General features: G+C 47.7%; 1 protein-coding gene across 1 annotated transcript; it reads left to right on the top strand.

Annotated features, from left to right (window-relative positions):
* The first annotated feature begins 42,200 nt into the window (after positions 1–42,200).
* PPT2 (palmitoyl-protein thioesterase 2) lies at positions 42,201–128,647 on the top strand. The gene is made up of 9 exons (XM_086924591.1): positions 42,201–42,550; positions 46,897–47,089; positions 77,210–77,363; positions 101,609–101,704; positions 105,356–105,463; positions 106,260–106,343; positions 113,621–113,705; positions 120,009–120,063; positions 127,638–128,647. Exons 2-9 carry the CDS (start codon positions 46,919–46,921, stop codon positions 127,779–127,781), a joined length of 897 nt encoding a protein of 298 aa, XP_086780717.1. The 5' UTR covers positions 42,201–42,550; positions 46,897–46,918; the 3' UTR covers positions 127,782–128,647.
* Positions 128,648–144,179: the final 15,532 nt, after the last annotated feature.

Raw genomic sequence — 144,179 nt, 5'->3', positions numbered from 1 at the left:
CCTTGAGACCCTCTGGGTGAGTAGTGCGCTATATAAATGCTTTGATTGATTGATTGAATGAGTGAGGTTTATGGGGGGGTTTGTAGTCCACAGTCCTGTTCCTCTTCTCTGAGGCTTGCCTGTGTAGAACTAAAACCCCCAAAGGGACTCGTCTCCCAAAATAAACCACAAGACAAATTCCATGACAGTCAACACAGTCTCAGCTAGCAACGCAGAAGTCTTGCTTTGTTTTAATAGCGAGACCCTGGAAAGTAGGACGTTCTGTAGCATGCCCAAAACAACCATGTTCGAGTTCCGAAGGTGAATAAGCAAACAGAGGTCAAATGTCAGGCTGTTTCTGACAAATTGATGTTTATTCTTTGAACTTGCAGCTTGGAGTTTACTTTTCTTTGACTGATAAGCAAAAGGATTTTGAAAAGTAAAGCATTTGGCCACCTTCCTGGTTTAAAAGGAATGCTGTAGGATGTTATTTTTTCAAACACACAACAAAATGTAAAAAAATACCTAAAAATGAGTTGTACACAGGTATAAAATGTACTAGCAGTCACGAATGTAAAAAATAGTCTGTTTTTTCTATAATTCCAAGTGCGATGGAAACAATGATTTCAATAGGATCAGAAGAAATCAATCACTTGGTGATGTGCAAATGACAAATATTTGATAAAACCCAATTACACATATTTTAACACCTTTTTGTGCTCTATATAGTTTGATCAGTGAAATAGCTGTACGAATAAGTAGCCATTTTAACCCGTTGGCTGTTGCCGTCGGCCAACGGTCGTCGTGAGCACTACCTTGTAGTGCTGGGCACGTCTGTTAGCCGACGCTGCCCCACCTGTTTTTAGAATGTGCAGCACTGGAGCTGAACGTTCGAAGCAGCCAACGGGTTAATGAGTATGTGCTTTCTATAAATGACAGTGTGCTACCACACCATGCTTTAATATTAAAAGTGTGACCTTGCGATCCTAAACATGCCACCAGCTACAAACCAGACCCATACCACTCGCTAGCTGAATAGACATAGCTAATTTTCTACACTTAGGGGCATTTTACCAAGAACACGCGATAAATATCGCAAATCGCGCTTAGCGAGTATTTCATCATCGCCCTCTTATCACTGAATTTCATAGCTGTGTTAGTGGCGTATTAGCAACGCTTTGCTAACAGGCGATGTACAATCCAGTGATAGACTGCGATAATCATCATTAGCATGTGAAATTCAGCGATGATTTCACAGCTCTAATAAAAAGCATGTTAATAGGGGAGTGTGGAATTAACCAGACAATCCACCTCCATACAAAACATGCTTAAGTCAAGGTTTTACCAGGCGTAAGAATCCGGCGATAACCACGGTTAACACACCTTTTTTAATCGCTCCCTGGTTCCGGGGCCGCGTTGTAAATACTGCGATGTTGTGTTTGAAACTTTATTCATGTTGTTTTTCTTAGGAACGCCTATTTGCATCTCGTTAGCGATGTATATCGCTTGTGAGAGTTTGGCCTGATACGCAGTGCTCACTATTCTAGTGATCACTATGTATCAGTCCAAACAACCCTTATGGTGATTGGTTGTAAGTCAACCTTATAGACCAGCTATCCTAGTAGCGTGGATACGAGCGCTAGCGCTTGGCTGGGTTTAGTCTCCTGAGGCGAAAAGCCGGGAGCAGAAGCAAATTTTAAATTGTTTGTCTTTTTAAAACTTATTTGTACTTTGAAAACTTGCCTGCCATCTCTTAAGCACCTCGCACTTTCAGGGCACGGTAGAGCGGACCTAGCGCTCACGTGACCCCCTTGCACCGGCTGCCATCGCCGCTGGCCACGCCCACCCTGAGGCCACGCCCCCTTCCCGCCCTTGAGGCCTCCTATAACAATGTGCAACTTCAGACCGCGCAGCGGATGTGCACAGCGGGCGCGCCGTTTGCGGGCCGAAGGCGCGCCTAAGGTAAGCCAGTCTGCGCCCGTCCGCGGCCGGACGGGGCTAGGGGCACGACTCCATGCCAAATTTACATCATACTCCTCTGAGGAGCTTACCACCCTCCAAGGCCACTGGCCACTCTCAGAAACCGTCCGTAGGCACATCACCTCTTTAGGGCTTGATCCCCCTCCTACTCCAACATCGCCACCCTCCCGGTCGGCCTTCCCGCCACGTAGCTTTTCCCCGCTTGATCCCTCCCCCCCTACTCCGTCATTATCTGTTCTTTTACTCAACACCAGGTCAGCGGTCAAGCACCATCACGAGCTGTTCGTCTTACTTGATACTGAGAAGCCTGACTTACTGCTGTTGACCGAGACCTGGTTCTGTGATTCCTCCCTCCCCGTCCTCTTGGCTACCCTCCCCCCTTCCTACGTTGCCTTACGTGCCGATCGCCCGGCGGGCAGGGTTGGCGGTGGTGTGGCGTTAATTGCTCGGTCTGAACTGAACTTTCAAACCCTTCCCTCTCCCCCCATTCCCCCCACTGAGTTCCTTGTAGTCCGTTCCCTCTTTTTCTCTCCCCCTATTACTTGCCTTCTAATGTATCGCCCACCCCAGTCCTCGTCTTTGTTCTTACCGGCATTTCAAGACCTACTGGCCAACTTGGTGGTTAACTACGCTTCGGTCTTGGTGTTAGGGGATTTTAACTATTGGCCCTCGGACCCCTCTGAGTGCACTGCCTCAAAAGAGTTCACAGAATCCCTTCTTTCTCTGAACTTTGTCCCGCACATAACTGTCCCCACTCATTCTCACGGCCACATACTTGACCAGGTTTGGTCCCTCAACCTTCCAGTTTCTTCAGTGACTGTATCTCCTTGTCCCTGGTCCGACCATGCCCTCATCTCTTTCTCTATTTCTCTCAACCCTGTATCCAAAGCCCCACACGCCAAAAATACCTGGGCACGGAATTGGAACCGAGTTGACTTTCCCTCCTTGTCCTCCCTGCTTCGGAATTCCACTCCGACCCTCTCTGGTCTCTCATCCGACTCTCAAGCCAACGCTATTAATACCTGGCTGGCTGGAGGTTGTGACTCAGTGGCTCCCCTGCGTCGCATTTCCATCCGGCGACCCAAGGACTCCAACAGATGGTTCAACGACCACCTAAAAAAGCTAAAACTGACCGTCCGACAGGCTGAGAGGCAGTGGAGAAAAAATTACTGCCCCTCACTAAAAATCCTCTATCTTACATCACTTGCTGAATACAAAACTGCTATCCTCTCCGCCAAAACCACTTATTTTTCAACAAAAATCATGTCAGCCGAAAACAAACCCAGGGAAATCTTCGGTATAGTGAAGGACCTGGCCTATTCCGATAGAGCTTCACCCCAAATCCCTCCATCCCAGTCATTATGCGACCAACTTAACACCTACTTCCTGGATAAGATCGTTACCATCAAGGCCAACATCCCCCCCCCCTCGTCCGCCTTTGTTGACCCCTCCCCTCCCACTGTTCAAAGTCATCTCACTTCCATTCCCCCCCTCACTGAGGCAACATTCCTGGAGATACTCCCCAAGGTAAAGTCGGGTTCTCCGGCAGACATCTGTCCGGCGCGTATCCTGCAACAAATCTACTCTTCTTGCCCTGAACCCCCCATTACTTTCCTCAACAGCTCTCTTGCGCAGGGAGTAGTGACCCCTACGCTTAAATCAGCCACCATAGTGCCTATCTTAAAGAAGCCTGGCGCTGATCCATCCATCTCAGCCAATTACCGCCCCATTTCCCTGCTGCCCTACTTGGGCAAGGTGCTGGAACGCCATGTCACCGCGGTACTCAGCGCCCACGTAGAGGTTAATGGGGGACTGGCCTCTCGCCAGGCCGGCTTCCGCCCCAGGCACTCGACCGAATCAGTTGTGGTCTCGTTCTTGGATAACCTCAGGAAGGGTATGGATAACAACAAACACCAGGCGCTGGTACTCCTCGATCTCTCCGCCGCCTTTGACACGGTGGACCATACCATCTTACTGTCCCGTGTCAAGGCGGCTGGAATTGAGGGTTCAGCCCTGATTTGGCTTTCCTCCTTCCTGAGGGACCGCACCCAGGCGGTCCGGCTAGGAGACTTCACGACCATCCCACTCCCTGTCACCTGTGGTGTCCCCCAGGGTTCCTCTCTTTCCCCCTTACTATTCAATCTTTATATCTTTCCTCTTATTTTCGCTCTTCAGCAGTTGGAGGTCACCGAATACAATTATGCAGATGACCTCCAGCTCATCTTTGATCTATCCTCTTCTCCCCTCTCTGTCTCTAATTTTCAGTTCACCATGACATTCATCAGGGACTGGATGAACCACAACCATCTCAAATTGAACCCGGATAAAACTGAGTTGGTTCTCACCGGTGGTTCTTCCAGTCCCTGGAACTCTCTCTTCTGGCCCCCCACTCTTGGTCCCTCCCCCACTCCTTCTACCACGGTCAAAACACTAGGTGTTAAAATTAACAACCAGCTCACCCTCCATTCACAAATCAGCTCTGTAGTCTCCTCTTGCTTCCTCACCCTCCGAACCATCCGCACTGTCTCCCGTTTCTTTTCTCCCCAGGCACTTAAGTTGATCATGGCCGCACTGGTGATATCACGGCTGGACTATGCCAATGCCCTCTACAACGGCATCCCAGCATACAGCCTGCGGAGGCTTCAGATGGTCCAGAACCAGGCGGCCCGGTTGGTCTATGGTCTTCCACGTTATCATCACTCCACACCCCTTCTCAGGGAGCTTCATTGGCTTCCTGTTAAGGAACGTTCCCTGTTTAAGATCGGTTGCATGGTCTTCCAGGCTCGTCAAGGCACTGCCCCCGCCTTCATCTCCTCGCTAATAAAAGACTACGTCCCTACCAGAGAGCTTCGTTCTTCCTCCAAGTCTCTCCTCCAAATCCCACGCTTCAAACGTAAAAAGTGGGGTGGAACCACCTTCTCCACCTTAGCCCCCACCTTCTGGAATTCCCTCCCCGATCACCTTCGTTCTGCCACTCATTATCTTTCGTTCCGTAAAGACCTAAAAACGTTTCTTTTCAAACAGGCCTTCCCCGTGTAACTTGCCTTCTCCCCTTCGACAGGTTTTTATTTTTGACTCAGTTGCCTAACTCTCTACTAGCGCCAAGAAACCGTACGGTGCACGCTGCGCTTTATAAATGTTTTAAAATTGGAAAATTGGAAATTGGACGAGCAGTCTTCGGGCTAAACTCTAGAGGGCGTGTTAAGCCAGCTGTTATAGCATCACATATACCCCTTGAACACCAAGTGAAAGGACACCACACAAGTGTTATGAAAATAAACAGTGTATTTATTTAAGTCACAACAGCCCTGTACTCTTTATGAGGACAGGGTACTAAGCACACAACAAAACTCTTATGAAAATACTTCAAGTTGCACAATTTACACAAATGCCCGAGGGGCACGAAAAGCCATATACTCTAAAAGTGGAATGCGAAATTACTAGCAGGTAAGTACTGTACTAATAGGCTTTGGAATCGCTAGGACTACGTTACTGAACCTTCAGATTACTAGTAGGAGGCCTAGGGGACTCGGGTGCAGAGTGTGCACTCTCACGTGGGATGCGGGACAAAGTCTATGGGAGCTAGTAAAGACAAAGTTAGTGTTCTCGGGCGAACCCGATAAGGTAAGTCGAAATCGACAGTGACTCTGGACCCTTAGATAGTGAGGCTATGCTGGGGCACCGAAATGCCGAAGTTACCTAGCCCAGGGGCTGCGGCTGCATAGGTCTGTTTAGACGTCGGGAATTCTCGCTGACGAACCAGGAGCCTGAAGAAAGAAGTTGCTGGCAGGCGACCAGTGAAGATAGTTCGAAGTGATCCAAGCCTGGATCGAAGATGGATGACACCTGAAAGCAGAGGGGACCAAGTTCGTGACTACTAGCCAGTAGTCAGAGGGCACCAGGAGGGCACCGGATGGTAGTCACCTCGACTAGGTGAGTGGGCGACGCTGTGTTCTGCAGTCTCACAGACCAGGAGGCGTTGTCGGCGACCAGGATGGAGGTGCGAGCTGTCCCACGATGGATGATGCTGTCGACGTCGCAGGACCCAGGATTGGGCAACAAGTCTTGGCAAATTCAAGCCCACGCGGTGGACCTAAAATGGCGTCTGGAGTGGACCAGGAGGGTCCGGGGTGCTCCTCTTTTGGAAGGGAGCAAGGGCCAGTCTGGAGCAACCAGACCAGCAGCGGTGATGTCGTCGGGCGTCGTTAGGAAGGCCACAAGCCAGCGGGCTAGTAGCCAAACAACGCGGTGAGCAGCAAAAAGCAGAAGGGCCCCACGCAGATCTCGTGGATGCTGGGAGGCTGGACTTCGGTGCTGGAGCTGCTCAGGGTCGGGGCTTCTCGGACCCCAAAGCACTCACCAGAGGATCCCTCAGCGGTCGTGCTGGATAGAAGTCGTGCAGTTCTGATGATGGCCGGTCCCTCGAGGTCTCGTCGCACCTACGGTTCTCAGCTTAGCTGTAGAGGTAGGTAGAGATCAGAGGTGCCAGGGAAGCCGGGTCTCATCGTGCTGGTCGGTCGGATTCCTGAGGAAGGACGTGCAGCAAACCGCAGAGTTCTTAGATGGTGCCTGCGGATGCAGGGTGACTACTCCTTAGCCACAAGGGAGAAATCTTGAGAAGAAGGCGAGAGTTCCTTTCGTAGAAAGTAGTTTCTTGATTCAAAGATGATCTAATTTGGAAGGGTCCCCGCTCCTGCCTTTATCCTAAAGAAAGGGGTGGGTACGCGACTAGGTCCTGCCCTAGGGGTGGGACCAGGAAGGGGGGTGGTTACACCCCTCTCCCATGCCGGACTTTCCCCAGGCCAGGGGCTGGTATGCCCCTGGAACTGGTTCTAGCCGGCAGATGCGTAGTGAGCACCGGGGTGCCACTCTGCAGTCACCTTCCTGTAAAGCCCTGCCTACCCAGGATACACAAAACCCTGTCTGGGATGGTGCTAGCACCGCCCCTGACAGGAAACCCTTTGTCCAAGCTCTCCTCGCTGGAAGGACTCCCAGCAGCAGGAGGTCAGACTCTTGTCTGTGGTTCTGTGGTGGCAGCATCCATTTTGTGGAGCTGAGGCTTCAGTTAACTTTAACCAGGGTTCACAGTTACATACATGTTGTGTCCCTCTAGAAGGGTGGAATGCTAACCCCGTCGCCAGAATTGGCGAGGGGTTAGTATTCCAATTCGTATGACACCTTACTCGACATGTTTTGATAAAGCAATACCAGAGATAACATTTAACCGCGAGGATTATAATGCACTTAAGAGTATAAGGTATTATGGAACAGCTATTAGGACTTGGTTCCGCCAGCTGCAAATGGCTCAGCTCATGCCAGAGCACCATTTCACACGATTCCAAGCACTCTGCCTTCAGGATTGTCAAGGCCTGCCATAGGAGTGACTGATAGGAATCTGTGTGTCCATTTTTAGGGTTAGATATAGGTATACTATATCTAAAGCAAAGGGTGAGTACACCACCTTGCCCCAGCTGTCGTGCAGCCAGTTGTGTCAGATTTAGATGGCCATCCAGGGGTGGCATAATACATGCTTCAGCCCCTGGTAGGCCCTGGGTACACCCATGCCCTGAGTTACAGGGTCTGATAAGGTGGCCCAGTACCAATTGGAAATGTACCTAAGGTACATGGAATCCATTTTAGAGAGAGAGCAGTAGGCATGGGGTCCTGATTGGCAGGGCCCCAGGCCAACTAAGTCGGAAAACCAGCAAAACACCAGGCAAAAAAATTGGGGGCAACCATAGTCAGGTATCCACCTTCCTACATCGCTAACACGAGAAGCGTTACAAAAACGGCAGCTAACATGCGCTAATGCATGTTAGCAACGCCTTGATGATAGTGTGATAGGAAAAATCGCGGATTTTCTGACGATAAGTTAGTGGCGTAACAAAACTTGAAGGGGCCCCCCTACAAAACACATGGAAGGGGCCCCCTCCCCCGGTGGCCCGGCCCACCACCTACCACTTTGCCCGAGTTTGGATGGATGGACAGATGGGTTGGTGGACGGTGGTACGGATGAATAGATGGATGTGGATGGATGGATGTGTGGCTGGGGATAGATGGTTGGATGGATGGACAGATGGATGGATGAGCGGACGGAGGTACGGATGGATGGATGTAGATAGATAGGTGGAGGGATGGGTAGATAGGTGGATGGACTGATGGGTGTGTGGTGGCGGGGCGGACGTATAGATGGATGGATGAACAAATGTGTGTGTGGCTAGGGATGGGTATGTGGCTAGAGATGGATGGACGGGTGGACTGAGGTACGGATAGATGGCTGGATGAAAGGATGGGTGTGCGGCTGGGGATGGATGGATGGATGGATGGATTGAAGGATGTATGGATGAAAGGATAGGTGTGCGCTTGGGTATGGTTGCATTAGCAGACGGACGGATAGATGGGTGGATGGATGGATCGATGGATGGATGGGTGTGTGACTGGGGGGATGGGCGGACAGACAGATGGATAGATGGATGGATGAACGGATGTGTGTGTGGCTTGGGATGGACAGATGGATGTATCTGGCTGGGGATGGACGGATGGATGGATGGACAGAGGTACAGCTGGATGGATGAAAGGATGATTGTATGGCTGGGAATGGATGGCTGAATGGATGGACGGATGGATGCAGCAGCGGGTGATGCAGTTAAGCTCGGCGTGCGGGTGTTGTTGACTGATGTTGTAATAGGATTTATTTATTTATTTAATTTACTCTATTCTATGGTCTATAAACCCCCCCCCCCCATCCCCCCCTCCGGCGCTTAACTGTACCGGCCGCTGCTGTATGGATGGATTAATGGATAGTTGAATGGATGGACGGGTGCATGGAATGATGGGTGTGTGGCTGGGGATGGGTGGATGATTGGTTGGATGGATGGATATTTGGGTGAGTGGAATGGGTGGGCTGGATTTGAAGGTTAGAATGCACATGACGTAGTAGGCAGTGGGAGGCGATGGGACACTAGGGCCAGCTGGGGTCTGATTTCAGAAGTAGGCATGTGGCACTAGTGGCTGGGAGGCAAAGAGGCGCCAGTCACAGACCCTCCTCTCCCCAGGCCTGTAAGGGGTGCCACAGTAAGCAGACCCTTCCTTAAGCTTCTCTTGAGAGTCTCGACACCCCAAAGGGACCACGGGCCCTTGCCAGACTGTACCCGACTCATCAGTGAGTGGGGGCCCCATGCCACCCAGACTCGGCCTGTGATTCTCTGCCCCTAAAGGCCTCTCCACAGCCTCTCTCCAGCGCTCATGTATGTGCGTGCGTGTACATGTATGTGGATGCTTGTCTATGTATGTGCGCATATGTGCCCGCGTGTACATTTGCGCTTGCATACCTGCATGGGTGTGTCTGAATGTGCATATTTGTTTGGGTATGTCGAAGTGCTTGCATGTGTTTGTACTTGTAAACGTGCATGCGTTTGTGTGTGTGTGTATGTATTTCCCCTCGGTGATGCTGTATGGGTATGTGCGTGCTTATCTGCGTGCAAATCTATGTGAAAGTGTCTGTGTTTGTGTGTATCTCAGCATGCCTGCGTGCCTGTGCATGAGTATGTATATATAGTTTGTGTGTGTTTGCGGCTGCACGTGTCTGTGTTTGTAAATTTGTGCGTGCTTGCCTATGTCTCTGTGTGTGTCTGTGTGTGTGTGCTTCAGTGTTTGTGTGTGCGTGTTTATTCTGGTCTGTCTGTGTTTATTCTGAAGTTATTTTATAGCACATAGAAGGCCCGGGTGGTGAGAGTGCTTTATTGAGAACAATATATGTGACAATAAGTAATAACCATAGCACTCATGAAAGGTGCAGGAAACAACAACATTAGGAGCCTAGACGGACACAAGATGGGACAGTTACACACCTGTACTGTTGTGATGCACAGGTCAGTCAGTCAGTCAAAATACTTTATTGCGATAACTTAATATCATACAAAGACAACGGCAAATATATGTTACATTAATAACAATACAAGCAATACATAAATTTAAGAACAATTAAAAATAATTAGAATATAACAAGTTAAAAATCATCGTACATCATGTTACAATTTATATCAACAAGAGAAATATAAAGTGCAAAGTGCTAATATACAAAGTGCTAATGTGCAAAGAGACTTTAAAAAGACTTAAAACTACTAAGGAGGTCCCCAGCGAAATATTCATTACTAGCATCTGATGACCCTGTTACACTGCTTTCTATAATTACTGCACAGGTGTCCTGCTCTGTGTTGTGTGCTTTGGCTAGCGTGTATTTATTTGCTGTCTTCTTTGTGCGTGCTTCGAAGCTGATCTCATGGCATGTCAGCGCTATATACACTGGATATGCATATTCTAGTATGAATAACAAAATCATAGTCAATAAGCAAAACACTACACCAGCGCATTCTGTACAACATGGACATACACACAATGCAGCAAGAGTAACAGAGCTGATCCTAGTGACAGGGAAGGACTGAAAGAGGTTTGGAGAAAGAGACATTCAATCCTCAGACCACACAGAGCAGAAAAACCAAGGGCAGGACACCAGGTGTGTTTCTGTGCTCCTGTGGGCCTGTGTATCGGTGTGTGTGAGAGTGTGTACCATTCCGTGTGTCTGTGTGTTTCTGTTGCTTTTATCAATGTCTGTGTATAACTGAGTGTGTGTGTCTATCTGCACTTGTGAGTCTTTGTGAGTGTGCACATGAGAGTGGAGGGTGTATATATAAGTATATGTGTATCTTTGGTGAGTGCCCGGCTGAGTGTATCACAGTGAGGGTGAGTGCTTAGTTGTGCGTGTTTGTGTGTGTACGTGCGTGTGTGCCCCTATCTGCAGCGGTGGGTCCTTGTGCCTGTGCATATGAGAGTGGTCTGTGTACAGAACATATCTGCGCATCTGTGCTGAGTGCACAGCTGAGAGTATCGTAGTTCGTGTGTTTAGTTGTGTGTGATTGTTGGTGTGTTACTGGGAGTGTGAATGTGAGCCTTTGGTTGAGTGTATCCATCAGTATATCAGTGTGTGTATATCACGATGTTATATGTCTAAGTTGTGTGCATGAGAGTGGAAGTACACTGAAAGTGTGTTCGTGTGCATGAGTGTGACAGCACACTGAGTGTGTTGTGTGCATGAGTGTGACAGCACACTGTGAGTGTGTTCGTGTGCATGAGTGTGACTTGTGTTCGTGTGCATGAGTGTGACAGCACACTATGAGTGTGTTCCTGTGCGTGAGTGTGACAGCACACTGTGAGTGTGTTCCTGTGCATGAGTGTGACAGCACACTTTGAGTGTGTTCGTGTGCATGAGTGTGACGTGTGTTCGTGTGCATGAGTGTGACCGCACACTGTGAGTGTGTTCGTGTGCATGAGTGTGACAGCACACTGTGAGTGTGTTCGTGTGCATGAGTGTGATGTGTGTTCGTGTGCATGAGTGTGACAGCACACTGTGAGTGTGTTCGAGTGCATGAGTGTGACAGCACACTGTAAGTGTGTTCGTGTGCATGAGTGTGACTTGTGTTCGTGTGCATGAGTGTGACAGCACACTGTGAGTGTGTTCGTGTGCATGAGTGTGACGTGTGTTCGTGTGCACGAGTATGACTGCACACTGTGAGTGTGTTTGTGTGCATGAGTGTGACAGCACACATTTTGTGTGTTTTCTTGTGCACGAGTGTGACAGCACACTTTGAGTGTGTTCGTGTGTGAGGAGTCTGTGCTTGAGTGTGGTTTTATCATCGTGTGTATGCGACCGTGTGTACCTATGAGCCTGTATATTTGAGTGTATAACACTTTGTGCATATCACGTATTTGTGTATGTATGTGTTTGTGTTGTGGTGGTATCACTGTGGGTTTTTGTGTGTGACTTGTGCTTATGGGTTTATGTGCCTGTGAGAGTGTGTGTATATCTGTGTGTGTGCCTATGCTGTGTGCAATGTGCAGGCCTGTGTGTCCTCTGAGATGTTAATTCAGGCACTGGAGTGAGTTCACAAGAAGGGGAGCTTGAAGTGCCAAGTCTTTGAAAACATCCATCTCCGTGCTCTTCACTAGTGAATGTGCCTCTGTATTTGTCACTAGTGAGTGCGTGTGTGCCTGTCACCAGCCACTGTTATTAGCATGCTGCCGCCGCCAGGGTGCAGTAAAGAATGCTAAATACTTCTGTGACGTCATCGGGTTAAAGGACGTTGTATCACATCTGAAGAACTGATGCGGATTGTATTGCAGCTGTTCTATAGCGCTTACTACACCGACGTGGGGGATTGAAGCGCTTGTCTACTTGGGCAGTATCTACACTATGTCCACTGGCCAATTGACGTCACTTCCGGACATTGTGGTGTGTGGTGTGGCAGGTTACTGGGCCTGCCTGGTGGACTGGTTGCTTTTGCAGGGGTGGCAGCGCGCAGCGATAGCCAGTGAGTCACACACTTGGTACCAGTCGGAAGTGACGTGCCCGAGCGCACGCCTTCCAATTATTCAGCCCCGCAGGCCACGCCTGGCCTGCGGATGTAGAGATGCGTGCAACGTGCGTCCACTAGAGTGCTAACATCACAACATCTCTATCCAACTACATAAACTTTTGCAAAACGTCCAGACCATAAATGTTCATCACATTACAACAACTTTAATCAATTGCTCTGTACTTGCGTGTCCCTTGGATGACGACTTCAGGGTCTCAGCTGACAGGCATAGTCTTTTAGTCTCTGACTTGGGGGTGGATTGGGCCTTAGGTTGTACCGCGGGGTGTGATCCGGCCCTTGCTCTCGGCTGCGGGATGGATTCCTGATGGGTGTGGACATGGTTGAGAGTCCACCTTCAGACTCCGACACTGGCCCTCGGGTGTCAGCTGATAAGTTGCCTCCTTCCTCTTGTGTCGCGGCTCGGGGTGACTCATTGACTCCACCTGCATCTTCTATGTTCGCCCTCGCCCAGGGGGAACCACTTTGAACCACGATGTGTTCCTTGATACTTCCTCCCCCTCTCTTCTAGCGGTCACCATGGTCCCTTTCGTAGCAGTTACAGTCCACGGGCCTGGTTCATAGAACGTCTGGAACTTTCCTCCAGGGCGCCTGTTCCTGATGACTACCCGATCCCCTCGGCATAGTCGTCGGGGTGCTGCTCTACGTCGCTGGCTCGCCCACTGATTATTTTGGCGTCGACGTTCCTGAATCTCCCTCATGTTGTCCGTAAGCGGCGCCGGCTCCAGGGCTGTAGGAAGGAGGTCTCGGCCTCGGCCCTGGAACATGAGGGACCACGGGCTCTTCTGGGTGGTGCAGTGTGGAGTTCCTCGATATTCCCTTAGGAATTCATGTAGCCTTTGTTCAGGGTCGGCCTCTTCTACCACCGCGATCCTGAACATCTTGTTTAGGGTCCGCATAAAACTTTCTGCCTCCCCGTTGGCTTGCGGCCATTGGGGGGTGATGCGCCGGTGGATAATACTTCTGGCCTTCAAGAAGGTGGCAAACTCCGCTCCCTGGAACGGTGGGCCATTGTCGCTTTTTATCTCCTCAGGGTAACCAAACATGGAGAACAGTCTTTCTAGCGCCGGCCCCACGTGTGTGAATGCCGTGGATTGCACCCTCTCAACTAGGGGGTACTTGGAGTACGAGTCGATAGCTACCAATGTGTGACCCTCTCCCGGAAAGCTCCCGAAGTCCAAGCTGATCTTGGTCCAGGGGGTCGTGCAAGCTTCCTCAGTAATTATCAGGGCCGGCCTTTCGGGATCGCTCGTCAGTTGGCAAGACATGCAGTTTTTCACGTAGTCCTCCACCATCGTTTCCAATTCAGGGAACCACACCTTTTCACGCATGCGTGCCTTCATTTTCGTGGAGGCCTGGTGGCCGCCATGAGCAAGTTGGTTGGCTCGGTGCCTGAGGCGTTTTGGTATCACCAGGCGTGTCCCTCTCAACAGCACCCCCTCTTCCGTGGCGCTGAGTTCGTGGCGGACGTGCCAGAATTTCGTGAGGGCTTCCTTGTCCGATGCTGTCCAGGTGTCAGGAGGGTGTAGGTAGTTAGTCCAGGAACCTTCCTGTACGGCTTGTAACGACCTCATGTACGGGTTGTCATCCACTGTCGCCTCCTTGATCTCCTCGATGGTCATGCATTGAGGGCAGGACGTGAGTGCTACCCACTGGGCGTATTCCTCGCAGTCATCATCAACAGGCACTGGCTCTTGAGGTAGCGGGTGGCGCGACAAGTAGTCAGCCGGACTTTTGGCTCCCGGTCTGTACACCACTTCCATGCCGTACGTTTGAAGCTGAATCACCTACCTCTCAATGCGTGGTGGCGGATGGGGGGCGGTGCCCTTGAAGAGAGGCACTAGGGGCTGATGATCGGTTACCATCACAAATGAATGTCCTTGTAGGTAGAGGTGAAAATGACTGCAGGCCCACTTGATTGCCAGGGCCTCCCGCTCGATTTGAGCGTATCTGGTTTCGGTCGGGGTCAACGCCTTACTGGCAAAAGCCAAGGCCGTCCATTGTCCAGGCTCGTGTTCTTGGGTCAGAACTGCCCCTAGGCCCACCGGGAGTTGCATTTTCAAGGAGGGCATCCTTTATCCCCTGGAAGGCTTCATTTTCTTTCGTGCCCTATTGCCACTTGGCGTCCGTTTTCGTTAGTGCTCGGAGGGGTTCACTGCGGGTTGCCAGGCCTGGTATGAACCGACCACAGTACGTGGCCATCCCGAGGAAACTCCTCACCTCCGTTGGTGATTTCGGCGCTGGAGCATCCTTTATGGACTTGGATTTTCTTGGGTCAATTTGAACTCCTTCTTGGTTAAAAACGTAACCAAAGAGCTCAATTGAGGATTGAAAGAATTGACATTTGTCTCTGTGGAGTGTTGCTCCGTGTGTGCTCAGACTTTTCAAGACATCTCGCAGATGTTTGTAATCTTCGGACACGGTGGCAGAGTGGATTAGAATGTCGTCGCTGACATTAATTACCCCCTGCAAACCTGACAATAACTCCCTGATGGTATTCTGGAATACCTCCGCTGCCGATGATATTCCGAAGTTGAGGCGCTTATATCGCCGGAGGCCAAGGTGAGTACTGAATGTAGTGATGAAACGGCTTTCCTCTGCGAGGGGCAGTTGATGGTATCCTGCATTGAGATCAATTTTCGAGAACCATCTTGAGCCATTCACATCGGCCACTATGTCGTCCATAGTGGGCGTCAAGTGTCTTTCTCTTCTGATAGCGGTGTTTGGCAGCCGCATATCGATACATAGGCGGATCTCGCCTGGTTGCTTGGGCTTCTCAACTATGACCATGGGGGAAACCCATGGGGTGGGTCCTGTTACCTTTTCGATAACTCCCAGGTTCTCGAGTTTCTCAAGTTCTTTTTCTACTAACGGCCGAAGGTGGAATGGTATCCTCCTGTGGCGCAGGGCAGTGGGAGAGACGGACTTGTCGATATGGAGTTTGATGGGGTCGCACTTGATGCAGCCTAGTCCTTTGAACAGTTCAGGGAAGCGCTCCAGCAGCTCATCCACTTGATGGGCTCTGCTACGGTTAGCAAACGCGATCAGTTTTAGGTACTCAGCAGTGTGGCTGCTTAGCAAGGTGTCGGCTTCCCGGTCAATTATGTGTACCGTCGCTGTTACTTCTGCCTCATCTGCCTGTATGGGTATCACAATTTTCCCTTTTAGAGGTAGTGGGGTATCCGCTCCATAGGTGAAGATTCTTGTCTTTGAGTGTAGGACCTCAGGCCGGGGGCGTAGCTTGTTAAATTGTTGCAGCCCCATGACGTTGACAGTGGCGCCTGTGTCGATGATAGCTTTTACCTCATTCTCTCCCATGTGTACCACACATGTCGGTTGTGGCCGTCGCCTCTGCTTCAGTTCCCGGGCAAAAGAGATCACATATGCTTCCTCATCTTCCGAATCGTCGTAGATTGTAGGTAGGTGTTTTTCAGCCCTCTCCGTGGGTGGGTCTGTTAGCGATAGCTGGCGGACGGCTTTTGTGGGCGTCCATGGCTTCTTGGTACTCCTGGGTTGGTTCTTCCTGCGACAGACTGACGCAAAATGATTTGGGATTCCGTAATTCCCGCAGGTTTGTCCTTGAGCCGGGCAGTCCTTGGCGGCATGGGGTTCATGCCCACAGTATCCGCAGCGGGCTTGAGGCGGGTCCCTCCGGTATCCCTTTTGTGCCTGACCACGTGTCCACGGTCGTACCGCGTCGGCACGTTCTACTTTGATGGTCTCGGTTTTGGCAGGAGTTTTGTGTAGGGCCTGTTCCATGGCCGTCGCTCTGGCATCCGAGAGTTCGTGGGCTCTAGCTAGGGTGAGGATGTCTTCCAGGATGATCCCCGGTTTTCGCAGGATGTGGCCCCTTAGCGTTTTGTCTCGGCACCCCTGGATTAATTCACGTCGTATGGCCCTTGGCTGGTCCGCGTCAGCTCCCTCACTCGTGTGTGGAATTGGTCCATGGATTCCCCATCCCGCTGGCGGGCTTGCCCTAACTTGAAGACTTCAAAGTCTACGTTTAATTGGGGGTCGAAATGGTTGTTGAGGGCGGTGACTGCGGCAGCGTAGGTGGTCGCTGCACCCGGGTTAGGGAGGTGTTTGAAAAGTCTGAAAACCTCGTCTCCCGCGTAGTGGAGGAGTAGGGATCTTTTCACTGCGTCATCCGTTTCCCTCTTGACCACAAAGTAGTTCTCCAATCTTTCCAGCCAAATTTTCCATCGGGGCGAGGCCGTGGACGGGTCACTTGCCTCACTGAATGGTGGTGGCACCCTGAGGAAATAGAAATTTTACGTGTCCAGTGTGTCCCCTACATGCACCCTGTAAAATGTACATATACCCCATGTATGTCCATGTCACCATGCAATTCCCTTCTCATGCCTGTAATAATAATGCCTCCGCATTTCCCTCCAATGTTAGCATGTCAGCTACCAGGCCCTCCATGAAAGAAACGTTAATTCTGCACTGAGGCCTATGTTGCCAATGCATTTACATGGTGCACGTTTAAAAGTCGAGATGAACCCGTTTTGTGGCTCAGCTGAGCCAGGACCCGAATTCAGGCTCCATGCCTCCTGACACTCTGAAAGCTGCAGTTTAGCTATGTATCCCTGACCGCTCACATACTTCCTGCTCAGCCGAGAGGTGCCCAGCCCGGCCTGCCAAGACAGTATTTTGCTTACAGTTATCTGCTCTGCTCCACAGAAACACATTCCTGCTTAATGAATAAGGTAAACATAATCCGCCTGCAGTAGATAGGGCCTAGCCTTTCTGTCTCCATCCAAGTGATTTGCAGAACTCGCATCCATAGAAGGCCCATGGCCCCCACGCAATGCACGAAGAAATATATGCACACACTAGCATTTAGTGATGAGTAGCCTTTGCTCGAGCGACCTTTAATTCAGATAATACATCCTCCAAACTCAAGATATCAGATAATACCAGAAGTGCAGGTCGTCCTGACATCCAAGACTTCTCTACTAGCACGAAAGTCAGCTCCCCCCAGCTTCCCCCAGTTACACGTCAATTCCACGTCACGACCAAATTGCGCACACAAGTAGGGTAAAGGTTCCTGCTGACCATGCAGACCCCTCCATGTATCCACCCACCTATGACACGCCTATGACTCATCAAGTGAACACCCACGTATACGCCTTCTTACACGCCCTTTTTCACGCCCATGTGCTCTTATCTCTCTCCTTCGCTTGCTCCGCCTGGAGCGCTCCGCCTTCTCTATGCAAGTTAATGTATGTTTTAAGTATAAATAATGAACTCTGTGAATAAAGTTCAGATGACGATCCTTCCTGATCCCTAGTGGTGATGGAACCCGATTCTCCCTTAACTCGAGTTACTGAATTAAAGCCCTTTTGAATCGGACACCACAGACTCTGCCTCTCATTATATGCATGATCCTTGTTAATGTATAGAAATTCCGACAGGGTAATTATTTTATTTACCCTATAATCTGGCGCCCGAATAGGGACTAGTCCCCTTCCCCACGCGCCGGAGATGTAGGTCCAGCCCCCTGCCCCCTTCTACAGCCGTGACGGACTTCAAGTGTACACGACAGCGGGACTTCCTGCCTACTCCCTCAGGCCCACGGAGGAGACGGAGACTGCGACCAGGCATCCACACGAGGCGGTGAGGATTGCGGACCATCCCAACCAGAGCCCAAGCCGTGAGAAAGCAAGGTCCGAGGTATCCCGAGGCCCACCTGTTCCGAGGCGCATGCGCAGCAGTAGCAGCAGTAGTAGCAGTCACGCAGTATCGAGTTTCCGAGGCCTTCAAGTTCTGCTTCCCGGTGAGTACCGTTATTGGGAACGCATAGAGACGGATTCGTTTATTTGAGTCCGGTAAAGACGTGTCTGGGTACACAGGCACGGTAGAGACGTGTCCATTTCGGTGGACGCGGTAAAGATGTGTCTCTTTACGAGACCGGTATGGTTGTACTGTTTTGCAGTACATAAAGTTAACAGTTTTTTTCAGGTTCATGTTCTTTTCCTATGTACTAGTTAGGATGTATCTGTTTTTAATGTTTTAGTGTTGTAGTGCGAATGGTTGTTTTCAGTCTATTTTTGTGTATATTGTGTATTCGTTAAGTTAGTTCCAACATGCCACTGTTTTCGAAATTACGTCAGATAGGGACCAGGAAAGGGATACTTGAAGAGTCAGTTCCCGTCCCGCCTAGAGACACACCTGGTCATTTTATGTATCAGAAACATGGACTAGATGCCATACTGTTTTTAGACTAATGGGTAGATTACACGAAGGATCTAGAAGAGAAGTATAGATGGCCTGCCTCAGGAACATGGGATGCTGAATGCATTATGAAAGTAGAGGAAGCACTATGGAAAAAGAAAGTGAGACCGTCCCAGAAAGAGGCCATAAAGTTATGGCGTAAAGAAGCGCATAGGAGAGCAGAGAAAGAATTCCACAAAGCAGAGAGAAGTAAAGAGGCAGCAGAAAAAGCTAGAGAAAAAGAACTGCAAGAAGAGGGGGAACGGGGCAAGGCAGAACAAGCAGATAGAGAAAGAAATGCCCTCATTGCAGGTATCTATCCTGTCCTAACAGAAGGACTAGCTAAAGTGACACCCTCAGAAGTACCCAGTAAATTGCCACCACCACTAGTACCGATTAAAGTACGTAGACACAAGCAGACAGAAGCTGAGGCTTTTATTTCCTCCTATCTAGAAGAGCCCGCTCCGGATTATGTAAACGCAGAATTCCCTCCTCCTGTCAACAATTCTTCCTTCCCTCCGCCCCACCACAGGATCTGCTTACACAACTTCGGCTTCCGCAGGCGGCCGTGAAAGACGACATAGGACAAGGGGCAACGGGAGGGGGGCCACCAAACACGCCACGAACACCGCCAGCAACACGAGCACTGCTAGGGTCAGGACTACAACGAACGCCACAAATGACAGCATCACCCTATAAGCGTAATGTAACGATTTCTCATTGTATATACGATCCAGTACCAGGTGTGGGTGCCATGCTCGTGTTCTCACTAAGATTAAGACACGCTGTAGACTATTTGATCACATTACCAGGCATGAAGGAAAATTTAGATAAAATATACCATTTCGTTAGAACGGGGGAGGGACCCGAGAGTATAGAAGAGGCCATGGAACAAAGAAAGGTGGAGGTTCAACGCATGATTTTACGTTTTTTGATTAACTGTCTGATCAGGGAACAAGACCAACCAGACAAAGGAGTAAACAGAGGTCTGACTGATTGGAGTGACAACTTAGCTGCCGGTAAACATGATAAACAGGGACAGACAGAATGTATGTACAGGAAAATACGAAAAGAAATCTTAAACTTACACAGGAAAGAGTCTGACGAGAAAGATGAGTCGCCATCAGAAGATGCTGAGCACGAAACAGAGGAAATGGGTAAAATAAATTATGTAGGCAAAGCACGACAGTTTGACAGGCCCAAGTGCCTCGACTACCGCAAACAAGGACCTCCTATAAAAGAAAGATATTCCCTCGAAAATCTATTCCAAGCTACTGAGAACGCACTGAAAAGACGAGTAGAGTGCGATAGACCCCACACCCTACACAAACAGGAATTAGCCCGGTCAGCCGTTCAATGGGTGTCTAATTCTAACATATATAACAGTGACGTAGTGGCCCAGACCTTTTTGAGCCTTCCTCCGAACGAACAGCGTTTGGCTGGTATTTACATGGTTCAACATTTGATAACGTTGTACGAGAGTCAATATTCTGATTCCGGTCCCTTGTATAAATTACTGGACGATATACTACTAGATAGATGGATAGGCCTAGGTACCGAAATAATTAATGTCATTCTGGACCAACGACATAAGTACTTGACTTTTCTGACCACGTGCATGATTCCTGCCCCACACCACGACAGAAAGAGCTTACACATAGACAGACAGAACCCCCTACGAAAGGTACATCCCATTAAAAATGCAGCGGGTGAGCTTCAGCGAGTATACGTTTACACACCCTTGACGAAAATAGAAATACTGGAAATGAAAAAGATGCTGCCCTGCCATGATAAAGACCCGGGGGGGTTCCACCGTGAATTAAAAGACATTCTCCGCATGGGGATTACACGTACGCTGACATTATAAAATTATTGAAAGTACTGTTACCTGCTGGTATTTACGAAAAGCTTAAAGAGAAAGATTGGGAGGTGGGAGAGAAAAAGATAAGTTGGGCAGAATTGGAAGCCGAGGATAAAGGCCGACACCCTGGTGTTGGTCTTGGGGAAAAAGCTAAAGCACTACCCGAACTCCTGATACAGGTCCTGCCGAGATTATTGATTACTAAAAAGGAAGATTGGGATGCTATTTCAGCCTGTAAACAGAAACAAGACGAGGACACCAGTGATTTTTATTCTAGATTCGAGAAATGTTTTTCTATTAATAGTGGCCTTAAGCCAAGTAGTGAATCATATCTACATCTTTTTGTGAGCAAATTAGTAGAGAATTCCTTACCCCCGATCAAGAATAGAGTACTGAAGGTTGAGAGTACCCGGCAAGCAAATAGCCCTTCCCAAATGTTGCAAATGTTACAATATCACCAGAACAGGATTAGAGAAGAGCAGGAAAATGAAAAGAGACGCATGAAAGATACGAAAATGAAAGTGCTGGTTGCACAATCGGTACCAGCTAATGCGAATAAAAAGGGCACGACACCTGTTAAAGGGAACTGTAATTATTGCAAGCAACCAGGTCACTATGTAAATGAATGTGCCGTCCTGAAACACAATATAGCTACAGGCAAGACAAAAGAAAGTCCGCATCCTCCTAGACAGAATAGCACCCCGCAGAACACGCAACAGACAGTAGCGAATTTTCCACCCCCACCAGCAGCTGCCACACAACAAGCCACGCAACAAATGTACCAGTACACACAGTCAGACTATCCAGAATTCCAACAGTTCTCATGAAACAGCCTAGAGAGGGAGGTTGGCTTGCCCCTTATTGAGGTTCCTGTAGATCAAGAGGGTCCCTATGTACATAGTCGTGTATTGGGTAAAGACAGAAAATTTTTGATTGACACAGGGGTGAGCAGAACTACCATCAGTCATGACGAGGTTCCAGGGGCACCCCTCTCAGGCTCACAGAATGTTTCCCTGGGATTTTCAGGAAAGCCTATTGTTAACGAAGTGTCAAAGCCAGTTTCCCTAGGAGTCGGTCCATTGTCCCGTACCACAGACTTGTTACTTACTAAGTCATGTCCAGAAAATTTGCTTGGTATAAAGACATTGAAAGAACTAGGAGCAGTTATATGTTGTTCTCCGGAAGGAGTACGATTGTTTTTACGTGATTTTAAAGGACATTATGTGTTGAAAGATTTTGATCACAGACTCCAGAATGTACCACAGCATTTATGGGCACAAGGTCCGACTGACGTAGGTTACATGCACATTACGCCACACCGTGTCACTCTCAAACCGGGAGTAGTACTGCCACGAATCCGACAATACAAGTTACCACCTGATGCTGTAGTAGCCTTACTGAAGATTGTTGACGAACTCATTACACAAGGAGTGGTAGTAGAAACTGATTCGAATGTATGTAATTCACCTGTCATCCCTATTCTTAAACGAACAGACCCTAATGCACCACTAGTCTACAGACTAGTGATTGACCTTCGAGAACTGAACAAATGTATAATACCCCAATACCCAGTGGTCCCAGACATTTCTTCATTACTGACTGCAATTGATTCCGAGGCAACGTTCTTCACTGTAATTGACCTAAAGAACGCCTTCTTCAGTGTCCCAATACATCCAGAGAGCCAATACCTCTTCGGATTCTGTTCAAATGGACGCAGCTTTAAATTTACGAGAGCTCCTCAAGGATTCACAGAAAGTCCTAGTATTTACAGCCAAGCATTAAAAAGACAACTAGACAGTATTCACATGCCTGCCAACACCGCACTGCTCCAATATGTAGATGATATCCTGATCACAGCACGAACAGAACAAGACTGCGAACATGCATCACTGACAGTCTTATACTTTCTGGCAGACAAGGGGCACAAAGTGTCCCCTTCGAATTTGCAATTCTGTGCACAGCAAGTGGTGTACCTTGGACACTTGCTGTCCAAGAGGGGTAGACAGCTGACACAAGACCGCATTCAGTTAATTGCCAACCTTTCACAGCCCAAGACACAAAAGGAAGTACGGGCCTTCATTGGCATCACTTCTTACTGCAGACAATGGATTCCCCAGTATGCATATCTAGCCAAACCACTCATACAGCTAACAACACAGGAGGCAGCGTCTTCGACTGTCCTCCCCTGGACACAAGAACATACCCTTGCATTTGAAGAATTGAAAAAAGCCTTATGTCAAGCACCAGTTTTAGCGACTCCTTGTTACAGCAAGCCTTTTACGCTTTTTGTCACTGAACGAGATGGAACAGCATTATCTGTCCTTACACAAGATCAAGCAGTAAAACACAAGCCTTGTGCTTATTTTTCTAGTACGTTAGATCCAGTGGCCCAGGCTCTGCCTGCGTGCCTGAAATCAGTTGCAGCAACAGCCCTAGCTATAAGACAGAGTGATTCCATAGTGTTAGGACACCCCCTGACAGTACAGGTTCCACATTCAGTGGAAGTTCTCTTGAACAGGACACAGACACAACATCTGACTGTAGCGAGACTGACAGGATATGAACTGACATTATTTCAGCCACACATAGAGATCAGACGATGCAACATTCTGAACCCTGCTACACTCTTGCCCTCAAGCACAGTGGATAATGCACCACATGACTGTGTGGAAGTAATTAATACAGTGACGAAACCAAGACAAGACCTGACAGACATTGCATTGCCAGACCCTGACCTGACACTTTATGTGGATGGTTCATGCATGAGAACAAGCACAGGAGAGTTAGTGGCCGCATATGCCGTGACCACTGATACTGAAGTCATAGAGACACAAAGAATAGACACACTGTCAGCCCAAGCAGCAGAGCTCATCGCTCTGACACAAGCCTGCATACGAGCCAAGAACTTGAAAGTGAACATATATACAGATTCACAGTATGCTTTCGGGGTCGTTCATGACTTCGGAGTGTTATGGAAGGAGAGAGGTTTCCTGACCTCTCATGGGGCTAAAATTCAGCATGGTCCCCTTATTCAGGCTCTGTTAGAAGCAATACTCTTGCCTACAGCCATAGCCATCCTGAAATGCAAAGCACACACGACAGTTACAGACACCATTTCCCAGGGTAAGATCGAACAGCTAAACTTACAGCCCAGACTCCAACAGACACGACAAAGACAAAAGTACCATCACTGACAAACTGCATGACAGTCAGGGATCCTTCACAAGATGTACTCGACATACAGACACATGCCACTCCAGACGAAATAAAGAAATGGACAGAACAAGGAGGGGTCCAGACTGACCAGGGTTGGATGACAAAAGGCAAAGCTACATGGTTTCTCCCAGACTCTATGGTACAAGTCATCATAAACACAGCACATAGTCCAGCACACTTAGGAGAAAAGGCAATGCTAGACAGTTTACAGAATATTTGGTTCAACAAGCACCTGCGTGCAGCAGCAAAACAGAAAGTACGCACCTGTATGATCTGTTGCCAGTTCAATCCAGGCAAAGGCATTCCAGTGGAACAAGGTGGATTTCATCCTCCTGACCATCCTTTTGAAGTCCTCCAGATGGATTATATCCAGATGGACAGATGTAGAGGATACAAATATGTCCTAGTAGTTGTATGTGCACTATCTAGATGGACAGAAGCGTACCCAGTCCCAGATTATACTGCTGTGACCACTGCCAGGCAATTGGTACGAGAGTTCTTTCCACGGTACGGATTGCCCCGTGTCGTGTACTCAGATAACGGTCAGCCATTCTCCTCTGAATTAATGAAACAAGTATCTCTTCTGTTAGGTTACCAGTGGAAATTTCATTGTGTACGACACCCAGAGGCAGCCGGACTTGTTGAGCGTCATAACCAGATACTTAAGACAAAGTTAGCAAAAGTCTGTGCAGAAAAAGGCGCGGATTGGATGGTAGCCTTGCCGGTTGCCCTCTTTTACATGCATATGGTAGCTCATTCCAGAACTGGCCTGTCCCCTTACGAGGTGGTTTTTGGTAGACCACCGAATATGTGGGGTACGCCTATGCCAAAGAAAATTACTGATGTTGACAGTAATATGCTGAATGATTACCTGGCTTCCTTGATGTCTGCACTACTCTCTTGTCGTTCACAGGTTGCCGCCGCCTTCCCCGACAACACCCAAGTTAAAGAACATACCATCGTTCCGGGGGATGTAGTGTTGGTCCGGAATTTTGATCGTTCAAGCCCTCTCGAGCCCCGCTGGCGAATGCCGAAGTTAGTACTGCTTACCACGAGGACTGCCGTCAAGGTCGAGGGAAGAAAGGGCTGGATCCACGCCCAGCATATCAAAAAATTCCATGGAAATTCCGGAACTTTGATCGAAACTAAAGACTGCCCCGAAATAAATGACTCAAAGCCCCCTTTGCTAGAAAAGACTCCGCAACAAGAGTATAGGTCTAAATTACGGTCTAGTAAGTCAGACAGCGTTTAATTGTTTAAGTCCACCCTGTGGTGAATCGGTTAGACAGGTTCCTGACATTTATAAGATCGTAGACCAGAATAGCAGAAAGAGAGATAAGAAAGAAAAGTACTGCAAGACTTTACGCAGTAGATGTATAGTAACTCTGATTATTATGTTTCTTCTAAGTATATCGATTATATGTATCAGCTTGACACTACATGTTTTCTTTCCTCCTATTGCTTCACATATACGCTCTTCCTTTAATGACACTATAGAGCACACATTCAGTGAACTGCCACCCCATGAACTGTCATATCGACTAGCCCTGCGCAACAATACTTTTATTCGAATGTTGCACCATTCTCATCAGACCAGCAATGTAACGAATTGCTGGGTATGTGGCCGACTCCCACCTTATCAGAAAACGAAGGGAGTTCTGCCCCTTTTTCCTTTCCCGTTCTCGCACAATGGTTCGTGCGGAGCATGGTTTGCTTTAATGTCATCACAAGACAGAAAGTTCACAGATTCCCAGAGCGATTGGATCTGGGGAGATTTAAATACAGTAATGAATAAGGCATGTTTCCCTGACAAAGATGGTTTTCCCCAGAGAAAAGGGACCGATCTAGAAAATGAAGTGTACGAACAAGGAAATGCTTCCCTTAACTTTATGATTCTGAATGTCCAGTCCGAGAAAAATACAGGTCCACCGTTTATATCAGTCCTACCAGTAAAAGGTGAATTATGCGTTAGAAAGAAAGGGTCAGAGCATTTAGGTCACAGTGACTGTAATACTGTAGTCGAGTTCAATGATAAAGGAAAGTCTACTTTCAAAGCTTCCCGCCATTCCTATTTCATTTGCGGTCAGACAGCCTATGTACGTCTGCCCTTAGACTGGGGTGGGATGTGTTATATAGCGTTCCTGTTGCCACACGTTTTTCTAGCCCCATCCCATTATCATCGAGATTCACGACTAGTACATGTTAGACACAGGGGGGAGATCGATTCCCCAGTGGTTGATCAGACTGAGACAGCTTGGGAGCAATATACAGATTTCATTAAAGGATACTTCTGGTTCATAGGTCCTGTCCAAAACAGTAAACTCATACGCAGGTTAACAAGAACTTTAGAAGCAGTAGTGAATGAGACTACTTCTGCCCTGGCGAACTTGCCCGAGGAGCAGTCTGCCATGAGACTTGTTGTTCTTCAGAATCGCCTTGTTCTTGACGTCATCCTGGCAGATAGGGGCGGGGCTTATAGAGTGATCGGCTCCAGTTGTTGCGTGTTTATTCCTAATAACGCGCCTTCCGTATATGCAGCAATAACAAGACTCCACAAGATAGCTCATGAGATGCACCAAGACCCATGGACTTGGTCCGGTTGGCTCTGGAGTGTAATATCAGGATGGGGTTGGACAGTGTTGTCATTCCTAGGAATGATACTGTTTATTATATTCAGTTGCTGTTTCTGTCTGCAATGTGGCACGGCGATTTGCGGCCTGTGTGCCACTGCCTGTATTCCCCATCCACGTATACAAAAGAAAAAAGACGAACAAATGATGCTGTATGATCAGATATATGGTATCATGAATATAGATGTGTCCTGAAGGGCACAGTAGGGGACAAGGAGGGAATGAGGAAATAGAAATTTTACGTGGCCAGTGTGTCCCCTACATGCACCCTATGTATGTACATATACCCCATGTATGTCCATGTCACCAAGCAATTCCCTTCTCATGCCTGTAATAATAATGCCTCCGCAATTCCGTCCAATGTTAGCATGTCAGTTACCAGGCCCTCCATGAAAGAAACGTTAATTCTGCACTGAGGCCTATGTTGCCAATGCATTTACATGGTGCACGTTTAAAAGTCGAGATGAACCCGTTTTGTGGCTCAGCTGAGCCAGGACCCGAATTCAGGCTCCATGCCTCCTGACACTCTGAAAGCTGCAGTTTAGCTATGTATCCCTGACCTCTCACATACTTCCTGCTCAGCCGAGAGGTGCCCAGCCCGGCCTGCCAAGACAGTATTTTGCTTACAGTTATCTGCTCTGCTCCACAGAAACACATTCCTGCTTAATGAATAAGGTAAACATAATCCGCCTGCAGTAGATAGGGCCTAGCCTTTCTGTCTCCATCCAAGTGATTTGCAGAACTCGCATCCATAGAAGGCCCATGGCCCCCACGCAATGCACGAAGAAATATATGCACACACTAGCATTTAGTGATAAGTAGCCTTTGCTCGAGCGACCTTTAATTCAGATAATACATCCTCCAAACTCAAGAAACAGATAATAACAGAAGTGCAGGTCGTCCTGACATCCAAGACTTCTCTACTAGCACGAAAGTCAGCTCCCCCCAGCTTCCCCCAGTTACACGTCAATTCCACGTCACGACCAAATTGCGCACACAAGTAGGGTAAAGGTTCCTGCTGACCATGCAGACCCCCTCCTTGTATCCACCCACCTATGACACGCCTATGACTCATCAAGTGAACACCCACGTATACGCCTTCTTACACGCCCTTTTTCACGCCCATGTGCTCTTATCTCTCTCCTTCGCTTGCTCCGCCTGGAGCGCTCCGCCTTCTCTATGCAAGTTAATGTATGTTTTAAGTATAAATAATGAACTCTGTGAATAAAGTTCAGATGACGATCCTTCCTGATCCCTAGTGGTGATGGAACCCGATTCTCCCTTAACTCGAGTTACTGAATTAAAGCCCTTTTGAATCGGACACCACGGACTCTGCCTCTCATTATATGCATGATCCTTGTTAATGTATAGAAATTCCGACAGGGTAATTATTTTATTTACCACAACCCCAGCAGCAGCGTGCTGGAATGGAATGTTAATGACGGGTGCCACAGCATCACCATCCCCCATGGCGGCGACTCCCAAGAGCAGATAGGGTAGAAGTTCCTACGCGGGGCTGCGGCAGTGTGCGTACCTTTGTAGGCAGTCGCTCCGTCTGTCCTCCTGTCGCTGCGTTTGCCGCCAAAACTGCGTGCCTCGTGGCTGGCAGGTGAGGGTCCTTTTCCAGGCTGCCAGCGTCTGCTGTGTCCACTCCAGGTGTTACTAGGCCTCCACAGGCCTCAGCAGGCCAGAAATATGAAGTACACAGGGCAAGCAGGGTTGGCTTGGCGCTTGTTTTCCGCTTCTCACTCCAGAAGCGTGAGGAATAGCAGGGAGCGGTGGCCTCGCGTACCACGCGAGATGCGTGGTGAATGGCACATGGTCGCAGCGGGAATCTCGGCGATGCGGCGGTAGGCTGCGGCGGCATACGCCCTCACCACAGGGCAGCAGGGTGAAGGGCAAGCACTGTCCAGCAGGCGGGAGACTGACAAGGAGGAGCACGCCGGCTCCAGGGAGGCCGTCGGGATCGCCGGGTCACACGCGGTGTGCACCGCGGGAGCGAGCAGACCGCTCCGCTTGGGCAGAGGTGCACGGGCGAGGGTTGGGCCCCCTCCGCTCGTCGCCAATGTGGTGTGGCAGGTTACTGGGCCTGCCTGGTGGACTGGTTGCTTGCGCAGGGGTGGCAGCGCGCAGCGATAGCCAGTGAGTCACACACTTGGTACCAGTCGGAAGTGACGTGCCCGAGCGCACGCCTTCCATTTATTCAGCCCCGCAGGCCACGCCTGGCCTGCGGATGTAGGGATGCGTGCAACGTGCGTCCACTAGAGTGCTAACAGCACTACATGGTGTACACGATGGACGGTTCTCAGTGACACATTGACCAATCCGGGTGCAGCGCTGTGGTTCCAAACATACTGTGGTTCTGCCCACAGTGTTGCTTCCATCGGCGGCCTCTTTGTTAAGCACTCAACGTGTTCACTTTCTACCCAGAATCCTTCAGTCAGTCACACGGACGAAGCAGGCTAAAATTGAACACATTTCAGTGCCCCATCTGAGGACTGCGTCAGATCCGGTCCAGTACTCACTCTGAACCACTCCAATGATGGATTTGCTGTTCTGCGAAAGTAAATGCCTTCTACAAACTGGACTTCATTTGTTCTTCTGTGGCTGTGAAATAGTTTCCAAAGGGTGCCCTGTCTGTCTGTCTTTCTGTCTCTCGCTTCACTTTCATTGACTTGTAAAAGCAAAGCTGACAGTAGCTGGAGTGAAGGTAGCCCATTTGCCCTCTCTGGGGCCCCCACCCCCATCCTTGTCCCGGGCCTGCTCGTGGCTCTGACTGAAGTGCAGGCTGCTTTAGGGAGAGAGGGTCACAGCTCTCTACCCAGTTCTCTACAAGTGCTAAGGGGGCCTCCTTCACTTAATAAAGACTGGGGGGACCCCACCGCACCGCGTGGGCTGTGGGGGTGTTTGTTACGACCCTGCGATAAGTGCCGGAAATGTGGCGATACAACTGTTGATATTATACCCCTTAGTCTTTTAGTGACATTTGAATTTTTCACAATCTGCATGAGTTTAGTAATGTAACATTGATGGCAGCACTCCCACTATGAAAATTGTTCCAGCACCACTGTTTGAAAGAAGTTATATTTATCAGGAGTGCAAGCGAGGCCATAGATGCATGGAGGAGAGAGGTGAAAAGAAAGAGGATCAGACAACAGGAGGAGCGAAAGGGTGTAACTGGAAGAGCAAAGAGATTGAGATAAAAGGAGAAGGGAGTTATGGAAAGGGGGAGGGGAGATGAAAAGGAGGGGATTAGAGTAAGGGAGTGCTAGAAGAAGGGAGTGAAAAGGGAAAAGGTAGAAAATGGGAAAGGATACCCCTTTTAGGGAGAAACGGTCTGGCTCGCAGCCATTCTAGATGCAGGTCCATTTGGGGTGTATTTATTTTTTCTGGCTACTCAGGCGTTGCCCCTGTAGGTAAGAGCGGTGAGGCGGGAGTCGACAGACGACGATGAGGTAAACTCAAATTTTAAAAAACGAAAACCACTTACCTTGGAATTGCCGTATCGCCAAGTCTGCGATGGAGTGAGTGCAAGGTAAGTGGATTTCATTTTTTAAAATCTAAGTTTACCTTGTTGTCGACTGTCGACTCCCCCACCCCGCCGCCATTACCTGCACGGGCTGCCTCTGTGGCTACACCCCTGCCCCCATCAACCACCACAGCGGGAATTACTTGTTTTTACCAGTCAGTTAACATGACAACAGTAAATCAACATATTGAGCATCAAGCTACATATATCTACATTTGGGAGCAGTCTGCTCATCCGAAAAAAACAAAAAACAGAATTCTCTTACACCTCACCAAACAGTTACCACCTTGTATCCAAATCATTATTAATTGGTCCAACGTGGCCGCCTTCGCTACGTAAAGGCGTGGATTGCTAAAATTATGATAAACTGATGCAGAGAGCAAAGGCTAAAGGATGGACTCTAAAATTTGTTGAATAGACCAATATGTACAATTGCCTCAATCCCTTCTCCCTCGTAGAGCCACAAAGCTATTATGTTGTCTGCAGACAGGCTTTTTATATCGGGTATATTAAGAGTACTGCTTATATGCATGACTTCATACAATGAATGTACCTATCAACTACGCTAAGTACCTATGAAGGGCGTGGCTTAAAACAGTTTCACTAGAATCTGTGCTTAACACAGTGTGCTGCCGACTGGTATTTTACTGTTTCTGTCATTGCATCCAGATATACACTACAACAACTAACATTACACCTACAACATGCCAGGTCTATTGGCTTTGTCAATGGTTGTTAGTTTCATAAGATAAATAAGCAACACTGTAATCCAACTTCCCAGGGTGCCTCACATACCACTGACTCGACCTCAGTTCTACAGGCCTTTCAGATACCGTGGCGTGCCAGAAAGCATCCAGTCTTGCCTGTTGGCCAGCGGTCTGTGGCCACACAATAATGGGAGCAGGCGCCGTGAGTATAGGTTTGGGAGCTTCCTTTGGAAATAAGTAGGGCGACGCTGTTTTTTGGACTTCCCTACCTGCTGCTACCGTGTTAAACTTTGGGGCTTTGTCCATTTGCTTTTCCCCTTGCTGCTGACACTCCCGCTGGCCGTCTCCCTCCCGCCGCCGCATTTTACACCTCATTGCGGCCGCAGTGTGGAGGGGGTCATTGGATTACTCCTCCCAGCCTGCCTAGTGGCGGAAGAGGGCAATGTTACCATAGCGCCTGGAGGAGCATAAATTGAGCATAAATTGAGCACAGCCCCGAAAGAGCGGGCAACGCTGTTTTTTGGACTTCCCTACCTGCTGCCACAGTGTTAAACTTTGGGGCTTTGTCCATTTGCTTTTCCCCTTGCTGCTGACACTCCCGCTGGCCGTCTCCCTCCCGCCGCCACATTTTACACCTCATTGAGGCCGCAGTGTGGAGGGGGACATTGGACTACTCCTCCAGGCCTGCCTAGCGGCGGAAGAGGGCAACGTCACCATCGCGCCTGGAGGCGCATAAATTGAGCGCATCCCCCGCGTCCCGGGGCCGCGCGCGGGCTAAGCCCGGGCAAAGGACGGGCCGTCTGTGGCCGTCCGAGGCTGGCCAAGGCTGGGCTTGTGATACAAAAGGTACTCTATTACACTTCACTGTTTACTGTTGGTTGAATTATGGGGAAAAACACTCCTGTTCAAACAAGATCTAGCTCCAGACTCAAAAAGAGTGCTACAACCCCATTGCCTACTTTAACCGCGATAGATAGGATGCTACAGAGGACAATTGGGGTGGTTGTCACTGCCATTGAGAGCACGGAGAGACACCTTTCGCTCCCTCCAAACATGTGTTTGCAGCAATTACAAACTAATACTGCTCCGACACAGGCAAACAATTCAATTTCAATACTTGTGGACTCATACATAGATCTCCCTAGGACTGAAAAAAAAACCAACATCTTACCTACACAAAATACTTCTCTGGGGTTACACCATATTGATAGTAGCCTCTCGCAAACACCAAATCTGCGGTTTGAAGAACTAAATGCAGAGTCCTCCCTTCTATTAAACTCCTCTCCATCAGGGCTTGTACCCCAGGCTGATTTCCTAAATATACCGGTGGGACCAGCGGTGTCATTCATTAGCGAGGGCTCCCGCTGGTCGGGCACTGCTGAACAAATAAGGGTGCAGGAGACCCCTCTAAATAATGATACTGCTGTACCCAAACCGGTTAGTAGACAAGCTCAAAATCGAGCGATTATTGGGGATACCACAAAAAGGAAAAAGACTGAAAACACACAGAAAGGGAGACAACAAAAAGTATCGAAAATGGCGGATCCCGCCTCTCTCGAACCAGGTGTACAAGCAGATAGAGTGTTAGTAAGGTCTGATGTTACTCAAAGGGAACCCACTCAAAATGCCAGAGATAATTATGTAGGGAAGCCCTCTCCTGCTCCCATAGAGGAGGATGAAGTGTCAATGGCACAAATAAAAAAGGTTGTTAAATCATTGATCCTTCCTCTCCTTGAAAGGATAAAAATGGTAAATAACAAACTGGAGAAATTTGAACAGCTAACCCTAGATAATTTCACCTTGTTAAAAAATTTGGTAAAACTCGAAGTTAGAGGTCGAATGGAGAATATGGTGCCTCCCCCAAGGGAACCTGCTATAACCACTACAAGATCCATAGCAGGTCCAACTACTAATAAAACTACAGAGGTAGGAATCCCAAAGGGCCCTAGTACTAATAAACAGATGAACAAGCAGACTAAAAAGTCCTCTGAAAAGACTGCACAACACATCACACCCAGTATAGGTAACGATGCATCAAAAAATGTTGCGCGCCCAAAAGATATTGGAAATACTAAAGAAAACGATGATAGTAGTGTAAGAGCTCCCCTGGCCACGGTTGATCTGCCGCCCAAATCATTACCATATGTCATTGTACTTACGGGTGTCCCTGAATTAAAAAATGGGAAACCAGAATCTTATCAAGAATTAAAAAATAAGGTGACATTCTGGTTGAATAATAACAGGCCGATCCCTAGACATCTGAATGGTGAGGTACTGTTAGTGAGAAGAGCCAACTGGATAGGTAGAAGACCAAAAGACATTCAGGGAGATGTAATCCTTGTTAACTTTAGAGAGAGTAAAGTAGTGAGCATAATCCGCGAGGAATACCATTATATGGATAGGGGCCCAATTTGTACAAAAGACCTTACTTATTTCTACAGCCCAAGGGCAATGCGACAATATGGGAGCCAGCAAATCTCCACCCACAAAGAGATGTCAGATGGCTTTACTACCTATCCCTGGGTGGCCACAAATAACCGATTTGCACCACTTTATGGGTTAGAGGAAGTTTATTGACTGGGAGATATACACGAAACAGGGGAAAGTATAATAACAACAGATTATACCCATGTAAATAACTACAGGTGCAACCCAAGGGAAGCAGTTAATCAAGTTAAATATCCCGTTTCAATGAACAAGGGGGGAAATCCAAAATTGCCAACCCCAAAAACCAAAGAGAATATAAGCGTGGCTAACAAATTAACAGCTACATTCGCTAAGGATAAGGCCAAGGCGATAATAATTTCCTGGAACATTGCCGGCATAGGGAAAAATATGTCTGATCCTGCATGGCATGACTATATCAATAGGGGGGACTTTATTTTGTTTCAAGAAACATGGGGAATAGAAAATTATTTAAAGTAGGGCATAGATCATTCTTTATTACGGCTAGTAATCCGAATAAAGGTAGACCGTCTGGTGGCCTGATAATCTGGACGAGAATAACATTAGGCATTGATGTCAAACGGATAGACTTTAATAGCCCCGATATCTTGGCTATAAAATTCCGGGATGGAAAAGGACGGATGGTCTGTATTATTAATATCTACAAAAGACCCCAATCGGCGAGCAAAGAATCGGAAACAATAGTCCAGCTAGCCAATATTATTTCTAGCCTAGACCACAAAACCATGCTGATCATTGGAGGAGACTTCAATAGGAGGTTTGAGCCAGTTGTGGGGCTAGAAGATATTTACGGGGAGGAAGATAGCGCCAACAATTTTCCCGGCATTGATGCAAGTGATACTGTTGCTTGCTCTAAAGGGGCTCTGCAACTATTAAAATTAACAATGGAATATGGTTTGCGTGCCTGTAATGGGCGGTTTTTGTCAGATTGCCCATGTAACCCTACTTTTAAAAGAGGTCGTTGTGCCAGCCATTTAGACTATATATTGGTCTCTATGTGCTTACGGCCAATGCTTCTGGATTTGAAGGTGGATAATCGTATAGAAAAAGACCACCTCCCCTTAACTTTGACTATTTGTAGTACGTTATTTGCCCCCCTAACGGAGTTAAATCCCTGTGGAGACACTTGATCTGAGGACCCCCTAGAGTCCAATAACTGTAGGTCCTTAAAATGGCCTGCTGTTATGAGTAAAACGAGTATCATTAAGAAAATCTATGATTCCTACGTAACTTTAATGTCCCCATTAGTTGCTAACAATGGAGAGAGCATTTCCCTAGCACAGGTGCATGAGAATTTGATGCCACAGCTTACAGAGATCCTCTCAAAAGGGACCAAGCAAGCACAATCTGGCCAGAAAAAAATTTATTTGAAGGAAGGCCGCTGGTATAGCAAAGCCTGTCGTTATGCCAAATCCGATTTAATACATGCTGTAAAAGAGAATCAGATTAATATTATTAGAGATAAAAGGATGCAGTATAAAAATACACTTGACCTTGCAAAAAGGTAAGGGGATGGTAGAGTCTGGTCGGACTTGCTCTTAGCATGTAAATTGAAAAAACAATCTTCCTTCTGGAAGCTGATTGCGAGTGGTACTAAAGATGGATCCATCGAGGGACAGGTTCCTTGAAGAAAGTGTCTGGGTCTCGTGCGGGGGGGATGATGATGATGAGTGGACACAAGGGAATTCAGAACTAGACCCGTGTATCACTCCCTTAACATTTAGTTTGTCTGAAACTATACTAGCTATCAATGCAGTCAAACAGGGCAAAGCTCCAGGCCCATACAGAATACCTGGTGATCTCTGGAAACACGAAAATCTCCTGTGGGCTCCGTATATCAACTTACTTAGTAATGACATCTTAAGAGGGGCCCCTATCCCAGAGACATGGCGTTGTGCCGAAATCGTAACCATCTTTAAGAAGGGAGATAGACTCAACCCATCCCATTATAGACCAATCAGTCTGTTAGATGTACTTCAAAAGATTTTTGCACATCAACTTTTAAATAAGCTAAATATTTGGATCGAGTATAACCGTATTTTAAAAAAATATCAGGCAGGATTTAGAGTCAAAATTAGTACAGTGGATCAAGTTTTTAGATTTGTATGCTTAGTATGGAAATACATTAACATAAGGAACTCTCACCAATATGTAGTTTTTGTGGACCTCAGGGCTGCCTTTGATTTGGTCCCGAGAGGGAAATTATCGAAATCGCTAAGAGATATGGGAGTCCCCGGTGACATACTACAACAACTAGTCAGACTGCACAAGGGGAACTACGCAAGAGTGAGGTGGGGACCTAATGGGGAGCTGACGGGAAGAATTGACATAAAAAGAGGGGTAAGGCAAGGCTGCGTTATGGCGCCAACCCTCTTCTCTCTTTACGTTAATGACATCCCTGACACCCTCTTGGGCTGCGAGCATGACTCTCCCAAGCTGTGTGGTCAAGCCGTTCTGGCACTACTATTTGCGGATAACACGATTTTAATTTCACAGACGCCTAAAGGATTACAGAATTTGTTGAATAAATTTCATTCATACTGTTTGGACAAAAACCTTGAAATTAATTCCTCTAAAACTAAGATTATGTCCATCAGTCCACATAAGGGTTTTAAAAAAGTTTTTAGTGTAAATTATAAGAATATTGAACATGTCCAAAATCTTAAATATTTGGGATTAGCCTCGATTCTAAAATGAATTGGAAATCGCAAATAGAAAAGTCGAGGCTAATGTTAATACAAAACCAAGCCCCTATAATAAGGAAGCATAAAAATTGCTTCTTTAAGGCAGTATCACCAGCAATTGAGCTATTTAACTACAAAGCTCAATCAGCCACCTTGTATGGGGCAGAACTGTGGGGCCATGTAGTCAGAGACTCGTTTTCAGGGCAGGAAAACAGCTTTTTCAGGCAACTTTTAGCTGTGCCAGGTTGTACCCCTTTAATTCCTTTATTTTGGGACTTAAACATACGACGCTCTGACGCTCACGCTTCCCTACGCCCGCTGCTTTACTGGGTTCGTCTATAGTCCACTGACGAGCTAGTGGACTATAGAGCAGCACTAAAGGAAATCCTACAGATAAAGAACATTATTAGAGTTAGCTGGTTACTGCACATTGAAAATGGTTTTTAAAATTAGGCTTATATAGTTTCTGGACCAATCCAGATTCTCTTACTCGTCGCTCAAAAAAGCTATTGAAGGTACGGTACTGGGAATATATTCACAGCTACCCCCTTCAAAACTCAAAAATCGGGAAATTGACACTTACATTCTTTGATGTTAAAACCGAATGTAAATTTGAATGTTTCATTGATGAAATTCTACCTTCAATGGCAAAGTCACTGTATCTAAAGTACCGTTATGGCATTTAACAATTAAAAATTAGTACTTCAAAGTGGGTGTGTAAGATAGATCCTATGAGTAAATGTGATACTGATCCTTGTGAACTATGTGATATGGGCGTTAAGGAGGATGAGGCCCATGTCTTATTTATATGCCCTGTATATCTGCAAGCAAGGAGGAAGTGGATTAAGCCTATTTGCCTTCTTTTAGGTTTCCGGAAAATCAAAGAGGGGGAAAGAGTATTTAAAGAGGACACCTTACAGACCATAGTATTTAGTCTGAGTCGGTTCCTTCTCGCAGTAGCAATAGTTAGGAAGAAAATAGGTCTAAAAATGTAGCAGTACTCTTAGGATCTGTACCAACTCACAGTGTGCTAAATAAAATGTATTGGTACTGCAGTTACCCCCATATATTCAAGTCCCAATTGCCCCCTGTAAAATGGTTCCAGACCTTCTAGACTCAAACTTTTATTAACTGTACTTTTACAATGCTGTCTCTGGTATCTGCCAAACATTTTTATAAAAGAAAAATATTTATCGTATTAATCTATTTTTTAATTATCTATTACCTCGATTGATGGATTTATACTGTACTCCAAGAGTTTTAATCCTTTTATAAACCTGATCCCGTCATTAGCCAACTCTTTTATATATACAAATGCTTAAGTATATATGTATGTCCTAAACAGTTTTTCTTTGGAATACCAGTACATGATGTATATGATGATGTTTTTAATATTGTATTTTACTCTTTTATGGTTATTTAACTAAAATAAAGAATGAATGAATGAAGGAATAGGGCACCAACACCAAAAGCCTCCGCACACATACCACTGATATGTAGGCACGTGGGCTACTTTTCTATAGTGCTGCACAAGAGCAGAGTTTAATTTGTATTAAAAAAATGCAAGTGGCCAACATTTTTTATAGGAGGCACGCCGCCCAGTTCCACCACTGGCATGAGATAATAATTGATAGGTGCTGCCATATATTGAGACTAAAGTACTTTGATTATGAATATGATTGACTACAGGGCACTTAATACATTCAGCCACTTAAAAATATCAGCAGCCACGTTGCCATGCCTGTCAGAACATATGAAGTTTCCTTTGAATGGTGAATGTTTAGTGTCATGCAGCGCTTGCACCCTTTGGTGTTCAGCACATCAGCTTCTTCTGAATATTTGAGTCACATGTTGACATTAGTATTCAGACCCTGGTGGGACAGGGTCAGCCTGAGCCCATTCAACCCTAGGCCTCTCAGGAGGCGGGAACGAATTCGAAGCACATGTTAGAATCTCTTCCTGGACTATCTCGGGCAAGGGGGAAACATTCTGTTTGCATTCCAGGTAAATGGATGCATACCTCCCCCACCGCCACAGATGAGTCTGTGGGAGCAAAAGGGACATGGGGGGTGGGGGGTGTCAATTGTGAGTTGGCTCAGATCCCACTCTCTTGCTTCATCATCCCTCGGCCTCCTTATTTGGTTTTAATTCGGGAATTCGGCACATCACCTGTTTACATTGCAAAACAACAAGCAGGATGCCAGGTCCCAGAATATTCACTTGGACAGATTGGGGTTATCCGGAGAGCCACAAAGCACGGAACTGGGCAAATTGTTCACTCTGATGCAAAGTGCAAAAATGGAGAGTCCGATAGGGCGTCTCAGCACCTGCTTTTTAGGTCTCAGCCTGCGAAAGACTGCGCACATGCGCAGTCGAGCTGGCGAGATTTAATGAGGTAGAGAGAGTTTCACTAGCGAGGTTAAGCCCCGCCCCTCTTTTCCATTGGCTGGCATCACCGTTCATGCAAAACGGTGGCCAGCCATTGGAGAAGAGGTCCTAGTGACGTTCTTCTTTCTTTTTAAGCCCTGTCCTTTTCAGACTGGCTTACTTGACTTACTGCTGGCGTAGAAGGTTTCTTATCTTCTTTATGGGTCCAGATGGCCCCATAAAGAAGATAAGGAACCTTTTATGCCAGCAGGAAGTCAGGCGCTTGTTGGGCACTTTTTCTTTCCTTTTAGTACACTGGACGCCCCTGACGGGGTGCGTGCTACTTGCGGTCTGTAGGAGTGGTGTGCTAGTTTAAGCATCGAATGAATGAACAGTGCGAAGAAAGGGCACACAACTACCGAAGTCCCTTCTCTTTAACTGGGGCTGCGGAGCTTGTTAGGGGCTGTTCAGGTGCGAGGTCCCGCCAGAACCGTACCTCTCTGCATCCCTAGCGTGATGGCATGGTCCAGGTATGTGCTTCTGATCGCCCCATCTTTTTATCAGGTGCTGTTGGGGGTAGGGAGTGTTGTCCCTTTTGGTGCTTTTCCTCACAGCAGCATAACCCCACTGTGCATTGATAGATGGAAAAAGGGGGTGATGGGGCGGGCGATACAGATGTGCACTCTGGTAGGTCTGTAGCTGCGCTCCTGGCGGCCCATTCTTGCAGCAGCAGAGCTCGGCCGCAATGTGCAGCCTGCGGGCTCCTTAGCATGCAGTCTGAGCGCAGCCCCCACCCCCATGAGCGCTGAGCCGCCTGCTCTCCCTGGAGGACCGCCGCAGATTGTAAATCGCCTGAAATCCCTGGAGCCCGCCCCTCCCTGCAACTCGGAGACACCAATTATCCTGAATTACACGTGCACATCGGGCGGCTGCAGAGCCGTCCGGGAGCGGCAGACGGTGACACCTCGGGCCGAGGAGCGACTGACCCTGGAGCTCTGGCCGTGGAGGAGCCCGGCCCAGCGCGGACAGACGTAAGTGCGCCCGCAGCGAGCCCGTTGCGCTCTTCTAGTGTTAAACATGGATCAGTTACTTGCAGATCTGATGGTGCTGGACTCATTCATTTAGGCTCCGTTCGGCAGCGAGTTCAGTGGGGGCTCTGTTCATCCCAGGTGGTGAGCGGAGGCCGCTCTCGCTTGGAGTGGATGTGAACCCCTCACACAGTTCAAGATGAGGCCAGTGATTGGGGGTGGCCCCTCTTGTGGTTTTGCGGAGGTACTACTCCCCTCTGTGGTTTCATTGCGTGTTCGGGGTACCATTGCACCCCTCCTGTGGTTATGCTGAGACTTGGGCTCAGTCTTGCGGTGGCAGTGCGGTCCTCTGCCCGTTCTGGGATGCAGTGTGCCACTCCTGCGAGTCCATCTTGCAGATCCCTTCGGCTCGCGGTGGCAGCATTGACCCCATTTTGCAGTTTCTCTTGTGACTCGGTCTCTGCAGCCGGTGAGGGGGCACCTGAGAATCGCACTGCTCTCTGTGGATGCAGGGCATGCCATGCCCTTCTAATCTGGGCGCAGTACAGCCTTGTGCAGATTACTGGGGCCGGGAGGCCCCACACAGCCTGTTATCAGCAAACACACAGCGACCAGCCCGGAGCACACAGGGCAAACAGACGCCTCTGTGTGTTACTGTAACCCAGCCGCAAAGAGATGCGATGCTCACCCCAGCTGCAGGATGCCTCATGGCTGACGCGTTCGGCAGTCCCCAAGCTGGATGCCTGAGTACCAATATATGTGTTTAATTTTTCTACCAACATGCTTGACGGTAGGCCTCTTACGAAATCTGCTTATGCCTCAGAATCCTTATTTGAATACATTGAATTGGTGTTTGTAAACAACTGTTCGTTTAAATTCCTTCAAAACTGCCTTAGCAGTTCCATACATTACTACCCCCCACCCTGCCCCTCCCCCTTCCACGTCACCCCCCTGCAGGTACTCCCACTGCCGGCCGCGGCTGAGGTAGTGTACCCAAACACAGGGGAAGGAAGGATTGAAGAGCAGCGGATGGGGGTACGGCCCGGGTGGCGCCTGTGCTGCACCACGGAGCTGCACAGCGGCTGGGTCTAGCCGACTGAACCTGCTGTGTTAACCTATCTACTCACCATAAGCAGTGCTTTAAATGGGCTGGTACTCACCCGTACTGAGTACCGGCACTTCTCCTCTATCAAACAGAGTACCGGTACTCAGGGTTAGATTGAGGAGTTGGGCACTAGACTGGTGCATGCTCTTTTTTTTGGCAGCATGTTGGCTGTTTGCCGTCTCTCTATATTATTCAGCTGTGGCAAGCTGCCCGATGGGGTCTGAATGGCCTATTGGATGCCTGTCATAGGAGGAAGAGGGCCTCTGCTCCGTTTCTAACCAAATGGAAGCTCTTATTGTCCCCCTGTCAGGTGTCGATGCTGGGTCGTGTTGTTAATTGTGGGTCATTGGCAAGGGCCAGTGCCTGAATGTGGCCGTGAACTAGCCCAGGTAAAAAGAAGGGCCATTTTCACCTCTTCCCCCCCCCCCCACTGAGTGTAACTATCTTTCACCTGACTCACTTGACCCTTCAAATTCACCCCGCATGCCTGCTGGGACATTGAGTCCATGATGGGCGGGGATGAGGTGGTGAAGATAGCCTAAGCTGCCACCTTGGTGGCCAGATTAGGTGGGAGGAGGTCAACTGAACTTCCATCGGAGGCCAGTATTGTTGTTTACCTGCCCTCTACCCTGCTGGAATTTGCACGTGCTCAGGACCCAGCAGGGTTCACTCACTGTCTGCCAATGCAAGCTCTCCATGGCCCTGGGGCCTTCCGCCGAGGGGAGAGAAGGGAGAATGGGGGTGGGTGAGTGAAGGTAGAGAGTGAGGGGGAAGGAACGGAGAATTTAAAGTAGGAAAAGATAGAGAGGCAGAAAGGGTAAGCGCAGATAGAGATAGGGAAGAGATCCAGACGGCTATGGAAAGTAGAAGAGAGGTGCGGAGAGGGCAGATTAGAAATAGAAAGAGTGACAAGAGAGAGTGATAGGATACAATTGGGGTAACGAGAGTGGGACAGAATTAGCTACAAAGGGGAGAGCAGTGAGTGCGGGAGCGATCTTGTGCTTAGAGATGTGAAGACAGATAGAGTGTATGTTTGTCTGTGCGAGACCAACAAAACCAGATAGGAAGAGAATCAGCAGGTACTGGAAAAGAAATGTGTGGAATGCTTTTTTGTGTGTGTGCACTCCTGAATATATAAGGATTGCACCAAATGCAAGAAAGTAGGAAGATTACAATGATTATGATATGAAGAAGCTGCAAATATTACAAAACAAAGAAACATGAACATTTGTTGTTTGGCCTTCATTTTGTATAACAAGCATATTTTGTTTATACGGATACATTTCTCACATGTTTTGTTCTGCCCTGCAATCAGTGTAAGTGCCAGAGTCTCTCCAATCCTAGAAATCGATTATTAGCTTGAAAGTGCTAATAGTGGTGTCGATGGCTTGGCTCATTCAGGGTTTTAGCTGTTAATGTGGGCAAATGAAAAGTTTGAGACCACTAGCCAGGCCAACGCAAGGTCAAAATGGAAACTCAATAGAAGTGTTTGTGTCATCTTGTCTCACTCGACTCTAGCCCCGCCCCTAGCTGAATATAAGGAGTACCTGCACTTATTTTTTCCCATTTAAAGCGCTGCCAATAAGGATCCGCCATAAACACCCGAGAGTTTCCGCAGAGAACAAGGCAAACGTGTAATAATGATGATGGCTGGTCGGAAATCGAGTGCGAAGATTGATTGGGTGCTGCTAAATCTGATTTTCCGCAGGGCGCTATTTGAAGCTAAGGCCTGCCCCGGGTCCACTGGTACAGGTGGAGACCAGGCTTGCACGGTGCTCGGTGCACGTGGTTCTGCGCCCACAGTCTTCGCTGTCTGAAGGCCTGCGAAGAGCACTGTTGCTACAGACGCCTTTCCGGTTGCCAGGGCCTGACCGGACGTGACGTCGGGGGGCGGGCACCGTCTTGCAGGCAGCTGCTCGGTCGGGTTGGTTCTAATGGGAAGTAAACAAGGGGGAGGAGAGCTGACTACAATTGGGGAAGAGAGGGCAGCGGGAGCGCTATTATAAGCGAGAGGAGGGAGGAGAGAAGGGACACTGAGAGCTCGGGGCAGCGGTGCCAGCACGAGGGCTGCTGAGCACTCAGAGGGGGGCAGAAGGGCACGAACACAATAGCGCAGGAGTAGGCGAGAGCACAAGAGCGTAGAGGATAGCAGCGGGTGGAGGGGGGAAACCGGGGCAGGCGATGAGCGCAAGGGTAGGTAAAGTCTATGGGTAGGAGGGGGCAGAGTTTCCTCGGAGCCGGAGGGAGCGCAGAAGGCGAGCCGGAGGGAGCGCAGAAGGCGAGCCGGTGATCCACCACATCTCAGGGAGCACAGAGGGTGCACATCCAGGCGGAAAATTCACTCACTGTGGAGTAAGTGTTTCCATACAGAGCAGCTGATCTTGTCGGTGTGTGTTGTTGCAGGCCTCCTGCCCATCTTCCATATGATCTGTAGGACTGGCAGCCCCCACTGCCTGCTATGTGCTTTCCTGGCTCATTCCCCTGGCTTCCTGCACACAGCCGTGCTATTTCTGCAGCGGGCAGCATCTCTAACCTCGTTTAAGTTAATCCTTTCCCTTGGCCTTACACAATCATCTACTCTATACAGAGGGCAGACTCCACTGCCTGGGTCTGTACTAACCTCTTACGCAGAATGCCCTAAAGAGCTGACTCCACTGCCTGGGTCTGTACTAACCCCTTACGCAGAATGCCCTAAAGAGCTGACTCCACTGCCTGGGTCTGTACTAACCGGACTCCACTGCCTGGGTCTGTACTAACCTCTTCCGCAGAATGCCCTAAAGAGCTGACTCCACTGCCTGGGTCTGTACTAACCTCTTACGCAGAATGCCCTAAAGAGCTGGCTCCACTGCCTGGGTCTGTACTAACCTCTTACGCAGAATGCCATAAAGAGCTGACTCCACTGCCTGGGTCTGTACTAACCTCTTACGCAGAATGCCATAAAGAGCTGACTCCACTGCCTGGGTCTGTGGGTCCTTTCTCGTGGCCTCCTGTACCCAGGCCTATCGTCTCTAGAGAGGGCAGACTCCCCTGCCCGGGTCTGTACTAAACTCTTACGCAGAATGCCCTAAAGAGCTGACTCCACTGCCTGGGTCTGTACTAACCTCTTACGCAGAATGCCCTAAAGAGCTGACTCCACTGCCTGGGTCTGTACTAACCTCTTACGCAGAATGCCCTAAAGAGCTGACTCCACTGCCTGGGTCTTTACTAACCTCTTACGCAGAATGCCCTAAAGAGCTGGCTCCACTGCCTGGGTCTGTACTAACCTCTTACGCAGAATGCCCTAAAGAGCTGACTCCACTGCCTGGGTCTGTACTAACCTCTTACGCAGAATGCCCTAAAGAGCTGACTCCACTGCCTGTGTCTGTACTAACCTCTTACGCAGAATGCCCTAAAGAGCTGACTCCACTGCCTGGGTCTGTACTAACCTCTTACGCAGAATGCCCTAAAGAGCTGACTCCACTGCCTGGGTCTGTGGGTCCCTTCTCGTGGCCTCCTGTACCCAGGCCTATCGTCTCTAGAGAGGGCAGACTCCCCTGCCCGGGTCTGTACTAAACTCTTACGCAGAATGCCCTAAAGAGCTGACTCCACTGCCTGGGTCTGTACTAACCTCTTACGCAGAATGCCCTAAAGAGTTGACTCCACTGCCTGGGTCTGTACTAACCTCTTACGCAGAATGCCCTAAAGAGCTGGCTCCACTGCCTGGGTCTGTACTAACCTCTTACGCAGAATGCCCTAAAGAGCTGACTCCACTGCCTGGGTCTGTACTAACCTCTTACGCAGAATGCCCTAAAGAGCTGACTCCACTGCCTGGGTCTGTGGGTCTTTTCTCGTGGCCTCCTGTACCCAGGCCTACGTCTCTAGAGAGGGCAGACTCCCCTGCCCGGGTCTGTGTTTACCTCTTCTCGCGGCATCCATCACACAGACCTATCATCTCTAGAGAGGGCAGACTCCCCTGCCTGGGTCTGTGGGCTCCTACGCGTGGCCTCCTGTACACAGTCCTATTATCTCTACGCAGGGTAGACCCCACTGCCAGGGTCCCTTCTTGCGCCTCCTGTACACAGCTCTATGATCTGGACAAAGGGCAGTCTCCCTTTCCAGTTATGTGTCTCCTTTGGCAGTTGTGTGTGTGCTCACTCTTCCTGTACACAATCCATTTTTTCCACAGATAGTTTTGGTTGCTTGGTATATGTTTCCCCTGCAGTCCATTACCTGTTTTTGTTGACCCCCCCTGGTCTCTGCACATTGTATATTGCCTATGGGTCCCTCGCCTCACCCTTCCTGTCTGTACAAAGAGCAGTCTTCCCTTGCAGCTACCTGTCCTTTGCAGGTGTTTTATGGTGTCTGAGTATTGTAAACGCTTGTGTTTTTTGCCTGTCCCGTAAACCGTGCGTGCCTGTATCTTTCTGTATTAGTTGTTTCCTTGTCGTTGAGTTGTGGACTTTTGTTTGCCGGTTGTAGGTGCTCCATGAGTGAAAGGGAGTTATGATGTCAGATTCCCCGTATGCTGCAGAGTAATGTCTCTGCAGAGTCGGGTTGTCTGCCTTAGAAAAAGACTTGTTTGAAGAAGCCTCAAATCTCAAGCAAGTTGATTCAACTTCTGATTATGGTCAGGTGGTCTCTTTACATTGTTCTGCCTGGTCATGGCGTTTCACTACCTCCGGTCCAAACTAAATGTAAACGTCGCCGAAGGACCTTCTCTAAGCGCCAACATCACAAGTCAGTCTCAGCTGAACTTTGAGCCTCAGCAGATCGGTCATGACTTTGTAGTTTTTCAAGCTTTGGTTTGCCCCACTTTGATCATCTGTTGGGTCCAGCATGCCAACTTTCGAAGAAACCCAATGACCGGATGTAAAAGAAATCCAAAAGGTTGTAGAAAGGACCAGAACTTCTGAAAAAGCTGCTACATAAGTACATGGCCTGGTGGTTACGTTCAGACCTGATTTAGTGGTTAAGATGTACTTTAGTGAATAAGAATATTTGTACTGCAGTGTCGAACGTACAGGTTCACCCAGTGATAATGTCTCCAGGGCTTACGTTTAGACATCTCTAGTAATTAGGTTTTGATGATCTATGTAGTTTGGTGGGGTCGTTAAGAGGTGGGCCCAGTCCAAGATGAGGACATGCCCTCTATTCCAGGTCCCGGGTATTAATCCACACAGATTGCTGGAGTGCCCATATGTTCGATTCCTGTTGGTCCCAGAGGTGCCAGTGCTAAGTGCAGCGCCTAGAGAAGGTTGTCGTTTTCCATAGTAACTGCAGGAGGCAGGTGTGGCTACTTGGCAGGCCCTTTGATGCATAAATGTCAGGAGAATAAATGCCTGTGATCTTCCTGACAACGGATTTTTCTGGAAAAAATTCCGAAAAAGGTGGGCAGTTACTCACAGTGGGTGTGCTGGGTCAGTATTGTCCCATGTGCATATAGGAACACTATCTTGGTAAGATGCTTTTACCCCCTAGATCTCTAGAAGGGATTTGTTGTTTTGAGCAGCACCCTTCCCATTGAATGTTGAAAGTTTGGACCAGGGATCGCTAGCGAGACCCTCTGGTGACCCTCTTCCCCATAGAGAGAGCATCCACACTTTAAGGGCGAGTGGGCTAGTCCACGTGGAAACTGCACCCATGATGTTCTCAATTGCATAGAGACATAGCCCAACAAATGGCCGAGATGGACATGATGGTTTTGGGACCTAGCTGTAGGTGATATGTACTTAGAACTTGGTTACCTTCACGTTTGCATTTTAAGAGGCTCCTATTGTTATTCCAATTGGTCGATTATGGAACTCAGAGCCCCAGTACTACTCGCTACTCCTTGAATGACCAAATATCCCACATTGTGTCAAAACTGAGACTACTCACAAATGTTATGTTATGTAGATTTGTAGAGTGCACTTTTGCCTGTGACGTTATCCTGGTGCATAGCAGACGTCAGTCTAGGCACTTGTGGAACTACTCGAAAAGCCAGGTCTCTAGATCTTGCAGAATTCAAAAAGTGAGGAAGGGGCTCTTAAATGTAGGGCACGTTGTTCCACGATTTAGGATCAATGTAGGGGAATGCTTGACCGCAGGATCTGGTTTTCCGTATGCTGTCTGGAACAAAAAAAACCTTGACTTCTACACATTTTCTGTCAGGGTCTCTACTAGTGTTGAGAGAGTTAATACACTTAAATTGTGATCCACAAAGTGCCAACGCCCCATGTGTATGAGCAGGAACTATTAGCATGGCTTGGCGTCAGCAATATTTTATGAAGTGTTTACTTCCTCCGGGGTATTTTTCCTTGCGTGCTTCTCCATACCTTTCCTCTCTACACGTTTTATGATTTGCAATCGGTTCTAGGTTAAACATTAAGCTGTTGCTTGAAGTTTACAGGCTGGTCATTTTTGCATGGATGTTTGCTAGGCAAGGTTTTTAAATATTGCAACTGAAATCTTAACTCTTAGTGCTCCCAATTTAAATTGGGATCAGATAAAAGTAACTTCAAATATTTTGCTGAATAACTTTAGTTCTCCTACATGCTTTAGAAGAGGTGAGGTTTACTTGTTGGAGGCCCATTTCTCAACTTCTGCTGGGTCCCTCCCCCCACCTTGCCAGCAGCTCTTCTCTAGCGGTAGAAGCCTATGTTGCACATAGTACATACGTTTACCTGCTATCCTCTTTCCCTAGGCATGTCTAATAGTTGTTGTCTTCTTCCTACTCCCAGGTTGTCGGCTGCTGAGGGGAGGATGGGATGCCAGGTCTGCTCCATGCGCCCTTGCTGGGCTATCTCCTTGGTGCTGGTGCTGCTGTCTGCCCTGTCGAAGCTGCTAGTGTCTGGGTACAAGCCAGTCATCATCGTGCACGGACTGTTCGACAGTCCTGCTGAGTTTAAAACCATGCTGGACTTCATTAACCAGGTATGTCGCATCACTCTGGGTGGACTGACGTCTGGGTTGAGAATAGGTAGTACAAGCGGTACCATTTTTCTCAGGCTTTCCGTCAGGCCATGGTCATTGAAGTTGGATGGTGCTTTTTGCCTCATAGACAAAGGAGGCAGCAGTAAATGGCGAAGCAGTTTTTCACTGCATTCCTGGTTTGTTGTCCTCAACGTTGATTTTCTGTGGTATTTTAAGAAATGTGTATGTACTTAGCTGCCTTCTGAAAACTTCCACTGCTATTAATCATGGGCCTGTTGAGTGGGCAGTTAGAACACTACACTTTGTCGTAGCTGGTTAGTTGGCTCCGTCCGATGTTTTTACAAAACTCCGTTAAAAACGTAGCATCAGCTCGAGATTATCTCTTTTGTCCTAAAAACAAAGCAGTTTGCGTAAAAATATTTAATTATTTTTTTTTGATCAAATATATTTTTATTGAGTTCCACAAAGCAATGTCATACATACTATATATTTTAACCTTGTAATGACGTTTCTATAAGATTGTGTATAAAATGTAGCACCAACCCGAGATTATCAACTTTGAACAAAAAACGAAGCAGTGGGACTAAAACTTTTTAATTTCTCTTGCTTTTTTAGTACACTTTTCAAACGGGTGGTTATCCCCTTGGCCAGCCTTTTAGCTAGCTCTCCATCTGTAGTAGTCTTTAGTTTTATTAATTTGTATTTTGCACATTGATAGGCAGCTATTAACTACTACTTTCTCATAATTAGGGTTAGGTTGCTTTATGCTTCCCACTATGTTCTGTTGTTCATTCTAAAAATTTATATGCATTGGGATTCAGGAGGTTTTTCTCTTGTGAGCTGGTTGCTACTGAATTGCCTTTTGCACAGGTCTGATTATGCCCATGTTTTATTCTGTCTCTAATTTTAAATTGATTCTCTAGTTGAAATGGAACTTTTGGTTTTTATTAAATGAACTGTCCGCTTATATAATGTCCAATATATCATCCTCGGAGTTATAATGTGGAAAATCTCAAGCACTGTATGATCAGGTTTTTTGATAATATTGTTTGTTTCTTCTTATCGAAATTTAGCTAATCGAAGGCAGGCTCGTGATAAATTTTATGATGGTTTGTGATTATGCTTGTTATGTGTTTCTGTTTTATTTGTAATTCTACGAATGCATTTTATGTGGACCTCCTAGGAGTTCCAAATCTTTAATAAATATATTGAATTGGATTGGCTAGTTAGTTGAGGTACTAATGGCTGAAACAATTTTGGAGAGGTCTTTGTTCTTTACAGTCTAGAAATCCAGGGCCCTACTCATGCAAGGAGTAGAGTCACAAAATGAAGAGGATAATGATTGTGGAGAGCACCATGGCCTGGTTATTGGATTTCTAGCGATGTTTATGTAGTCAGTCAAAAACCCTCCTATAAATGATGGAAGCCCCTCGCCCACTCCTGGGTTGCACGTTTCACCATAGGGACCCTCCTTGCATTGCTCAAGAGTGTTAAACCAATGCAGTTTACAGCCTTTGTTGGGTCACTCTTTTGAACCTACTTTATTCGTCAGACCCCTTCCGAGAGCCACAGAGCAAGCAGGGGCAACTGTGCCTCAACAGTGGTGGTCAGGCCATTTTTCTCTGCAGTCCCGAGGTCTGTTCTACTATTGCTCTGCAAACTGGGCCAAGTACAATCCCTTCAGCACTTGACTGTCTGTGGTAATGATGACTAGCAGCCACAGGCCTCTCATGGAGGGAATGTGAGGGATGATCAAGTTCAGCACTCGACAAACCCTCTTCAGAATAAAAAATTGTTTAATCCAGTTTTTGACTTTCAAGAAGAAAAGTATTTCAATGTACACCTATACTAAGGGAAATGTACGCAATGCAGTTTAATATCCTAGCACGAAAGTAGGTCTGCACCTCTTCCCATTATTGACCCCGGTACCTCCTTATGGACCAGTTGGCTTCTTTCCCATGTCTGGTTCTAGGTGTACTCTTGTGTTAGCATACAGTCCTTTTAACACAGTTCACTGGTCCTCACTCAATGAGTCTTTCAATCCGTGAATGGACCTGTGCTTCTTGCACAGCCACCCAGCTCACCTGATTTGCTCGCTCACCCATTTCCAGTCTGAGCCTGAGTATGCAGTTCCTCTCATTCTCCTCAGCGGCCATGTCTGGGTAACGCAGTTGTGGACGGCTGCTCATGGGAGTGTTAGTTCTACTCTGGGCTAGTCTAGCTGCAGCTCGGAGCAACACCGCTCTGGCTATTCAATCCGGATCAGTACCCGGCTCAAGCAGGTTGTGATTGGATGGTAAACCACGGCTTCAGACATGCCGAGATCTCCGTTCGCACTGCAGCTCTGGGTCACATTCCATTTGGGTCCATGGACTCACCAACATAAAAGCATACATATCACGTTTGGGTCCAGGAGTAGCAGTCATGCCACTGTTCAGGCTCAGCAGTGCAGGTCATCCTACAACTTTACGAACCAAGCTCGCTGGCTCAGTTCATTGCTCATCTTCACACTCCCCTTCTGGAATTACACTGTAGAGCCTGGGACTCACCAACATCAAGGCACACAGATCACGTTCTCCAGTCCTCTGCTTCTACAGACACAGGGGTCGTACTGTGGCTCGCTCCTCCTAGAGGACCCTACTCCAACCACTGCTGTACGTTTTAGTTTGTGCTTCTCCAGACCAAACATTCTTAAAATATACTGCCTACTAGTATGGATGACAAGTGATCCTCCACCTTGTAATCCTCATTTTTGTTTCCTTTACAATGATTTGTGCGTGGATGATTGATAGTCTCTATATAATGTGTGTGTGTGTGAAGTCTGACCCTCCACACTGGTATGAGTAGCACTATAAAGCAAATTAAATGGATGTAAGAGAGGCGCCATGGAGAGATGAGGGGCTCTGTTGCAAGTGGGAGTGACGGAATCCACGGAGTAGGAGGTCGAGCAGGAGGTTGGGTTCCAAAAAAGATTGTTGCACCGAGTTCCACCAGCGCTACAGTCGGCCCTGTTCTCACTCCAGCCTAGAGCACCCACAAAGAGGTGTGAGCTTTCTGCAGTTGGAGGGAAAATCTATTAATAAAGTCAGACAAAACCATTTTCACACAATAATATGGTTTTAATCTGTCAATCAATCAATTGGGAAAATCAGCCAAGTCTGAAGTTCAAAGTTATGGATTACACACAGTAGTATATATACTGCAAAAGCCACAAAAACACAGGTTGTAAATTCCTCCATGACTTAAATAGTAAGCTGGGCAGATAATATACTGCCAAAACACGTACATATTTCCTAGAATTGTGTACGTGTTTGTTTAACAGAAGGCCCCTCTTGTGGGTTAGTTCTCAGAATAATGGTGAAATAATCAATAGAAACACATTTTTGTTTTTCTGCATGGCGAGTGCGTATCTCTTGTTTTAGGATGAGCTCAGCCTATCTGACTTTAACGTAGTCTCAACAGTCTTGCACTAAGGCAGAATTGACCCTTGTTTACACTCGGTGCTCAGTGACCATACAAAAAAAAATATTTGTACTGTTGGCCTCTCGTGTTTGGTTAACAGATAGAAATGTGGTGGCCTTTTCTGTGATGTCTGTACTAATTATTGATTTCCTGTCAAGTTTGAGTCTGCAAAGAAATATAATCTATTTATGTGTTTCAGTGCAGCTAAATTGACCATACAACAGTTTGTGTATTTCCAGAAACTAATGTGCACTGTGGCCTATGTATTTCTGCAGAACCCACAGTTATCCTTTTCAGCACAGTCGAGTTCACTACTTAAAAAGGTTTAAAACTATACCTCCCCTGAAATGCGTGCATTGGGGGTTTGGGATTTTATACGTGTGTGTGTGTGTATAAGATGTATTCCTATTCTTTCACCCTACATCACTGCGCCTGCTTGAATCAGTCACAGTGCTTGAATCAGTCAGGTGAAAGAAAAATATCAGAATAGATCCCACAAGCCTCTGTAACACTGGTTCAGTAAAACACACCATGCAAGTACCACATACACATAGATTCACAGTATACACCTGGGGTGATAATGTTAGGATCTGGGGTAGCATATATAATCAGCACTTTACGCTAGTGGGCCAGTAGGCCAAGCCCAGCAGTGGCACAGATGAAAAGGTCTGTTCGCAATTATAGATTTACAAACTCACTATGCTTCCACCAGCACTCCATGTGCTATCTCTCTATTTACTATACCCATGACAGGAACAGAAGTCCATTGCCTATACAATGATGGTACACTTGGGGTGCCCATATAGGTCATAGGACAGGTCAAGGACCTCATTCATTTCAAGAGACCGACCCAGGCCTCTGCACACACATTAAATTAGTGTGAGGCTAGGGCCAAAATCTAAACCAGGATACCAGATCCAACCATTTGGGCGGTAAAGCATGGAGAGCATGACAGTACACCATGTACAAAACATTCCCATCCACACGTGGTGTCTTAGATGGTAACAAAATGGGAACATATAAAGAGGAGAGTTCTCGCTATGTTTTATACTTGTATCTAGTAAGTATGGTTCAAAAGCACCAATGCCTTGCCAAAGGTCATGGGGCTTTCTTCAGGACCAAACCCCTTCTCTGTAAATCTCATTTGAATGAATGAATGAATGAATGAATGAATATAAACTTGGTATAGCGCATGGCTATTGTATAAACAAAGAGATTCCATCAAAGGTGAAAAAGTGATAATTTTTATGTTTAATTTTCTGAGTGATACTAGGCTCTCTCTTAGGTTTAGAAAGATGAGGGCACAATGTGCTTGTTAAAATACCCCTCACACACTAAAAAGTCCTTTAGTGTCATGCTTCATCATAGGGGACTTCCCGCCCCTATAACGGACGGGGCGTGCTACGACCAAACGAACTACGCGGGAGCACTTAAGTTGTGACAGAGGCTATGTGTGGGTGTAGGGGTGTCAGTGAAAGTGTAGGGACCTAACAAAGTGAGTGTGGAAAATTACAAAAAGGTTAAAAATTCCCTGGCTTAGTAGAAAAAATTATTTATTCACTTCTTTAGCTGGGAACATTAAGAAGGGGATTGTGAGGTAGAGCAATAGCTTGCTACCTAGTCGACATGTTTCGTAAGCAGTCCCCTACTGCTTACTCATCAGGACCGTATAGTGATCCCTACTACTAATAACTCAGTTCTACAGAAGTATGCCTACTGTCCTACAAACAATACAGCAAAAATAAGCTGACTTTCTGGGCATGAGCTGGCCCAAGTGAAGCAAGCTAAATGCAATGAGTACCAAAAATATTGACCAATTGCGGTCTCTGTAAAGGAAAGGAGAAAAAGAGAGAAACCAACATAAATGCGTGGTAAACACATGAATCTGACTTGACACAAAATATTCAAGTGGTCGTATAGCACAGTAGTGAGAGAGCGCCTTGTGAATCAAAGGCGGTTATTTTGCCTGTATGTGATAGGCAAAAACAGTGCTCCTCTTATAACTGGCTAACTACCGCCAGATTTGTATTGTGAGACCCTTGTTATATTGGGGTCCACTCAAGTCTCATCATACATACAAACAATCGCGGATCCGCACACTCAACATTGCATTAAGTCCCAGCCTAGCTCTACTGCACATACATTGCCTGAGTCTTACCATACCAAACATCCCTTTCCTAGGTCATAGAATCCATATCATGTGATCGCATCCCCACCAGCATAACTTCCCATTCGAGAGAGATTGGGGTTTTACGCAGGCCTCTGGTTTCTTCTCGGCGTAATGCGCACCTTCTGCGCTGCCCCAGTAAAATAATTCTGTGTGCCAGGCCCGCACTTCCGGGGATTTACAAGATTTCCACCTCATAGTTATATTTCTAATAGCCAATATAAAAGCAAGGTTTACAAATCGCTATTGCACTTTATGGGTAGTGGCAGGAGTATGGAGCCCCAAAATGCACTCCCCCAGTGTATCAGTAATGGCAAGCTGCGTAGCCGACTCTGTCATGTGTCTTACTGAATCCCAATATCTCTGTAGCTTTGGGCATTCCTATATCATGTGTATAAAGCCCGCTCCTTCTAAAAGACATCTCGGACATAAGTGCTGTGTTTGTGGAAACATCTTGTCTAGTCTGTTTGGGGTTAAATATGCTCGGTGTAGCACCATTGTTTGGATAAATTTGAATTTGGCATCGCGGGGGATCTTTCTGGGGTGTTCCAACGCTATCGACCATTCCCTCTCCAACAATTCTTTCCCCATATCCAATTCCCACAGGGTCTTCAACGTTTGCAGGGAAACCCTCGTGTGTGTACCGATACCAGCATATAGCCATTTAATCAGATGACGTCCACCACCCATGTAATATACCATCTGAACCAATTCGTTCTCGAACAGCTTTACAAGAAACTGGAATGCCCTTCACATGGGCACCTTCTAAAAATAATGGCAGCACAATTGCATCCCAACTTTATCCTATGGACTGGAAATATGGCATGGCCAAGAAACTAACACTTTAAACAAACTACAGATTAAAGTGTATAAAGCAGTCTTTAACCTCTTTAAAGGTTCATCTCCAGCACAGATACGCTTGGAATTTGGTCTCCAGAACCAAGAATATCAAAGGAAAGCAATTTTTGGAAAACTGTGCTGGAAATTTAGAGCTTCGAAATGGGAACGCTGAACAACTTATGCTGGACGGAAATAAAGACCCAATTTGATCAAAGAAACCCAAATACTTAGGGTGACTACCTGCGTATGGCCCTGGAGGCATTAGAGATCGAGATAGCTTGGAATAGCAACTTGGAAAGAACATAATTCAATAAAGTGTGTAACACCAGGGCTAAATCACTATCTTTCGTGGAAGATAAAATAAGATTGGCCAAACGCCGTCATGCATGGGTGGTAATAAATTCATATACAAGACCAAAACCACAACCCTACTTAGCAGCCCACTTCCGTCTATCACTAAAAAGGAGGTTCATGGCATACAGATTAGGTGATTACTGCTCGAAAGGCCTGGTCCCCATTTGGAAAAGTAAACAGCAAGCAAGGACATGCCGTCTATGTGGGTACCATATAGAAACTTTATGCCACCTAATGTGCGTCTGTGAGTCCGTAAAAGAAGAAAGAAGGAAGTTGTTGAAAACAGCCTTAAATGACTTAAATATTCGCACTTGCAGACATGCAGTAACAAGTTGGATGGGTGCCTCATCAAACATTTTAATATGCAGTGGGGTAAAATTTATGGCATTAGTAGATAACCTACTCGTAAAAGTGGAAAAAGATCAAATGCTTGGGGCTGGAAAGGGAATTTTATAGAAACTGTAAATATTTTAAAGTATGATTAAGAATATGTTTTACTTTTAACTCTGATCGTTACAAATTTCTTTTTATTGTGTACTTTATGGTTGTGATAAACCAAATAAAGTTATCTTTTGACTGACTGACAAATTCGTTCTCGGGGGGGGCTGTTCTCTGTGGAGCCCAATGCGTCTTAATAAATCTAATCAATGATGTATGCATTAAGTACAAATGTGCCGGGGCGCCAGTCTGATTTATAAACGTGTCATGGTCCATTAGTGTCTCGTCCCCAAACAAAGCTGCCACCGTACTTATACCCTCATCTAGCCAGGGCGTCAATTTGCGTTTCGTTAGCCTACCACTTGCTAGCGTAATTCCTAATATTGGTATATTCCCTGCATATCTTTGTGTCGTGTGTGTATATTGCAACGCCGCTCTCCAGCACCTTAGTGCCGTCTGCAGTAGTGGGGGTAGGTCTGGCGGGGTCCTGCTACCTGGCAGTAACAAAGCGTGTAATGACCCACTGTTCAAGTCTGCGTCGGTATAGTATATTTCCTGCAGGTTATGGCCCGCCATCCAATATGACAACCATTACAGCTGACAGGCATAATAATAAGCATGAAAATCTGGTACTCCTAGGCCACCCGTCCTGGTCCCGACTTGTAGTTTTTTTAGGCTAATACGTCGCCTACCCCTACCCCATATGAGATCTGTAACTAGAGTGTTGAGTAAACTAAAGGTACGCTGTGGGACGATCAATGGCAAATTTGTGAAATAATATCGCAATCGTGGCAACACAACAATTTTAGCAATAGCCGCCCTGCCCGTTATAGAGAGCGGCAACACACTACAGAAAGCGACGCTAGCCCTCAATGCTCTGACCGCTTTATTCAGATTGCCCTCCAACATATCCTCGTGTTTTCTATATATTTGTATGCCTAGATATTTAAACGTCGACTGTGTGACCTGAATACCAGTGCCTCCGATATCGATCTCTGCAATGCCATCCTGTTCCACAAATAAAAATGCATGTGTTTTTGTGATGTTCAGAGCCAGTCCCGATATACGTTCGAAACTGTGAAACGTCTCAAATAGCGTGACCAATGGTTTGTTGAGATCAGATATGTACATGAGGATATCATCGGCTTACGCCGAAAATAAATTAGTTGTGTTACCTAGTCGTATCCCCAATCTACAAAATCCTGTTGTAACTTTAGTGCCAACGGCTCTACTGCTAATATAACAAGCATTTACAATGCAATGGTCTCTGCATTATTAAAGGTAGAGCTATTGGCATTGCTCATGACATTTTTTTGTGTGTGTTTTTTTTTAAAATCATAAATAAATGGCATTGTCATTTACATTGCCAATAGCTTAATCGTTAAATAAATGGCATTGTCATTTACAATGCCAATAGCTTAATCGCTCACAAATGCATGACCTATTGCATTTACACCCACACAGAGCCACACACACAAAGCCACCCACACACATACAGAGCCACCCACACAGTCATTCACATAGAGCCACCTACACAGAGCCACCCTCACACAGAGCCACCCACACATAGAGCCACCTACAAAAAAGTTAGCCACACACACACACAGCCACACACACACACACACAGCCACATACACACATACACACACAGACAGCCACACAGCGAGAGCCACACACAGAGCCACACACACAGAGCCACGCACACACACACAGAGCCACGCACACACACAGACAGAGACACACAGACAGAGCCACACACACATACACACAGACAGAGCCACGCACACACACACACACAGCTACGCACGCACACACAGACAGAGCCACGCACACACACAGACAGAGCCACGCACACACACACACAGACAGAGCCACGCACACACACAGACAGAGCCACGCACACACACACACAGACAGAGCCACGCACACACACACACACACACAGACAGAGCCACGCAAACACACAAAGCCACGCACACACACACACACACACAGACGGAGCCACGCACCACACGCCGTTTCTCTGCCCATCACCACGCCCTCTTCAGGCGGAGTCCTCGACCTAAAAACCAAGGAGAGGGAAAAGGGGGAAAAGCAACACATTTTAATGTAATACAAACTATACTCAATAACTCATTAATGAAACAAGTTGTACTATAGGTAACCGTATACTGGATAATGCTTTAACATTTGTGGACCTAAGTTACAGATTCTAATTAAAATATTGGCAAAATTAAAGCGCTCCAATTTGGACACGAACAGTTTTATAATCGATACAAAAAAAATTATTAGACCAGTATTGAAATGAGATTACTGCCCACAATAAATGGTTTAGCTCGGGGACAGCAGGAAAGACCCATGTGACTTCATAAGATGTACATGTAAGAGCAAAACCCAACGACAACAATCGGTTTTATAACCTCGCATATGGACTGCGCATTGCCCCCGCTCCAACGGGATCTGCACGCATTAGATCACGCCCATTTAAGATTGGTTACAGGTTAAGGCAATGTGAGGTACAGTCGAGTACACAGACTTATTTATGGGAGTGCAGCGCACGACTGTTGGCAACAGAAAGGGCTAGGGCTAGTTGTAATGTTGGTAGTTTTCAGTAATGTTATGACAACTATCACCCTAAAATAATGTTTTACGTTACAAAAGCGTGTTCACGTGCGTTCCGAGTAACTTTAACGATAACGGATCTTTCTATGAGCGGTATTAATAAAAGATATTCTATCGGACTCGTATTCAAGGATATCTACTATGCTTGAGAAACTAGAATCATACAACTTGATGCTATGCTAGCCTGAAACGTTTCCAGTAGTTGATAAGCCCTAAACAACGTAATTAGTAAATATTCACATCTGTCCTCAGTGCTTTGATGTTTTTGCCACCTTTCCCAATTACTGCCCCGGCATTCTAAATTTAAATAAACAGTTCACGAGTAAATAAACAAAACTAGCAGAATAGGTTCAATAAAAGTACGATCAGCGGCCATTTCTATCGTTAATATACCTTGCTTTGGAGCAGAATGCGCAATTCTACCATCTCGTCTGTATTTCTGGATCTTTTGAAGGCCTGTCTTCCTCCATGTCCTCTGCTGGGCGCTTTCCTATATAATAGTGAATTTTTTTGTTAATGTCTGCTACTATTCTTTGGCGGCTTCTAAACCTTCCGGGTAAGAACAGTTGCTACAGATGCAATCCTTTTATTACACTGTAGCATAAATCACATTACCGTTGGTTTCTGTGTTGGAGAATTCAACTTCTTGTTCAGTCTCCATTTTCTTGAACACTTTCTGGATGTAAACGTCCGGTTTAGATATTACAAAACAGCTTAAAGGAATCGCGCATGCTCTACAAGCGAAGTACTGCACCTCCACATGTAGAAAGGCACTTTTAAAGCACCACATCGGAATACCCAAGCAGACATAAAATGCACCCATCAGACAGACCTCTTCATACAATGTCTTACGCCATTACATGGCGCCATTTTGTCTTCGTGCAGACGGCAATAATGGCAGCTTCAGTAACCGCGACAGTACGCTACAATGAGTGCTGCGTGCGAAATGCTACAACCCGTAGTATTTGCTGTATCCAGTACGGATATCTTCGCTAACACCAGTAGCGAGGTCCGGTTAATTACATGGGTGGTCTCAAGGCAAGGTTAGTAAAGGCTGAGGGCCGCCATTCCCGTGCTGCAGTTTACACACTAAAGTAACATGGCCTCTGACGCCATCTTGCGTTACACGCACTGCACCAGCACCTCACGCGATCTACCCGGCAACACAGGCCTCGAACCGTGCACAGAGATAACAAAAAATATGCTACCAAGGAAGCCAGAATTGTCGACTAGTGTACTTCCATACGCTCACCCACGTCTTGAGAACAAAAAATAGTAATAAGTTAAAAGCATTATATACACCCGCTGTATACCAGCGAAGCAATAGCCATCAAACAGAACAATTGCGGAGCCGAATCCTTTATAAGCCTGAAATGTACAAATAACACTGTATCGTCCACCAGCATATACGCCGACTACGGCTCACTGAAACACCAGTAATGAAAAAAAAAAAGCCTTCATGGACTTGCCAAAGTCTACTTAAAGCATTCGGAGTAAAATAATTTAAAGTACAGCTTCTTCCTCTTTCATAATAGCGCAGAAACATTACCAAAAAGACGGTAGCTCCCTCTTACCCCACGCACTCGCTTAGGCCCACAAGCTCTCAACACGGACTGAAGTACAGAGGAAATGCGACTCCCACTCAGGAGAGGTGCCTCCACATGTCTACGTTTCTCAGAGGCGAGGCAGAAATGCCTCGGAGAAAGCATAGTCTTTTTCAGATTCGGGGGCATGGTTTTTGTTCTCGCCTCTTCCCATTGGCTGGAAGGTAAAATTCCAGCTAATGGGAAGAGGAGAGAAAGAAAACAAGAAAGAAGCTTAAAAAAACGCCCCGAATCCGAAAACGACGGGGCTTGAACCGAGTGACGCCCCTCTCCTCCAATGGCTGGCCAGCATTTACTAGGCCAGCCAATGGAGAAGAGGGGCGGGTTCCAAGTCCCCTCTAAGAAACATTAAATCTTCGGGCTCCGCCCACACTGCTTACGCAGTGTGACGGAGTCCTCGACCTAAAAAGGAGAGACAGCGGACAGCCCTGTCTCATCCCTTTATGTATGGAAAATTCCTCTGATATATGTCCTCCCTTTCTAGTGCGTGCCGTGGGGGCGCTGTATAATGTTTGTATCCACGTTATGTATTCTATCGGAATTCCAAATTTTTGCAGTGCCTGGAACATATATTCCCAGTATATGGAGGCGAAAGCCTGTCTTAGGTCCAGCGAAAGACAGCCAGCATGTGGATAGCGCTTCGGGCCTCTGTTAGCAGATAATGTAATTTCCGTATGTTAAGGGAAGTGCTGCGAGCAGACAAAAAAACGGTTTCGTCTATGTGTATCAATTTTGACAGATGTGGTAGCAGTCTGTTTGCTAGTACTTTACTCAATATTTTGTATTCTGTGGACAACAACGACAATGACCCGTAGTTTGCCATATCTGTGTGTTCTCTGCCCGGCTTCGGCAGTGAAATGACCAGGGCTTGGGCCTTCGTAGTAGGCAGAGAGCCCTTTTCCCATACCTCCTTGTATAGGTCTACTAATTGGGGCACCAGAGCCTCTGCCTATGTGTCATAGAACTCAATGGGGAGCCCATCAAGGCCAGGTGTTTTGTTTCGTGGCATCCCCTTTATTGCTACCCTGATCTCCTGTGGTGTAATGTGTCCTAAAAGTCCCTTACACACCGGTTCTGGAATTGTCGGATAGGTTAGGGTGCTTTGCTATCCTGCTGGAACAGAGCAACCTATCTATTCTCGTGTTGAGGTCGTATAAAACAGAATAATATGAGTATTGAATATGCAGTGGATGTTGCATTCGTCCATCCTAGTGGTGCCTCGGCTTGCTTTTGTACATTAGTGCCCTGTAATGGCGGATGCGACTTATCCAATGATGCATCTAGCACGCCATTACAATCCCCTCCCAATAGCAATGGATATGCCTCCCAGCCCGCTAATGCCCCATTCAACGTATTCCAATATTGGTCTTGCTCGTAATTAGGGGCATAAAAATTTCCCAATATCACCAATTGGCCGTCCAGTGTCCCTTTAAGAAGCACATACCTACCCAATTTGTCAATTCTCTGCTCCTGCGCGACAAAAGGCACCCCATGTCTTATCCAAATTGTGGTACCCCTAGCAGAGTGGAGAATACTTGCCCCCTCCATTTCTTCCGGAATTTCGCGACCTTACTTTCTATTGTGTGTGTTTCTTGCAGGTAGACTATTTGCGCCTTGCGGCGTTGCAATTGGGCGTGTATCCTGTGCCGTTTATGTACTGTGCCCATACCTCCTACATTCCAAGTTATATTTTTGTATATACATCTGTACATTAAACATAGTCTCTTTATTAGTGGTTGATGATAATTATAATCTGATTATTGTACCTCAGTGATGCTGTACACCTGCAGATAATGCCTATAAGTTTCCTGTACCCGTTACTAAATAAATTCTTGAAAAAATACAACGACTTCGCATCATTACACCTCCTTCCTAAATTCCACGCGATGGTGCGTGTTTCTCGTTTTGGCGGGTAAGGGCTCCCTGTTTTTGTTGCGTCACCAGGGGATGCTGTTCCACCGATGCCTTTGTTCTCGTCAGGCAGCATCGGATTGGTAAGGTGGGCACTCGGGCAATGCCCGAGGAGCCGGTATCCGAATTCCAGCTGTGGGCTGCTTTTTTGAGCAGTCTGGGGGGCCGATTTGGGCGGCCCAGTGGGTTCCTGAGCGGCCTTTCTGGAGGTAGGTGGGCGTCCATTACCTCCTTTGTACCAACGGCAGAGGTGTCACTTCCACTCCCTTTCTCTCGCTGGACCGGCCCATTAATATATGTTTATTGAGTGGCGGAAGGAACCTGAGCAAAAGTGGCCTCACTTGTTTTCAGGTGTGTTTGACCAGTGTTAATCCATGCATTTTTTTAATCCCCCCCCTCCTCCCCGCCCCTTCCCTTTTTTTTTATACAATCTCGCCGAAGCAGTGTTTTGCGGAAAGGCAATATGCAAATGTGGGCCACTTTTTTTAGCGTGCCCTGGCCGATTTTCAATCCCAATCCAATCCTGCTGTCAGGGGATGATCAGCCATGGTGCTGACACTCACCTCTGGCCTAGGGTAGCAGGGTCTGCACTTTTCACGTGCCACTGAGGACTCCTGGGGCCTCAGCGCCTAGGCTCACGTGCACCGCAGCGCCCCACCCCAGGCGCTGCTCGGCCCCCTCCTTTCTCCAAACCTCCAGCAGTTCCTGCTTTGATGATTCAATCATCCCAGGACCAGGCGGGCACGAGATGGCCCTGGGGGCTCGAGCGGGGCTGCCTCATTCCAACAACTCATCCGCGTGACGCGCGAGACGGAGCTGGCCTGGGCCTCGTGCCAGGGCAGCCCCGTCCTGGCTGTGAGTGAACCTAGTGCTGTAATAACAGGAGGAGCTGCAGGCAGCACTGAGGTGCACTGGCAGAGCTGAGAGTGAACATAGTGCTGTAATAACAGGGGCTGCTGCAGCCTGCAGGGCGATGTGCACTGGCAGAGCTGAGAGTGAACCTGGTGCTGTAATAACAGGAGGAGCTGCAGGGCTGAGGTGCATCGGCAGAGCTGTGAGTGAACCCTTGTGTTGCTATATTTGAAAGTGTTGTAGGGTAGGTTTGCACTTGGACCGCACACTCAGTGGGCAGTGTTTTGCCTGACTGGCCTTCACTGCTCAGTGCAGGCGGAGCCTAAAGTCCCCCATGGCAGCTCTTCAGGAACTCTGCCAAGGGCTTCCAGGAAGTGTCTCCTGGGCACAGCGGGCCAAGGCCTCGATGGGAGGAGAGAGAGAGAGAGAGATGTATATGTAGCACGTGCCCACGAGGGCTGCCCGAGGAGACCCGTGGCCGCTGGAGTGTACCATGAGAGGATTTCCTCACTCTCTTGCTTGTGAGACGGCCTGTGGTGCATGTTTCATACCCCACCTTACCAAAGAAGTTACTGCACTCTATAGGAACACAGTACCTGCACATACTCTGGAGGAACACACAGTACCTGCACATACTCTGGAGGAACACACAGTACCTGCACATACTTTGGAGTAAAGTCAAGTCAAGTCAGAGAATTTATATAGCGCACTACATACCCAGAGGGTTTCAAGGCGCTTAGAAAGGGGAGGAGGATTACTTGTCAAATATCCACGTTTTAAGTTGCTTTCTGAATGCTAGGTGGTTCTGGGTAAGGCGAAGGTAAGCGGGGAGTGAGTTCCATGTTTTAGCAGCCAGGTATGAGAAGGATCTGCCTCCCATGGTGGTCTTGTTGATGCGAGGTACAGTGGCGAGGGCTTGGCTGGAAGAACGTAGTTGGCGGGAGGGGGTGTAGAAGGACAGTCGTGAGTTGAGGCATTCTGGTCCGATGTCATAGAGTGATTTGTGTGCGTGGGTTAGCAGTCGGAAAGTGATCCTCTTATTGACGGGCAGCCAGTGGAGGTCTTTAAGGTGACCAGAGATGTGTTCATTGCGTGGGATGTCTAATATGATCCTGGCTGAGGCGTTTTGGATTCGTTGGAGTTTTTTCTGGAGTTTAGCGGTAGTGCCTGCGTAGAGGGTGTTTCTGTAGTCCAGTCGGCTTGTGACCAGAGCATGAGTGACTGTTTTCCTTGTTTCGGTGGGGATCCAGCGAAATGTTTTTCTGAGCATGCGAAGAATGTTGAAGCAGGAAGAGGATACGGAGCTGACTTGTCTGTTCATTGAGAGTGAAGAATCCAGGATGACGCCTAGGTTCCGTGCGTGGTCTGTCGGGATGGGTGCTTTTCCGAGGGCTTCCGGCCACCAGGAGTCGTCCCATGCAGAGGGGGATGTACCTAAGATGAGGACTTCAGTTTTGTCTGAGTTCAGTTTCAGACGGCTTTGTTTCATCCATTCGGCAACTTCTTTCATTCCTTCGTGTAGGTTAGTTTTGGCGGTGCTGGGGTCATTGGTGAGAGAAAGGATTAGTTGAGTGTCATCCGCGTAAGAGATGATGTTGAGGTTGTGTTGGCGGGCGATGGCCGCGAGGGGGGAACTCACAGTCCTTGCACATACTCTTTAAGAACACACAGTACCTGCACACACTCTGTAGGAACACACAGTACCTGCACACATTCTGTAGGAACTCACAGTCCTTGCACATACTCTTTAAGAACACACAGTACCTGCACACACTCTGTAGGAACACACAGTACCTGCACACACTCTGTAGGAACACACAGTACCTGCACACACTCTGTAAGAACACACAGTACCTGCACACACTCTTTAAGAACACACAGTACCTGCACCCATTCTGTAGGAACACACAGTACCTGCACACACTCTGGAGGAATACACAGTACCTGCACACATTCTGTAGGAACACACCGTACCTGCACACATTCTGTAGGAACTCACAGTACCTGCACACACTCTTTAAGAACACACAGTACCTGCACACACTCTATAGGAACACTCTTTAAGAGCACACAGTACCTGCACACACTCAGGAGGAATACAGGGTACCAGCACACATTGTAGGAACACACTGGACCTGCACATACTCTGTAGGAACTCACAATATCTGCACATAGTCTGTAAGAACACAGGGTATCTTCTCATATTTTGTAGGAACACATGGTACCAGCACACACTCTGTGGGAAAACACTGGTCTTGCACATAATCTGGAAGAACACACAGTACCTACACATACTTTGTAGGAACTCTTAATACCCGCATACACTCTGAACGAAAACAGGGTACCAGCACACACTCGGTAGGAACACACGGGACATGCACATACTCTGAAGGAACTCACAGCACCTGTACATAGTCTGTAAGAACACAGGGTACCTGCTCATATTTTGTACGAACACAGGGTACCAGCACACCCTCTGTAGGAACAGACTGGACCCGCACATACTCTGGAAGAACACACCTGACCTGACTCTTTCAGCACTTTTCCTGTGGTTCAGACACCAATGCTAGAGGTGGGCTACCTATGTACCGTGGCCGGGCGATACCAGTCCAGATTACCCATTTGTGGTTCCTTTTCTAATGCCCGTAGTCTGTGGTGTCTACGTTCTTGGACCTAGAAGTGTGGGTGCGCGAGTAACTGATAAATATCCCCCACTCCCAATCTTGCATAGGATGGGTAATGTTTAACCCTCCTACTGTTTTATCAGACTTTACTCCTCTGCACATAAATAACTCCAGTGACACCTTCTCCACAAAGCTCAGGAAGAGCAGATCTTGAACCGTGGTGTGGATGAAGAACCCCTGTAATGAAGCCTGTCACCTAGTGTCAGTAAAATCCATCAATAGACCAATGTGACATAGACTCGACAGACTACCGGCTTAAGACGAGGCACTAACCGTAGGTGATCGGGATTCATTACCAGAGCACCTCCAGGCCCTTGAGTTTAGGTACTCGGTGGGAGGCGGTGCTGGTGACTGGCTCTTTAATCCGTCTATCTCTCCCCAACAAACAGTTCAGTAAGTAGCTATATATAGTGCATATCAAGCTGGAGAGCTGCAGAGCACTGAATAGTTCTTCCTATGCGGCAGAACATTCGTGGGTGGTACTTCCCGTCTTGTGGAGGTGCAGTGGTTTCTGAACAGTGTTCCAGATTCTGGGAGTGGAAATGGAAGGCTTGTGTTTTGGTCTCCTCGTTTTTAGGTACAGACTACCAGAAAGCAAAAGATATCGGTTTGTAAAAGACCTGTTATCAGTTTACTACAAATTTACAGCGGGCTTAAAGTCCTTGCATTGCTAGGTTTTATTTTGCTCTAATTTACTTGCTTTTCGTTCCTTGGCTTATCTTGTCCAATTTGTATTTGTTTCTCCCGTGGATTATAGACTCTCTTATTTCCTTCTACTGCTCACTTTAAGGAAACCATTTTTTTTGGTTTTGCTTAAGGTACTTCATAAGAGTACCCTTCTTTTCCAACTGTCCCCTTCATGTGCTTCTTTACCCGAGTGCTATCTTATCCGTGTGCTTTTCTTCCCCACACTCTTGCTCTCGCTCATGTGTATCTCACAGCGCCCTCCTTGTTGCTCCCTCCCTCGTATGCTTCTTTTCCGTGTCACCCTCCCACCCGCTACCTTGATCTACACCTTTGTTGCCCCATCTGCTGTAAATAAAAGTGCTATTACGCTACTTAATTTTCAGGTTTTTTTTAAATTTACCAATCCATCTCGCGTCATTTTTTGAAAGAAAAGAAATGCCACCTGTGTTACACTTGTGCATCGTGACACATATGTGCGTATGTCTGGAGGCCACCAGCTGGTTCATCATACATTTTTTTCCATTTGTGCCGATGTTTTACAGCATCAACAAAAGATTGACAGTACGAATAGGCCTCAAAGGCAAGACCTGTTGACTTTGCTAATGCTTGTTTGCAGTTTTTGTTTTCTAATCTGGCAGTGTCTTGGCTTCGAATGTGGAGTGTATGCCTGAGGAGAATCTTTTACATTTTTTATCAGGTATGGCTGCCGTTTCGGGAGCCACTTTTGAGGCTGTCTGGCCCTGCCCAGTCTATACCACCGCTGGATTTGAAGTGTAAGGGGGCAGAGAGTGCCTACTGAGACACTGTTTCCAAAGGTTGAAACATTTTCTTCGAGGTGGCAGCAAATAGTGATTGCAGAGAAGAGCAGCAGAGCTCTGTAATTAGTAACAAAAACCCGGAGGAAGATTCCTTGTTAGGTGAAGGGTTTCTAAAGCCCACCTAATAGGGGAGGGTTCAGGTGTACTTTGTACGGTGCTGAAAAATGTGGCAAGTGCAGAGCTTCTGGTCGAGTATTGTGCCTCGGTCTTAAAGTAATGTGAGCATTTCTGAAAGCTTGATGTGAAGTATTGCGCGGAAGCAATGTCTGGATCACTGGTGGCCTCACATGGCTTATTACTTCACCACCTCTGGCATATTGAGTCCTGTATATGAGACCGCCTGTGGAAGTCCGTTCAGGTCATACCTGGAGTATGGTGCCAGGTTCTGGAAGCCAAGCTTCTAGATGGTAGACAGAGTCTGCAGACAGGTGAATTAAGTATTTAACAAGCTTTTGCAATGCAATAGGTCTCGCATTTACGCGAGTTTAAGCTATTGGCATTGTAAATGACACTGCTTTTATGTTTTAAAAACAAAAATAAAAAGCATTGCAAATAACAATGTCAATATCTCAAACTTGCGTAAATGCGAGACCTATTGCATTGCAAATGCTTGTTTATATTTGTATTGCTTTGAAAAACACATAAATAAAAGGCATGCTCATTTACAATGCCATTAGCTTCAAATCTCGAAATTGGGCGTCCTAGTGCATTGAAAATGCTTGTTCTATCTATCGGATGTCATTCCACAACCACTGTAATGCACGATGAACTCTTACAGCAAGCAAGCAGCCTGGAAGCATTAATGAGCAAGTACTGACAAAGTGTTTCTCAGAAAAAATGGATGCTGCAGGAAGGAAAACACTTTTTCCTGTACCCTCGTTTTTTTTCAGATGCTTTTGTCTGCTTTGACTGCTTAGTACACATATAAGCAGAAGTAAGGCCAATGGCACACATAGAACCTTCACAACTATTGGGTTTGCCAGTACTTGTTTCAGCACCATGGACAAGAGAAATGCAGACAGAGGACGGTGCATTCTTAAACAGGCGTCGGGTTGCGTAATGTAAACAGGGCCAATCATGTCTCATATCACGGTTTATTCAGGGAGCCACTAAGTCAAACTAAAGTCTGCCATTGAAATCCCTCCGCCGCCTCTACACATTCGTCCTGCAAGACCCCTTAAGGAACACCCACAGGAACGTCTCAGACTCCATTTTAGTGTGTTACGTTGCTTGGCTTCCAAGCGGGGAGCTGGCTGGGAGGCTTTAGCTAGTATGTTACTAGGTTAAGTCCCTTCACAGCGCTGCACAAGCGCCTCGATAGCTTGAAGTTTGGCAGTGCATGAGCACGCAGCCATAAGGCCAATAGCATCTCCAGAAGAGCGGGCCATGGTGAAAGACTGGGTTTCCAAGTGTGAAAGTAGGAGGTGTGCAGGGATAAGTGATCGCGGCTTGTGCTGGCCATGGAGAAGACTGACTCTTCCAGCCACAAATCTGTGACTAAGCGGCTGAGATATCTTTTCTATCTTATAACTGTTGTGGGATCGCAGTTCCAGAAGAAAGGATGTGAAACTTCAGGACCCCCAAAAAAACGAAATCAAACTACTTACAATTTAGAACAAGCTGTCGCTGTGAGAGTGAAAGCGCGGGGCAGGAGATGTGCATACGCATGCACAACTCCTGTACAAGCTGTCGTTGTGAGAGTGAAGGCGCGCCATGCGCGTGTTTTGCTCAAACGCTGCGAGCGCGGACAGGAGATGTGTGTACACGTGCACGAATCCTGTCCTCTGCACACATGCACATCTCCTGTTCCCCTTTGGCAACCAAGACAACAACAATAGATCTCGCCAAGGCGAGCAGCTTATGCGCTGTATCGCTAGGCAAGACCTAAAAAGGGGAGAGGGAGTCCATTCGAGGGACTCAGCTATTTGACATTACTTTTAATCTTTGTGGCACAAGTTTGAATTCTCACTGGACAGCCCAGGCTTCCATTTTACCAAGATCAATCCACTGACGATGCTCTTACAGTGACTTTAAGTGGAAAAAACTCCATACAGCACTATGTAAACGACCAGTTATGTTTTATTTCTATTTAATGCATAGAAAGGACGATGCAGACCCAGGAAGGCCAAAGTACTGAGTCAGTGAAAGTAAAACGGGAGACCACACAGGGCCTATGTATCAGGTATAGGTACGGACAGTATGTCCTTCCTTATGCCAACGCTTTTAATTAATAATAATAGAACCCGTCGGAGGACAGAATTCAGAGTCAACATCACACAGGTGTATTCAAATTTAAGAATCTTTACCGAAGGCAAAAAGTAGTTTGTCAAATTCAAACCAGCATCAATGTTGCATCAAATAACGCAAATGCAAGAGTATCGCGATTCGGTCGACATCCAAAGCACGTAAATATTCAGTATCAGAGTATAGCTGAGTGAGGGGACTAATCTAAAATCTGGTCAGTTCAGAAGTCAAGGAAAGTTTAAGTATAAACCAGTAAACCGAATTACATGGAGAGACTGCACAGTTTAAAAGCAAGAAAAGTATTAATATAAATCACCATATTTTGAAGTTTGAGGTGCGCTCAAACCTCATACAGATTCCAGTATCAGATACCAGTAGCCAAATGGTATTAAATGTCGCAAGGTCAACAGTTGACTCCTTCCAAGTGTATTGTTAGGACACTGATCTTCCTGCTAATATTTCACAGGTTCTTGTGCCGAGGACTGCGGATTGTGTCCGATACCAAGAACCTGGTCTTTCCAAACATCTCCCATTGAATAAAACGGTCCATAGACACCACTGTTAAAGATCCTTATTGCACTTTGTACGTAAGCGCTACAATAGTGCTTGGGGCTGTCTCTCTAGCCACGTAGGAACTTGCATGTTCAGTTTCTTGTTTCCTGTGCGTATAAGTACTTCTGTTTTCCTAGCACTGACTGAAGGGGTACGCTTATTGAGTAACATTGCTGTGTAACAGTCTGGGGTCCAGTGGTACTGTGGACGGAATAAACTAGTGGTGATTTACTCCAGTCCTTACACTTGAAGCCCAGTCACTTTGAACAGATTAAGACATCCCATAATATAAACTTATTTTCTGTATAACACTTCATGACACACTTCTTCCGTCTCTTACCTTACCTGTTATTCACAGCACTATCACCCAATTTAATGCACGCATTTTACCGCCTGCCAAATGATAAAAGGCTGAGTCAGCCTTGCCGGTTTTTGAACTCCTGATCTACAGATGCCCACGTAGCCCAGTGGTGCACATTTAGCCGTGCCCATGTAGCCTCATCTACCTGCTGTGTAGTGTATGCCTCTAGGGCTCTGGCACAGGGTACAAGATCCTCTGCCCTCTGGGGTTGGATAGACCGCGTTTGTTACCATAGGCCTGGATTTGCTTAGGGGGTTGTCAGATGGGTACAGAGCCGGCCTCCTCTACACCTAGTGTAGACTGCTGCCTCTACCGTTGTATGGGCTCAGTGGGTACACACCAGGGCATCTAGTAGTGCATCAGGGTAGTTTCCCTCTAGGACTGGATGGCTTCTGGGGGTTGCCATTGGGGTTCACCGCTAGGTACAGATGTGCCCTCTAAGGGTGCATGACCTTTGGATTGGCACTAGGTTACTGGGCTGTCCAGCTCTAGGACAGCCTGATGTGCCCATCAGAATGCACAGGGGTACAGAGCCCTTCACCCCCACTGCTGAATGGACTCCGAGCGATTGGCAGTGAAATACAAATGCCTTTATTTCCCGCTCTCTAACGCTGGGTGTCTTGGAGTCTTGATACAGTGTCTATGGCCCCCCTGGGCTCAGAGGATTGCCACATACATGTGCTCAGTCGCTGTGCAGGGGTACAGAGGCAAACCCTTCTAGTGCTGGAAAAGCTCAGTCGCTGTGCAGAGCCCATCTCTTGTAGTACTGGAATGGCTCAGTCGCTGTGCAGAGCCCATCTCTTGTAGTACTGGAATGGCTCAGTCGCTGTGCAGAGCCCATCTCTTGTAGTGCTGGAGGGGCTCAGTCGCTGTGCAGGGGTACAGAGGCAATCTCTTGTAGTACTGGAAGAGCTCAGTCGTTTAACAGGGGTACAGAGCCCATATCTTGTAGTGCTGGAGGGGCTCAATCGCTGTGCAGGAGTGTAGAGCCTATCTTTTGTAGTGCTTGAAGGGCTCAGTCGCTGTGCAGGGGTACAGAGGCCTTCTCTTGTAGTGCTGGAGGGGCTGAGTCGCTGTGCAGGGGTACAGAGCCCATCTGCTGTTGTGCCCTAAGGGCTCAGTTGCTGTGCAGTGGTACAGAGCCCATCTCATGTGGGGTTGGATCGGCTCAGACGCTGTACAGGGGTACGGAGCCCATCTCTTGTAGTGCTGGAAAATCTCAGTCACTGTGCTGAGGTACCAAGCCCATCTCTTTTAGTGCTGGAAGGTCTCAGTCGCTGTGCAGAGCCCATCTCTTTTAGTGCTGGAAGGTCTCAGTCGCTGTGCAGAGCCCATCTCTTGTAGTACTTGAAGGGCTCAGTCGCTATGCAAGGGTACAGAGCCCATCTCTTGTAGTGCTGGGGGGGGGGGTCAGTCATTTTACAGGGGTACAGAGGTCATCTCTTATAGTGCTGGAAGGGCTCAGTCGCTGTGCAGGGGTACAGAACCCATCTTTTGTAGTGCCGGAAGGGCCCAGTCGCTGTGCAGAGGTACAGAGCCTATCTCTTGTAGTGCTGTAGGGGCTCAGTCACTGTGCAAGGGTACAGAGCGCATCTCCTGTCGTGCTGGAAGGGATAAGACGCTGTGCAGGGGTACAGAACCCATCTTCTGTGGTGTTGGAGGGGCTCAGTCGCTGTACAGAGCCCATCTCTTTTAAATAGAGTTTTATATAGCACAAACTAGACCCGAATTGGGTATTCGAGCGCTTTACTTGAGCGCCAGTTTTGTTACAGAGGAGACTACGTGATTTGCCCAGAATCACCGGATGTTAAGCGCCGTTGCGAGACTCAAATCCGGTTCCCTAGCTTCGAGGTCGACCGCTCTAGCCATGAGGCTACATCCTCTCCCATCTTTTGTAGTGCTTGAGGGGCACAGTCGCTGTGCAGGGGTACAGAGGTGATCTCTCAATCAATCAGAACATTTGTAAAGCGCACTACTTACCCATGAGGGTCTCAAGGCGCTGGGGGGGGGGAGGAGGGGGAGTGCGAGGGTGCTGCTACTGCTCGAATAGCCAGGTCTTGAGGAGTCTTCTGAAGGTTAGCAGATCCTGGGTCTGCCGTAGGAGGAGGTGTTCCAGGACTTGGCGGCGAGGTGGGAGAACAATTTGCAGCCGGAGGTCGCTCTGCGGATGTGGGGACTGGGGCGAGGTCATCGGAGCGGAGCTGGTGGTTGGGGGTGTAGAAGCTGAGTTGTCTGTTAAGGTATTCTGGTCTGGTGTAGAGGAGTGCCTTGTGTGCGTGGGTGAGGAGCTTCAAGGTGATCCTCTTGTTGACGGGGAGCCAGTGCAGGTCTCTCAGGTGGGGTGTGATGTGACTGCGGCGAGGGATGTTAAGGATCAGGCGTGCAGGGGCATTCTGTATACGTTGCAGTTGTTTCAATAGTTTGTCCGAGGCTCCTGCATAGAAGGCGTTTCCGAAGTCCAGCCTGCTGCGGACAAGGGCCTGGTTGACCGTTCTTCTTGTTTCGGTGGGGATCCACCTGTAGATCTTGCGGAGCATGCGGAGGGTGTTGAACCAGGAGGACGAGATGGCATTGACCTGCTTTGTCATGGAGAGAGTGGAGTCGAGGATAAACCCTAGGTTGCGTGCGTGGTCGGTAGGGTTTGGAGCTGTTCCCAATGCGGTTGGCCACCAGGAGTCGTTCCAGGCCGAGCGGGTTGAGATGAGGACTTCCATCTTGTCCGAGTTTAGCTTCAGTCGGTGTTCTTCATCCACTCTGCGACGTCTTTTATTCCTTTGTGGAGGTTGTTTTGGCGGTGAGGGGGTCCTTGGTCAGGGAGAGGATCAACTGGGTTTCGTTGGCATATGAGATGATGTTGAGGTCATGCATTCGGGCGACGTGGGCGAGCGGTGCCATGTAGATGTTGAACGTCGGGCTGAGGGATGAGCACTGGGGTTCGCTGTAGATGATCTTGGTGGCTTCGGAGCGAAAAGGGGGAGGCGGACGCTCTGGGTTCTGCCGGAGAGGAAGGAGGTGGTCCAGTCCAGAGCCTTGTCTCGGATCCCAGCGCCGTGGAGGCGTGTGCGTAGGGTGCGTTGGCAGACTGTGTCGAAGGCGGCTGACAGGTGCAGGAGGATGAGGGCCGCGGTTTCTCCGTTGTCCAGCAGGGCCCTGATGTCATCGGTGGCGGCGATGAGGGCAGTTTTGATGCTGTGGTTGATGCGGAACCCGAACTGGGATGGATCCAGGATGCTGTTTTCCTCGAGGTAGCGGGTCTGTTGTCTGTTGACGGTCTTCTCGATGACCTCTGCCGGGAACGGGAGCAGGGAGATGAGCCGGAAGTTCTTAAGGTCCTTGGGGTCAGCCTTGGATTTTTTGAGTAGGGCGTTTATCTCGGCGTCCTTCCAGCTCTCCGGGAAGGTTTCTGTCTCGAAGGAGATGTTGATGGCTTTCCGGAGATGGGGTGCGATGGTGGTGCTGGCTTTGTTGAAGATGTGGTGTGGGCATGGTTCTGACGGAGATCCGGAGTGGATGGTGTTCATGATTTTGATGGTGTCGTCATCGTTTATGTTGGTCCAGGAGAGCAGGGGGTCGGTGCGGATGGTGGCCGTGGGGATGGAGGTCTCCGTGGTTGTCGGGGAGGTCGTGACGTTGAAGCTGTAGTGGATGTCTGCAATCTTGCGATGGAAGAAGGTGGCAGGGGAGTCGCACAGGTCTTGCGAAGGTGGGATGTCATTGGTGTTGGAGCTGGGGTTGGAGTGTTCCTTCACAATGTTGAAGAGCACTTTGCTGTTGTGTGCGTTGTTGTCTAGGCGGTCTTTGAAGGAGGCGCTTTTTTGCGGATCTGATGAGTTGATGGTGTCTACGGGTGGCGTTCTTGTGGGCTGCGTGGCTGTCCGGTGTCTGTTCGCGGTGCCATTTCTTCTCTAGCTTACAGCAGGTTTGCTTGGAGGCCTGGAGGTCTTCAGTGAACCAGTTGACTTTGTTGCCGGTGTGTCTGTTGGAGGGTTTCTTGATCAGGGTGAGGGTGTTGGCGCAGTCGTTGATCCATTGTCTGAGGTTGCGGGCGGCGGTGGTGTGGTTGGCGGGTGGGCTCCGGGCGAGGGTGGTGGTTAGCTGGTCTTCGGGGACTTTGCTCCAGCAGAGGCGGGGGATCTGTTGGGTGCAGTGGTGCGTGGTGGGTTTCCGGAAGGTGAAGTGGATGCAGCGATGGTCGGTCCAGTGGAGTTCGGTGGTGTGGTTGAAGGAGACGTGGGCGCTTGCAGAGTAGATGGGTCAAGCGTGTGGCTGGCGGCGTGGGTGGGTGTGGTGACGAGTTGTCTGCGTCTGAGATTGTCGATCAGGGCAGTGGAGTTGCAGTCATTGTTGTTCTCGAGGTGGAAGTTCAGGTCCCCGAGAAGGATGTAGTCTGTGGAGGCGAGGGCGTGCGTACTGACTAAGTTGGCGATGGAGTCGCTGAATTGTGGTCGGGGTCCAGGGGGTCTGTAGACGAGGGTTCCTTTGAGGATGGTGTTGAGATCACTGTGGATCTGGAAGTGCAGGTGTTCGGCGGTGCTGAGTGTGTCGTCAGTGTTGGTCGAAACTCTGAGAGTGTTCCTATGGACGATGGCAATTCATCCACCTACTCCGTTGGCGCGGTCCCTGCGGGTGATTTTGTAGCCGTCCGGGATGGCTATGGCAATGTTGGATGCCGAGTTTGGGTTCAGCCAGGTATCCACCAGGAAGGCGACGTCTGTGGAGGTTGAGTCGAGTAGGTCCCAGAGTTCAACGGCGTGTCTGCGGGCGGAGCGGGTGTTGAGAAGGATGCATCTGAGGTGGTTGCGCTCTTTCACGGTGGGTGGCTTGGTGGATCGGATGCTGGTGAAGCTGCAGTTCCGGCAGGAGAATTGTCCTTGGGTGCGCTTCGGGGCGGCCAGGAAGCAGGTGTATGATCGTACGGTGTGGAGTGCCAGGAGGGTGCTGGCGTCGTAGCGGAGATGGGCGGTGGGGTTCGCTGGGGCCATGGGTTCTGGCGCTGGGTGCGGTCCAGGCACGAATGGGCGCAGACAGGCTTGCCTTTGGCGCGGCCGCCATAAGAAGGGGAGGTGGGAGGGAGGAGCAGCTGGGTGGAGGGAGTGGACAAATGGGCGAGCGGGAGGCAGGCCGCAGGGCACACAGCGGTGGGAAAGACGGGGGCAGGAGCGGCGAGGGGCCAGAAGGCAAAAGAGGGCACAGGGTGCAGAATTAAACAATGAAAAACCGAAGGAGGAGAAAGCGAAACAATTAAACAATAAAAACAAGCCATACAGTGCAAGCAGGCCTACGGCCAGCCACTGGCCACCAGGGATGAGGCGCAGGTGGTAGCCTGCGGGTGGAGGAGGGCCTCGAACCTGCTGCAGTGGCAGCAGCAAACGACAACAGGTGGTGCTGTTGCAGCGTGGGGAGCGACCTGCCTGGAGCAGGGTCAAGGGTCGCTCTCCTCACCGCGCAGCGGCCGCCAGAAAAAGGGGAGGTGGGAGGGAGGAGCAGCTGGGAGGAGGGAGTGGACGAATGGGCGAGCAGGGGGGAGGGGCTGCAGGGGACACAGCAGTGGGAAAAACGGGGCAGGTACGGCGAGGGAACAGAAGGCAAAAAGAGGACACAGGGCACAGAATCCAAGGGGAAGGAGGAAAAATGAGCAAATTAAATAATTAAAAACAGAGGCAGTACAGTACAAGCAGGAAGGGCGGGCCGCAGGGGGCACAGAGGCAGGAAAGACTGGGGCAGGAGCGGCGAGGGGCCAGAAGGCAAAAGAGGGCACAGAATTATAGTGCTTGAAGGGCTCAGTCGTAGTGCGGGGGTACAGAACCCATCTTCTGTAGTGCTTGAAGGGCTTAGTCGCTGTGCAGAGGTACAGAGCCCATCTGCTGTGGGGTTGGATGGGCTCAGATGCTGTGCAGGGGTACCGAACCCATCTCTTTTAGTGCTGGATGGGCTCGGTCGCTGTGCAAGGGTACAGAGGCCATCTCTTGTAGTGCTGGAGGGGCTGAGTCGCTGTGCAGGGGTGTAAAGCCTATCTTTTGTAGTGCTTGAAGGACTCAGTCACTGTGCAGGGGTACAGAGCCCATCTGTTGTTGTGCCCTAAGGTCTCAGTTGCTGTGCAGGGGTACAGAGCCCATCTCATGTGGGGTTGGATCGGCTCAGACTCAGTGCAGGGGTACATAGCCCATCTATTGTAGTGCTGGAAGGGCTCAGTCGCTGTGCATGGGTACAGAGCCCATCTCTTGTAGTGCTGGAGCGGCTCAGTCGATGTGCTGGGGTACAGAGCCCATCTCCTGTAGTGCTGGATAGGCTCAGTCACTGTGCAGGGATATCAAACCCATCTCCTCTAGTGCTGGGGGGAAAGAGGGGGCTCGGTCATTTTACAGGGGCACAGAGGTCATCTCTTGTAGTGCTAGAAGGGCTCAGTCGCTGTGCAGGGGTACAGAGCCCATCTATTGTAGTGCTGGCGTGACTCAGTCGATGTGCTAGGGTACAAAGCCCATCTCTTGTAGTGCTGGATAGGCTCAGTCACTGTACAGGGATACTAAACCTATCTCCTCTAGTGCTGGGGGGGGCTCAGTCATTTTACAGGGGCACAGTAGTCATCTCTTGTAGTGCTAGAAGGGCTCAGTCGCTGTGCAGGGGTACACAGCCCATCTATTGTAGTGCTGGAAGGGCTCAGTTGCTGTGCAGAGGTACAGAGCCTATCTCTTGTAGTGCTGGAGGGGCTCAGTCACTGTGCAGGGGTGCAAAGCCCATCTCTTGTAGTGCTGGAAAGGCTCAGTTGCTTTGCAGAGGTACAGAGCCCATCTCTTGTAGTGCTGGAGTGGCTCAGTCGCTGTGCGGAGGTGTAGAGCCCATCTCTTGTAGTGCTGGAAGAGCTCAGTCTTTTTACAGGGGTACCGAGCCCATCTCTTGTAGTGATGGAAGGGCTCAGTCGCTGTGCAGGGCTACAGAGCCCATCTCTTGTGCTGAAGGGGGTCAGTCGCTGTGCAGAGGTACAGAACCCATCTCTTGTAGTGCTGGAAGGGCTTAGTCACCGTGCAGGGGTACAGAGGCCATCTCTTGTAGTGCTGAATGATCTCAGTCTTTTTACAGGGGTACCGAGCCCATCCCTTGTAGTGCTGGAAGGGCTCAGTTGCTGTGCTGGGGTACAAAGCCCATCTCTTGTAGTGCTGGAAGGGCTCAGTTGCTGTGCAGAGGTACAGAGCCCATTTCCTGTGGGGTTGGATGGGCTCAGTCGCTGTGCAGGGGTACCAAACCCATCTCTTCTAGTGCTGGGGGGGGGGGGGCTCAGTCATTTTACAGGGGTACAGAGGTCATCTCTTGTAGTGCTGAAAGGGCTCAGTTGCTGTGCAGGGGTACAGAGCCCATCTCTTCTAGTGCTGGAGGGGCTCTGTCACTGGGCTGGGGTGTAGAGCCCATCTCATGTGGGGTTGGCTCGGCTCAAATGCTGTGCAGGGGTACATAGCCCATCTATTGTAGTGCTGGAAGGGCTCAGTCGCAGTGCAGGGGTGCAGAGCCCATCTCTTGTAGTGCCGGAAGGGCTCAGTCGCTGTGCAGGAGTGCAGAGTCCATCTCTTGGGGTGCTGGAAGGGCTCAGTCGCTGTGCAGAGGTACAGAGCCCATCTCTTGTAGTGCCGGAAGGGCTCAGTAGCTGTGCAGGGGTGCCGAGCTCATCTCTTGTAGTGCCGACAGGCTCAGTAGCTGTGCAGGAGTGCAGAGCCCATCTCTTGGGGTGCTGGAAGGGCTCAGTCCCTGTGCAGAAGTACAGAGCCCATCTCTTGTAGTGCCGGAAGGGCTCAGTAGCTGTGCAGGGGTACAGAGCCCATCTCTTGTAGTGCCGAAGGGCTCAGTAGCTGTGCAGGAGTGCAGAGCCCATCTCTTGGGGTGCTGGAAGGGCTCAGTCGCTGTGCAGAGGTACAGAGCCCATCTATTGTAGTGCTGGAAGGGCTCAGTCGCAGTGCAGGGGTGCAGAGCCCATCTCTTGTAGTGCCGGAAGGGCTCAGTAGCTGTGCAGGAGTGCAGAGCCCATCTCTTGGGGTGCTGGAAGGGCTCAGTCGCTGTGCAGAGGTACAGAGCCCATCTCTTGTAGTGCCGGAAGGGCTCAGTAGCTGTGCAGGGGTACAGAGCCCATCTCTTGTAGTGCCGAAGGGCTCAGTAGCTGTGCAGGAGTGCAGAGCCCATCTCTTGGGGTGCTGGAAGGGCTCAGTCGCTGTGCAGAGGTACAGAGCCCATCTCTTGTAGTGCCGGAAGGGCTCAGTAGCTGTGCAGGGGTGCCGAGCCCATCTCTTGGGGTGCTGGAAGGGCTCAGTCCCTGTGCAGAAGTACAGAGCGCATCTCTTGTAGTGCTGGAGGTGCTCAGTGGCTGTGCAGGGGTGCATAGCCTATCCCCTGTAGGGTTGGATGGGCTGAGACATTCACTGGATACTTAGCATGTCGCCTCACCTGTCGAGTACCACTGGCGCAGAGAGCCATCTACGGTGCCATCTGACCAGGGCTCCAGGGATGCTAACTTTTCTTCCAACTCTTGTCTCTCTCACAGACCCACCCGGGCACCAACGTGACGGTCGTGGACCTGTTCGACCGCAGCGAGAGTCTGCAGCCGCTCTGGAAGCAGGTGCTGGGCTTCGAGCAGGTTATCTACCCTATCATGCAGAATGCGGCTAACGGCGTGCACCTGCTCTGCTACTCCCAGGGTGAGTACTGCTAGTGCTGTAATTGCTGCGCTCGGTGGGAGTACTGGTAGTGCTGCTGCTCTCTGTGTGAGTACTGCTAGTGCTGTGACTGCTGCGCTCGGTGGGAGCACTGTCAACGCTGTGACTGCTGCTCTCGGTGTGAGTACTGCTGGTGCTGTGACTGCTGCTCTCGGTGTGAGTACTGCTAGTGCCGTGATTGCTGCTCTCGGTGTGAGTACTGCTAGTGCTGTGACTGCTGCGCTCGGTGGGAGCACTGTCAACGCTGTGACTGCTGCTCTTGGTGTGAGTACTGCTAGTGCCGTGACAACTGCTCTCGGTGTGAGTACTGCTAGTGCCATGACGGCTGCTCTTGGTGTGAGTACTGCTGGTGCTGTGACTGCTGCCCTCGGTGTGAGTACTGCTAGTGCTGTGACTGCTGCTCTCGGTGTGAGTACTGCTAGTGCTGTGACTGCTGCGCTCGGTGGGAGCACTGTCAACGCTGTGACTGCTGCTCTCGGTGTAAGTACTGCTAGTGCTGTGACTGCTGCTCTCGGTGTAAGTACTGCTAGTGCTGTGACTGCTGCTCTCGGTGTGAGTACTGCTAGTGCTGTGACTGCTGCTTTCGTTGTGAGTACTGCTAGTGCTGTGACTGCTGCGCTCGGTGGGAGCACTGTCAACGCTGTGACTGCTGCTCTCGGTGTGAGTACTGCTAGTGCTGTGACTGCTGCGCTCGGTGGGAGCACTGTCAACGCTGTGACTGCTGCTCTTGGTGTGAGTACTGCTAGTGCTGTGACTGCTGCTCTCGGTGTCAGTACTGCTAGTGCTGTGACTGCTGCGCTCGGTGGGAGCACTGTCAACGCTGTGATTGCTGCTCTCGGTGTGAGTACTGCTAGTGCCATGACTGCTGCTCTCGGTGTGAGTAATGCCTAGTGCCATGACTGCTGGGCTCGGTGTGAGTACTGCTAGTGCCATGACGGCTGCTCTCGGTGTGAGTACTGGCTAGTGCCGTGATGGCTGCGCTTGGTGTGAGTACTGCTAGTGCTGTGACTGCTGTGCTCGGTGGGAGTACTGTTCATGCTGTGACTGCTGCGCTCGGTGTGCGTACTGTGTACGCTGTGACTGCTGCTCTTGGTGTGAGTACTGCTAGTGTTGTGACTGCTGCGCTCGGTGTGAGTAATGTCAACTCTGTGACTGCTGCGCTCGGTGTGAGTACTGTTTACGCTGTGACTGCTGCTCTCGGTGTGAGTACTGTTTACACTGTGACTGCTGCTCTCGCTGTGAGTACTGCTAGTGCTGTGACTGCTGCGCTCGGTGGGAGCACTGTCAACGCTGTGACTGCTGCTCTTGGTGTGAGTACTGCTAGTGCCATGGCTGCTGCTCTCGCTGTGAGTACTGCTAGTGCTGTGACTGCTGCGCTCGGTGGGAGCACTGTCAACGCTTTGACTGCTGCTTTCGGTGTGAGTACTGCTAGTGCCATGACTGCTGCTCTCGGTGTGAGTACTACTAGTGCTGTGACAGCTGCGCTCGGTGGGAGCACTGTCAACGCTGTGACTGCTGCTTTCGGTGCGAGTACTGCTAGTGCCATGACTGCTGCTCTCGGTGTGAGTACTGCTAGTGCTGTGACTGCTGCGCTCGGTGGGATCACTGTCAACGCTTTGACTGCTGCTTTCGGTGTGAGTACTGCTAGTGCCATGACTGCTGCTCTTGGTGTGAGTACTGCTAGTGCTGTAACTGCTGCGCTCGGTGGGAGCACTGTCAATGCTGTGATTGCTGCTCTCGGTGTGAGTACTGCTAGTGCCATGACTGCTGCTCTTGGTGTGAGTACTGCTAGTGCTGTGACTGCTGCGCTCGGTGGGAGTACTGTCAACGCTGTGACTGCTGCTCTCGGTGTGAGTACTGCTAGTGCTGTCATTGCTGCTCTCGGTGAGTACTGCTAGTGCTGCGACTGCTGTGCTCGGTGGGAATACTGTCAACGCTTTGACTGCTGCTCTTGGTGTGAGTACTGCTAGTGCAGTGACGTCTGCGCTCGGTGGAAGTACTGTCCACTGTGCCGTGACGGCTGCTCCCGGTGTGAGTACTGGCTAGTGCCGTGATGGCTGCTCTCGGTGTGAGTACTGCTAGTGCTGTGACTGCTGCGCTTGGTGGGAGTACTGTTCACGCTGTAACTGCTGCACTCGGTGTGCGTACTGTGTACGCTGTGACTGCTGCGCACGGTGGGAGTACTGTCAACGCTTTGACTGCTGCTCTCAGTGTGCGTACTGTGTACGCTGTGACTGCTGCTCTTGGTGTGAATGCTGCAAGTGCTGCGACTGCTGCGCTCGGTGGGAGTACTGTCATCGCTGTGACTGCTGCTCTCGGTGTGAGTACTGCTAGTGCTGTGATTGCTGCGCTCGGTGGGAGTACTGTCAACGCTGTGATGGCTGCTCTCGGTGTGAGTACTGTTTAAGCTGTGACTGCTGCTCTTGGTGTGAGTACTGTTAGTGCTGTGACTGCTGTGCTTGGTGTGAGTACTGCTAGTGTCTTGACAGCTGCTCTTGGTATGAGTACTGCTAGTGCCATGACGGCTGCTCTTGGTGTGAGTACTGCTAGTGCCATGACGGCTGCTCTCGGTGTGAGTACTGCTAGTGCCATGACGGCTGCGCTTGGTGTGAGTACTGCTAGTGCCGTGACGACTGCTCTCGGTGTGAGTACTGCTAGTGCCATGACGGCTGCTCTTGGTGTGAGTACTGCTTGTGCGGTGACAGCTGCTCTTGGTGTGAGTACTGCTAGTGCCGTGACGGCTGCTCTCGGTGTAAGTACTGCTAGTGCCGTGACGGCTGCTCTCAGTGTGAGTACTGCTAGTGCTTTGTCGGCTGCTCTTGGTGTGAGCACTGCTAGTGTCTTGACGGCTGCTCTCTGTGTGAGTACTGCTAGTGCCGTGACGGTTGCTCTCGGTGTGAGTACTGCTAGTGCCGTGATGGCTGCTCTCGGTGTGAGTACTGCTAGTGCCGTGACGGCTGTTCTCGGTGTGAGTACTGCTAGTGTCTTGACGGCTGCTCTTGGTGTGAGAACTGCTAGTGCCATGACGGCTGCTTTTGGTGTGATTACTGCAAGTGCCATGACGGCTGCTTTTGGTGTGATTACTGCTAGTGCCATGACGGCTGCTCTCGGTGTGAGTACTGCTAGTGCCATGACGGCTGCTCTCTGTGTGAGTACTGCTAGTTCCGTGATGGCTGCGCTTGGTGTGAGTACTGTTAGTGCAGTGATGGCTGCGCTTGGTGTGAGTACTGCTAGTGCCGTGGCGGCTGCTCTCAGTGTGAGTACTGCTAGTGCCATGACGGCTGCTCTTGGTGTGAGTACTGCTTGTGCGATGACAGCTGCTCTTGGTGTGAGTACTGCTGGTGCCGTGACGGCTGCTCTCGGTGTAAGTACTGCTAGTGCCGTGACGGCTGCTCTCGATGTGAGTACTGCTAGTGCCTTGTCGGCTGCTCTCGGTGTGAGTACTGCTAGTGTCTTGACGGCTGCTCTCTGTGTGAGTACTGCTAGTGCCGTGACGGCTGCTCTCGGTGTGAGTACTGCTAGTGCCGTGATGGCTGCTCTCGGTGTGAGTACTGCTAGTGCCGTGACGGCTGTTCTCGGTGTGAGTACTGCTAGTGTCTTGACGGCTGCTCTTGGTGTGAGTACTGCTAGTGCCATGACGGCTGCTCTTGGTGTGATTACTGCTAGTGCCATGACGGCTGCTCTCGGTGTGAGTACTGCTAGTGCCATGACGGCTGCTCTCTGTGTGAGTACTGCTAGTTCTGTGATGGCTGCGCTTGGTGTGAGTACTGTTAGTGCAGTGATGGCTGCGCTTGGTGTGAGTACTGCTAGTGCCGTGGCGGCTGCTCGCAGTGTGAGTACTGCTAGTGCCTTGACGGCTGCTCTCGGTGCGAGTACTGCTAGTGCTGTGGCGGCTGCTCTCGGTGTGAGTACTGCTGGTGCCGTGACGGCTGCTCTCTTTGGTGTGAGTACTGCTAGTGCGGTGACGGCTGCTCTCGGTGTGAGTACTGCTAATGCTGTGACTGCTGCGCTCGGTGTGAGTACTGTCAACGATGTGACTGCTGCTCTCGGTGTGAGTACCGTTTACGCTGTGCCTATTGCTCTCGGTGTGAGTACTGGCTGCGCTGTGCCTGCTGCTCCTAAGGTGTGAGTACTGCTAGTGCAGTGCCTGCTGCTGATCGTGGTTTGAGTACTGGCTGCATTGTGCCTGCTGCTCTCAGTGTGAGTACTGTTTGCACTGTGCCTGTTGTCCTTGGGTAAGTACTGCACCTTCTGCTCTATGTTGAGTACTGTCAGCACTGTGTCTGCTGCTCTTGGGTTTGTACTGCCAACACTGTGCTTGCTACTATCAGTTTGAGTACTGCTTCTCTATGTGTGAGAACTGTCTGTACCATACCTGCTGCTCTCGGGTGAGTGCTGTCAGCTCCTCTCCTGTTGCTGTCAGGTGAATACTGCTGGCGCTGTGACTTCTTCACTTGTGAGTAGTGCCAGCACTGCGCCTGCTGCTCTCAGTTGAGTACTGACAGCACTGTGGTACTTTTGGGTATGTTCTATCAACACTGTGCCTGATAATATCAGGGTGAGTACCAGCTAGTGCACTGATTGCTTCTCTGTGTGAGTACTGTCTGCACCGTGCCTGCTGCCCTCGGGTGACTATTGTCAGCACCTCTCCTGCTGCTGTCAGGTGAGTCAGTCAGCACCGTGCCTGCTGCTCTCGGGTGAATACTATCCACACTGCACGTGAGTAGTGCCAGCACTTCCTCTTGCTGCTTTCAGGGCAGGTAATGCAACCTTCATGCCTGCTACTTTCTCTGCGTCTGCTGTTCTCGGGTAAGTACTGCTGGCACTGCACCTCCTCTTGCTAGGTGAGCACGGCAAACTGCACACCTCTTATTCTCAATGTGAGTATCGGCACGGCACCTGTTTCGGGGTGAGTACTGCTAGTGCTTTACTTACTCTGTCGGTAAGTCCTGACAGCTGCTAGTCTCAGGGTCAGTACTGCCAACTTTGAGCATGCTTCCCTCATTGTAAGTACTGCCAGTGCTGCAGTTGCTCTGTACTTTCAGCGTGAATAGTGCCAGCTTCACACTTGCTATCTCTAGGGTATCCGCTGCTCTCGTGTGGGTGGGTACTGCTAGGGGCGCAACTATTGCTCAATGTAAGTACTGCCTGCTTCATTTCTGCTACTCAGCATGTGCACTGCACATCTAGGCCTGCTACTCTTAGCATAAGTACTAGGCTGCACTTGCTTACTTCTTTTGGGGTGAATACAGGTAGCTTTGCGCCTGCTACTCTCAAAGGGGGAAGGGTGCACCTACACTACGACTCTTAGTGTCCCCGCCCTGGTAACTAAACGTTTGACACTCTTTGGCAGGTAGGCGCCTGCTGCTTTCAGAGGTGTACTGTCAGCTCTGTGCTTAATACTCCTTGGTGAGTACTGCTAGCTCCACGTCTACTACTCTCAGGGCGAATACTGATAGTGCTGTGCTTCCTACTCTTTGGGTGTGTACTGCTAGCTCCCCTCTGCTACACTGGCAGAGAAGGGCACCAGCACTGTGCCTTTTACACGCATGGTGAGTACTGTTAGCTCTGCGCATGCTATTCTGTCGGTGAGGGCTGCCAGTGCCGTGCATCTTACTTCTGATGGGGAGTACTGATATCCTGTGCCTGTTACTCTAATGGTGAGTACTGCTTGTCCCATGCCATTACTCTTATGGTGAGTACAGCTAGCCCTGTGCCTGTTACTCTAATCATTACGGCTAGCCCCAAGCCAATTACTGTGATGGGGGAGTACTCGTAACCCCGTGTTTGTTACTCCGATGATGCGTACTGGTTGTCTGTGCCTGTTACTCAGATTGTGAGTACTGCTAGCCCCATGCCTGTTACTCTGATGGTGAGTACTGCTAGCCCCGTGCCTGTTACTCTGATGGTGAGTACGGCTAGCCCAGTGCCTGTTACTCTGATGGTGAATACTTCTAGCCCTGTCTCCTTTACTCTGATAGGGAATACTGCTAGCCCGTGGCTCTTACCCTGCCGGTGAGGGTTGCCAGTGCCGTGCCTCGTACTCACATGGTGAGTACTGCTTCCTGTGCAAATTGCATTCCAGCACGAAGGCCGCCTGAGCGGTGCCTTTTACTCTCATGGTGAGTACTGCTAGCTTTGTGGCTGTTACTCAGCAGTGAGGACCTCTTACTCTGATGGTGAGTACTACTAGCCCCATGCCTGTTACTCTGATGTTGAGTACTGCGAGCCATGCGCCTATTACTCTGATGGTGAGTACTGCTAGCCCGTGACTGTTACTTTGATGGGTACTGCTAGCTGTGTGCCTGTTACTCTGATGGTGAGTACAGCTAGCCCAGTGCCTATTACTCTGATGGTGAGTACTGCTAGCCCCATGCCAATTTCACTGGTGGGGAGTACTGCTAGCTGTGTGCCTGTTACTCTGATGGTGAGTACAGCTAGCCCAGTGCCTATTACTCTGATGGTGAGTACTGCTAGCCCCATGCCAATTTCACTGGTGGGGAGTACTGCTAGCTGTGTGCATGTTACTCTGATGGTGAGTACAGCTAGCCCAGTGCCTATTACTCTGATGGTGAGTGCTGCTAGCCCCATGCCAATTTCACTGGTGGGGAGTACTGCTAGCTGCGTGCCTGTTACTCTGATGGTGAGTACAGCTAGCCTAGTGCCTATTACTCTGATGGTGAGTACTGCTAGCCCCGTGCCAATTTCGCAGGTGGGAAGTACTGGTAGCCCCATGCCTGTTACTCTGAAGGTGAGTACTGCTAGCCCAGTGGCTGTTACTCTGATGGTGAGTACTGTTAGCCCAGTGGCTGTTACTCTGATGGTGAGTACTGCTAGCCCCGTGCCAATTTCGCAGGTGGGGAGTATTGGTAGCCCCATGCCTGTTACTCTGATGGTGAGTACTGCTAGCCCGGTGCCTGTTACTCTGACGGTGAGTACTGCTAGGCCCGTGGCTGTTACTCTGATGGTGAGTACTGCTAGCCCCTTGGCTGTTACTCTGATGGTGAGTACTGCTAGCCCCTTGGCTATTACTCTGATGGTGAGTACTGCCAGCCCCGTGGCTGTTACTCTGATGGTGAGTACTGCCAGCCCCGTGGCTGTTACTCTGATGGTGAGTACTGCTAGCCCGTGGCTGTTACTCTGATGGTGAGTACTGCTAGCCCATGGCTGTTACTCTGATGGTGAGTACTGCTAGCCCCGTGGCTGTTACTCTGATGGTGAGTACTGCTAGCCCGTGGCTGTTACTCTGACGGTGAGTACTGCTAGCCCCGTGGCTGTTACTCTGATGGTGAGTACTGCTAGCCCCGAGGCTGTTACTCTGATGGTGAGTACTGCTAGCCCTGTGCCTGTTACTCTGACGGTGAGTACTGCTAGCCCATGGCTGTTACTCTGATGGGGAGTACTGCTAGCCCCGTGGCTGTTACTCTGATGGTGAGTACTGCTAGCCTCTTGGCTATTACTCTGATGGTGAGTACTGCCAGCCCCGTGGCTGTTACTCTGATGGTGAGTACTGCTAGCCCGTGGCTGCTACTCTGATGGTGAGGGCTGATAGCCCGTGGCTGTTACTCTGATGGTGAGTACTGCTAGCACCATGGCTGTTTCTCTGACGGTGAGTACTGCTAGCCCATGGCTGTTACTCTGATGGTGAGTACTGCCAGCCCCGTGGCTGTTACTCTGATGGTGAGTACTGCTAGCCCGTGGCTGTTACTCTGATGGTGAGGGCTGCCAGTGCCATGCCCTTTACTCTCATGGTGACTCATACCAGTGCCACCTTGCTGTGTGCTGTTGTCGTTCGATTATGTTAGGTACTCCCCACCCTCTGGGTGACGCCGCACCCCCAGGAATCTTCCAGGCGTCGCTGGGACGTTTTTTCCTGAGTGGAGATCGGGGTGATCCCTTGAACCTCACCAAGGGCCTTTGGGACATGTCATGGGATGCAAGTGATCCAGCTCTGTATACACGGTTATACAGCTGTTCAGTTGTATCCCTTGAGTGGCCACCCCTCCACCTCCTCCCAGGATCATATGATCTCCCATGAAGTAAAAAAAACAAAAAACTTTGAGCATCTTTAGCGAAGACAAACCAAAGGGGCCATGAGCGGCAGCTTGCAGCGGACTTTCTAAAAGTGCACCGCAGGGTGGAAGTATCCGATCCGACTGCAGTACCTACCACACCGGACTCCCAAGACTCCCCTCCTAGACTTCAGTTTGCTGCGTGCGCAGCTACATCTCTACCCCGGAAGTGACGTCCGGTTCAGGGAGTGCTGCTGGGGTGGTGCCAAGGATTACATTTAGGGTTCTTTCTACCCCAGTGTGGCACAGAGTCCGCCCTTCATTCCACCCCTGGAAACCGCAATAACCAATAGAGCATGACAAGACGGAAGCATGGTGGGAGATGCAAGATGAACCAGAAGTGGAGCTCAGACCCCAAACGCATGCGCCTCAGGAATTCTGCTGGACTTGCAGACCTGCTAGCTAGGCACTGGATGGTAGGCCTATTCCCTTCCCTTCCTTGCCCCCAGCTGGACTTTACCTCTGCTCTGTTCGTCAATGTATGGCGGTTATATAGGGCTCGCCAAGAAATATTACTTAAATAGAGTGTCCCTATAATAGTGCTCTCTTTTTCCCTCTTTGTTTCTGTCTTCTTTTTTCCATGCTCCTCCTGTCTCCACTTCCTTCTGTGTCAAGCATTCTCCATGCGTGTGTGAAGGTGGGTGGATTCATTTAGCACCAACCTAGCTATAAAGTGGTGGAGGGCTCTTTTGTCTTCTCCTCTCATTTTCTCTTTTTCTCTTCCTTTCTTTGTCTCTTATTGCTGTTCTATTTGTTTCTTGTTCTTTCATTCTTTACTTTTCTTTTTACCTCACTATATTTCTGTGTCAATTTACATTTCTCTCTTTCTTAATTCTTCTGTCTTCCTCTGACTCTGTCTGGTTCAATAAGTTTCCCTGGCTGTCCCTAAGCTCACAGAGGGAGTTCCCTCAGGTGGCGCATGTCCATACCTGCAAGGTAAGGATGACCTCCGTGCGTCCTAGTTGAATGTTTATGTGGTGACTGATCGCAGTGCACAGACAACCTAGTACACCTGTTGCACAGACCGGCGCACCTCCAGGTGCCAAGTTACTGTAAATAAAATCTGGCTGTCAGCGACACGTCCGCTGCGGCTGCTCCACATTCCTGCGGTATAGACGGTGATGACAATACCTGGGCGGTGATCACGAGACATTCTTCTGCGTGTTTCAGAAAGCAGGTGAATTAAGGCCTCTCTGCTGAGATATCCTCAAGGAATTTACACCTGTGACTTCAAGGAGGGACTTACTCTTCGTCCTCTTGAGGTCTATAAATTGCATATTACAGTTGGGTAATAATAGTTGCAAATAACACTTTGGCAAAAGCATTTTATAGTTGGCATATTAGGCACGTTCCAAAAGGGCCAAAAGGGTAAGCCCAGGAAGTAGGAGTAGAATTATTGAAGAGACTGTTCCATAACACACAGAAGCATCACTAAGATGCTGTGACCCCCAGGAGTAGCTTTCAACCATACACGACAGACACTGTGTAGGCAACTCCTACTCCTCTCCCGCCAGCACTCGACGGCTTCAACGAACGCGACATAGTGACGCATCCCACTCCAGACTCGGCTCAGTAATTCATGGCCTATCTAGGGCACAAAGAGGAGAGCCCAGCAGGGCACCCACCAGATATGTGAGGTGGCAATCCGTGGCCAACTTGATTATCAGAACAGACTGCAGGAGTTCCACAAACCCCGTGGCAGCAGCGGGGACCACCCTGGAGAACAAACCCCTCAAGACCTGCTGAAGCCTACATCTGAGAGGGGTAAGTCCTCATACCAAGGATGGTCCGTGGATGCCGCTTTACTCAAGGTAACCTTACGAAGCCCGCCAACCAGACATCGACTCCTCCATAGATGTGCCTGATGCCTCCGCTCCCTTCAGAACTCGACCTGTGCCTACCATCAACCTTTGTATGGAAACTCTGGGCAACCTACTGGCATGTTGATAACCACCAGCTCTACCTTCCGGGACTTTGCTCGCCTAAAATGCGGCTAAACTCCTCGGAATCAGCCTTACTAACTGGTTCATTTTGAGTCTTGAGGTCATTGTGAAATCGACATAGATGCTATTTGCTCCTGATTTCTTATTCGTGTTGGGCGCAAATTGTGCTTGCACTCCAGGTTTTCTCCCACATAAATAACCTAAAGAATATGCACAGCAGATACAGCGCGGATTCCAAAGAGGAAATCTCTACATCGGCCAGCAAACCCTAACAATAATGTTATTGGTAAGTAAATACAGAGTAATTGACTGTCTCTGTATGGCAACCAAAAAACGAAATCCTGCACCTCAGTTTTGTTAATCCATCAACTTTCCCTTTATTTTTGCCAGAGAATCTTAGTATCCTCCTATTCCTGGTGGATAAAGCAACCGACATGGGTGTGATCTTCAATGTGGTCTTTCATTTACTCCATTCCACCACCTAAGTCTGCTGAAAGGGGTTCCATTGATACTGACCTGCTTCCATTCCCCCTCATCCTAGTTGTGGTTGCGTCACGCCTGGATTATTGTCATAGTCTTCGCACTGGTATACCCAACGCATTTTTCTCAAAACTCCAGATCATTCAAAACTGTGTAACTCACCTGTTTGCCTCACACTAGCCCCTGCATCCCTTCATGGAATCCAGGAAAGGAAAGAGCCCAAGGTACTCCTGGGCTCCTCATTGAACTGCTTTGCAAAACTGCCCCTTACTAACAAACCAGACACCTCCGGTCCGACAACCAACGCACACCGTCGACCCAACTGTCCAGTTACAGCAGGTATGGTGGAACATCTTTCCACATCTATCACTCCTCCATGGGGAACTTCCTGCCTTTTAAATGGATACTGGAAGATTCATAATCTAATTCCAAAGATCCTTAAAGATTTACTTCTTTGTCCAGGCATTTGAATATTCGAGAGCCATCCTCTGATGCGTCCTGTGTGAAGTGTGGCTCAATGGTTAGAGCGGCAGACCCTGATGCAGAGGTCTGGCCCGGACCAGAGTTCAATACCCGCCTCGGCGGGTCTCGGGCTCAATTTCCTCGGACCTGATAATTCTCGCCTCGGTGCCTATTCTAATCATGGGTCCCACTCTGCAACTCTGGGCAATAGCTTGCTTAATCTCCACAACGGCCCCAACAGCGCTGGGATGCTTGGCTTCACCTTGGGGGTGCCCAGGAGTGGACATTTCACAGGGAAAAGCCAGGAAGGGTTCCACAGCGGTATACGGACAGTGCCGAGACACTTCCGTTAGAGGTAGCTGTGCGCTCTACAAATGCTGGCATTTACATTTACTTCTGGGCGCTCCAAACTCTTACTCCATAAGGCTTTTGTCACCCACTTCGGGTTCATAGATGACGAAGCATTTGTCCATCGCTGCTGGATGATTGGTTCTTGTCATCAGTTCTACTAAATATACTGTAATGGTCTCTCCATTAAGCGCTGCTAAATCCTGGCTTTTCCTTTTCTAATCTCTGCGTAGATTCAAACAACATCTATCCGCCCATGGCTCCTGCACACTGTCCGTCATATAGTAGAGGCTGAACAGCTTACCAAGTCCTCACTTAGCAGTCCTAGACTTTATCTAGATCACGCTAGTTTTCCTCTGTCTTTTATGACCCCCATATGCGGCTTGTATTAACTTTACTCTTGCCGTCAACGTTCCCAAGTCTGTCAAGTTGTGCTAACTAAACTCACCCACCTCAAAAGGAACTACTGGCAGCAGGCTGCCTGATGACGATGAAGTACATTTCTAGGGCACATCTGTTACCAAATGAGCGTGTCCTGGCGCCAGGCAACAGGAAACTCACTAACCAGGTCTTCAGATTTCAGCAAAACCTCCAGTGGTTGGTTTGGCCTCTAAGCAACCAAGGGAGGTTTTCCTACTGCTTTGGGCAGAGCGATCTTCCACCCCTACCTTGAGATTCATTCAATGTATTTTGAGGAGCAGGGCTTCCTCTAATCATAAGGATCTGCCCAGTTTCTCTTAGCAATTCTCGGTTTTCGTTTATAAAAGTTCCCTGTGAGCCCAACACACCGTTTTGAAAAGCTCTCTCTTACTTATGGGTAACCAGTGTATCTCTTTTAATCACAGGGTGACTGAGTCAACTCTCTGTTTTCCAGTTAATTTCACTAGCAAATGTTGTACTCTTTGAAATTTCATCCTAGTTTTTACAGGACATCCTATGTACAATACATTTCCATAGTCCAGCGGGATCACTGACATAATACAAAAATATAGGCATTTAAAATATCGACTCCAAAATATCGACTACCAAAATATCGAAGTCCTATCTACAAACAGGTAAGTACAAAAATATCGAATCAAAAATATCGTTTAAAAATATGTACTTTGTAAAAATATTGAATTTATTAAAATTAATGTAAAATTAAAAAAATATTAATAATAAATAACTAAAATATACTTAATACTTACATAACCTTGAAATTATTAAATAATTAATTTAAGTTATAAAAACCCCAATTTTATTTGTTAAAACATATATATATATATATATATATATATATATATATAAATATTATTAATAAATATACAATAATATTACCGTAGCATAGCAAAAGTGTTAAAATTACTATTCCCACTCCAATGAGTGCAACAGTAGGGAAAGCGTTGGATAGCGTAGCGGTAAAAATTACTATTCCGACTCCAGTGAGTGCAACAGTAGGGATAGCGTTGGATAGCATAGGGGTTAAAATTACTATTCCCACTCCAAAGAGTGCAACAGTAGGGAAAGCGTTGAATAGCGTAGGAGTAAAAATTACTATTCCCACTCCAGTGGGTGCAACAGTAGGGAAAGCGTTGGGTAGCTTAGGGGTAAAAATTACTATTCCCACTCCAGTGAGTGCAACAGTAGGGAAAGCGTTGGATAGGGTAGGGGTAAAAATTACTATTCCCACTCCAGTGAGTGCAACAGTAAGGAAAGCGTTGGGTAGCATAGGGGTAAAAATTACTATTCCCACTCCAGAGAGTGCAACAGTAGGGAAAGCAAATACTTCATATAATATTTTAAAAAATATAAATTAATATCTATAAAAAAATTATTAAAAGTATTTACCAATTTAATATAATATAATAATTATTCAATTAAAATTAATTATTACAATTAGTTACCTATTAATTACAAATTAACAATTAATTAATTAACAAATACAAATTAATTAACAATTAATTCAAATTAAATACAATTAAATAAATTGATTTATTTAAATAATTATAAATAAATTACTTCCCACCCTATTCCCCTATAAACCCACAACCCGCTAACGAAAATGAATTAGTAAAATTAACATAATTAGCAATTAATCAATTAAATAAAATTAATTGGCAATTAAAATGTAATTTATTACCCATAAAAAATTATTTACCAATTAATTCTAAATGAATGCCAATAAATGTTACATATTTAATTAATTTTAAATTAATTACTTCCCACCCAATGCCCCTATAAACCCACATCCCGCTACCGAAAATAAATTAGTAACATTTACATATTTAGCAATTAATCAATTAATTAAAATTAATTGCCAATTAAAATGTAATTAATTACCAAATATAAATTAACTATTAATAACAAATGAATACCAATAAATACATTTACATATTTAATTAATTATAATTAAATTACTTCCCACCCAATTCCCCTATAAACCCACAACCCGCTACAGAAAATAAAATAGTAAAATTTACATAATTAGCAATTAATCAATTAAATAAAATTAATTGCCAATTAAAAATTTAAATAATCACCAAATATAAATTAACTATTAATTAAAAATGAATACCAATAAATAAATTTACATATTTAATAAATTATAATTAAATTACTTCCCACCCTATTCCCCTATAAACCCACAACCCGCTACAGAATTAAATTACGCAAAAATTAAAAAAACTAAATTCAATAATTAATATTAATTATAACATAAATACGCACTTTTCACACATATAATAACATAAAAAACACTATAAAAAAATCCATATTATTCAAAATTCGATAATTTTAACAAACTATATTATATACTTTGATATTTTAACTTTCTATATTTTTAACATTCAATATTACATTACTTACCTTAAAAACGATATTTTTGATGTCTATATTCTGTCCATTCGATATTTTGTCCATTCTATATTTTAAACTCGATATTATGTCCATTTGATATTTTTTACTCGATATTTTGACTGTTTACCAGTCCGGCGTGATAAAATCATAACCTGGGCTATTAGATTATGATTCTGCATAGGGAGCACCTTATTCAGCATCCATAGTTAGATAGAAAGCTGAGACCGTATTCATTTGCTGGTTCAAATTTAGCTTGTTTTCAAAAGCAAAACCTACATTTTTTGCAACTAGCACCTCAGCTATGGTTTTCCTAGCCACCAATGAGTGGGTAATGGATAGGGGACCAATACATGTACATTCAGTTTTGTCACCATTCAATTTTAGTGCGTTGGTGCACATCCACTGGTTACTACCTCCGTACTGTCATGGAAGTTAGTGGTCACTGCTCCATGACCCATTTAAATATCTTCCCGAAGTACCTGGTCAATGGGACATCTGCCAGGCTCTGGATGCCCTGACCACAGTCTGGAACCCTACCTCTTGTGCTGGTACGCACTCCACCTCTTTTGCTCGCTTACATTGTTTGTCTTTATTCCTCTCTCATCTTCTCGTATCCTTCCTATTCTGCATCTCTGTTTTGAAAATTCAACTCTCATTTCAGTCCTCTGCTCAAAGGAATTCTCAATTTGGAATCTGTACAATTTGTTGTTCTCCTGGCAGACTGCGGTAGACCCACCATTGCTGTTTGTTTTAGTTTTTGTACAGTAAAAGTATCCATAACCGATACAATATCACATAGTCCTAACAATGAAAATCAGAAATAAAAGATTTCTTGTTTTTGGCCTTTTGCATCCCCTCCGGGATGGGATACTCTATCTACAGCAGACCTAGGTGGATAGCGGCACGCCCTTAAAAATACTACTTGCTGGCAGTCAAGGAATGCACGAGTCCGTGTGGGCATATATCGCCAGGGGTGAGGTGCCTACATCCCCTTATATACATAAGCGTGTGTCTAAACACAAGTGCAGACCTGCCATGTGGGGCTGTACTCCACACTTTCATATGCACATATCAGGGCTCTGACAGCAGACCAGGTGCACTGGTGTTGCTTGCGCTCATCGTACAATGTGTGAATCTGTAACAGATTCATGCTAAAAGCGAAATGTTTCTTACCTGCAATAATAGTTTTGCAGATTGACACCTTTCATAGATTCACTTGTAGCCCACGCATTGACACGTTTTGAGCCGACTTCACACTATAAAAGTAACTGGAAATTGTGGGACTGTACTCCGTGTACTAGATAAACACTAACTTAAGGTGGACTGGGGTCTTGTTTGATTTAGCTGTCCAGACCACCACTGGATGCAGGTAATGCACAGCGTTTGACTCCATGGCAGCCATCACAAAACAGTGCACTATGTTTGAAAAAAGGTGCATGAGTTTCCCCTTAAGTGTAATAAGGACCAGTTGGTAGCACAATTATTCTTTAAGTAGGGGCACTGTGGTATTGTTACTAATGGTGTTGTTTATTATGGCTTGTTCCTGTTGGTCACCTGTTATGCAGAGTCGGTATATTACATAAAGAATTCGGGTTCTCAAAGAGAAACGGTGAAGGCATTTGGATTAAAAATTTGCTAACATTCGGGCCAAGAATTTTCAATTCTATTAAGGACAGGGGGCGAGGATTATGCTTTCTCTGTTTCTTTACTGAAGAGACAGCAGCCAATCGGTACACAGTAAAGAAGAAACTACAATACCCACGAATGGCTTACCGCAGCGACTAACATCTATGCTCCTCCTACTCGTCTTTGCAGCTCTAGGAGCCCGGATGCACATAAATGGTTTACATCTGAGCTAAAAAAAACTGAAATTGGAAGTGAGGCAAAAGGAAAGAACATGGCGCTCTCAGTATTGCCCTTTAGCCAGTGCCACATACTGTTTAGCCAGGAAGACTTACCAAAAAACTCTACAAAACCATAAAACTACCTATTACTCATCCAAAATCCTAAACGCCACCAATAAGTCAAAAGAAATTTTCAGGATAGTAAACGATCTTTGCAACAACGATAGAACTTCCCCTCCGGTAGTCCCCACACAAGCGTTATGCAATTCCCTGAATGACTTTTTCCGCGATAAGATCTTACTGATTAAACAGAACATCTCCACACTTCCAGTTTGCGCCCCAGTGGATGACATCTATTTTAATCCTTCAACTTTACATTCTTTCCCCCTTATTGATTTGAAAACTTTTTTGGGACTACTGTCTAGAATCAAATCAGGCTCCCCTATGGATGTCTGCCCCCCCCAAATCATGAAAGAAATTGGTCGAGCCATGCCCAATAGCATGATACCCCTGCTCAACGACTCTCTTACTTCAGGGATAGTGCCTAGCAGTTTCAAGCAGGCCTTACTAATTCCCCTCACCAAGAAACCTGGTATTGACCCGCTGGACCTCACGAACTACCGGCCTATATCATTGCTGCCCTTCCTATCCAAAATGCTGGAGGCGCATGTCACCAACTGCCTCTCTAACTTCGTGGAGGAATCAGACTATCTCCAACCCAACCAAGCAGGATTTCGGCCGGGTCACTCGACTGAGGCAGTAATATTGGCCGTTCAGAACACCTTGAGGTCCAACGCTGATAAAAACCTTCATCAAGCCCTGGTACTTCTCGACTTGTCCGCCGCATTCGACACGGTTGACTATTCTATCCTGGTCAATCGTGTCGAACAGGCGGGCCTTAGAGACTCTGCCCTAGCCTGGTTGAAATCGTTCATTTCTGAACGTACTCAGTCTGTCCGCTTAGGCTCCTTTTCCGCTGCCAAAATCAAGTCTTTCTGCGGGGTGCCCCAAGGCTCTTCGTTATCTCCCCTATTGTTTAACTTGTACATGCGGCCCCTTCTTTTCGCCCTGAGAAAGCACAAAGTCACTGCATATAATTATGCAGATGACTTGCAGCTAGTTTTCGTTCTTAACTCCCCAAATGCCGTGGAGGACTTCCAAGCCACTATGACTTTAATCCAGAGTTGGATGTCCTCAAATCACCTTAAGCTAAACCCAGGGAAAACTGAGTTGATCCTGCCCGGCAAGAGCGAAATTAGTTGGAGCCCTAACTTCTGGCCTGCTGATATGGGTCTTCCCCCCCAAGAAATCTTCGACGGTAAAAAGCCTGGGGATAACCATCAATGAGGACCTCTCGCTGAAATCCCAAATTGGAACCGTGGTTTCCTCCGGATTCTACCAATTGAGGAAAATTAGGAAAATCGCCCACTTCCTCACTCCTTCCGCCTTAATTCAGGTGGTCATGGCCCTAGTCCTCTCCCACATCGACTTCTCAAACAGTCTATACCTTGGCCTACCTGTAGGACAACTTAGAAGACTGCAGTACTTACAGAATCAGGCCGCCAGGCTGATCTGCAATGTACCCAAATGGGAATCGATCAAATCAGGCTTAGAGACCCTGCACTGGCTACCCGTGGCTCAAAGAGCCGAATTCAAAGCAGGGTGCATCATCTTTAAGGCTTTGCAAGGCAAGGGACCTTTATTCATCAGGCAGCTGATCGGAAGATATGTTCCCTCACGTAACCTGAGATCAGCCCACAAAGACCTACTTGAAGTACCTCGCTTCAAGAAAAAACGACAAGGTGGCAGCAGCTTCCACTTCTTGGCAGCTACCCTATGGAACTCTCTGCCACTAGCCCTCCGACAGAGTAAGGACCTCCTTGCCTTCAGAAAGGCCTTTAAGACCCACCTCTTCACACAGGCTTACTTGAAATAAAGATTCCTGCAGACTCCCCCCTTGTTATGTTTTTTATCTTCTTTCAGCGCCAAGAAGCCTTCGGGCGTATGCGCGCTTTATACATTTTTAATAACATAACATAACATAACATGAGTACACCAACAGTATAAATAGGGTCACAAAGGTCATAACTTCCTCTTTCTTTGTCTGTAACAGTTAATAATGAAAATCAAAATCGTAGAAGAAAAAAACCAAGGATCCATGAAGAACATCTGGCCGCAGGTCATCCACAGGTCAGGTAGACAGGCAAATCCGAGGACCAGAGGGATGAACCAAAGCTGTAACCGGAGACGCCGGATCCAATGTTCATTTGAGGTTGGAACCTGAAATAGCAAAACATAGTCGTAATACCTACACCCACAACTCAATGAATGAAATAACCATGAGAGGGCGGGATACATTGCAGAAAAACATTGCATAATAAAGTCAGAACAACAAGTTATATCATAACTGTACAGAATAATGCAATATCAATCAGAATAACAAGGGTGGGATAATCCTCGCCTCCTGTCCTTAATAGAATTGAAAATTCTTGGCACGAATGTTAGCAAATTTTTAATTCTATGGCAGGACAGAGGCTCCGATTATGCTTGTTTAAAGCTTAGCCACCACGACAGATGCAACATCAACAATTGGTTTAAAGTAAAACGTCTTGAACACAGATTCAGAAGACCAATCTGCAGTCCTCATGATGTCATGAAGACTGGCACCCATAGAAAAAGCCGTCGAAGCCATAGCTCCTCTTGCGAAATGAGCACCAAACAAGGAAGTATCAATGCCCGCTTCCTGCATGAGCCAACGTAACCAACGCGCTAGCGTAGCTGAAGTAACTGGCTTGAAAGGCTTTTGCAAAGCAATAAGAAGCTGACCCTGCAAATCATGTTGAAAAGATGCAGTGCTTACCTCGTAATCCTTGATACACTGGACTACACACAATTGAGGGTTGTGAGGAAAAGAAGGATAAGAAACGTAGGAAGTATTACATTTTGTCCTTTCAGAAATAACAAAGGTGACACCCTCAGGGGAGAACGTGCGACCGGCGAGGTCCAAAGCCCGCACATCAGAAACCCGTTTGCAGGATATCAAACACAAAAGCATAGTCAGCTTGGCTGAAAGTTGTTTACTGGTCAAGAGAGGATTGGAAGGCCAAGAAGAAAGAAAAGGCAGAACAACAGACCCATCCCACAAAGCAGAGTATTTGGGGCAAGGAGGTTTAACCATTCTTATGCCTTTCATCAATTTAGAAATCAAGGGATGTTCTCCTGAAATGGCAGAACGAAAGTTATTCACTGTTCTGAAAGCCAGAGCAGAAGATGCCACAGAAGCCAAGAAATTGCTAATTAAAGCGTGATCCGCTGAAACGGGATCCACCGACCGTTGTGAGCACCAATCACACCAGCGTTTCCAACTTGACGCATAACGCTTGCGTGTGTTGGGGGCCCAAGCTTCATTGATAAATCGGTTAGCGTCTCCTAATAATCCAGGGACTTGCCAGTGTCCCCCGAAATCCTCCATGCCACCAGCAGGAGCTGACCCGACAACACCTGGGGATGAGGCTCGAGAAGAGAATCTAAAAGCAGGTTCCACTTGTGTGGAAGAATGAGCGGCGTCGAGCAGCTCATCTCCAGAAGAACTGGAAACCACGCCTGGGCCCTCCAGAGAGGGGTGATCAGAATGAGTTCCGAAGAGAACTGACGCGCCCGGCCAGAACCCGGGGAATCGTAATGAAAGGAGGAAACGCATAGCACAGGAGAGGAGGCCAAGGCTGGAGAAACGCGTCCGTAGCCAGGGCCTCTGGATCCGGACGCCAGCTGAAGAAATGGGGAAGTTGGGCGTTGAGACAGGAGGCAAACAGGTCCAGCTGACAAGACCCCCAAATGTAAGTCAACCTCCGAAAGACCCGAGGATGAAGCCTCCAATCGCTGAAGTCGCGTAGATGGCGAGAATTCCAGTCCGCAATCTGATTGCAGGAACCCGGCAGATATTCTGCAATAACTGTGATCATGCGTTGCAGACACAGGTGCCAAAAGTCCTTTGCAATCTCTGACAGAAGATGGGATTTTGTACCCCCCAGTTTGTTCACATAACGAACTGCCGAGACCTTGTCCATCCTGAGAAGAATGCAGCAATTCGTCTGTTGAGGGGACAGACACCGAATTGCGAAAGAACCTGCCAGAAGTTCCAGGCAATTGATGTGCAAGGACAGTTCCTCTGGTGACCAGCGCCCCCCACCCCCCCACCCGTCGTCACCGAACCGCACCGGGCCCCCCAACCCCGGAGGCTGGCATCGGACTCGATCACAACATCGGGAGTCTTCCCGAACAGCGCCCGGCCGTTCCATGTCTCCATGTGGTCCAGCCACCACAACATCTCAGTTCGGGCATCCTGTGAAAGGGAACATGATCGAAATAACGCAGAACCTTCTGAAGATGTCTGATCTTGAGACGCTGAAGCGCTCGATAATGCAGTGGCCCCGGAAAGATCGCTTGGATCGAAGAGGACAGAAGGCCTACAATGCGAGCCACGGAGCGCAAGGAACCAGTCTGTTTGGCCAGAAGCAGTCGCAAGTCCCTCTTGATGGACCTGATCTTCTGCCCGGGCAGAAGAAGTTGGCAGGAGACAGAGTCGATCCGAAAGCCCAGGAAATCCATCAATTGAGATGGAGAAAAATCGGATTTCAGAGGATTCACCAGGAAACCCAACGACTGTAAAAGATCTATGGACCATTGTAAATGAGTACGAAGAAGGAGCGGACACTATCAGACGAACCCCGCGAGACCTCAGAGATTCCATCACAGGACGAAGAAGCTTTGTGAAACACCACGGAGCTGAAGAAAGGCCGAAAGGAAGGACCTTGTACTCGTACCAACTCCCGAGCCATTGAAATTGAAGATAACGGCGATGAGGGGCATAAATTGGCAACGAGAGATAGGCATCCTTGAGATCTAGACGAACCATCCAGTCGCCCTCCTGAAGTAGGTCTCGTAGAAGATGGATGCCCTCCATCTTGAAATGACGATATACCACACCGCTGTTGAAGTCCTTTAAATTGAGGACCAAACGAGACCCACCCCCTTTTTTCTCGACGAGAAAAACATTGCTGACGAAGCCGCGGGGATGAGGAGTCGTGGACACGATTGCTCCCTTTGTCAGAAGGGAAGCGATCTCTGCGGAGATAGCCCTTTGATCTTGTTGGGAAAAAACAAGAGGCTGAGGCCGAAGATGCTGGTGAGGGCGAGTGTAAACCTCTATCTTGTACCCCTGTACCATCTCCAGCACCCAGGCATCGTTCGAGAACAAACGCCAATTGTGGAGAAAAGATTGCACTCTGCCCCCCAACACCACATTGGAAGCGAGAATCAAGCTCACCTGAGGCGGAATCCTGTCGTCCTCCTTGGTTTCCGTAGGTACCTCTGCCCTTCTTGGAGGGGTAGAAACTTGACTTGTTGCCGGAGTAAGTTTGATTTCCTCTCTGGGACTTGTTGCCTCGCTGCGAGGCTTGATCCGCGCCACGGCGGGACGAACGTCCCCTTCGTCCGGCCCTGACAAAAAGTGGGCGAAAGGCTCTATGGAGATTGGCCTGGGCTTTATCCAATCCACTGAAGGAGGACACAAACTTAGTCAACTCCTTAAGAAAAGGAGCCCCGAAAAGCAAACCCTGTGCCTGGGAACCTGATTCTGAAGATGCCAAATCAGTAAGCCTGGGGTCCAACTTCATCATAATAGAACGACGACGTTCGGAAGACAAAGCGCAGTTCGCATTCCCCAGGATGCAAACTGCTCGTTGGGACCACCCCACCAGTTCGTCGGGATCAATCATAGCTCCAGACTCTTTGGCTCGGTAAGCCATATCGAGAATCTTCGTGAGAGGCCCCAACATATCCAAAAGCTTATCCTGACATGAGCGCCAAGAGCGATCCAAACCTTTAGTGGGATCCTTTGAATATTTCTTCATATAGGTGATCATGGTCGGATCCACCTCAGGAGTGACTGCAAGTTTATTGGAAAGATCAGGGCGAGGGCACTCAGAGCGCAAACGCGCCCGCACATCCTTCTCAAAAGGGGTGCGAATATGGTCTTGGACGTATTGTGCCACTTCAGGATAGGGCAGCCATGAGGATGAATTTGGATGTATAATATCCGAGGGGTCAAATGTCAGTACTTGTGGCGTGGAAGGAGCATCCACGAAATGTTCTTTTCTAGCCTTCTTGGAAGGAGGCGCCCTCGCAGGTTCTGAGGAAGAAGCGGATGAAGATGATCCGTTGTCCGAATCAGATGAAGGGGTAGCACGAGCAGGAGCAGGACGTTTTTTAGCTGCAGGTTTAGAAGACAAGGTCTTCACCAGCTTCGCAAAGTCAGAGTGATGGGGGTTATTGGGCGACTTCTTACTGCGCCCAGAGGAAGGAGGCAACCAACCTTGTTGAGCAGCATACTCCGATAAATGCCGCTTCAAAGGCGCAATTGCCTGGAATAATGCCTGACCCATGAAGTCATCCATAAATGCAGAGGGTTCCTCATCATAATTGTCATACATTTCTTCATCATAATAGTCAGCCATGGCGACAGAGTCTGTTTAGCTGTGCCCACAGGAAGAAATTCAAAATATCACAAAATATTTTAAATGGCCAAAGCCGAATTTGGGGGAGTGGTACCCCTAATGCAAGCCAATAATACAGGAAAAACCTGGCAAGCAAGAGAAAAATAAATGTGGAGGGAGGGCTTGCACTGAAAACGAAGCTTAAGCCACTCTTGGCAGAGCCTATGCAACAATTTATACAACCCCTTAAATATTTGCTTAAAATGGGTATAATGGAGCTCAAGCGGCAGGCAATGACAGGGCACGTCGTGTCAAATGTCTCAAATTCCTCCGTGTGAGGCGAGCGCTCAGGAATGCGCAGCGTCACAGAAAAGGAAAACAAACGCTGTCGCGCGAACAGCGACCTGCCGATAGGAGGGACGCGCGACACACGCGCGTCTCTCCAGCCCCTAAACCTCCCGCTACACCAAAACAGTAAAGACGCCGACACAGCGCGTCTGAACAGAGAGGTAACCCACGCTCTCAGAAAACAGCGGCTGGGAAGCCGAACACTCACAAACAAAAGCAGCGGGGAAGTCGAGCACAGCTGAGAAGCGGCAACCGCAAAGCGCATAAATGAAGGAACAACGCGCAAATGCAATAGAAGAAGCGCACAAAGCGGTGAATAAATGCACAACAATAGCGGTAAGGCAAATATAAGTAATAAGGATAAATGCACTTAACTGGCTGAGCAGCAGCAAAGAAAGAGGAAGTTATGACCTCTCTGACCCTATTGATACTGTTGGTGTACTCATGGTATTGTAGTTTCTTCTTTACTGTGTACTGATTGGCTGCTGTCTCTTCAGTAAAGAAATAGAGAAAGCATAATCGGAGCCTCCGTCCTGCCTTAGAATTGTGTCTTCCCTGCTGCTGTAAGCTGTGGCGGAAGCTTCTCCACCTTAATAAAGGAACTTGTCTTCATCACCTGACTGTGCTTTGGATAACCTCTAACTTCTCATAGCGACAAGCAGCCTATGGGCCTACTTTGGGGAAACTTCAACACACTTTTAATTCGTTTTGCTTGCTGTATTTCCACGGATCCAGGCGCTGCATACTTGTACTCTTTCCTTCACATTTTTTACCCCTGAACTCTGTTTGCAAGCATTGCCGCTTCTGTGCAAGGATTTGTATTGCTACTGCTTATTGTTTGAAGCGCTGTTGCATTTCCTCGCATGCCTCCGTCCTCGTGCGCCGCGTGCTGCAGAGCTTTAGAGGTGCGTCCTCTCGGCCTCGTGCCATCACTGCCTTTGCGGCGCTATCTTTATCGCTCACCTATCTCGCGCCGGCCTCCCCGCGCGCGCTTTATTCATCGCGCGGCAGCCTGTTTATCTCTCTGGAGCTCCCGGTCTCGCACTTACCTGGATTGCTGTTGTTTGCACTCCGAGGATCTTTCCTGGAACTTGGCCTGGACTTCAGTCCTCTCTCGGCGTCAGGAGCCTGTCACAAGGCTCCACTGGGTTTTGCTGAAAACTCAATTTCTTGTCATGGAAACAGACGACGGACTGTGATGTTCTAGTAAAGACTCGTAGGTCAAACTCAGCCTTAGTAACACAAATAGGACTATGGTGTTCTAGCATCATTGGAGCACTGTGAGGAGGCTGCTGAGAATGAATTGGTGCCTCTGTCGGTACTCCTTTTACTGCCACTTGTATTTTGTTGTTGTCTTACATTATTTTTTCTCTATCCATTAACCACATTTTTTGTTTGCAGGAGGCCTGATCTGCCGGGGTCTGCTAGAGACTATGCCGGACCATAATGTTGATACCTTCATCTCGTTGTCATCGCCACAGATGGGCCAATATGGGGGTGAGTGCACAATGGCACAATGGGACCATGTCTTTGTTACAGGGTGGGGGAGCTAGATAGTGATGCCACCATGGACCTGCTCTGTGCATATGAGAATCGCCACATGCCCTCGTTGGCCACTGGGAAGCAACAGCGGCAGGGTGCTCATGTGAAAAGGTGATATGAAGCGAGAACCCTGTAAGGGAGTTAGGAGGGGTACGTGATGATGAAGAGTGAGTGTATGAACCCAAGCAATGCTCGTTGGCTGAAGTCTGTTAGAAACACCTGTGGCTTACTGAGGTATAATGCTGGACCGCTCTGGAAGGTCATTATGAGTATCTGCAGGGAAGAATAGCATTACAAGTACAGCTCTATATTAAAATCCTGTTGCTTCTGGGAGGATCTGTGCTGCCACCACTTTCAAGATATTCTATCACAATACAACGACATGCCCCACTACAGTTCAGCGCAGCCCAGTCGTGCTTCATTGGTTTCTTGTTACAAACTCAGTGTTGGACTTCAGGAACTGACAATTGAGGGACATCTTGTTTACAAACTTTATGTCGACTCTAAAGTGAAAATGAGGTTCAATTCGTTCATACTGGACAAAGAGAACGAGAGGGTAGGAGCCTGAACAGAGATGTCACAGTCTCCGTCTTACACACTGCAGAATGTTACAACCTTAAGCAAAAGACTCCCCAAAAGCTGTTAGCATCGTCCTAGTTAATAGTGGATGAACGGTCTGCTACAACAAGAAGTGGATCACAGGTGTGATAGTATGCCGGATGACGAACACAGGGATCAATCAATCAATCATTGACACTTATAAAGCGCGCTACATACCCGTAGGGTCTCAAGGCGCTGGGGGGGGGGGGGGGGGGTGCCGCTACTGCTCGAACAGCCAGGTCTTCAGCTTCTTCCTGAAGGAGAGGTGGTCTTGGGTCAGGCGCAGGTCGGTCGGGAGGGAGTTCCAGGTCTTGGCGGCTAGGTAGGAGAAGGACCTTCCTCCTGTAGTCGCTCTTCGGATGCGGGGGACGGCGGCGAGGGCGTGGTTGGCTGATCGGAGGTGGCGTTTGGGAGCGTAGAAATTGACTCGGCTGTTGAGGTAGCTCGGGCCTTGGTCGTGTAGGGCTTTGTGTGCGTGGGTGAGGAGGCGGAAGGTGATTCTTTTGTTGACGGGGAGCCAGTGAAGGTCTTTCAGATGTCCGGAGATGTGACTGGTTCGTGGGATGTCGAGGATGAGTCTGGCTGAGGCGTTCTGGATCCGCTGGAGTCTCTTCTGGAGCTTGGCGGTGGTACCGGCGTAGAGGGCGTTGCCGTAGTCCAGTCGGCTGGTGACGAGGGCCTGGGTGACGGTCTTCCTGGTCTCGGTGGGGATCCACCAGAAGATCTTCCGTAGCATGCGTAGGATGTTGAAGCACGCCGAGGAGACGTTGTTGACTTGCCTGGTCATGGAGAGGGAGGAGTCTTTAATGATCTTTAATGCTAATCTAGCTTGTCGCTGATATCCAGATGAGAGACTTCCATGATGGTGATAAGATCTCTGTATTTGAATTTACACAGGAGCCTTGATGCTACATTTTGAAATAGCTGAAGGATGCTAAAGAGATACAGATGTAGTCCTCGGCACAGCCAGCTAAGACCTCACCCACGCCATTAAAGCTTGTGTAGAGCTTGGGGCTCTGTAGTTAAAGAATGATGCAACTTGTGGGGCTGCTGGAAAGCTGGTCAGCAAGACATATGTAATGAGAGCAAAGGTGCAATGACAGTGAATCTCTCTAGGATTCCTAGACAGTTTATTTGTTCTCACTTCAGTCCAGGCAGTCAGCACACCTGGAGTTGAAACGGGTGTAGCCTGAAGAATATCCTCTAGGTGCGTAGCTTGCTTTGGAGAGTAAAAAGTTCTGTGCTGAACCCCGAGGACCTGGAATGTAGGGGATGAAAAACAGTTAGAAAGCACACAGTCTAGTGCAGGACCTGGGCAGGGTTCCTGTCTCCTTGTGTCTGTTTAATAAAGTAGTTGACCGTGTCGAAGGCCATCGCTAGATCCAGTAGGAAGAGGGCTGAGGCACCCCTGAGGTGCACCTCTAGTCGGAGATCATCTAGCAAAGATAGGACTACTTGTGTGATAGGTTTAATGTAGGGATGTTGTTCAATTCCACCAGCCCCATCCCAGCAGAAAGGAAGAGGCAGCAAGGCATGGTCAGTGGCACTCTACAGATGCTTTGCGTCTCTTTTGTGACAGGGATGATGACCCCACTTCTGATGCAGCAGTAGGCTTGTGGTTGAGGCCTGACTATGCCATCATGATCAGTCTGGTCATTTACCTACAGCAAATGCCACATGCAGAATTAACTTGGATAGAGACATTGGATTCCATGAAAAAGACTGTGTGTTGAAGAGATCGATTTGGCAAGAAAGGATGGCATCGTTTCACAGCTGCAGATCTACGCTATGAAGGATGTCCGTGCAGAAGAACCAACTACTTCATTCTTCACCTGTCGCACACAAGTCTTGTTAGATTATGTGCTCTCTGTCACTCTCATTACGAGAAGACACCACCTCCATTAAGAAGAGCCAATTACTGCAGGTTTCTATTTCTGTAGGGTACTAAGTTTCTTACAGGAGACCGCCCTTTTATGTGGGGTGTTGGTTGGTAAATGGAAAACACTAGCCCCTGAGACAGTCCATTTGGGAGTAGGACTTTGTTGTTTGAAGCTGGGAAGGCCCCCCTGCCATGCAATGCCAAGCATTGACCTTCACTTCCAACCTTGGCTGCTAACAGGTACTTTGGCTTAGCGTGTATGTTCCTGTGTTGTTCACTTGAAGAACTGAGGGATGGGTCTTTAAACAGAGTTGCTGAACCCTGCTACAAAACCGGTTGACATGCACCAATCCTTGTAGCAACATATGCATTAAAGTAGGCATTTACGAGTCCTTAATTGCGGTTATTAAGGAATCGCGAATAGGGACTCTCAAAAGCCTGTGCATGTAGAAATCACTATTAAAATAGCGATTTCTAAACATTCCTTAATTGCGACTCACAAATTGTGAGTCGCAATTAAGGAATGGCTTCCCCTTCATTCCTATGGGCCTACAGGCCCATAGGAATGAATGAGAAATTGCTTGCGCAATTTGCGAGTACTAATAGGTACTCGAAAATTGCGCATGCAATTTCAAGGGTGCAAAGGTGTCAAAATGACACCCTGTTGCACCCCTGAAATGGTGATGTGCACCTACGATGCGCACACACATGCCCCAAGGGCATGTGTGTGTCGCCTGAAACCTTGAAAAATGCACTTAGTTGCGTTTTTCAAGGTTTTTGCAAAATACAGACCAGAGTAATTTCTCTGTATTTTTCGGCCCCAAATAGCGAATTTTCCTATTTCTAAGGGGTACATGCATTGCATTTAAGGAATCGCAAATTGCGATTCCTTAAATGCAATCGAAATTTAAGAAATTGCAATAAATTGCGATTTCTGAAATTGCAAATGGCTGACACTTTAATGCATTGCAATAGGCCTTTTTGTGGGTGCAAACAGCCGATGTTTGCGAATCGCACCGCTTGTGCCTGCAAAAACCGTTGATGCATGTGCCTGATAGTCTGTAGTTCTCATTGTAAAAGTAGTGCAGTGTACCTGTCCTCTAGTTAATCTCTTTCTGTCTTTGTAGACACTGATTACCTGCGGTACCTCTTCCCACAATATGTCAAGTCCAATCTGTATCGCTTCTGCTACAAGCAGCTTGGGCAGACGTTCTCCATCTGCAACTACTGGAACGGTAAGTGCTCCAAAGTAGTAATGTGTTGTGGAGTAGAGGAGATTGCCTTCTGATGGCATAGAGGTGGGTAGTGGATCCTTGTGTTTTGCTGTGTTTTCTACGAGGAAGAACTCTTACAATCACTACATCTTGTTATTTGGAACTAAATAATACCTTCTGCACACTTATCCATTTTAAATTTCACTATCTCTGATTTGTTTTTTCTTTGTTAATGCCTCTCCACCCATGTAGACCCATTATTGGGCATTTAATATTTCCAGTTTCCTTCCATTGCTTTTCAACCAAAATTGCCTATTAAGTACTTTAGGAAGAGTTTTTATGGAGAGATTTAATATTTCAGAGGTCCAATGTTAGTGAAGGGTTGCTTCCTCCCTATGGATGGATCGAAGCACCCATGGCTTCCTTCATCCACGATGGCTACCATAATAGTGGTGTCATTTTGCTTGAGTTCAGAGCTGACTGTTTTCCTAACGTGTGACTGCTGAATTCTTTCCTACGTTAAGAACACTGGCACATTTGCAACAGCAAATGCAACTACTGCCCTGTTGGGTCTGAAGTCTGAACCGGTTGCCTTGTTCTGCATAAGAATTGAATATACTGTGGTACCGCTGTCCTGCATAGCATTTGCTGTCTCTGCTACTCTACCTCCCGTGAGGAGTTACTTTGGTCAGCTTCCTGAGGTGCCTCTGTAGCTCTTTGTGACCATTCTTGATTTCCATTGTTTGCACCTTGCTTTCTTACTTCTAGTACGATCTCAAGGAATTTACATTTATTTTGGTTTTTGTATTATTTCCAGACCCTCATCACCGCGACCTCTACTTGAACAGCAGTGATTACCTCGCCCTGCTGAACTCGGAGAGACGGTGTCCCAACGCCACCAGTAAGATCTCTGAGCCAGAGCGGCACTTCTTGGGGGATGGGAGAAGGGAAAAGAAATTCTATTGTATTGTATCGGTTATTTATATAGCGCACTGTGACCAGAATTTTGTCAAACTCCTCTATAAGAGCAGAAATAGTGAAAAGAAGATATTGCTGCGGAAAACTAGTCATCGCAATGATTAGTGAGGGAAGAGCCAAGTTTTCAGGGCCTTCTAAACTTAAGCAGGTCAGTTTGGGATCTTATTTGGGGTGGTAACTTGTTCCATAGCTGCACCGCTTTAACAGTGAAGGCGCATACTCCTTGCCACACTTTGCTGTATGTCTGTTCTTGGACAAAATTGAGTGTTGTTGAAAAAAGTGACCTACCGGGAATATATTTCCTCAATCTGGCCTGTAAAGGCTCTGGTCCTTTGTTATTCAATGCCTTAAATAACAATACAGAGTGATTTAAAAATAATCCTCTGTTTAATTGGTAGCCAGTGGAGATCTCAAAGAGCACCAGAGGCAGAAGAATTCCGGTGTCTGTTTAGAGTTAATTTGACTATGACTATTTGAATGTGTTCCAATTTCTTTAATAATAAGAAAGACGGAGGGCACTGCAATAATCCAATTTAATGAGTATTACTCCTCTGGAAATCCGGGATCTTGCTTGGACAGATAACATTGGACACAATTTCCTGAGACCCCGGATCAAGGCAAAACAAACCCCAGCTACTCCATTCACGTTCTTTTCGAGTGAGAGGTCCTCATCCAGCACTACTCCCAGATTCCAGACTGTCCTTGAATTGCCAAGGGGCTCTCTGTAGACAGAGGCCAGAGATTGGAGGGTACAGATCCTGGGATTTCACTAGGGGGGGCAGAAGAGGAGCTCAGTTGTACCTCCATTTAGCTTTAGGGAGTTTACATTCATCCAATTGGATATGTCTAATATGCAAACCTAAAAATTACGGATTAAGTTCATCTGATTAGTGTTAAGTTAAAGAATCAATTGAATATCATCTGCATTATTGATAACCTTGATGTTGTAGGATTTGATAAGGGAGATTAGTGGTTTGATGCAGAAGCTAAACAGAATTGGACTAAGGGAGGATCCCTGAGGACCGCCATTTTGAATTGTTCTGAATTTAAAGCAGAACAGGGGCATGCCTACAGCCTGACGGAGATCATGTAGATATTTAGCCACTTTGACACAGGCCACGGAGGATAGTCTAGTCAGTAGGGTGTGGTCGTTCACTGTGTCGAAAGCTGCCGACAGATCGAGGAGGACCAATACCACTAAGTGCCCACTGTCTTTCATCCTACGCATTTCGTCAGTAGCACAGACCAATGCGGTCTCAGTTCCATGGCAGGGTCAGAAGTCAAATTGCTCTTCCTATAGCCATGAGTTGTCCTCCAAGTATTGGGAGAACATTTTGCTGACATGTTGTTCTAATATTTTTAGTGGAAAAGGGAGAAGGGAAATTGGTCTATAGTTGGACAGGATTGTAGGGTCCACTGAAGCTTTCTTTAATAGTGGCTTAGCTATAGCTTTTCCCAACATTTTAGCACCACACTAGTTTCCAGAGATTAATTACACTTCGTCTTTCTATCTTCTCCATTGTTTTGGGGGAAATTGGTCATGAGGAGCTCCCGACTTGATAGATCTAAACAGTGAGTTGAATACATCTATAGAGATAAGATCAAAACTGCTTAGATTTGCTGTAAGGGGGTCGGATACATGTAATGAGTCATTGCCAACGATGGGAGGCTCAAATATATCACTGTTAGAGAAAGTGCCATGCCTGGGTAAGGCGTTTTTGTTGGAGGTTAACATTAATATAATCTAAAATCAACTTAATTTTTTTTTAAAAGAAGTCTGATAATTTGTCACATAGTTGCTGTGAAGATATAATCTCTTGCCTGAGATGTGGAGGGTTTGTGAGATCGCAAAATATTTCAAAAATCTTTTTGGCTTTATTAGAGGCAGCCGAGATTAACTCACAGTAATAGTCCGCTTTTGCTTTCTTGACTTTATTTTTGTATTCATTTAAAGATATCATTAAACGGATCTTGTCTTCACTTAGGTAATGGCCGCGCCATTTCCTTTCAAGTGGCCTACAGATTAATTTAGTCTCCTTCAAGGTTGTATTGTACCAAGGGTGAACGCGCCTGTGCAAGGTTTTTGGGTCATAAAGGGTAGCTGTTCATCTAGTACTTTTAAAATCTCACACTCAAACATTTGGCAGTTTTTTTCTATAGAGTCTGAAGGGTTAAAGTTTGATTGACTGAAACCAAGCCCTGATTGAAGCACAAAGTTTGTACCGGGCACTAGTTTTAGGTGTATGCCAAGTGGTATTCTTATGAGACCCCACCTTGCCCCCATGTAAGTGAAAAGTAATAAGTGAGTGATCAGTCCGGCACAGAGGAGTGAATTCGACGACAATTATCAAACCTTCTGGGGAGAATAGGAGGTTGAGGGTGTGACCCCCAATATGTGTAGGGCATCGCACCAGCTGCTGGAGACGGAGCACATCAGTTCCTTATATGCCGGGGATAGGTCCCCTTCTTCCCAGAGGTTGAAGTCTCCAAACAGAAAAGGGTTGGCATGCGTCAGCGTCATGTTAGTTATAGTGTCCAAGAAAGGAGACAGGGAAGAGCGGTCTATGACATAGGATCCCAGCAGCCACATTCCCCATATGCCCTTTCAACTGGAACCCGAGAATTTCAATTTCATCTACTTCCATCTAGAGGAAGGCAGAGAAATTCCAGATACTCCAGTGAATAATGTGATTGGTTTTAGTCACTAACAAAAGGCTACAGAGGGACTCAGACATTTCCCATACAAAAGGGAAGGCTAGTGAATAATAAGGTGTGTTTATGACATTACCTGAAGGCTTCGACCCAGGACCCAGACATTTCACCTACAGGATACCGGCATTTTTTAGTGTGGAACAGAAGGCCTTGCTATCTATAAGAAGCTGTTACGAGTACTCCTCTGATGTGGATGGAAATGGACAACAAGTTTTGAAATCCATGCTTGTGGCTGCATTGTAAAATGTGTTTTTCACTTATTGAATCCGCCAAATGTGGTGGGCTTTTCTAGAGCAACAATTGGTTTTGATCTAGGACAAGTGCCCAGACCATAGAGCAGACCATCTTGTGTAAAGCTACATCCGTTTCAAATTCTTGTGCCACAATTAAAAAAGGTCCCCTGTCCTGCTTCCTGGTGCAAGGTCCATGGTATGCGAAATACCTAACAGAAAAACATTTTGAAGCATTTCTTCAGGTTTCTTTTTTAAATACTTTTAACCTTTGCCCCCAGTTGGTTCCTGTGCATCCCCTTTGTTAACCACTCCCTGAACCACTTCTTTCGCTCCCTGAACTCTCTTGCATCCTCAATTCACTCAAGTCCACCATCTAAAAAAACGAGGTTCTACCATCATCTGTCTTCCAGTCTCTTCAAGCAGTTGCTCTTGTACACTTCCCCAACTTTGTCCAAGCCTCCCTCTGGCAAGCAAAAATGCAGGATGCCATCAAAACAGGACAGATCTTCCCTTACTGAAGTAATCAACCCTGGACCTAGATCATCTTTAGAGATTCTGGCTCATCACACACCTAACATTCAAAAGCAACAATCCTCGAGATAGAGGATTCAACTAAACTACAGGAATAGGTCAACAAGATTAACTTTCTACAGACCAGGATATAGCTTGGAGATGCTTACAATTCAAGTATTCATTGATTTCCTCCTCTTAAATGATAAAAATGACCCCTGGTCCTGCTTGACCTTTCTATTGCTTTCAAGAAAGTCTACACCAAAAACCTTTATATACCTTGGAAACATACATGTGTTTCTCTGACACGTACCTATAATGGTTTTACCACCTAGCTCTGCAATCACCATTAACTTGTACAAATGGAAATGTCAAGATCCCAGAAACTCCATATCCCCAGGCATCTATCCTCTGCTCTTGTATCTTCAGCCCTGTATGTGGAACCCCTCTGGTTATAGTGACTGACAAAATAATTAAGGGCCATCAATATTTTGAGCACTTGCAACAAATCTCTGGGGCACATGGCATTCAGCGATTGATAAAAAACAAGCCTGAAGCTAACCCAGAAAAACCTGCCTAACAGTCCGCTTGATATAGACTGAATTCTTCCCGGTCACTAAGAGCACCAAATAAACACATATTCAAGCTTTGCTATTCAATATAAACCTGGGTGACTTCACCGCTCCTGACACTCAATGTGAAATAACTCCAATTTACCTGTGACTCAGATCCCTCCTTCAAAAACACATCACCAAGAAAGTTAAGGGAGCTTGAATATGTTGCATCACCTACAAGGCCCTCTAAAACTAAACACTTTTAGGGGTGGCCAAGAAAAAAGCACCACAGACAGAACGCCTAAGCCAGGACATTGCCAGACTGGGGACAATAAAATGTAAGAAGGAAAGGGCAGGAAGGAAGCCAGGATCTGGAACAACATCCCCATCAACAACAGAACTTCTCTAACTCTCTTACAATTCATCTCCTCAAGGAGCAATCCTTCACAATAAGAGCTTCCTACCGGCCTATGGGTAGATGATCTTAAATCCGATTTTGGGATCTCGTCCATTGCAGAGTTCTTTTTTGCTCCCGGCTAGGTACACGCTATACAAGTAGGATTGCGTTGATAGGACCCCAACAACACTGATGTAAGACTGTCTTTGTGTGAGCCAAAGAGTTTATAAACTCTAAATAATAAACTTCATCGTGAGTAGTGTTTGGAGCGAGCAAAATGGCTGACCTGCCGGCGCATAAAGAGGACCACAAGGTCATGCTCCTCATCACTGAAAAGTTTGAGAGAAATACATTTTAAGATACAGAGTTTGATAATGAAAACCCAAAACTGTTCCACAAAAGAACATTCAGTGAGCTAGTTTGATGATAACAAATACTTTAAACTTAAAGAAAAACTATCAAAACCCTTCTCAGTTTTAAATTCTGTTTCCTCAAAAGAATTTTGGAACAGGAAACTAGCCACGTCTTATGACTGGTCCACTCCTTCAGTTTTGACACAAACTGACAAATCATCTATGACGCCAAATTCCTTCGAACTGTAAGTTCGACTAAATTGCCCACCAATTCAGACCCAAGCTCACCAACGACAGAGGAGCAGAAAAACTTGTATCAGAGATTTGACCCTGTAAACTTTGATAATGAACAAGAACATACATTACCATTTCAACAAATGTTGATTTTGGCATCATGCTGATACTAAAAAAAAGACAATGAGCCCATCAAAAAGCTTCCAATAATGAGATGCTCGTCCTTATGCTCAATATACAGCAAATTGTGATTGTGATTTGGGTGTTTAAGCATTAACCCTGATTTTGCTCCATATAATACCCTTATATGAAGGGTTGCAGGTTTTTATGAGTTGAAGACTAAGATAAAGCTACTTTTTTCTGTGTTTGAGTTTGAACTGCAAAGCTGTACATCACTGTGCTCTGCAAGATGTTACACCCTGCAGAAGACTTATTCAGCATTAGGGTTCGTCACGAAGTATTAATCATGGGTCTACAACAGGCCCTCTATCTTTCTTGGAAACTGGAGACGCAAGGTAGATAAGGCAGTGTGAGATTTGGGATCGGCCTGAGCTGGAAAGTACTTCGCTCTGTGGTACTACTGTGTCAATATAATTGTCAACAACTGGATGCTGAGGAGCAGTTCTTCTAAAAGTGACCTGAGTGACATAAAGGTAGGCGGCTACCATAGTGCTGCAAGGCAAGGCTGCTTCTTGCACCCATATCAGAGCACCTTTCGCTGGAGGGCGACCACCAGTAAATGGATGTCACTACTGCTTTAAAGTTCGGATGTTCAGGTTAGAGATGAACATCTCCGTTAATGTCCATAACCTCTTGACAAACTGGTGACTGATGTGCATAGTAAGCTAAAGAAAGAAACTGCCATGGCCAGAGCTAGGTGTGCATGACAACAGGCAGGTGGTCTACTGGAAAAATGCCCATACAGAACACACCGACAAATATCACAAGAGTTGTTCACTCAACAACACTCATTACACGTTGTCACCTTTCAGTTTGCAATGAGAATTTGTTTTTTTTTACAAGACAACAAGTTAGAACTCTTAACACCCTCATGCATGCCACACTGTTACAAGGCCATGTAGTTGGCAAAGGGCTGCCAACTCAGCACCCACCACAAACCATGCCCTCTGTGCCTTGTGTCACTCACCAGCACTCTCCAAAGCTCCAACCAGCATTCGGCTTGAAAGAACTGTGCCTGTCAGAGTCGATTTAATGGCAGCACACCCCGTTCAAGGGTTATAGCTAAGTTGCTTCATTACCAGGCACATCCTACTCAAACTCCCTCATACTTCCCATGTCTAACACTTCATAATCTGTTCACTGAGACAGGAAAAGTGATGGGCACACTATTCTTATCAGTATTTTTCGATGTGGGACACACTATCTCTGACTAGCAGTGTTTCTTCGAAACAAGCGTATGTTCCTCCTTCTGATCACGTTAAGGAACCAAGCCCACAATCTTCTTGTCAAGAGACATCTTCTGGCTCCCCATTTAGAAGAGATGCCAGTTCAAGATTCTCATGCACGCCTACAAATCCCTCTACGACCTAGGACGTGCCTAGATCAACCATCAACTGAACTTCCACCAACCCACTAGACACCTGTGCTCCTCTTCATTCGCCATCGCACACACCTCCCACATCCATTGCAGCCGCAGCGGTAACTGCTTCTACAATGCTTCCAAGACCTGGAATGACCTTCCCTCCAGCTCCGTACATCCCCCTCGCTGGCAGAATTCAGAAAGAGACTCAAGACTGGCTCTTAGTTGAAGACCCAGCACCCAGATACCCCTAAGGATGACAGTGATGCGCTGTACAAATGCTGTTTGAGTCTTATAGGTAGGTACAGAATTTTCTGCTATAGGAAATTAAAACAGCATGAGACTTTACAACTGACAATCAACACAATGATTACAGGTGTAAGTAACATTTTCCTCACAACTTTTTTCTAGCTTAACTTTATTTGTGCTTGGAAAAAGCCTCGTGAATGAGTCCATAGTATTTGACCACCTAAATATTAACATGGGTATATATGTAATAGTGAAGCAGTTAAGAAAGTCTTCTATCAGGAAGTGTTTTGCCATGAAGTGGAAAAAGTTTAATAACCAAGAGCTACAAGCTGCATGCCTATTGTTACAGGTAAGTAACATCTTATCTGTGTTCTGTTCACCTTTTCTGTGGACTTACATGTTTGCTTTCTCTCCACAGTCTGGAAAAAGAACTTCCTGCGCCTCCGGAAGCTAGTTCTGATTGGGGGTCCTGATGATGGTGTTATCACACCCTGGCAGTCCAGGTGAGATTGTGGCGAGTGGTAACAGGGCACTACATTGGAGGGGTGAAGGAAGGCCAGGAAGGTTAGCAAGAACCATGGATGATGATCTGTAACAGTGAGAGAAGTGTTGGATGACTCTGGAGGGTAATGAGGCTGTATGGGATGGAAAAAGGCAGAGAAGGATAATCATCAACAAGGATCTGAGAGAGAGGTATAAGGATACAAATGAAGAAAGAAATGGAGGGTTAAGAGAAAGGGGGGAGGAAAAGGAAGCTGGGGAGATGAAGAAGGGGAGAGTTGCGAATGCATGGTATAAAGGGAAGAGCTATGGAAAAATAACCATATGACCAGAGCAGCAGTGAAGGAAGAAAGAAATAAAGAAAGAAACTCTGGAGTTGGTGGATGAAAGGTTAGGGTAAGACTGGCAGAATATGGTAAAGTTACACTAACAAGTGGCAAGAAGCATTGGTAAAGCCAGTAGGTCTAGCTGATGAGAGCGATTGACTTTATCAATGTTTTTGTAGCCATGTTGTACAGCAGCATGTACCCAAGCTGGGGAATGACCAAATGCCGATCCTTATGTTTGCTGACGATGCGGTCATTTTAGCATGCACAGAACTGTCAGTGCACCACTTTTCTGTAGATCTAGAAAATTAACAGTCGACATACAGTACACAAAGCTCATGATAATGAAATCAAAGGCCAAGTTAAAATCGTCTTTCAGGATCTATGGAAATTCAATAGAATAGGTTAAATTACTTGGGTATCTGGATTGACGATAAGCTTTATTGGGGTGGCCAAGTAACCAAATCCAAAGCGGTTCTCTCCCAACAGGCCGTAGTGGTTCGGAAGTTTGCAAGCAAGTGTAATAACCGTCTGATAAAGCCTGCACTGACTGCGTTTAAAACCAAAGCTTTAGCCACAAACTGCTATGTTGCCGAAATCTGGGGACATGTAAATATGCAGGTCTTACAAAAAGTGAAAAATTCCTTCCTTAGATGACTGTTACGCCTTGTCACAAGAACACCAATGATAATTCTCAGAGCTGAATTGTGAATGTTTATTGCAGTGGATTGCATTGCTTTCCACCCAGTAAGCTTTTGGATTCGACTCTGGACCACCCCTGCTCTTGCAGAGTACCAAAAGAGCCGAGGGACAACCTGAGATGCCTGTAAAGTTTGTATTGGTTTAGACATGTACAGGATATGCTAAGCTCAATAGAGTGTCTAGATTTGTGGCCCCATCCAGAAAACGTGACTAAGGCCACTTTACCCGCCGTGAAAAAGAAATTCTGGGCTCTCAGGTGACAAAAGCACAAGGCTATTAAAATGGGCTTATTATCTAAATATCTGGACATAAAAGCTGAACCATGTTGGGAGTCTTTCTTTGACTTGATTTTGCCACCTGAGAAAGGTGCCCTGTACCTCAGATTTAGGCTAGGCAGGCTACAGGTTCAGTCCTATAGAGCTGCTATGTGTGACTGTTCCCTCGGTGGGCTAGAAACATTGAAGCATTTTATGCTACCCTGTATTAAGTCATTAGACCCTCGAAGGTGTTACCTCCGCCCCTTGTTTATAAATACTTTACGAAGAGCTGTAAGGATGCCTTTTCACCTTAAGAGATCTATCATGCTGTAGCACATCACATATATTCACTGCTTTGAAGGGAAGATGGCCTATTACAAAATAGGGCTCGGAGAGTAGCAACTCTAGCAAGAATGAGAATCAAGGGAGCTTATTATGTTAGTCATGTCTGAGGCATTAGGTTGACTTCAGCACCACTGAAGAACCCTCCCAGCAGACCCGGCAACAAGAAAGCCTCGTGGTTCACCAACGAACTCAAAACCTCCAAGAAAAACTGCTGCACCCTCGAGGAAGCCTGGCGCCACAACCAGACTACAGAAAACATGACAGCCCTCAAGAATGCCACCCGCATACACCACCAGCTGATCTGCACCACCAAAAGGGCAACATTCAAAGAACGACTGGACAACAACACCCACAACTGCAAGGAACTCTTCAGCATCGTCAAAGAGCTCTCGAACCCCACCGCCTGCAACAACGACATCACACCCTCGCAAGACCTCTGCAACTCACTCGCCTCGTTCTTCCACCGCAAAATCGCCGACATACACAACAGCTTCGCCGCACAAACCATGCACCCAACCACCGAACCAGCGCCCCCCCACCACCACCCTCTGCAACTGGACAGCACCGAAGACACCACTCGCACGATGATCACCATCCACTCCGGATCCCCAACCGACCCCTGCCTGCACCACGTCTTCAACAAGGCCGACTCCATCATCGCACCCCAACTCCGGACATCATCAACATCTCCTTCGCCACCGCCACCTTCCCGGAGAACTGGAAACATGCTGAGCTCAGCGCCCTCCTGAAGAAACCCACCTCGAACCCCACGGACCTCAAGAACTTCCGCCCCATCTCGGTCCTCCCTTTTCCTGCCAAAGTCATCGAGAAGACCGTCAACAAACAACTCGCCGCCTTCCTCAAGACAAATGGATCCCTCGACCCCTCACAGTCCGGTTTCCGAGCTAACCTCAGCACCGAGACTGCCCTCATCGCAGCCACCGACGACATCAGATCCCTGCTTGACAACGGGGAAACAGCTGCCCTCATCCTCCTGGATCTCTCAGCAGCGATCGACACAGTATGCCACCGCACACTAATACAGCGCCTCAGCAACACCGGAATCCAAGGGAAGGCACTGGAGTGGATCGTCTCGTTCCTCAACGGAAGAACCCAGAGAGTTCACCTCCCTCCGTTCCGATCCGCGGCCACCAAAGTCATCTGCGGCGTACCTCAAGGATCCTCGCTCAGCCCCACCCTCTTCAACGTCTACATGAGCCCCCTCGCAGCCATCGCACGCCAACACAACCTCAACATCATCTCCTAGCCTGACGACACCCAGCTGATCCTCTCCCTCACCAACGACCCTGCCACCGCCAGAGCCAGCCTCCAGGAAGGAATGAAAGACGCCGCAGAATGGATGAAGTCCAGCCGCCTGAAAATGAACTCAGACAAGACGGAAGTCCTCATCCTGGGATCATCCCCCTCCGCATGGGACGACTCCTGGTGGCCCCCCGCCCTGGGCACCGCCCCAAAGCCAACGGACCACGCACGTAACCTGGGTTTCATCCTGGACTCCTCCCTCACGATGACCAAACAAGTCAGCGCCGTCTCGTCATCCTGCTTCAACACCCTGCGCATGCTCCGAAAGATCTTCCGATGGATCCCCACCGAAACCAGGAAGACGGTCACCCAGGCCCTCGTCACCAGCCGACTGGACTACGGGAACACCCTCTACGCGGGAACCACAGCCAAACTACAGAAAAGACTCCAGCGCATACAGAACGCCTCCGCACGACTCATCCTGGACATCCCCCGCCACAACCACATCTCTGCCCACCTGAGAGACCTGCACTGGCTCCCCTTCAACAAGAGAATCGCATTCAGACTCTTCACCCACGCACACAAGGCTCTCCACGACTTGGGCCCCAAGTACGTCAACAATTGCCTCACATTCTACACACCCACCTGCCAGCTCCGCTCGACCAGCCTCGCCCTCGCCACCGTCCCACGCATTCGCAGAGCCACCGCCGGAGGAAGATCCTTTTCCCACCTAGCGGCCAAGACATGGAACTCCCTCTCCATCCACCTACGACTGACCCAGGACCATCTCTCCTTCAGGAAACAACTCAAGACCTGGCTATTCGAGCAGTAGCGGATCCCTCCCCTCCCAGCGCCTTGAGACCCTAACAGGTGAGTAGCGCGCTTTACAAATACACCTGATTGATTGATTGATTTGGTCTAAAGTTCACTTGCACTTTCATTCGATGGGAGGATTAGGGCAGTGATTTGAGCCTACATAGGTGCTACCTCTTAAGTGAGTGATGGAGCAGCACTTATTGCTATCATATAAGGCAGTACAAGGTTGTATAGGTCTATCTCTCGGGCACCGATATATTTTTTAAAGGCTTTGCTTTGCAAAAATGCAATTTAGCTGTTTTGCAGAAGTGAGTGGTAGGGCAGCACTTATCGCGGTCTTGTAAGGTGAGATAAGGTTTAATAGGTCTACATCTGGTACCAGTATATATGTGCATAAAATCTGCCCTCTGTTGATGCACTTAAGCTGTTTTGCACAGACATAGCCACTGAGGCAGACCAATATTTTATATTCATTAGCCATTCTAGACGACAACTATACTTAGCACTTTACCTGCTCATTACGCAGACATAGATATATATATTTTAAAGGCTTTTGTCCTGCACAGATGCACTTTAGCTATCCTGCACAGGCGAAGCCTTCGAGGCAGATTAATGTCTCTAGAGTTATTAGTCGTTCTAGACGGCAACTATAAATAGCACTTAACCTGTTTGTACCAAAGAAATATAATATTTTTTCTAACTACTTCTGCACTCTGCATGGATGCACTCTTTGCTGTCTTTACACAGTTAAAGCCCTTGCGGTGGCCTAATATTCCCAAGCCATCAGCTGACACAGTCAAAAATCACTTATAGCATTTTTATGTGCTTGTTGCTTAGTTACAATACTATTCTTCGCTTGCCCTCTCTTGCTTTTATACTTAGGAATCATTGCACGATAAGTGTATTGTTTTAATATAACTAGATATGCCATTTCCAGTCCCTGTTCATTTTGCACTGACGACACCCTTGATCAAACACATCTACGATGTTATTCGTTGTGCATCCTGCTTAGCTAAACTACGCCTTATTCGTGATACAGTGGAGGATGATTGTTACATCCATGTTACCAGGGGAAGCCACGCGGACTAATTGCAACCCTCTTGGGGTGTTTAACCTATTCGGGCAGTATTTATTTTGCATCCATGAAATTACAGAAGGCAGGCATGTTAGCATACGGGAGCACGTCAAGGGGAATATTTTGATGTTTTATCTGGGACATGTATTGTCATAATGAGGTGTATATTTTTGGATATTTTATTTATTTTATTTTATAGCATTTGTAAGGCGCGCAGCTACCCACAAAGGGTTTCCCGGCGCCAGAAACGCAAAACACTCAGATATCACTGGGGAGAGAACAGACAAAGCAATTATTTATTAAAAAGCCACGTTTTTATGCTCTTTCTAAAATTCACATAGCTTTCCTCCTTGCGAATGTGAAAGGGCAGTGTGTTCCACAGCATTGGCCCCAGGTAGGAGAAAGATCTCCCGCCTATTCTGGCTCTTTTAAACCTTGGTACTGCAAAGTTTGCCGCTGTACCTGAACGCAGGTTACGGTTTGGGAGGTAGGGCTTAGCAAGGGCCTGAAGATATTTGGGGGCAGTGCCAGCTTTGATTTTAAATAGGTAGCTCAAGGCTTTGAAACGAATACGGTTCTCAACCTTAAGCCAATGCAGATCCTTGAGATGTTGGGTGATCCTAGCAGATCTGGGGATTTTACAAAGCAGTCTAGCCGCAGCGTTCTGCACTAGTTGCAGACGCTTTATCACTGCCTTATTTGAGCCCAGGTATAAGATGTTACCGTAATCAAGCCGAGATGTCACTAAGGCATTGACCACGGTCTTCTGGGTAGTAAGTGGCAGCATCCAGATGATTTTGCGTAACCATTTGATAATGGTGAAGCATATACCTGCCACTTTGTTTGCTTGCTGGGACATGGATAAACAGTCATCAATGGTGACCCCAAGGTTTCTAACCTGCGAGGCTGGGGATGGAAGTTTACCCAATGATGGTGGCCAATGGGAATCATTCCAGAGATCTTTGCTATTTCCTAACAGGAGTACCTCTGTTTTATCTCCATTTAGTTTAAGTTGGTTGTCTGACATCCAGCAAAAAATTTCTTGGAGGCCTACTTTTAATGCAGATGGGGTAGACATGTCAGATTTGGAGAGTGAGAATAGGACTTGTGAATCATCTGCATAGGTCATTAAACTTAAGCCAACATTTTATACAAGATTGGCCAGTGGACGTAGGTATAAATTAAAAAGCAGAGGGCTCAAAATTGATCCTTGTGGCACTCCGTGAGGAGAATGGAATACCTCAGAGCAAGCCTCCGAAGAGGAGATCTGGAAAGTACGGAGGGAAAGGTAGGATCTAATCCATTCCAGAGCTTTGCCTTCGATGCAATGTATAAACTGTATGTTTTATTATTGTGTGACTTTATTGCATAGCTGAATCAATAAACTTGAGTTAACACTGTTTATATTTTTTGTCCTGACCTCTTGCACAGTATGTGCAGTGTTGTCATAGTGTAAGTGAGATGAGAGAATATACAGTAGAAGCACATTCCTAATTGAATGATTCTTTTTGTGTTTTTCAGCCAGTTTGGGTTTTACAATGAAAACGAGACGGTGATGGACATGCGTCATCAGAAGGTAAGGAGGATCGCACCTGTTATGTTATGTTATGTTATTTGTCTTTTTGTATAGCGCAACGGTTACTCAAAAAGAGTGTCCCGGCGCTTTAGGTAAGGCGGACAGAATTCAGAATAACACAACACAGATAAAAGAGGTGAGGAATCAACAGAAAAAAACAGAGCTACTGGCAGACCTATTGAGAAAACAGCCAGGTTTTGAGACCTCTTCTAAAATCAAGGAGGGTAGTCGCCCCCCGCAAAGGGAGCGGTAATGAATTCCACATCTGTGGAGCCAGGAGACTGAAGGAGCGACCCCCTAGGCGGGCCCTCTTCACACGCGGAACAGCCGCCAAAAGTAAGGATTCCGACCTCAAAGAGCGGGTAGGGAGGTAAAAGGTCAGTCTCTTTTGGAGGTGTTTAGCTCCCACAGCATGGAGCGCTTTATAGGCCAGGGTCAGAGCCTTAAAGGCAATTCGTTTGCGGATGGGTAGCCAGTGTAGCGTCACCAACAACCCAGAGGCGCTGGTACGTCTACTTAGGCCAAAGATGGCCCTGGCCGCCGCGTTCTGTACAACTTGCAGCCTCTGCAGCAGATACTCAGGCAGGCCCAGGTAAAGAATGTTGGCATAATCCAACCTGGAGCCTATCAGGGCCTGCACTGTCAGCCTCTTGTGCTCCTCGGACAAGAGAGGCAGAAACTTCCGCAACATTTTTAAAAGGCCGAAGCAGGTACCGGTTACCCCCAGGATCTGGGCTTTCATCGTCAGCCCCTTGTCCATCTTCACCCCCAAGTTTTTGGCCATGGGCGAAGAACCGGACGGAGGGAACATGTCGATGGGCCACCAGGCCTGCCAGCAGGGCTCCGTATCGCACCCGAAGAAGAGTACCTCCGATTTGTCGGAATTGCACTTGAGGCTGTGCAGTTGGAACCATGCAAACACAGCCCCAAGGCAATTCTGGATACTCTCCCCGTCGAAGTCAGCCCCCCTCTCACAAGAGAAGAGGAGCTGGGTGTCGTCGGCATACGACACGATCCGGGCACCAAATGACTCCACCACCGCCGCCAAAGGGGTCATATAGATATTAAAAAGGGTCGGGCTCAATATAGAGCCCTGAGGGACCCCAACTCCCAGAGGCGGCATTACAGCGTTGTCAGATGATGTCCAGATCGTTTGCCGGCGGCCGGCCAAGAAGGAAGAAAACCATTTGAGCACCGTCCCCCGCGGGCCAATCTCAAAGAGTCTTGCGAGCAGGCCCTCATGGGGGACGGTGTCAAAAGCCGCCGACAAGTCCAACAACACCAGCATGACTTTGCCCCCGGTATCCAGCACCCCTTTAATGGTTTCCGAAACCTCCAGGAGCGCGGTCTCGGTGCTGCGATTTGAGCGGAAGCCCGACTGGGAGTCATGCAAGATCTCATGAGACTCCAGAAAATTGGAGAGCACCGACTGAACGTGCTTCTCCAAAATTTTTACAAGAGCCGGCAGCAGCGAAATTGGCCTGTAATTGGCTGGAGCTTTCGGGTCAAGTCCCGGCTTTTTAAGCAACGGGATGACCATTGCCTGCTTCCATGCTGGCGGCACCTCTCCCAAACTCAACGAAAGGTTGAGAAGAGGGTGAGCCAGCGGATTAACCACCTCCGCCAATTTACCCAGGAGCTTAGCTGGGCAGGGGTCAAGCGGAGACCCAGATTTTAAGTTGCCCATAAGCGCAAGGGAAGCGGAGGCTGGCAGAGATGGAAACTCAGCCAATATGGCGCCCTGCATAACTGGGGGAAGAGTACCCGCCTCGGGCATCGGCAAAGTGACCGGTCCACTCAATAGAAAGGAGTCCTGGATGAGTTTGATCTTGCCTGTGAAGAAACACGCAAGATCGGCCGCCCAGGATTCTGCGGGGCCCTCTTCCGAGGTGGTAGTCCGAGGTGAGATGAATTCTCGAACAATAGTAAAAATCTCCTTACTAGAGTTTGACGCTGCCTCAATTCTCCCCGCAAGATAGGCTTTTTTTTCGAGGCGGATGTCCCGGTGGTAGGCTCTAACCAGGGCCTTATAGGCAGCCCTGTCCTTACTGTCGTAATGTGCCCGCCAGGCCCTTTCGGCTACCTTGCACTGCTGCCGCATAGCCCACAGAGCAGTGGTAAACCAAGGGGCCGAGACCCGCTTAGGTGTCGGGCGGGGGGGCAGAACAGGGGCCAGGTCATTCAGCCTCTCCGTTAGCCATTTTTGCAGGGACTCCAAGTCTCTCTCTAGTTCGCCAGACAAAGGGCAAAGGTGAGTCGCAGCAGCCTGAGCCAGCATCTCAGGGGTCACCCTGCTAAATGCTCTAAAGGCTCGTCCCCGCTGCTGTGAGACAGGGTTCGGCGCCCTGACATTGCCGCTGATTACAAATTTCGCAAGCCAATGGTCCGACCACAAGACCGGAAGGATCTCTTTCACTACCAGAGGAGAAGTCGAGAAGACCTGGTCAAGGGTATGCCCCTTATCGTGGGTCGGGCCCTGCAAATGCGGGGTAAGACCCAGCGGCGTCATAACCTCCAAGAGCTTAATAGCGGCGGGGTCCGACGGATCATCCATCCGGATGTTAAAGTCCCCCGCCACTAAGCAGTGTTCTGCTCTCAGGGCTAAGCCCACCAACACCAACTCAAGGTCGGCAAAAAACGTCCCAAGCGGACCAGGGGGGGCGGTAAACTAACAGTCCCTTGACTGATTGATGTGGCGCTAGCATGATTGAAAAAGCCAGCGATTCCGAGCCGCGGATGTCCTCAGTCGGCAAGATGGTACAGGGCGTACCCTTCTTTACCACCAATGCGACCCCGCCACCCCTGCCCTTTGCTCTGTCCTTCCTGAAGATGTCAAAAACAGGCGGAATGGCCATAGCCACATCAGGATTGGACGCTTCACCCCACCAAGTCTCCGTCCCTCCGGCCCTTCAAAGCCCACACTCCATGACTGCCAATTTATTCACACACCAAATCTGTATTGAACACCTACGGTTATTCTAATCATAGTATGTGCTACGAAGAAAATGTACTCAATTTGCCAGTCCCTCTAGTCCTTGACCACAATCTAATGATCCATATCCATAATGATCCGCTTTTGTATGAGTGCATAGCTTCAGCCTTTGAAACCAGAGGCCTGCTGCTATTGTCGTTTCATAATTTGCTGTGTGCAAAATCTCTTGAAGCAGATTGAGTTCATGTGTCTCGCTGTGTGTACATCAGTGTCCCACACAATGCAGTTGATGGCATGTCCTGCACCAAGCCAGGAGAAGACAGTGGGAGGCATCAGGGAATTCTCGATCACTCCTCTGTTTCACTGGGGTCAACAGTGCGAACAGCTTCACTTCACCCATTGAAGACGCTCCTTTTGCAGGTCCAGGCGAAAGCCTCGCCTATCAGTGCCCTCAGCTGTGCTGCAGAGAACTGGTGCCATGTCAACCCTACTCAATGATCAGTAACCCAGGCTAAATTAATGTGCATACTCTTTGTAAGGCCAATGTGGAACCCAGGTGTACTGCCAGTGGTGTTGTGAGAAGCCGCAGCATCCCACTGCTTGTGGAATAGTGGTAAAACCCTGTTCGGTCTAGGACTAATTAATGCCCTATTGGGTGATTTCTTGGGCCATCTCTTGCACGGCCACCCAGCAGCATTCCAGACCGCGTGCTTCAGCCAAACAGGGGGCTGTTCTCACGAGTGGTCTTTATACCCAAGTAGCTGCCACCTCCTCGTTTCTCAGCAGCGGTCTTCAGGCAGCGTCTTCTTTACGCACCATTTTGAGTCTGAACCACTGTCTCGCATAGTCTATGGTTACCTAGGCACAAGGAGGCTGTGGTGAGGTGAACATCCACCCCTCGGTTCAACACATCAAACTGTATTGTCTCTTTTATTACCAGTTGTTACCCAGTTTAGTGGTTCGTTGTGTGGTAGTTGGAAGGGACTGATTTTGAATTATCTCTGCCAGTATTAGAGCCTCGGACCTGCAGGTTGCATCCACGCCCTGGGTCGTCGTATGGCATTTTACCCTATCCGTGCTCCCTCTCTACCTAATTATTTATTTTATTTTAAGGTTTTATAGAGCGCGAACCAGACCTGTGAGGGTATCGGAGCGCTTTATATGATTGAGGGGGAGGTATACAAAGGGCATAGGAAGGGAGGATATCAAAGGGAAACAAGTGTTAGGTACATTATGTAGGAAAAACAGGCAGTCTCAAGTTCCGGATAGACATGGGTTAAAAAAAAGGTAGAGTTAATATACAGGAAAGTAGGTAGTCTCAGCTCCCGGGTGTGAAGCCCAGAGGGCCGGGAGGTATCATCCGGGAAAGTCAAGGAAAAAGCCGTCATGGCGGGCGGTACAAGGACGTAGAGGAGATTGTAATGCGTTCGTTAGGCAAGGAATTTGCCCATAAGGAAAATGTTGGTCTCCTTTGCAAAAGATGACAGTCTTCTGATGGTGGGCAAGGAAGGCAGGGGAGTTAGAGTATAGAGCCTTGTGAGTAATGCAGGCCATCTTAAGTTGGATTCTGGTCTCGAGAGGGAGCTAATTCAGGTCTTTCAGGTGGGGAGAGATGTGGTCGAATTTCCTTAAGCCGGTTAAGAGTCTGGCGGCGGCGTTGAGGCAGGCTTTCAGTGGGGCCAGAGAGTTTTTATGCAGATCAGCAAGAGTAGAGCAACCTTGTTCAAGTCTAGAGATGACTAGTGCCTAGGTTGCCATTTTTAGGTCGGGAGGGTCGAGGAAGGGTTTCAAGTTTCTTAGGTAACTCAGGTGAAATCTGGTAGCTTTAGCCATCGAATTAATGTGGCGACGCATGTTCAAGCTGCCGTCTAGAGTTATTCCCATGGATTTTGCAGAGTCCACAATGGTAGGAGAGCAGTTTAGCGCTGTGATGGCCTTGATCCATTGTTGGATGTCTGGATTGGTTTTGGGTGGGGCGATGAGAAGAAACTCGTTTTTTTTGCGTTACGTTTGAGCTGGTTAGAGGTGAGCCAGTGGATAGTCCGTTTCAAAGCCTCATTGAGGGAGAGAATGTCCTTAGGAGAAGAGATTTTTATGTAAATCTGTGTGTCGTCAGCATACATGTGGTAGGAGATATTGGCGGTGTGTAGCACCTCTGCGAGAGGTTCCAGGTAAAGATTGAAAAGAGTAGGGGACAGGGTTGAGCCTTGAGGGACTCCCACCGTGATCAGGGAGGGGGCGGATAGGTTGCCGTTAATTGGGATTCTCTGTGAGCGATTCTGGCAGAAGGATCTAAACCATTTGAGAACGGTGCCATCCAAACCCATCCTGAGTTTTAGGCGTTCAAGGAGTTTTTCGTGGTTGACCATATCGAAGGCCGAAGTTAGATTTAGGAGGATAAGGAGATAGGAACTACCTTGGTCCAGGGCTTGAAGAGCATCATCAACAATGTGGAGGAGGGTGGTTTCGGTGCTGTGTCCAGGTCTGAATCCGGATTGGTAGTAATCCAGTAAGTGAAAGTTAGTGATGTGTAGGCTCAGTTGCTGTTGCACACATTTTTCGAGAACTTTGGCTAGGAGTGGGATGCTGGAAACAGGTCTACAGTTTTCAAGGGAGGAGGGATCCAGTGTAGTTTTTTTTAAATGGGGGCGACTTGGCCAGCTTTGAGAGAGTCCGGTATCGATCCCTGTAGGAGGGAGGCATTCATTATTGCAGTCCAGGAAGGGATGATAGCCTGAGGGGCGGCAGTTAGAGGGGAGAGGGTCATTCAAGTGATTGTTCGGGTTTAGGGAGGAAAGAATTTTCGAGACGGAGTGGTCGTCGTAGACTTTGAAGCTGGACCAATGGGCATGGTTTTTGGGTGATGTCTGGGAGGGCAACGTGGAGAAAGCCAACGGAGTTAGGGAGAGAGTTGCAGATTCGAGTTCGATCCCTAAGGGAGAGTTTTTGTTGCAGAAGTAGGAGAAGAATTCTTCACAAGATATTAGCGATTTAGGGGTTTCTTTATAAGTTTTTGCTAGTTTGTTGAATTGGTGTTTGACTAAGTCGAATAACTTGCAAGGTCTATTTTTGGCGTTATCTAGTTCTGTTCTGAAGAATTCTTTTTTCGAATTTAGTATTTTCCTATTGTAGGCATTTCTGGCCTGTCGGAAAAGCTTTAGGTAGGTTGCTGACGGGTGTTGTTTCCAGTTATGTTCTGTCTGCCAAAGGGGTCTCCTCTCCTTGTTGAGGGATTCGTTGAACCAGGGATTCTGGTCTGTGGTCTGGGTTCTTTTAAGTTTTAGCAGTGCGAGGTCATCGAGAATGTTGGCTATGGTAGAGGAGTAATGATCAGTGAGGCTGTGGACCGAGGTGAGATGAGGGGGGAGGGAGGTCAGTCTCACAGCTCGCAGCCAATTGTCCGTGATCTAGGTTTTTGGTGTCTCTAACCCATCGTTTGGGGATTAGGGGTTGAGGTGTCCATGTCTTGTGGGTGCCAGGCAGAAGGAAGGAAATAGCGTGGTGGTCGGACCAGTCACAAGGGTCAATAGAGGTAAGTTTGACTGCTGACTCTTTGGCGATGATCCAGTCTAGAGTGGTGCCTTTCATGTGAGTAGGGAGGCTTGGGTAAGGGCTTGGTCGGCCAAGAAGTCTCTGATGGCATTGACCTGCGGGTCTTTGGGGTCGTTCCAGTGCAAGTTGAAATCTCCAAGGAAAATGTCATTAGAGTTAGAGGAAGCTTTGGTTGTGATGATTTCCATAAGATGGTCAGTGAAGGAGTCATTTTTGCCTGGGGGGTGGTAGAAAATATGAAGTCTACACATTTGAGTGTTGTTGTTACAAATGGAGAGTGCAAGGTATTCAAAGGAGTCTGTGGGATCACCCAGAAGTTCTGTAGCAAGGAGTGAAGAGCGATAAATGCAGGCAATGCCACCTCCTTTTTTTTTTTTTGTTGATTGCCTGTCTAGTCTTACGTTGTTATAATTGGGTGGGACTAGATGTCTAGGCAGGGCGATGAGGATTCGGTGAGCCAAGATTCCGTCAAGATCGCTAAGTCCGAATTATGGCTCAGGATGAGATCAGCGACATCCGAGGCATGCTTTACTGCAGAACGACAGTTAATTAGGAGCACGGATAGATGGGGGTCAGAGTGTGTGTCATGGGTAGGGGCAGAGATGGGTACTATCGCTAGGTTGCTATTGACCAATCCTCTGAAGCGGATAGTAGAGGGTCTGTTACGGTTGGCTGCAACTGTGCGGATAAGGTGTTCGTCATTAAGGTCTAAGGGGCATGGGGTTGTCAGGGCAGCTTCGTAGCTAGAGAGGAGGGCTGCAACTTCGTCCTCTGTGAGGTCTGGAGGGCTAGTCGTGATAGGAGTAGAATTGTAGGAAAGGAAGAGGGCCAGAACTTCGTCCTCCGATAGGAGGCAGGGCTGCTTGCGGGGGCGCAGGTGTCTTAGGGATAGCAGTAACATTTTTGTTCCTCTTTCTTATCCGCCTTTCCAGTCTATCTTTAATTGCTGTTTGTGTTTGCTTTTTTGGTTGTCCTGTCAACTCTGCACTGCCACCCCTCCCCGCGGCAGTGCTGGCGCTCCTCCACCCAGACTGGTTGAGTTGCATGTCTGACTCTCTCTCTCTCTCTCTCTCTCTCTCTCCTGTTTCAGGTGTACCTGCAAGATGCATTCGGCCTGAAGACGCTGGATGCCCGGCGCGCCATCACTTCGTACACTGTCTCAGGAGTGCACCACACCACCTGGCACTCCAACCTTACCGTCTACGAGTCCTACATTGAAAAATGGCTGACATAGTGGAGCCAATAAGTGGATTGAAGACAGTCACCCCTCCCACAGACCCTTCACCCTCCTCACCCCATCCAGAGGCTGCCAGCTATTTGGGTGGTTCTCATGCAGGGGTACATTGGGTTGCGAAGATCACAGGAGTATTAAGGCCTTGATGCAAAGAACACAAGTTGTCTGCCCATCCTCGATTGCGATGGGCGGCATTGCAGGAGGGGAGTGAACGCCTATCAGTCATTGCGTTTCTGTTCATCACAAAAGGGTTTCGTTTTTGCAAACACTGCCATGGTAACGGGAAACCCGACTGGGATAGTGGAGGACAAATCCTTAGGGAAAGAAGTAGGAAAAAAACGAATTTTACTGTCTTTTATATTTATTTATTTTTTAAGCTGCTAGTTATGTCTGAAATGTTCTGTCCTTGTGCAGATATGTGCCTTGTCTGCATGTCAGAATGTTCAGTCTCCTCAGTCTGATGGTAGTTTTTGAGTAGTGTAACATCCCTCAGCGATAACTGCGACAGCACTACCCCCTCATTTCACTTACAGAATGGAGGGGAGGGTGTGATGTAGGCCCTACCAGATTGCTATCCTGGTCATCTCCAAACTACTAAAGTTGAGATGGGTGAAAACTGGTGCCTTTACTTCAACGAGTCTGACTATCAAGAAAGCCCAGTGCATCACACCCCGCCCATTTTCGTTGTTTGGAGATGACCACAATCCGGGTTTTGAAGAGAAGTCTCTCCCTGTATATTTTTTGTTTCTAGCATTCTGTGTTTTTTTTTTTTAATTACTATAAAAGGTTCAGGAGTTCAAGCTGCATTGGTGATGTATTTCCCTTTTCGTTTTGCCGTTTTCAGGATTAGTAGTATGGATGGAAAAGATCAGAGCTTACTTCACGCCCCTTTGGACCATAATAGTCTGCGAATGAGTCGATATGAAACCCTAAAATTACTTCCATTTAATTATGAAGTAAAAAAATAAGCAAAGGCTGGCAGGGGCTGATTTATAATTTTACGGGCGGCACTCCGACAGTTAGGTTGGAGGAGGACATTACATTTGCCATCCTAACGGATGCCAAATTTGGAGATCACCGCTGGCCTGCAGTTATTTTTGTACCTTAAGGTACAAAGTAATTGTTAGATGGTCACTATTCTGACGGCCACCCACCAAACCTTAAAGTTTTTGTTTTTCAAAAACAAAGTCCCAGAGGTGGAGTTTGCTGATGAAAACATAAAGATTCATGACCACTGCACCCAAGAAGTTTTTTGCCCTAAGTCTGTGGTGTCGCTATTTGCTTTTCCTAACCCATAGCTGTAAAACGTGGTGGTGACAGACAAAAAAACAAATGACATCCCATCATCAACCTTAATTAGGCCAGGCGGTGTAATACCCTTCTTCCGACGGTCCAAACCCTGTCAGGTCGTTCGAGGAAGGTGTCCATTGACTGAGCCAACGGGGGCTTCATCAACGGAAAGCTGGAGGTCCTACCACACTAAGGGGGTCATTATGATTGCGGATTTTCCGCATCCTCGGGGCCGGCGGAAGCCACCGCCGGCCCCGAGAATGCGGAAAATCCGCAGCGGACTGACCAAAGACCCACCGCCAGATTAGGATGGCTGGTGGGCCCTGGTTTCCGTCCGCAGCTTTTCCGCCGCGGTCGGATTACAACCGCGGCGGAAAAGCTCTCATATGGTGACGGTGTCTTCCAGACACCGTCCACCATATTAGGATGGCCAGTAAAGTATGCTTTTCCGCGGCGGGTTTTCCGCCGCGGAAAAGCATACGGAACTTCACTGCGGGGGCCCGTTGCGGGCCCCCTAGGTGAAGGGGGGGGTGGGGGGTGCACATGGGGGGTACCTATGGTACCCCCCTGCATTTGCATGCAGAAAGCTGCAGGCACCGCGCGGTGCCTGCCTCTTTCTGCATGCAAATGCAATGCGTGCATTTTTAACATTGCCGCGGGTGCAGCTTGAAGCTGCACCCGCGGCAATGTTAAAAATAGAGGATGTGACCGCCAGGGTGGCGGTCACATCCTGATTGCACAGGAGGGAACTCCGCATGCCATGCGGAGGTTCCCTCCTGCTCTGGGGTCGCGGACGGACGCAAGTCCGTCCGCGATCCTAATCGACCCCTTAAATTGGGCACCCAAACCGTCAGTTTGGGGAACTGGTACACCACACCATAAATCAGCCCATAGTTTTAAACTTGATAGATTTGTATTTTTTTATTGAAATAAGTATAACAACCTTGGTGAAAGTCCAAAAGGAATTTTTTTTTAAACTTTCGGAACTTCCGCCACAGTGTATCTGAATTATTTCTATAGAATTTTACAGCAACAGGTACACACCTGGTTTTTCCAGCACAGGTCAACTTTGGATTCTCTTGTTCCAAAAGATATCTTGTTGTCAGGGCAACTTATTGAGGTAACCAGACCAAGAACAGTGACATCTCTCTGGTAATTGGCCAACATTGCTACTTGCAGCTTCCAACTAGGTACCTTCTGCTGGTGGCGTACCTGGCGACTACTTGGCTTTCCTTTGCGCGATCAATTCCTGGCGCAACACCTCTTACTTTGGCTTATAAATGAGCCGAGTCATCTTTTACAATGGCTGATGCTTTGCGGTATATTTTCGCAGGATGTGTTAAAATGTACAACAGTCCCTGGAATGGGGCAAAATGGTGGGAAACCTTGGTCGTTTTTCTTGATTTTCCAATATCTGGTAACAATTTTTACAGCAATTTCTTTTCCTCTGGAGGCAAGCTGGACAAGAGATGTGCAAATTCTGAATAGAAAAATTAAAAAGTTGACTTTCGGGATCAGAATTTTGCTTGCTATTTTATGTATGTTTCAAAATAGCCATTGAAAATGTTGACAGCCATACAGAATACCGATTGCTGCTTGAGAATCCCAGGAAACCATAGGGAACATTTTAGGAGTCCAAGATACTGTTAAGCAAACTACTAGATTCCTTGACCTGGTTGTGTTTTTAATTGTTATAAACTAGATTACGCTTCCTAAGGCCTGGTGTCTGCCTTTAAGTCGCCCTAATGTTTGCTATTATTGAGTGCTTTGTTTAGCACAGAGGGGAGGTAGGCCTCTATTTTCTTTTATATAAAGGATTAATTTACTAAAAGAGAAGGGCAGGACCACGCCGCTGCCCTATAGATACTGGTGACCCCAGGCATCAACAAACTGAGTTTGAGAATCAGCACACAACTTGTGGGCTTCAAGGGGAGTTTGGCCCTTTTTTATTTATTATTTATTTTGTTGAGCGCTTTTGTAGGTACTTCTGGTAGGTGGCGTCGGTTAGGCGGTGTAGGGACCGGTAAATGCGGACCTCTGCATTCAGGTGGGTGTCAAAAGAACATTTGCAGCGATTCAATACAATATATTGGATAGTGGGAGTGACATCACACACATTGTGATCAAAATAACTTCACAGTTTTGACCCATTTTCCCAATCGAAGCCCCTCCACTCCATTTGCTGCAGAGGTACTGATCACACAGAAAGGAGTGAAAACAAACGTGGGCTTAGAGTCCAGTTTACCGTATGTTCTGCCGCTACACTCATGACTCCTGGGACCGGGGGGGGGGGGGGGTAGCAAGGGCAGTGCCATTCTAAACCTGTGGGCCAAGAACGCGAAGCAGCTGATAACCCCCTTTGCTGTCCGTGCCGAAGAAGCCTCTGCCTGAAGCATCGTTGTGTTTGCAGATGTCAAACCTTGTTCCCCATCCTTCCTACCGAAACATGTCTGCACTCATTTATGCTGATTGATGTCCCAGCTTTTCCAGTGTTTTCATGTTCCGTGGTGCCCTTTCTCAAAGTATTGTACATAATACAAGAAAAATGTGATGTCACTGTGTGACGACATCTTTGTTGTTCCACCAATTTGTGGAATGAGCTTTCTTTGCCTAATGCCAATTGAAACTGCATTTCAGAAACGGGATGCTAGTCAAAGTACATGAACCAAAAAAGTGTTGGTTTTCCAGTAAAGAGTAGTCTTAAATCTGAATGAGGAAGGGACTAGGGCTTCTTTACTGGGCACAACCCCAATTTTGGGTGGGATGGGATGCTATGTAAATTTGAGGGGTAGCAGTTGTTTAGGGGAAGGGGTTTATAAAAGAAGGGGTAAGATTTGTAATGTTCCTGTCTGTTTTTCTAATGTTACAATTCTATTCTTGCATTGCTCAAGCTCTCTGTTTTGAGCTGTTAGCACTTTGGAGTAGGCTATTGTTTTTTTAATTGGATGTTTTATGGGGGTGCAGCCCATTGCAGTGAGCCTCATCACACGTTTCGACTGCACATGAGACATGGCCACATATCTTGCTCAGGATCACACTCCAGACGTCATTAGATTGGGAGCTACTTATCGGAAACGTGTTTACATTTGCATCCGCGGAAAGGAATAGCATGCGTTTTATATGTGTTTTTGAAACTTTTTTGGGGAACATTTGTGCTTAGTTTTCCACAGCATTGCATCGTGCAGAGTGGCATGGCTTTTGGTTTATAGATGTGGGTTGGGGATTGCCTAGCCTGTCTGTGGGGTGTGCATCATCAAAAAAGACATTTTGGAAAATGGCTCTGTTGTACAAATCCACCCTCTAGCCAAGATGAAAGCTCATTAAAAGATTTTGAAATATTATTGGGGAGGGGCTTTGTTTGGGTCAGAATGGATTAGTAGGCCCAAGTCCTTCCACAAGCTTCCTTCAAGGAGATGTATAAATGCTAAAAATGTGTTGCTGAGCACAGAAAGTCATGCCCTCAAAAACAATTAGCCTACAGTGCGTTGTGTTGGGAAGTTGGGTGCATATGATTGAGAATTGCTTTAGGACATGGGTCCGTGTGCCTTTGGAAGTGCTCACATAGTCATGTTGATGAAACGTTTAATAGAGGGAATGGGTGCAATAATTGCAACTCTCACTGCATCCCACATCAACAACTCTTGGCGTCATGACGCCCCAAGGGATTGCAACTACAGGGGGGGTGGTAGTGGGTATACATTGTATATTCATTCCCTGCAGCCCCACTGAACTACATTGGGCCTGTTTTTTATTTGTGTTTGTTTATGGCTGCGTTACTTGTTTGTTTTTTGGGTCTTAAACATTTTGTAACACTTGAAGCACATGTAAATTAAAGAATAACATTTTACCTCAGATTTTGCTTTCTTCTTTTCATTTTCGACTTGTTGGGCTGTTGATCAGCCATCTTGTGTGGAGTAAAATCTGCCGAATGTCCAGGTTTGGGAAATGGCTCTGACTCCACTGTGGAGTATATTCTTTACATAACACATCCATGCCCCCCTAGGACTGCTTAATGTTTTCTTGCTTGAGTGTTTCATTTTTGAACTAAACAGATGAAGTTATTCCTATATGGTAAAGGAACCTGTCCAAGACATTACGGAGATGTGCAAGGTGAAAAACTAGTTACTTGTAGCAATAGCTTGGACCTCCTGTAGAATGACATGCAACCCTCCAAAGTTCTTGGTGAAAGGGGTGAGCAGTCAAAAAAATTCTAAACTTATCAACATAGTAAACATTTAGGTGACATAGACTCCGTCTGTGGTCAGCGCCCAAAAGAAAATCTTTAGACTTGTTCTGGATTTTTCCATACCCAACCACTAGATTGCCAGAAAATGCAAAGCATGTGACTGTAGAGTTACAGGTTAGCATCTGGTTTCTTGCACAGAGAAGCAGTAATGGCATAAGACATTTTGAAGAACTACAAATGTTACTCAATGGAAAAGGATGGGGCAGGATAGCATGGGTAAGAATTATTCATGGCAACGTCTATCACCTCATACTGCCTAAACATGTTGATCTGTTAAACTAGTAGTTGAGTAGTGCCTGACAGTTTGAGTAAGTATCAGATTCGCGACCACCTTAAAGATAGAATATCAAATGCAGACACTGCCAAAGCCTCCAACTCACATCCTCCTCAGTTCGAGGGTGCACAAACCCTGAGATAATCTTCGCTTAGTGAATTATCCAGCCCACCTGGAAACTCAATTGTCTTAAGAACTTTCCTGGAATGGAGGTGTTGGAAATGGGTCATAATCATAAATGATAAGGGGGTTCACTCCATATGCACTCTCCTGTGCTGGGAATTCTTGTTTACTGATATGGGCGCAGTAGTGGAAGTTCTTTTCCACTACTGCCAAGCGACTTGCTGAGTAGTGTAAAGAAATGTACATTACCTGCTTTATCATAGATTGCTTTAAGGGTGGTTGTAATGGTTTTAAACCCCTGGTTTGCACCGGGAGTCATCAAAGATCTGTTTGTGCTTCTGAGGCGTGGACGTGCGAATGAATGTACTGAAGCACACAGCTGAATTTTGGACTACTTGTAATTTGAATACATTGTATTTGCTGATACCAGCGTGTAAAGCATTATAGTAGTGTGAGAAAGAGCCCATTTTGCATGGTTAGCCCCCCATTTTTTGGCTGGTCTTAGTGTGGTTTCAAATGTAGTGCATAGGGTCCCTGCCAACCAGGTCCCTGTGCCAGTTCTCCTACCCTAAAAGCAAATCCCTAATTGGCACGTCTGCCCTCTGTAAGTCCCTAATAAATGGTACTCTGAGTACTTGTAGCCTGGGGCTGAAGAGGGTCCCCTGGTGGACCCCTTTCTGGGACCATGTCACTGCCCTTGCAGCTTGCATGTCCCTGTGAGGTAAAGAAATGAATAAGTCGACATGGCACCCTGCCAAGCTGCCATGCCAGCTAACACTGCCTAAAGACATAGGTAAGGCACCCCTCTAGCAGGCCTCACAGGCCTAAAGCAGGGTGCACTTCACCACAGGTGAGGGCCTCTCTGCGTAAGTAGATATGCCCCTACAATATTGGGGTCCATTTCCTAAAGTAAGTGCCTGTGAAGCCATAGAAAGTACATTGGCTGGAAACTTGAGTTCCACAGCAGCATGATGGCTTCACTGAACACAAGAGTGTTTAGCACCAAACTACTCCTTGCAATAAATCCATGCTGATTCCAGTGCAAGATGTATTGTACCATGTGCTCAGAGGGCACCTTAGAGGTGCCCCAGACAACCTGCCAACCCTGATGTGGTCTCTGACCGGCTGTAGGCAGCCAGCCACCCCCAGACATGTTTCTGGACCCCTGGGTAGAGAGCCCCTGCTCTCTGGGACCAGAAACAATGCACATCCTGGGCAGAGGTGTCACACATCCTCCCCCAGGATGGGCAAGTGCTAGAAGAAGGGAGCTTCAAAGGTCTGCCGCCTTTGTAATGCAACCCCCAGCCTCTGCTGCTAGCAGCAGATGGCAGCCCCCGGTTTACACCCCCACTTTGGGTGGGAAAATTCAAGAAGAATTAGAGGTGTGCCAACCTCTGTTAACTCCACCCCTAAGGTGGGATAGGCGAGGTGAAGCACATCTTTCAGTCCCCGCCATCTTGAAGATGGGGGGGCCCCTCCAATCAGGGCTAGGTCTATGCCCCCTCACCCCAGGTAAGGTGCCCATTGGATCTACTTGCTACTCCCCTAAATCTAGTATTTAGGTGGCTCCCCCAGACCTAGAAACTAGATCTGCTATGACATAGCAAGAAAGAAGACGACCCTGCAGAGAAGACTGAAGACGACGACTGCCTTGGCTCCAGCCTTCCCGGCCTGTCTCTAGCTTCTGCGAACCTGCGACCTGTCTTGCAGTCAGCGACCTGCTGAAAACCCTGGGAGGGCTGCTGCTTGCAAAAAAGACTCAAAAATTCTGTGGCCAGCGGACTTATCCTGAATAAAACTACTCCATGTACTCCAGATCTGCGTTTCCTGCCTACCCTGCACCCGACGCCCAGTGCCCAAGTCTGAATGGCTCACCTGCTCAGTAAAGTTTCCCCAGCAATCCAGTATTGGATGACTTCTCCTGACCTCCACGACTGCGCCTGCAGTGTGAATCCAGAGGCCTCCCCCTGACCGCGATCGGCTCCGATAAGAAGACTCTGACATCACAAGGCACCCCTGCACCCGAAGCCCCCGGGGCTAACTGAGCTGAGCAGACAGTGCCCCTACGACCCCATACATCTCTACTTACTCTTCTGTCGTTGGTCTCCCTCCTGCAACGTTTGTTGCCATACCTGCAGCTTCTTTGCTGAAAGAAGAATCCCCATTGAAAAGCACTGGGTGCCTGACATTTAAATTGTGCCCTGCACTCAGCCACCCCTGTGCTGTTGGTGGTGTATGTTTGGTGCTGCTTTGTGGCACCCCAGTGCTAACCCTACCCCCCCCCCCAAAGCTTGGCCCCTTCCACCGATCAAGACTTACCTGCAAGCAGTGTGGCTCCAGGCACCCCCTGTCTCCATTGGAAAGCATTGGTCTGAACTCTGAATTTGATCTTTTCACCCGGCCACCTATGTGCCGCTGGTGGTTCAGTTTTGGAACTCACCTGACCTCTGGACTTTGTAGTCTTTTGTCTCCGAAGACTGGGATTGTAAGTTCAGTACTTACCTGTTTAACCACAATATTGTTTTGCCCACAGGATAACATTTGACTGTGTTGAAAAATGTCTGAGTGTCAGTTTTTCAAAGTGAAAAGTATTTTTTTAATTAAAAACATACTTACCTTATTAAGAAGACCTGGCTCCTAAATTAAAGTACAAACAAAGTAGAATTTTCTAAAATTGTTCTGGATCTCCATCTTGAGCCGTGTGTCCATTATTGATCACTGTTGTGCAATAAATGTATGACACTCCTGTATTACGCCTTAAGGCTGCTCACACACACTACCTCTAATAGAGCACTTTGGGTTTTACTTTGAGCCCTGTACACTTTTGGGAAACCCATGGATTCTGTGCACGGTATTCCCACCTAGCGGCAATATCATATACAGAGCCAGCTCCCTTTACAGAGCCAGCTTCCTACAAGCAGTTTAATGTAGCCTCATTTAGATTCCCTCTGGTGGGGCCTTCCTTGGTTCCAAATGACCCTGCTGGACCTCCAGATGGCCCTTTACCAGCCCTATGCCTCCAGACAATGCACCACGCCTATGACCCACTACGAAATTACCTAAGTTTAGCCCCCAATTTTAGAAGATCCAACAGCCTCCGCCTTGATGCCAGTACTGTTGTGGGCTGGAAGCTTTCTTCTATCAAGTTCAGATTCTGTTCAGGGCCTTCAAAATGTCTCATAACAAATATGATGACTAGGAGGCGGATCATCTACTCCCCTTTCATTGCACTGATGCTGGCCTATATTTAGATTACAGAATGCCAGCGGTCTAGACTCGGAGTCTAGAGATGGAGTTCCGCAGAGCCGTTGAGTTCCCTAGAGACTAGGGTTGGACTTTTCACCGGGGTGCTTTGCAGAAAAGTTTTTTGTTATCTGGTGTAGTACGCAGAGCAGCAGTGCTGGAAGTGGAAATTCAGCTGCCCACATTAAGGCTAGGGCAAACATACTCGCAGAAATCCTGCAGCCCGGGCCTTCTACCTTGGAGCCTTTGCTGTCTTTTAATGAGGCCTTGAGGCCAACACTGGTTTGGTCCTCACGCTGATATCATGGCGTGAGTAGGAATCCTTTATACGGCTGTCCGAATTCATAAAAAAAAAATATTATCTGCTTACTGGCCATACATACTGAAATCAATTTAAAATGGATGACCTGCTCAGAGTTGGATGCCATCATTACAACACTCTGGGTTTGAAGAGCTATAACATAATATACTCTTCGCTGGAGGCTTACAGTCGCTGCTGGTCTTATTCCTCTCCTGTGCTGGGCCATAATGAAAATGGTTGTGGTCATGACGAGCTCAGCTCGTCATGAGCACCTGAGAGGTATAGGCTTTGACGAGCTGAGCTCGTCATGAGCACCGAAGTGGTTTAGTCTCCATTGTACCTGGCTATAAACAGTGAATCCAAAACAAGGGAGGAAGCGTAGAGGTGCTGATAGAATCACCCTCCTGGCAGTATCATATAAACAATGAGATTCTATCAATGTGAAGAGGTGGTAATTGTTGGTATTTTTATTCTTATGGGGTCTAGTGAGATACTAGGCTCTCTCTTCGGTCTAGAAAGACAAGAGCACTATGTGCTTTTTAAAATACCCCTCACACACTAAAAAGTCCTTTAGTGTCATGCTTCATCATAGGGGTCTTCCCGTCCCTATAACGGGGCGGGCGTGCTACGACCAAACGAACTACGCGGGAGCACTTAAGTTGTGACAGACGCTATGTGTAGGTGTAGGGGTGTCAGTGAAGTGTAGGGACCTAACAAGTGAGTGCAAAAAATACAAAAGATTAAAAATTCCCTGGCTTAGTAGAAAAAATATATTTTATTCACTTCTCTAGCTGGGAACATTAAGAAGGGGATTGTGAGGTAGAGCAATAGCTTGCTACCTAGTCGACATGTTTCGTAAGCAGTCCCCTGCTGCTCACTCATCAGGACCATATAGTGATCCCTACTACTAATAGCTCAGTTCTACAGTGGTATGCCTACTGTCCTACAAACAATACAGCAAAAATAGGCTGACTGTTTGGGCATCAGGACATGAGCTGGCCCTTGTGAAGCATGGTAATTTGCAATGAATACCAAAAATATTGACCTATTGCGGTCTTCTTTTCATAAGTGTTCAATGCCCCATGAGCTTGCAGGCGAAGGGTGTTCAGCGCGGTCGAATCACCGGCATAAGAACGTTTCCTTATTCCTACCCCCGTGCTGCTCACGTTCTTATGCCGGTGATTCGACCGCGCTGAACACCCTTCACCCTTGTTTATATCTTACTCTTGGATTCACTATCTCACCTCCCAACACCACTATTCTATCCTTTCACTTCTCTTTTTGCGCGCAACCTATGTTCATTATACTAGCAATTGAGTTGCTTTATAATAAATATCTTGAAATTTATCAGAAACTGTGGTCTTGTGTGGTCCACTGTTTCAGGCAATTTAAACGCTAATTGGTTCTCATTTTTGTCACGGATCACTGTTCTCATTCCTATAAACAGTGAAGGCTCTACGGCCTTAGCAGCAACAGAAAATAACTGATTATCTTAACTTAGAGATTTAAGAAATCAACTCTGATCTATTGTGGCCCATTTTTCCTGTCGAAGGCACTGTCCTGTGCCGAATCGCGCGTTGAATTCAGCAAGTTGTGATCATTGTGCCTCATTGTTCTTTGATGATTATGAAAATCAGATAGCAATGTTATTATTATCTCTGTGAATTATACTCCAATAATAAGTTGTGTTTTTATTGTATGTTTTTGTATAGTGTGTGAATGAGGATATGCATGAACTAGCATGACTTTGTGATGTTTTACAAATAAATGAATTTGCTACATTCAATTAAATAATAAAAAAAAAGATTTTTTACTTCACAAAAATAAACAGTATTTGTTGGGTCTCTCTGGGCTTTTCACATATCTTGTTTTGTTGATTTCTGTACATTATATGATGCTGATATTATTGTTGCCTTGAGTCCTTACATTTGACCTCTTCGAAGCCATGTTCCTCTCCACCGATAAGTCGCACTGTGGCTAGGTGTCATCAGCTTGCCCCAGGGGTCCCGGCCTTTCTGAACCCACACCTAACTAGTAGTTGTGTGCTGGGTCAAACTTCCACCGCAAGGTCAACATCAATTCATTCCCCACAGCTCCACCAAACTGCCTACTAAGAGGCTATACATATACCCTCTGTGACTTGACCAGTGAGAGCATGCCAGCTGTTTCTGATCTGTTCAGAACGAGTCAAGATGGGCACTAAACGGGTGATCAGATGCCATGCCTAGATGCTCTCCATTGGGTTTTCTTGGTACAAGCATGCCTTATAGATTTGCAATTTGAAGGCTCCTAACCTTTTGGAGAGAAAGTGGTACCAGCATTGATATTTGCAAAGACAGTTGCACTTCAGCCTGGACCTTGGGCTTGCTATCTCTGGTCTATCAATTTCATCAATACTACTAAAGCTTTGTGGAAGGCTCATTTATCATCAGAATCATCCTTTACATTGCACAACAGCCACTGCAGCTCTTTCATAGCTCTAGATGATGAGGTAGTTTCAGGGGCTGTGACCACAGCAAGAACAGCAGCCTTACTCTTGCTTGTCGCCTGTAGCCAAGTCACTTTGTTTCCTCCTCATATAGTCTTAATCGGCAGGTGGGAGGCAGAATTTATCTTTACCTGCCTGGCTGACGTGCAATTACCTCAAACTAGTCAGTGCTGCAGGTGGTTCAACCTGGTTTAGACCTTTTTAGGTTACAGTGCAAATGTCTGGTTTGCTAAAGACTTCTCGTGGACCTTTAGAAAGTTGACCTAGTAGTGCAAGCTGGCCATTGCTGGCCATTGGCTTTGTGGTTTGTAACTCACGTTTTCTTGCTTTCCATTGGCTGGCTTTAGTTATTTTAGGCTGTCCAGCCTGAGTTGTACCTTCCCTTTCCCAAACCTTATTTACAGTATCCTTCTGAGTGGTCCCTTTCTGTAAACAGACCTGTAAATCTTGTTCTTATCTCGTCACATTTGCTGTGCATTCAACGACTGAGGTCAAATGTCAGGCTCTGCCTTCCAAGGGCTCTTGTTTACTTTTCTTTCCAGGACTTCAAAGTAAGAGGATTTATGTGATAATCTTGCTGGATACTGGGGGTAGGAAAGAGTTTTTTTTCTAGCACACAACATTTAAATGAAATGTGTAGGATTTCAGTGTATACCAGAATTAGGAACACAAATGAAGCACACGTGTTCTTTTAATTTTTGAAGTGTGTTGGAAACAAATTGATCAAAACAAATCATTATACTAGGTGATGCAATTTTCACACATTTTCATCTGTGCACTGAATATTTTATTAGTAAAACTGTATGCCTAAAGAAATGTAATGGTTATTTCATTCGAAAATGTGTTCTCTGTAATGACAGTATGATACCATACCATGACTACCCCACTGTACGCCACTGCACTGAACACTGCACTGAACACTGCACCACTCCTGGCAACTGCACTCTGCACCACTCCACTTTATGCCACTGCACTCTACACTACTGTACTCTACTATTCTCTCCTGTCCCCTGTACCACTCTACGCCAATGCACTCTTTGCCACTCTACTCTATGCCACTCACTACCACTGCACTCTACACTATTATACTCTACTCTTCTCTACTCTACCCTGTACCAGTCTACTGTATGCTAATGCACTCTTCGCCACTCTACTGTATGCCTCTCTGGAACACTGCACGCTATGCCAATGCACGTTACTCGGTAAGACTCAACTCTATGCCCCTGTACTCTCCGCCTATCCACTGTACGCCACTGTAATCTACTCTGCCCTACTGCACTCTACACTACTTTACTCTATGCCATTACACTCTATGCTACTCTACACAACTGCAGTCTACCCTGCACTACTCCACTCTACTCTTAACCACTATACTCTACCCTAATGCACTCTACATAACTGCACTCTGTCACTGCACTCTATGCTACTCCACTCTACGCCACTCTACGCTTGACGCTCTACTCTGCAATACTGCATTCTCTGCAACTGAACTCTACGCCCCTCTACTCTGCACCTCTGCACTCTACACCACTGCACTCTACGGCACAATACTCTACTCTGCACCACTCTATGCCACTCTGCGGCACTCCACTCAGAGCCACAACACTCTGCACCACTGCACTCTACTATGCACTACTCTAATCTACGCCTCTCAATTCAACAATGCTGCATTGTATGCCACTGCACTCTACAGCACTATACTCTGCAACACTCCACACCAATCCATTCTACACCAGTCCTCTCTACTCTATGCCACTCCAGTGTATGCCACTCTAAGCAACTCTACACGATACCACTACAATATATGCCACTCTCTACCACGCCACTCTACAACACACTAATCTTCGCCATTCCACTCAATGACACTCCACACCACTCTACTCTAAGCCACTAACTTTTAGCCATGCTAAACAGCAGCCACGCTGTTGAACAGCATGGCTAAAACACATAGGCGAGACTTACTGGCTTTGCCAATGTTTATAACATCTGCTTACCCATCCTGTTCCTCCTGTTTTGTGCAGACGTTGGCAGTTTATGCCGCAATTCTCGCCCATGAAGTTCAGTCCCTGCTGGCCAAAGTGGCCATAGGACGCCCCCAAGATGAAGAAAGGCAGGGGTTGTTCCTCCAGATATATGTTTTGGGTGCTCGAAAAAGAGGCCGATATTTGATCCTTTGATTTCTGAACACCTTCCTTCAGAAGGACAATTTTAAAATGTTGACTGGCTGGATTTTTTCCTCCCTGAATCTGGGTTCTGTTTCTTTTCGGTGGGACTCGCAGAATGCATACTTTCATGTGCCTGTCCTTCAGTCCTACGCTTTCTTTGGTTCATGGCAGACTAAGAGCACTTTCCGAGGAGCGTCTTGTTCTTTGGCTTCACCTCAACCCGACAGTATTTCCAGAGGCATGGCAGCGGTTGCAGCCCATCTTTGCAGGTTGGGTGTACATGTATTCCCATACATTGACAGCAAGCTGCTGAAGGCAGGCTCACCGCAGTCTGCCACTTGGAACCAGCTGTCACTCTGCTTTCACCCCTGGGGTCCTTCATCAATGGACTGATATCCCACTTGCAACCTACACAGAGGATCACTTTCAAAGGGGCTATCCTGGACTTGGAGACATTCAAGGCCTTTCAAACCTTGCAGTGAGTCTCAGACTGTCAAGACTATGATCCTGATGTTTCGGGCTCACTTCTACTTTCTGATGCGTGTTTTTGATGCAGATTGTTCTGAGGCTTTTTGCCTTTTGGTAGAGAATCGGGCCCTCTGGTCCTGCATGGAGCAGCGGCACCACACCATCCTTCTGGAGCTTTGTGCCATTCAGCTGTGCATGAAAGCTTTCCGTCATCTAGCAAGGGGAAACCGATCCAAGTTCTAATGGACAACATGACCGCAGCGAGGGGTCCAGACAGCCCGGAGTTTCTGGTGGTGGCTCAATCGCCACACAATCTTCCTGACAGTCAACCAGTTATGGACTCATTTATTTCCAGGCAGATGAACTGAGGAGACGTTATGTAGTGGATCATAAATGATATCTGCATATGGAAGTGGTCCAAGGCATCTTCGCCCAATAGGGCATGTCTTTTCTAGATCTTTTCACTACGGCTGAAAACATTCTGTGCTGTGCTTACTGCATGCTAAAGATCCCATTTCCAGGTTCTCTGGATTGTTCCTTCAGCCTGCAGTGGGACTCCTCTATGCCTTTGCGTCTCTGCCACCACAGGGATCAACTCATCTTGCTAGCTCAAGATGTGGGCATGAGAGTTCGGTACTCCGACCGGCTGAGCCCGACCACTTGCCCTCCTAACAGCCTACCTCTTCGGTAGGACCTGTTGTCTCTTCATTAGGGCAAGTTCCTGTACCCAAATCTTCACAGTATACACATCTAAATGTGGAAATTAAGTGGCACTAATTGATTGGGTTTGATCTGCCTGAGAAAGTTGTGGTTGTTCTCCTTGCAGCTCGATGCCTGACAACCAAATCTGTCTCTTCTGGTCTTTTAGCCCCTTCAGGCCAAGTTATCTGATGTTTGTATCACTAGCCCAGCAAGGCTTTGCTGTGGGTATTGTTAAAGGTTATTTGTTGGCCCTTTCAGCCTGTGTAGGTTTGCCTAACCAACCGTCGTTATTTAAGTCACAGATTGTGGTGCATTTTTTTTAAAGGGACTCACATATATGTTTCTTCTTATGCTCTTTATTATTCCTCAATGGCCCCTTAACATTATCCTCACATTCTTGATGTCTACACATTTCGAGCCTATGCAGTTATTCATTGATATTAATGGCCATTAAGACAGCATTTCTATGCACAATTATTTCTGTGCACTGTCTCAGTGAGCTGTATGGGTGGCTCCTCCGCTAGGGCGGAGGAGCGTCGCACCACTGCTCTCTCGCAGTGCGAAAAGCAGAAGCATAAAATGGTAAAACTACCATTTTATGTTTCTGCTTCTCGCCCTGCGAGAAAGCAGAAGTGTATGCCTTGAAGGGGACGGGCAGGTGGGCGGGTCGGGGAGGAGTGGCTTGCCCAATGTTGTGGGCCCTAACTGTTTGATTGGCCCTCTGGGTCCGACCAAACCAGTCACTCACACTCTACCTTGTCTCCATCTAGGCTGTATGCCGCCTACATGGATGGAGAAAATGGTCTCTCCATAGGTGCCCGGGTGGGCGCCGTCCCCACCCATCACAACGCTGCCATTGCAGTATTGTGATTGGTTTAGGGGAGGGGGGACGGAGGCTGCCTGCTTCCTGTTCAGCAGGAGAGCATGAAAACTGGACTCGGCCAGGAGCCGTGATGTTGCGGGACCCGGGAAGGTACTTTTCTTTTTTTACTATTATTTCACACACCGCCCCCCTCTCCCTGTGCTAACCAGTCACCCGCCCCCCACCCACGAGTCATGCCAGCCTCGAGTGAAGGGCTGTTAGTGCAACCTCCTTAT

This window comes from Lissotriton vulgaris, chromosome 5 (genome assembly GCF_964263255.1).
Source record: "Lissotriton vulgaris chromosome 5, aLisVul1.2, whole genome shotgun sequence".
NCBI lineage: Eukaryota > Metazoa > Chordata > Amphibia > Caudata > Salamandridae > Lissotriton > Lissotriton vulgaris.
This window is presented reverse-complemented; position numbering and strand designations above follow the sequence as displayed.

Coding starts and splice junctions, on each gene's coding strand:
- PPT2 (XM_086924591.1), top strand. CDS start 46,919: ATGGGATGCCAGGTCTGCTCCATGCGCCCTTGCTGGGCTATCTCCTTG. Junction 47,090..77,209: donor TGCTGGACTTCATTAACCAG/GTATGTCGCATC, acceptor TCTCTCTCACAG/ACCCACCCGGGCACCAACGT. Junction 105,464..106,259: donor CATCTGCAACTACTGGAACG/GTAAGTGCTCCA, acceptor TATTATTTCCAG/ACCCTCATCACCGCGACCTC.